Here is a 144,179-nt window from a genome sequence, read left to right as displayed (position 1 = left end):
TCTGCAGAAAGTGGAAAATTTTTACTGGCTCGGAAGAATTGGGAGATATACTCTTTGCTTACTGGGAAGTGAAGTACTTATTTGATATGAATTCAAAAAGCAAAAAATAATAAAAAATAAGGCAATTTAACTTAAGATTCACTGACAAAAGCACCACAAATAACTATAGAGGACTAAATATAAAAACCCAGATGAAGTGGAAAAATTATTGAGACACTTCAAATACTAAATTTTGTGCCAGGAGAAAGAAAAAGATGTAAAGATCAATAACCAATAAACATATTGAAACAACAATCAAATTCTCCCCTTGTTGACTGAGACAGTATTACATAAGTAAAGTTTACCAAACTCTCAAGGAATACAAAACCCTTATCTGCAGAAAATAGAACTTGAAGACAAGCTTCCAAACTCATTACATGAAGTCAGTTAATAGCCTTCGTACCAAAAGCAAATGAATTACAAGGAAAGAAAATGACAGACTGATTTCACGGGTGAACATACATTCAGAAATGAGAAATGGAATGTTGGCTAATTAAACTCAAGAGTGTATTTTTAAATTAACAAAACAAAATGGTTATGTAGAGTTTATACCAAGTAAGCAAGGGCACCATCAGCAAAGATTCAACATCAGATTATTTCATTATCAGAAAATCTACCATTGTGATTTACTACATGATTGCGGTAACAAGAAAATCATGTGGCATTCCCAATACATTATTTTTTTAAAGATTTTATTTATTTACTTGAGAGAGAGTGAAAGTGAGAGATCACAGAGAAGGAGGGAGAAGCAGACTCCCTGCTGAGCAGGGAGCCCAACGTGGGGCTTGATCCCAGGACCTTGAGACCATGATCTGGGCTGAAAGAAGTCTCTTAACTGACTGAGCCACTCAGGTGCCCCTCAATACACCATTAAAAAGCATTTTTTAAAGTACTGTTTTCCAGAGAGGCTGTACCAGATTGCATTCCCACCAACAGTGTAAGAGAGTTCCCCTTTCTCCACATTTTCACCAATATCTGTTGTTTCTTGAGTTGTTAATTTTAGCCATTCTGACTGGCGTGAGATGGTATCTCATTGTGGTTTTGATTTGTATTTCCCTGATGCCAAGTGATGTTGAGCATTTTTTCAAGTGTCTGTTAGCCATTTGTATGTCTTCTTTGGAGAAAAGTCTGTTTGTGTCTTCTGCCCATTTCTTGACTAGATTTTTTGTTTTTTGGGTATTGAGTTTGATAAGTTCTTTATAGATTTTGTATATTAGCCCTTTTTCTGATAATTTACATTGAAACATAGAAAAAGAGACTCAACAGACAGAAAATAAGAACAAATAAAAGAATATAGCAAAATTGCGAGATAGGAGATCAGTATATAAAAATGAATTTCATTCCTCTAATCATCAATAACCGTTAAGAAAATGTCATAGTATGTTTCAATAGAAACAAAATCCATAAAACATTTAGGATAAGCCAGCCAAAACACACACACACACACACACACAAACAAACCATGAGATCTGTATGGAGAAAAAGAATCACTCTTCTAAGGATTGGTTTTTTAAAAATTAAACTTTTAATTTTGAAATCATTGTATATTCACATGCAATTGTAAGAAATAATAGAGACTTTATGTATCATTTGCCCAGTTTCCCCCAATGGTAACACTTTGAAAATGGTATTACATCACAACCAGGAAATAGCCATTGATAAAATTCACCTATCTGATTCAGATTTCCCCAATGTTACATGGATGTACTCATTTATATGCATGTGTGTACATCTATGCAATTTCATCACAAGCATAGTGTGCTGGATTCATTACCATAGTCAAGATACAGAACATTTCCCTCATTACAAAAGTTGTTCAAGTTACCTTTTTATAACCACACCCATATACCGTGGTCCCTAACTCCTGGCACTCACTAATTTATTCTTCACGTCTATAATTTTGTTAAGTAGAGGATGAGACATACATGGAATACATGGAATAATAATCCCTTTGGGGTTGGTTTTTTTTAAACTTAGCATAATTCCTTTGGGATCTATCCAGGTTGCTGAGTGTTTAACATTAGGTTGTTCCTGTTTTATCTCTAAGTAGTCGTCCATGGTATGGCTCTACCACAGTTTATTTGACTGTTTACCCACTGAAGGATATCTGGGTCATTTCCCATTTGGGGCTATTAAAAATGAAGTTACTATGAACAGGCATGTACAGGTTTTTGTGTGAACATGAGTTTTCATTTCTCTGGGATAAATGTCCAAGAGTACAATTGCTGGATCATAAAGTAATCATATGTTTACTTTTATAAGAAACTTCCAAACTATTTTCTAAGGTAGCTGTACCATTTTATATTCCCACTAGAAATAAGGGCTAGTGTTGTTGTTGTTTTTTTTCAATATAAGCACAATTAAGGGTATGTCAATAAAACTACAAACAGTATGAAAGAATACAATTGTGAAAGTCCCTCTTACTTCATTTCTAATGACTACAACTAATGCCTGCTAACAGTTACCTGACTGGCTTCCAGAATTCGGGAATTTCTATTTCTTTTTTTATTAATATAAGCTATACTGTAATAAATATGTTAAAGGTTTTATGTATGTATGTATGTATGTATGTATGTATGTATTTGAGGGGGTGGGGAGGGACAAGCAGACTGAGCGCATAGTCCAACATGGGTCTTGATCTCACAATCCTGAGACCATGACCTGAGCTGAAATCAAGAGTCAGAGGCTTAACCGACTGAACCACCCAGGCACTCCTAAGCATTTTAAGCATAAATTTTAAATGTTTATATTGTGCACTGTATCCTAGGATGAATTATGAAATTATTGTATTAAATAGGATGTTAATTAAAACTTGGATAGACATTCCCAAATTTCTCTCCTAGCAGTTATACCCATGTGTACCCTCAACAGCAGTGTACAGGAGTGCATCTTTTCTTAAACCTCCCCAGGCTTTGGAATTTATCAGAATTCTTGATCTTTACTGATTTGACAGGCTAAATATGGAATCTCAACTTCAAGTCATCCTTGAAATATCATGTTTGAAGGCTTCCCCTTATCCAGTCATACAGATAAAATATAGAAGAGGATGAAAACCTAAAAACGTGCAGCTATGCTTCAAGACAGAAAAACTGTATCTGTGGCTGAGAAACCCTGAAAAGCAGAAGCTGCATTGCTAATAGAAGCCTCTGGCTTTGGGAAGTGATCTATCTCAGTGCTTAAAATGAGAATCTCCTTCTAGCTTCCTTGTTCATGAAGGAAGTGAGGAGAAAGCACTGTGGAGGTGGAGGACCTCCTGCCAACCGGAGGACCCTGACATAGGCCTAGCTTTCTTTTGACCTTGGGATGTCCTCTGCAATGTCCTCAGTTTCCCCGAGAAACATGAACTTGGACTCAGTAAGTAAAATGCCATTTTGGATTGAGCGTTCCAAGGAGCAGGGTATTGTCAATTGCAAAATTGTTAGATACAACAGGACAAGGAAAGAGAGACAGAAAGTCAGACAGACAGAGACAGAGAGAAATGAGTCTATATATAAAAATTCCATAAACACGTAGGGAATTCTAAAACTAAGACAATCAACCCTCCTCCCAGAAAATATCATTAAATGGAACATATATTTACTGAAGAAAATAATTAAAATAATGGCATCATTAAAATAATCAGGAGGAACTAGTTCAGGATAAAAATAGAATAGATGCACTTCTCCCTCTTCCTCCAGGTAAGTATAGCTAAAAACCTAAACATTATATAAGCAAAATAAGATTCTGAAAGGTGGAGAGAAAAAGATAAATCAGCTGGGAGATAAATCAGAGAAAGACAAATACCATATGATTTCACTCATATGTGGAATTTAAGAAACAAAACAAATGAATGAAAGAATAAAGAGAGAGAAAGACAAACGAAGAAGCAGACTCTAAAGTATAGAGACCAAACTGATGGTTACCAGAGGGGAGGTGGGAGGAGGGATGCGTGAAATAGGTGATGGGATTTGGGAAGTATACTTGTTGACATGAACACGAGGTATTGAATCACTAAATTGTACACCTGTAACTAATATTACACTAGAGGTTAACTATACTGGAATTTAAGTAAACAGACAAACAAAATCACCTAAGGATGTGGGAGAGAGGAATAGCACAGTAGTGAGTTCCCTGGATCTTCTTTTTGCCTTACATATCTTAGACTGGATCCTGGAGCAGCCAGCATCTGAGGCTAGCCAATGAGTTCAGACAAAAAATAAGTCAATAAAAGCTTGCTCTCTCTAGCCAATGGACCAGGAAAGAAGACCCAGCAAGAGAGAAAATATTTAGAAAACATGCAAACACCCACCTTCATCAGCAATGGCCAGTGGAGAGCCTAGACCTTCACTGCCCTTGACTGTAAGTGGACATGGCTGGAGTCCATTGCCCCCTTCCATCCCATCAGAGAAGGGGTAGGCAGTTGGAACTTTTGCCTCCACACACAAAACTAATAACTCTCCTTTTCATGGTGTCACTGGGAGCCATGCAGGGGCCCTAGACTTCTACCACCACCCAGTGGTAAGGAGGCTCCCCCCACCATACAGTGCCAGAATGCCCCTTCAGCTCCAAGCCGGAGTGTTTGCTTAGGATCCTCAGAGATAAGGAAAGGAATATGATTATCGAAAGAATAAGAAATTATTGGGGTGCCTGGGTGGCACAGCGGTTAAGCGTCTGCCTTCGGCTCAGGGCGTGATCCCGGCGTTCTGGGATCAAGCCCCACATCAGGCTCTTCCGCTATGAGCCTGCTTCTTCCTCTCCCACTCCCCCTGCTTGTGTTCCCTCTCTCGCTGGCTGTCTTTCTCTCTGTCGAATAAATAAATAAAATCTTAAAAAAAAAAAAAAAAGAAAGAATAAGAAATTATGAAACAAAGCAGGCAAAAATGAAATAAGATCAAGTGGACACAATGAAAAATAATGAAAATGAACAATGACATTTACAGAGACTCAACTGACAAAATATATCTAGACAATGAATGAATTAGAAGTTAAAACTGAGGATCATAGGATTTACCCTCCAAACAGAGGCACTTTGGAAAGTGAAAGGGAACAACATGCACGAACCACTCTAAAGCTAGGTCCACTCTCTGCCCCAGTGGTCAGCAAACTGGGGAATGCAGTCCACCTGCCCTTAACTCACCTCGGGATCACAGAGGGAAGAAAAGTTAACGAAAGGACAGGCTTTAGGAGAGAGGAGACAATAAAAGTCTCCAACATAAAGCTGGCTGGAGTTTTAGAATAAAAGACTCAAGAAAAATGGTAGAAAAGCAATTTTAGGACAGGTAATATCAGAGAATATTTTCTAAGGCAAGCAGCTCTCGTATTAAAATTTCCTCTGAGTATTATGCAGAATAAGTGAAAATATACGCACCAAGGTGTCATCTAGTGAAACTGAAGACTGTATCTAAAAATTTTTAAATCTTTGGAAAAGAAAAGATAAAATGGTACAGAATAGTGGTGGATTTTGTGAAAACAATTCCCAGAACCCTATGGAATAATATCTGCAAAGGGCTGAATGTAAACAACTCTTAAAGTAAAAAATTATAGGCAATTATTTTTTCAAGGCCTCTGGGAAGCTGGTGTAACTAGTAGTATTCATTTTGAATTTCTCCAAATCCCTGTGAACACACAGAAGTGGGGATAGCAAGACCCAAATGCTGTGGACAACCTCTGAAATAGAGCTAGACAGTCCAGTATTCCTAGGAACTCCAGAACAGAAGATCATGAAGTGAAACCCTGCCTTCCAAAAGACAGGCATAGTGTCAGCTGAGGGAAACAGTGGGCGTTTGATGGGTCTGAGACCTTCAATATCACCACCAGGCAGGGCAACTTCATGGGCACATGACTGGTGCAGATGCACAGGACTTCACAGTCAGAAGGGCTCCAGCTTGGAGGTTGATGATTGGAAATTGCTGTCTTCATGATTTTTATTTTTTTTTAAAAGATTTTATTTATTTATTCGACAGAGATAGAGATAGCCAGCGAGAGAGGGAACACAAGCAAGGGGAGTGGGAGAGGAAGAAGCAGGCTCATAGCGGAGGAGCCTGATGTGGGGCTCGATCCCATAACGCCGGGATCACTCCCTGAGCCGAAGGCAGATGTTTAACCGCTGTGCCACCCAGGCGCCCCTGTCTTCATGATTTTTAAATTTGTCTAATGGGACAATGGAGCACACACTGGGAGTTTGGAGACTTAGTTCATGTGTAGTCCTGCTCTCCGTGGCCTCCCTGCAGCTCTGGGGTGGGTTCTCAGCAATCTACTTACCCGCCCATGCCCAAGGGCCACAGCCACCCTCCACCCCAGCTGGGACCTGGCACGGGATGCATTCAGTCCATGAGGTGAATCACAGACTAGGGCTCTGGGTGCCTCTGAGGGCCTGACTCACCCTCCAAGTATCCCTGTGCTCAAGCAAGTACAACATCAAATAGCAAATAAAAATCACCATGACAGGTTGGGAGTGAGATCACAGAGAAAAGGAAAGAGCCTTTTCTTTCGTTATTGAACAAGAGACCCTACTAAATTATGTGGTAAGCCTTGTCAATGGTTACTTCCTAGAAATCCCAGCAGGTCATCTTTTGAAAGCAGCTGAACTGGGAGGGGTTTGCCAACCCTTAAAGCAAGTGAGGGGACAAGGATTTCATTAAGGTCTGAAGGGACCAACACCAGTTGGACTAGGTCCTACAAACTCCCAACAATAATAGGCAAATCTCCCTTCCAAGACAAAGCCCCACACAGAAAGGAAACTGCCAAGAGTCCAAATTGAACTGGATAGAGACAATAGAAGCAGAGGGAAAACAGAGTCCAGATTATAAGTGGGGGAAGAAAACAGTCAGACTCTTTCAGAAAGCAAGATGTCACATTCTCCAACACTTCTCAAAAGCAACCAAAAAGATTACTTTGACTGTATCAGCAGTGAAGATTCAGAGAAGCAGAAACACCAGTGTGTGTGTGTGTGTGTGTGTGTGTGTGTGTGTGTGTGTGTGAGAGAGAGAGAGAGAGAGAGAGAGAGGACTTGCATAAGGTCAAATTCTGGGAGCTAGTTAAGCAGACTTTGTAAGGCTTGTGTCCTTGTACATGATGCTGGAGTCTTAAGTTCTCAGGGCAGGTGGTCAAGACTGGAAGATGCATGTATAGAGGGGGAGAGCAAGAACCAGCCAGAACTCATAAGCACATGCTGAAACCTCATAAGAATGGACTGAAACCTGGGTCAGATCTTGTTGTCTTTGAAACTGGTGCTATGGGCATCCTGCAAAGCCTCTTTGCCATGGAGCTAAACATATACCTGGCCCAGGAGTTGGACAAGTTGAAGGAGGATGCAGGAGAAAGTGGAGCCTGTCTCTGTTTCATGCCCACGAAGTGAGCTCAGCAAACCAGCAACAATGCACGTGAGGTACAAATTGGTTGCTGTTTTACTTCTTTCTTCCAAATCTCCCAGGAGAATCTCCCTGCCCTCACCAGAAAAATACAGTGAAGAGAATTCTAGAAAACACGGTTTGGTTTTGTCAAGTAGACACATCAAAAGCCACCACAGTATTTGAGAGCTGTGAGGAGAAACCATTCTAAATCATGCCTCCATTACGAAAGTTTAGAAGAACCAAATCTCATGTAAACTCAGTAATAGGAAAAGACTGAAGTCATACAAAGCTTTTGTAGAAAACAGAAATTAAAAGCATGCCAGAAAAACATTTTGACAAAAGGCTTTAAATATATACATATGTATACAAATGAAATGTATACCCTGATATTTTAAAATAATTAAGAAAATGATACAAAAGATGAGAGAATATCAATTAATAGAGCTGAGGGGGAAATATTTTTAAAAGAACTGCATTTGATAAACAAATACAGCACAAATAATCACAACAGGTTATATCTGAAGAGAAATGAAAGAAGAGGATAGTTAACTTTTTTAAAAGATATGTAAAGGATTTGGATGAAAAGGATAATATAAAAAATGATCACTACCACCACAAAAAAAACCCAACATACAGATCAAAGAAGAAAAACCAAAATGAGAATAAAACAAATATTAGGAGCTGTATTTTTAATAAGCCTTTTAAAAACAAGGATTTAAAACTATAGAATGAAAACATACAGTGCATATCTAAGAAAGTCAACTCAGAACAACCAAAACCAGGTCATAAAGTATTGAACTTTGAAGAAAAAGATAAATGTCCTTTGGATATTAAGGAAGAAAAGAACAGAAAAAAGTCACATAAAACAGAAAATTAGACTACCGTTAGACTTCTAAAGAGCAGTACGTTATGACAGAAGAAAGAAAAATCATATATGTAAAGGTAATCAAATTTTTAAAAACTGAGCTAAAGATTTTATATTCATGCAAACTGACTTTTAATTATAGGAAGCAAACAGTCATCAATATGCAAAAACTTAGGCAATATTTTCCATGAGTCCTTTCTTGGAAATGTACTAGAGAACAAGTTTTAGATAATAAGTGTTACTGAAGAAACTGGCATAAAGACCACTGGTGAGCATTATTATTATTATTATTTGTAGAACCAAGATTAAATACGAGTACAAGGGAGAATATAGCATGTAATAGCTATAGGCTTTGAAAATATGCATACAGTAGAATTTTTTTTTAAGATTTACTTTTTTATTTTTATAGAATGAGAGAGAGCGCTTGGGGGAGGGGCAGAGAGAGAGGGAAAGAGAGAATCTTAAGCAGACTCCCTGCTGAGCATGGAGCCTGAGGTCTGGGTTCAATCTCACCACCCTGAAATCATGACCCACAGTAGAACTTTTTATTATTTATTTATTTATTTATTTATTTATTTATTTATAATAATTTTTTTATTATGTTAGTCACCATACAGTACATCCCTAGTTTTTGATGTAAAGTTCCATGATTCATTACTTGCGTATAACACCCAGTGCACCATGCAATACGTGCCCTCCTTAATATAGTAGAACTTTTTAAAAAGAGGAAGAGAATATGGAAAAATCATACCCACAAAAAAACAATTTTTAAATGTTTTTCAGTAATCATCTTGGTGACAGTGGTGGTATTGCTGTTCTGAATGTGTTTTGTTTGTATTGTGAGATAAAGCAAATGAATATGTAGGTGTTACTCTAATCTGATTATCGCTCATGTTTTTGAGAACCAGAATTTTTAGGAGCTGTGAATGTAAGTTAGAAAAGCTTAAGTAAGCAGTCTGTAATCTTGAATTGGACCTCATTAGGCATTTTGTCATTGATAATAGAGTAGATAGATAGATAGATAATAGATAGATAGATGATAGATAGATAGATAGATAGATAGATAGATAGATAGATAGATATAGATAGATAGATAGATAGATGATAGATAGATAATAAATAGGTAGATGATAGATAGATATCCTAAATTTATCTATCCTAGAGGCCCCAAAATAACATTTACAACTAAAAAATAACAGGGCATCTTGTAGAAATGGTTAAAATAGTTGATTTCAGGTCTTGGGTAGGGAAAGTACAAAATGAGAAGAAAAGCTCAGAATATCTTACAACAAATTGCAAGGCCATTATCAAGGACTAGTACGGTCATGTTAAAAGACTTGGGGGTCAACCTGAAGAACCTCCCACTCATCAAAGATAGGACATTTTGACCATTGGTAAGGATAATGACTCTAATAGGTCGAAACACACTGAAGAAGTGTAAATCTGTGAGCTCATAATGATATAAGGCATTCATCCAGGTCCTCCAAGAAGCAGATGCCAAGGTGGGAGGAAATGTGCGAGGGTTTTATTGGAAGAAATGACAATGTGAGAGCAAACAGGGAGTGGAACAGAGTGGCTATCAAACTGCAGTGTTAAGTCTGACCCCAAGTGAAGGGAGGAGAGGGGAAAGGTTGGGTGGAAAGCCTAGACTGCCGTTCAGGAAAGTTCAGCAAGGCCAAGGTCTCCCAAGGTGACCTCCAGCCAAAGGTGGTTATCAGAGCAGAATGTCAAAGGCATGTCCTCAGCACAGGCAAGGAGATGGATTTCATAGCTCTCATAGTTGCGACCCTGGTGTTATCTGAAGTTGGAGGTCTGCATGGTCTCTCTCTCTCTCTCTCTCTCTCTCTCACACACACACACACATGATTAATTACATTACAGGATACTAAGGTGCCAGTTCTTTGTTTTGCAAACTCATAAATAAAGGGAAAAACTCAAACGTCTATCCTGCCTTTCTTATGCAAACTACCACTGGGAAATAAATGGCAGATGTTGGGATATATTTAAATGAAGAAGGAAAGAGCTGGAGCATCACTATTTTGCAACATGTATAAATTAAAGATCTAAGCACTGCCAACTTAGAATATATGGCTGCCAACCACAAAAAAGGGATAACTAGACTATTATATGCTTCTTGACAATGAATCCAACAGCACCATCGAAGTAATTTTCCTCCCAGAGTAAAATCTAGATAGGATTAAGTTTATAGACCCAATCACTACTTTGTAGGAAAAATTGCAGAATTGTGTTTTTTTTTTTCCCAACGAAAATGTTCAAGGTTAAAAAGACACAGATGGGTGACAGATATATTTTTAAAAATCAGGCTAAGCTAAATCATAGTGGTTGGGGCTGCTCAGCCAGGTAATAAAACTATAAAGAAAAGTGATAAGGGATTTCCATGAAATCTAGAACAGTAGTTTTCTTGCTATGGGAAGAAGGTGCTTGTTTTGAGGTAGGGGCATAAGGCTTCTGGGGTTGCTGCCAACTTCTGATCTATGAATAGGGTTAAACGGATATTCATTGTATAATAACTCTTTCAGTGGTACATTTACTCTAAGCAGTTTTCCGTATTTGTATATTTTTGACATTGAAAAATTGAAAATTTGATGAGAAAACCTAACCATTTAGAGACATATAACAAAAAGAACTTACCATATAAAGACACTCTCTAAAATAAATATTAAAGATGTATAGTCATATGAATACTTAACCTAGCAGGAAGGCAAGTGAGCGAAGAAACAATATGTTGATAAATTAAGTAAACATTGCCTATATAAATTATACTGCTGTCCTTAACTAAATAGTAGGTGTGAAAAGTAACTTTCTAGATCCAGGTCCAGGGAAGGTGGAACGTGCCAATCTTCCTATCTAATTCAACTCCAGTTATATAACTTGAACAGAATGCACAGGCAGCAATCTGAAACTCTGAAAAGTAAATATCAGCTGGCAGATCATAGGAAACCATCAGAATTCAAAATACCAATGAACTGGCAGTGCGTTTGCCATATTTTCCTTGTATATTCCCCAGCCTGAAAACAATGCAGCTGGAAAGCCAGAACTGAGCACTGTGGTACAGAGAGAGCTGCAACTGAAGCCTTCTAGTTGAGCTGAAAAGCTAGGGAAGAGAAACGAAGAACAAGAGAACCCCCCCCCCCCCACACACACACACACCATGCTTTCTCTCCATTTTCTCGGTTCTTGCACCCTAGTGCCCAAGAGGGTTGTGTGATGATGGAGCAATAGCAACAAAAGTAGCCAGCAACAGAAAACTGCAGGAGCTAGATCTCCGAGGGAGGGAATCTTCCTTTAGCATAGACAGCTCCAAGAAGGCAGAGTCAGTCTCAGGGTTCTTTTCTCTCTGTCTTCCATGGCATGGGCATTTATGTATGGTGCAATGATGGAACTGGGCAGTTGCTGGCCAGGAGGCTGAAAATGGGAATAGCAGGAAACACCAAAGTACTTTCTAACCTATACCTTTGTGGATCTGATTCTAATCAGCATACTGAAGACTTTAAGAGTTGAGATAACCAGTTGACCTGTGTCTAGGTACTTGATTGACAGCTGGATGGCACAGACACAGGATAGATCTGAATCACACTGAAAGGCATAGAAAACAGAACTGGTATTGGAACCACAGTCTACAGAAGGCTAAAATATAAATATCATCATTGTTTATAGGGCTTAAACAAGTCCCAGAGTCTCATAATATTCAAAGTATGCAAGATAAAAATCCAAAATTATTCAGAATGTGAAGAAACAAAAAAAAAAAAGAAAGAAAAGAAAAAAGAAACCCCAAACAAAAACAAACAAACAAACAAAACAACCTCAACTTGCATTAAGAAAATTGCCAGATATCCATGATGAGATGTTGTCATTCATTCAAAAGAAATCTCTGAGGTGGGTATTAAAAACTACTCATGAGCAATCATGAGCCCTCCTGAAACAAGTTAAAATAGAAAGTTTCAGCAAATAAATAGAAGATATGAAGAAGACTCAAATGAAAGTTTTAGAATGAAAAAATCTGATAGCTGAAATAAACCCTCTGTTATGACTCCATGGCAGAAAGGGATGATAAAGGAAAGGATCAAGGGATGTGATCATTAGAAATTATCTGATTTGAAAAATCCAGAGAAAACAAAATTAACAGAGCCCAAGGGACCAATGGGGCAATGACAATAGGCCCAATTTTATGTCATCAGAGTCCAAAAATGAGAGGAGAAAGTGCGCGGTGCCTAAAAAATATTTGAACAAATAATGGCTGAAAACTTCCTCAGTTGGGCAAAAACAAAGCAAAACAAAACTGTAAACCTACAGATTCAAGATGTTCCACAAATCTCAAACAGGATAAACTCAAAGACATTCATGCCCAGACATGTCATAATCATACTTCTGAGAACAAAAGACAAAGAAAATAATATTAAAAGTAGCCTCAGAAAAGTGACACAACCCTGTAAGGAAACATTGATTTGAATGACAGCGGGTTTCTCATCAAAGGCCAAGAAGTGGCACCATGTTTTTAAAGTACTGATGGGTAGTAAGGAGGGCACGTATTGCATGGTGCACTGGGTGTTATACGCAACTAATGAATCATCGAACTTCACATCAGAAACCAGGGATGTACTGTATGGTGACTAACATAATATAATAAAAAAAACATTAAAATAAAAAAAAATAAAGTACCAAAAGGAAGGAATTGCTAACCTAGAATTCTTTATCTAATGAAAATACCTTTCAACAATAAATGCATGACAAGAAATGGCTACTTTTTACCCCGAAGATGAGTTATTTCTTCACTGGATACAGGATTTCTGAATTACAGTAACTTTATTTCAGTCGACTACAGATGAGTTTTCTCTTACAATTTCCATTTAAGATGCGTGTGGTTTACTATATATAACTTCTATCTTAATTTAAAATACAAGAAACAGAACAAAACAATAGACAAGTAGATTTTGGGGGAAAGTATACGGTTGATTTTAAAATTTGTATTTAAAGGCAAGGAGATCCAAGGTGAAGGTACAAGGACAGAGAGAACCTCAGAACAGAATCCAGGGCATAGAAACACACCATCATATGTGCTATCATATGATATAGAACAAACGTGAAATCGCAATTCAAAGGAGAAAGATGGTCTTTTCCATAAGTGGTGCTAAGACAACTGCATATCCACACAGAAAAAAAAAATAATAATTTTGAGCCCTACCTTACCTCAGAGCATAGACCAATATTAATTACAGACAAATTGCAGTTGTAAATGTGAAAGATAAAATAGCAAACCTTTTAGATGACACATAGGAAAATATCTTTCTGACTTTGGAGCAGGAAAATACTTCTTGAACAGGACAGAAAAAATGTCAACCATAAATAAAACCCATATAAGTTCTACTACACTAAGATTAGTAAATTTTATGTGTCAAAATATGTCTCCAAGAGTGAAAAAGAAGGCACAGGGTGGAACAAGATAATTGTAGCACATTTTTATGACAAAGGACTCATATCTAGACTATAGAATTCCTATAAATGAATAGGAAAAAGAAAATCTATTCAATAAAAAAAATAGTGGGCGCCTGGGTGGCACAGCGGTTGAGCATCTGCCTTCGGCTCAGGGCGTGATCCCTGCGTTCTGGGATCGAGTCCCACATCAGGCTCCTCCGTTATGAGCCTGCTTCTTCCTCTCCCATTCCCCCTGCTTGTGTTCCCTCTCTCGCTGGCTGTCTCTCTCTCTGTCAAATAAATAAATAAATAAATAAATAAATCTTTAAAAAAAAATAAAAATAAATAAAAATAAATAGGTAAAAAGCTCTGAATAAGCCCTTCACAAAAGAGGATATTCAAATTGTGAATATATGAAAAAGTCCTGAGCTTCAGAAATTAATGAGGAAACTGATAACTAATACCATTAATACCATCCCAAATGCTTATAATAAAGGGGAAAGGAATCAAGTGTTCATAAGAACATGGAGTAACCATATTCAACAGAGATACACCTATTCACTAAAAGAGGAGTTATAAGAAATGGTCACAGCGGCACTATTTTTAATTGCTTCAAACTGGAAAATACTCAGAGGCCCATCAACAGCAGAAAGGTTTGTGGCTATTTTTATGACATAATACTGTATAGTGAAGAGAATCAATGAACTACAGCTGCATGTAAGAAAATATGGATAAATATTACATATATAAATTTGAGTAAAAATGGTCTGACAAGAGAGTGCATTGTGCAATTCAGTAGTAGGTAAAACTATCTATGATGTTAAAAATACAGATAATGCTACCCTTTGGAAAATAAAAACTGGAATGGAGGAAAAGAATGGAGTTCTGGCAATACTCTTTTTCTTGATTTCAATGCAAGTTTCACAAACTTGTGACATTTTCTCTTTGTATGTTATGATTCCGTAACAAATGACAAAATGAAACTTCCTGAGAAAGGTAACACCAAATTGGATGGTTCACCAGCTAATTTTTCTAATAATTTCAGGAGGAAATAACACAAAACTTACAAAAACTGCTTTATAATACAGGAAATTGGGAATAATTTCCAACTCATTTTATGAGGTCAGCATAACCTAGATAACCCAAACTGTACAAGCCTATTACTAAAAGAAGAAAATCTCAGGTATGCTCCATTGATAAGCACAGATGCACAGTTCTAAAGAAAATATTCACGAAACAAATTCAACACTATTTAATAAATAATAATAACTAAGATTGAGTGGGTTATTTTTCAGGACTAGAAGGTAGGTAGGAGCAGGCCAAGAGTGCCTCCCCTAATTCTGAGGCAGTTTTAATCCTGACTCAAAACTCCTAGCAAAGAATAGCTGCTGTGATAAAATTTACCAGCTGTAAGATAAATAAGGATTCAACAGGGGTTGCTTGATACAGATTACTGTCTAGGAGCACTTTCAGCATGACATACTTGGATTGTCTACAATATTTAATATAAACAAATCTGTGAATAATGGGCTTCATCTGCATCAAACAACAGGTCAGTCACATAGCCAAACAGGACTACCTGAGTTGCCAGGATATAAAGCTAAGGGATAATCAAATGCTGCTGCATTTCAGACTCATAGCTTCCAGAACTGTAAGACAATAAATTCCTGGGATTAAAACTACTCAGGTTTTCGTAGACCCAGGTGAATTATTGAATATCTTCTCCACTTGAGATCAGTAGTGAAACAAGATGGTATGATATCACTTGTATTAAATATTGAACTTGATGGCCCTAGCTAGTGAAATAAGTCAAGAAAAAGAAACAATAAATAAATCTTTAAAAAAAAATTGGGGTGCCTGGGTGGCTTAAGTCAGTTAAGCATCCAACTCTTGGTTTGGGCTTCAGTCATGATCTCATGGGTCATGAGATTGAGCCCCATGTCAAGCTCTGTGCTCAGTGGAGAGTCTGCTTGAAAATTCTCTCCCTCTGTCCCTTCCCCCACTTCCTCTTGCTCTCTCTCTCTCAAATAAGTAAATAAATCTTAAAAAAAAAGAAATGGAAGAATAAGAATTGGAAAAAAAGTGTTGGCCGTTGCTTTGACTGAGAACATTTAGAAAAATCTATAGAGAAACTTTTAGAATTAATAATAGGTTTAGAATTTCACTGGGTATAAGACCAATATGCAAATATCAAATATTTCTATACATGCAACAACTATAAAATGAAACAAATTTAAATATCATTTAACATCATTAAAAATGTCTATGAATAATTCTTATGAAAGTTTTTTCTCAGAATATCTATACTGAAAATTACAAAATACATTTTTAAAGATTTTATTTATTTATTTATTTGAGAGAAAGAGAGAGAGTACAAGTAGGGGGAGGGGCAGAGGCAGAGAATCTCAAGGAGACTCCTCACTGAGCATGGAGCCTGATACGTAGTTAGATCTCATGACCCTGAGATCATGACCTGAGCCAAAATCAGAAGTCAAATGCTTAACCGACTGTGCCAATAGGCCCCCCTAAAAATGACAAAATGTTATTGAGAGAAATTGAGAGAAATTGAGAGAATATCCATATAAAATCATAAATCTCTATTCTTACCGTACATACATACAAAGGTTAATTCCAGATGGGCAAAAAGTCTCAGTGTGAAAGGTAATATCATAATATTTTCAGAAAAAAACATAGGATGGTATCTTCATGATTTGGGAGTGGGCAAAGAAATCTATAGCAAGTTACAAAAAATGCAAATTGTGATTAGAAATGTTGAGAAATTAGACAATGGTAAGAGTAAGAACATCTGTTCCTCAAAAGGTAATATTAAAAAAGTAAAAGTAAAAACATGGAGTTAAAAAAATGTTTGCAATATATATGTTTGACAAAGGACTTCTAACCTGAACAAATAATGAATTCCTACAAATAACTAAGAAAAAGACAGACAACCTAATAGAAAAATGGCAAAAGTCTTGAAAAGTCACTTCACAAAAGGGAATATTCAAAATATCAATAAACATATGATAAGCTGCTCAACTTCCTTAGTCTTCAAGGAAATGCAAATTAAAAGCCACAATGAGATCAAATTATCCATAAACCAGAATGTCTGAAATTAAATCAAAGACAAGTGGATAAGTATGCAAAGCAACTAGATCACTCATACACTGTGGTAGAAGTATAATTAGAGCAAGTGCTTTGGGAAATTGACTGTATCTTCTAAACCTGAATATTTGCAAGTTCTAGGAATAGCAGGGCTCTCCAGAGAAACATATAAGTATATGTATATGTATATTGATTATAGGATATTGACTCACATAATTATGGAGGCCAACAAGTTCCAAGAACTGTAGGGTAAGTCAGCAAGCTGGAGGTTCAGGAGAGCCAATGGTGTAGTTCCAGTTCAAAGATAGGAAAAAGCCAGTGTCTCAGTTTGAAGGCACACAGGCAGGAGGAATTCTCTCTTACTTGGGGGAGGGTCTGTCTTTTTGTTCTGTTAACACTGTGGAGGACAATCAGCTTCACTGGGTTTACTGATTTAAATGTCAATCTCTTTCAAACACACCCTCATAGTGAAAGTTTGACTCCCTCCTTGCAGATTTGGATGCCTTTCACTATTCGCAGACAACATGACACTCCATGTAGAAAACCTGAAAGACTCTACCAAAATATTGCTAGAACTGATACACGAATTCAGCATAGTCACTGGATATAAAATCAATATACAGAAATCTGTTGCATTTCTATACACCAATAATGAAGAAGCAGAAAGAGGGAACTGATCTCATTTACAATTGCACCCAAAACCATAAGATACCTAGGAATAAACCTAACCAAAGAGGTCAAAGATCTGTACTCTGAAAACTATAAAACGCTGAAGAAAGAAATTAAAAACAATACAAAGAAATGGAAAAACATTCTATGCTCATGGGGTGGAAGAACAAATATTGTTAAAACGTCTCTACTTCCCAAAACAATCTACACACTTAATACAATCCCTATCAAAATACTACTAGCATTTTTCACAGAGCTAGAACAAACAATCCTAAAACTTGTATGGAACTGCAAAAGATCCCAAATAGCCAAAGCAAACTTGAAAAAGAAAAGCAGAATTGGAGGTATCACAATTCTGGACTTCAAGCTGTATTACAAAACTGTAATCATTGACAGTATGGTATTGGCACAAAAACAGACACATTGATCAATGGAACAGAATAAAGTACGCAGAACTGGACCCACTACTCTATGGTCAACTAGTCTTTCACAAAGCTGGAAAAAATATCCAATGGAAAAAAGACAGTCTCTTCAATAAATGGTGTTGAGGAAACTGGACAGCACATGTAGAAGAATGAAACAGGACTACTTTCTTACACCACACACAAAAATAAATTCAAAATGGATGAAAGACCAAGAAACCATTAAAGTCCTAGTGGAGAACACAGGCAGTAACCTCTTTGGTATCAGCCGTAGCAAATTCTTACTAGATATGTCTCCTAAGGCAAGGGAAATAAAACCAAAACTGAAGTATTAGACTTCATTAAGATAAAAAGCTTCTGTGCAGCAAAGGTAACAATCAACAAAACTGAAAGGCAACCTACAGAATGGGAGAAGATATTTGCAAATGACATATCTGATAAAGGGTTAGAATGCAAAATCTATAAAGAACTTATCAAACTCAACACCCAAAAACCAAATAATCCAGGTAAGAAATGGGCAGAAGACATGAATAAACATTTTTCTAAAGAAGACATCCAGATGGCTAACAGACACATGAAAAGATGCTCAACATCACTCATCATCAGGGAAATACAAATCAAGACCATGATGAGATACCACCTCACACCTGTTAGGATGGCTAAAATTAACAACACAGGAAAAAAACAGTTATTGGTGAGGATGTGGAGAAAGGGAAACCCTCTTACACTGTTGGTGGGAATGTAAACTGGTGTAGCCACTCTAAAAAACAGTATGGAATTTCCTTAAAAAGTTAAAACTAGAACTCCCCTATAATCCAGCAATTGCACTACTAGGTATTTACCCAAAGGATACAAAAATACTGATTCAAATAGGTACATGCACCCTGATATTTATAGCAACATTATCAACCATAGTCATATTATGGAAAGAGCCAAAATGTCCATCAACTGGTGAATAGATAAAGAAGAAGTGGTATATATATTCTTTTTTGGGGGGAATATTACTTAGTATATATATATGTATTCATATATATATTCATATATGAATGAAATATATATATATTCATATATGAATGAAATATATATATATTTCATTCTTTTTATGACTGAGTAATATTCCATTACACACACACACAGTGTATATATATAATGTAATCTAGCCGTTTGCAATGGCGTGGATGGAGCTAGAGAATATTATGTTAAGTGAAATAAGTGAGTCAGAGAAAGACAAATACCATATGATTTCACTCATATGTGGAATTTAAGAAACAAAACAGGTGAACATATGGAAAGGGGGAAGCATACCATAAGAGACTCTTAACTATAGAGAAAAAACTAAGGGTGGGTGGAGGGAGGTTGGTGGGGTATGGATTGAATGGGTGGTGGGTATTAGGGAGGACACTTTTTTTTGATGAGCACCAGGTATTATATGTAAGTTATGAATCACTAAATTTTACTCTTGAAGTCAATATTGCACTATATGTTAACTAACTAGAATTTAAATAAAAATTTGAAAACAAATAAAAACCAAAAGCACCCTCATAGAAACACCCAGAATAATGTTCAATATGTATTAAAACTCTAGGTACCCGTGGTCCAGTCACGTTAACATGTAAAATTATGCACAATATCACAGTATCCAATGGAAATATGTACACATATTCCCTAAAAGACATGTTCACCCATATACATTGCAGCATTATTCATTATAGCCTTACACTAGAAACAACTGGTTTCCATCAATGGTAGATACTGGGGTATATTACCATAATCAGATACTATCTGACAATTAAGATGAAGAAAGTAAAACTACACCCAACAACATGGATGGATCTCAAACACAATGTTGAGTGAAAGAAACAAGACCCAGAGGAATATACGCTGTAAGATTCAATTGATATGAATACAAAAACATTCAAACCCAGCCTCTAGTATTAGAAGTAAGACTAACCATTACTTTGGTGGAAGGGCTAGTAACTGAAAAGGACTTTCCTGCTTTTGTAGCTAATATTTTGTGTCTTGATCTAAGCACAAGGTGTTTGACTGTCTTGATCTTGATCACAAGGTGTTTTAATTTTGTGAACTCATTGAACAGTACTTTTAAGATTTGGGTTGTTCTTTATTTTGTGTTTCATCAACAAAATTTATCTGAAAGTGGAGACAAAATAAAGCACATTTAGAAAACAAAAGCTTGAATGATTTTAAAATCATTAGATCTTAAATGTGGTTACATCACAGGGAAGTGTTTCTGAAAAAGTAAAATAATCAGAGCCTGAGATGTAAAAAGAAACTACATAGTTAAAATACATGGGAAACAGGGGAGAAATATAGACAAATATTTACAGATTAAAACAATAACAGTAAAAATAATAACTAAACAACAATAATGATGCCTATATTCATGGGTAAAAAGCAAGGAAGAAAAGAAACTTCTAGTGGTAACAGCATACAATACTTAAGTGGCTGCAATCACATTTAAAGTTCCTTGTGTTGGAGGAAGGAAAATACAATGCTTAACTTTAAACCATGGGAAACTAGATATTTACTTTTAAATGTTATGAGTAGAAAAGCTATCCTTTTCAAGCCATGAAGGAGTAACTGCCACCATAAACAACTATAAAATTATCAGACAACTGTTTTTAAATGTCGGATAACAGACAATATAGGACTGATTTCAGAATGGAAAGAAAAAATCAAGCCCTGCACTTCCTTCTGCTTTCTGCCTGGGAGAACTTTTGCGACCCTGACATGGAGAGATGGTATCCAAGCACAGCACCATGGTTTTGTTGAGCTGAGGAGGCACACATGGGATTTCTAACCCGAAGAACGTGGTTAGCATTTGTACGTTAGCATACCTAAGAAGAGGGTGTAATGCAGAGGATGGTGGTCCAGGAATTTGTGAATGAGCTAGCCTGGAGTGTTTGGCCAAGAACTTGGCTGCACATTACAGAAGAAGCTCCACAAAACCTAAAAGAGATAACCTGCTATGGGTATGAATACTGAACAGAGATGCCAGATATGTGTTGAGTGATGTTGGTGTTTTAGACCAGCTAGAGTGGAGACACATTGCCAAGAAACTTGGCCATTCAGTTGTGATCCCAGAAAAGCCAAGGCCTAAGATTAAGGATCACATTTTAGAGTAAGAGCTAGGCTCTAGACTAAGTTCACAACTTAGGTGAAATAATACACCTAAACAAAGAATGAAACCAATAAAACCAGGAGTAGAACAATACCGTATTAAAAACTGCCAGCCAGAACAAAACTTATTATTCTTTAAAGCACTCCCTACAATGTATAATCTATAATCTCTGACATAGTTAAAAAATGAGTAGACACATGAAGAAGTAGAAAAAAATGTGGCTCATAATTAAGAAGAAAAAAGATAGTCAATAGAAACAAAATCCAAGGTGACCTAGACATTGGAAATAACAGACAAGGACATTAAATCAGCTCTTCAGTTTCTTCTAAGACATAAAAATATATTCATAAAGAATGATCATATTGGAAACCTTGTATCCTGTCAACCCAGAATTCTGTATCCACCCAAAATGTTCTTAAAAATGAAGATGAAATAAAGGTAAATAATAGCTCTGTATATGTGTTTCCAGGAGACCTACACTATAAGAAATACCAAAAGGAAGTTTTACAAGGAAATGAGATGGAAACTTGGAAAGTAAGAAGAGCTCCACAAATAGTTATTATTAATAATTATGAAAGATTATCTCTTTTTCTTAATTTTATTTTTTAAAGACTCAACTCACTATTATTTTTAGTTTTATTTTTAAGTCATCTCTACACCCAGTATGGGGTTGGAACTTACAACCCCAAGATGAAGAGTCATGTGCTCTGCCAACTGAGTCAGCCAGGCATGCCTCAACTCACTATTTAAATAAAAAAGCAATAACATTGTAATGTGAGTTTTATTACCCATGTAGTTGTAAAATATATGATAGTAATTGTACAAAAGACAAGAGAAGTAAATAGAATTTTACTGATATAAGATTTTACACTTTATAGGAAGTAGTACAATAGTAACCATAATAGACAGTCATAAGTTAATGATGCATATTGCAATTCCTAGAGCAAACACTTAGTAAATGCAAACTAGTATAATTAAAAATGCAACAGAGAAATTAAAATGCAATAATGTATAAAATTGTGGTTAACAAAAAAGGCAGGAAAGTAGGAATAGAGGTACAATGGATTTGTTAATTAGAACATGTGTATCAAAGTGATAGACTTAACCTAACCAAAGCAATAATTATATTGAATTTAGATGGGCCAACATTTTAAGTAATATCTGAAGTATTTTTTAAAAAGGCAACACACAACTGTATGCTATCTCCAAGGCATACTTTAAATATGAAGCCAAAATTGCAAGTAAAAGATTATTTTTAAAAGACGTGACATGCAAACAGTAAGCATGGAAAGCTGGTGTAACCATATTTATATCAAAATAGACCAAAGAGAATGATCGGAATTAAAGAACAATATTTCATGATGTTAAAAGAGTCAATTTATCAACCTAACAGTCATTAATACCTATATGCATAATAACAGAATCAAAATACATGAAGCAGAACTGGCAAAACTAAAGGGAGATTAGAAGAATCATCAAAGATAGTCTCTTAAAAATTAAAAAAAATCAGTTAAAGATACAGAGTAAAAGAACAACTGTATCAACTCACTTGTCTAATTGACATTTATGGGACACTACACTCAACAACTTCAGAAAACATACTTTTTTCAAGTACGTATGGAATGTTCACTATGATAGAACATTTATCATATGCTGGGCCAAAAATAAGTCTTAATATAGTTTAAAGGGTTGAAATCATAAAATATTTATTCTCACTACAAATGAATTAAATGAAAATTATGTATCTAGAAGAGATATGAGTATTTAGAAATAGCACACTCAGAAATAAGCTACTGGTCAAAGAAGAAATCACAAAAAAATAGAAAATGTATTGAATTGCAGATAATGGGTATAGAACACATCGACTGAGGCAGTACTCAAATGGGATTTTATATCTTTATTTTTATTTTTATAAAGATTTATTTGTTTTAGAGAGAGATAGAGCATGGTGCGGAGTAGTGGAGAGGGGCAAAAGGAGAGGGACAGGGAAATGCAAGCAGGCTCCACACTGAGTGCAGAGCCTGAGTCTGGAGCCCAAGGTGGGGCTTGATCCCACAACCCTGAGATCACAAACACAGCCAAACCAAGAGTCAGATGCTCAACCAACTGCCCTGCCCAGGCAGCCCAAGGAATTTATATCTTTAAATGTTTGCATTTGAGAGGAAGTCTGAAAGCAATGATCTCAGTTTATACCTTAAGAAATGTGTAAAGATTAGTAAGTTAAACCTAAAATTGGTAGGAGGAAGTAACCAACATAAGAGTAGAAATCAATGAAATTTTTTTAAGAAAGTAGAGAAAATTAACAAAGTAAAAAGTTGTTTTTCTGGAAAGATTAATAATATTGGTAAAGACTGGCAAGAGTCATCAGGAACAAAAAAAGGGAAAACATAAATTACTGAAAATGGGAATGAAGAGGAAATATCACTACATCCCTCACAGACATAAATATGGTAATACAGGAATATAATAACCTTATGCCAATAAATACAATAAATAAAATAGACAATTGAAAGATGAAATGTCATAAATTTTTTGCAAGAAGAAATTCTGAGTTGCATGATATCTATGAAAATTAGAATTTATATTTAAAAAAAAATAAAACTTCCCACAAAGAAAAATCCAGGCAGATAGTTTTACTAGCTAGTCTTATCAAACATTTCAAAAAGAAGTAACATCCTGCACAAACTCTTTCAGAAAATAGAGGAGGAGAAGCATTTCGTAATTTATTGAGGCCGTAGTAGTTCTTCTACCAAAACTGGACAATGGCATTGTAAGAGATGGGGAATTCCTTGAAAGTTTATTAACAAATAAAATTCAGTATTAATCAAATTCATGATCAAGTGAGTCTGTGATTTGATGTTTTTTTAATCAATATTGAAAAGTTCTCAGAATTTACCCTTTAAATATTTCTTTTGTCCCATATCCACTCTCCTCTTCTATTGAGTTAACAAATACATGAAAGTTAGACCTTGATCCTTTGTTTCTCTTTTTCTTTTTGGTATTTTTCCTTTTGTCCTCCCATGCTTCAGCCTATCCTTTGTCCTATCTTTCAGACCACTAATACATTCTTTAGCCATGTCTAATCTGCTATTAAATCCATCCATTGAATATTTTCTTTAACATTTTCAAGATTTTCTTTGTCTTTAGTTTCTGCGGTTTGAATACAATTTGCACAGTTGTCATTATTTATTTATTGTATTTGTCTTGCTTGGGTTCTCTGAGATTCCTAGACCTGTGAATCTGTGGAATCTGTCATTAATTAAGGAAAGATCTCAAATATATCCCTAAAGTACTTTTCCTGTCTTTGGAGTGTGGTCTTCACAAGTGTTTCTGTCCCTCTTTCACTGGTGTATATTTTTCCTATCTCCTACTTCTTTCCAAGCCTGCAGTATTTCCAGTCTATTTTGGTGAAGTTGTGTCCCCTGTTGACTGTTTATTTTGTAGGTGAGACAGAAAGCCTAGAGCATACTAGAGTAGATTGGACTTTCCTTGATGTGGCTGGATGAGGTTTTGGCATTACCCTCTGGTGAAGACCTTTCCCCTGGGAAGTAAGTCTTTGTTAGGGAGAAGGGATTACCAATGGCTGTTATTCCTCTCCTTTTGCCATGACCACAAGGGAATGTTTCTTGTATCTTCACTTGAGAAGCTGGTGTGGTTTCTGGAGGGAAAGAGCCTAGGAGTGTATGAGGATCTTTCTATGAATGTGACCCTAGGAATTTTTTACTCTCAAGCTAGTCCCCATTCAGCCTGCAGAAATTGATTTAACTGCTAGTTAAGTCAGTGATCCTACTAGTTTAGGGTGTCTAGCAGCTTATATTCTAAATGCAAATGAGTTTCAGCTGTTGTATCTCTCTGGCTGTGCATGACTCCAGGTTTTGGTATGGCAGTTTGCCTGAATTTTCTTGCTCTAAGGACAGGAGTGTGACTACCAAGCTCTTTACATGTCAGAGATCATAGAAGAAGCCCCATCCATTGAATTCATTAATTTAAGTTTTGAGCTTAAGTGTTTATTTTTTTTTTAGTTTTAGACTTCTGTTTGTTTTTAAAAAAGTGTTTACTTTTTAGACAACATCCCACTTTTGTTTTTAATCTCCTTTGAACACATTAAATATAGTCATTTTGGGGGTCCCTGGGTGGCTCAGTTGGTTAAGTATCCGGCTCTTGATTTCTGCTCAGGTCATGATCTCAGGGTGGTGAGATCGAGCCCAGTGAGATCTCAAGCAGACTCCAGACTCTCTCTATCCCTCTCCCTCTGTCCATAGTAATTTTAAAGGCTATTACTGTTAACATCAATTTCTTGAGTTCATTGGTCTATTTCTATTGATTAGTCATTTAAATAGTCTTGTCTCCTCGTGTGACCGGTTTCTTTTTTTGTAAACATTTTAGTTTAAGTGATTTTTAGATTCACAGGAAAGTTGCTAAGCAAGTGTAGAAAGTTCCTTTATATCCATCACCATTTTCCTATTGTTAATGTCTTATATTTTTATGCTGCATTTGTGACAAAATGAATCAACATTGATACATACCCATTAGCTAAACTCCAAACTCTATTTCTATATCAACAGTTTTATCCTAGTATTCTTTTTCTGTGTTAGGAGCCCATCCAGAATACCAAATTACATTTAGTTATTATGTTTCCTTAGCCTCTTCTGGTGTGTGGCAATTTTTCAGACTTTCCATGTTTTTGATGACTTGAAAGTTTTTAGGATGTTGCTTCGTTACTATTTATTGTATGTTGGACGTTGCATTTGCAAAATTGTTACTAAAAATAATTTGAGGCTTACAATAATATCTCCCACCATAGAAGATTCACATTTACCTCAACCAAGTAACTGGGAGCGCAATCTGGGCTCACTTCAGAGTAATTCCCAGACTGATATGATTCAAAACTGAGCTGCATCCCCTGAAAGTTTTTGTCTACTTCTGATTCATACTTAGGTATATGATATAGCCAATGCAGGTCCTAATACCAAGTGAAAGGGGTTTACTAGCTCTCTTCTCCTTTTTGGTCCTCTATCAGTTTTTGTCTTTCTAGCCTCCATGAAGCTATCAATTCATCCTCTTTTAGCTTCCTCTTCTGGAAGTGGCAAATGGTACCTCAGAAAAAATTTCTGTAAATGCACCTTGGAAAAGTTTTCTCCAGAAACCTAACTGCGTCTCTGCCTTTCTCAAGACCCTTGTCTTTAGTGGACACTGTCTTGTGAACTGTCATGTTAGCCCTCTGATATCTTGAAATAGATTTAAAAAAACAACTTTATTGAGGGATAATTTACATATAATAAGATGCTATATAGTTTGATTAATTATAACAACTGTATATACTTGTAAAGCAACCATCATAATCAAGGTATGCAACATTAAGGTATGAATCTATAATAAAACTTCCCACATGTTCCTCTACACTCAACAACCCTCGTCTCTGGCCCCAAGCAATGCTAATCCATTTTCTCACTATAGATTACTTTCATCTTTTCTAGAACTTCATAAAAATGGAATCATACAGTATACATACTCGAGTGTCTGGCTTCTGTCTTTAAACATAATGCCAAACAGAATTTTAAAGTACATTTTGACTAATATTCTAATTGTTCTCAATGAGTCTTTCAGAATTATCAATTCTGCCATTACAGAAATTGGAACTTTCTTGTTCCTTTACTTTAGGAATATGAACTTTAGGATTGGCTGGTAAATCATCACAAAATAATATTTCAGGATTCTGACTGATGACATTAAGTTTATAGTCTAATTTGGAGACCACTGACATCTTTATTAGAGTGAATCTCCTAGTCATCTTTCCATTTATTAAACTAAGTGGAAACTAAACAATGTCTTAAAATATTCTCAAAATAAAAGTTAAGCAATCTTGATTGATTTACTTCTAGGTAGTAGGCTGCTGGTATTATGAATAAGCTACTGAAAAAAAAACATTTTTTACAGGGTTGTTAAGATGTATAGAGACACTTCAAGTAATATTGAATAGAAATTATAATAGTGAGCAACTTTATACTGTTCCTGATTTTAAGAATGCCTTCAATGTTTGAATATTAAACAAAAATTAAATTTTAAAAATATATCATATCATTAGAAGCAGTGAAAGTGTCTGATGAAATTAGATACCAATTCATAGTACATCTCTCAAAAACAAAAACACAACAAAAACTAAGAGTGCAAGAGAATGGCTTTCCTCTACTCAAGTGAATATATGGAAAGCAACTACAACAATATTTGATAGTAAAAACCAAACTCTTTCCCTCTAAGACTGGGAAGAAGTCAGAGATGTCCTCTCTCACCACTCCTATTCATTATCATCATGGAAGACAAGAAAAAGAAATAAATTGTATACGGATTGGAAAGGACAAAATAAAACTACCTCTATTCTCAGACAATATGATCGTTTATGTGAAAAACACCAAAGGATCTATCCTCTCCCCCCCCAAAAAAACCTTGTAGAATTAATTTAATGAGTACAGCAAGCATGCAGAATATAAAGTCAATATACCAAAGTAAATTGCTTTCCTGTATACCAAGAAATTGGAATTTGAAATTGAAAGAGTGCACTTGCACTAAAAAAATGAGGTGCTTTGGAATACATCTTACAAAATATGTACAAGATATATTATGCATGGGGTGCCTGGGTGGCTCAGTTGGTTAAGCATCTGCCTTCAGCTCAGATCATGATCTCAGGGTCCTGGGATCAAGTCCCACATTGGTCTCCCTGCTCAGTAGGGAGTCTGCTTCTCCCTCTCCCTCTGCCTGCTGCTCCCCCGGCTTGTGCTTGCTCTCTCACTCACTCTCTCTGTCAAATAAATAAATCTTTAAAAAATATTACAAAGGAAGATATATTATGCAGAAAACTGCAAAATATCAATGAGAGAAATCAAAGAAGATATAAATAAATGGAAAAAAATTCCATGTTCGTGAATTAGAAGAATTACTATTTTTAGGATGCCAGCTCTTCCCAATTTGATCTATATATTCAACATAATTCAAATTAAAAATCCTAGCAAGCTATAGGGGACAACTACAAAACTATGAAACTGTAGGGAAAAATCCATGTAACCTTGGGTTTGTTGAGAAGTTTTTATATACAACACTAAAAGCATAATCCATGAGAGAAAAAAAAATGATAATTTGCATTTGTTAAAATTTAAAAAATATTGTTCTGCAAAAATGTTGTTAAAGAATGAAAAGACAGGGGCGCCTGGGTGGCACAGCGGTTAAGCGTCTGCCTTCGGCTCAGGGCGTGATCCAGCTGTTGTGGGATCGAGCCCCACGTCAGGCTCCTCCGCTATGAGCCTGCTTCTTCCTCTCCCACTCCCCCTGCTTGTGTTCCCTCTCTCGCTGGCTGTCTCTATCTCTGTCAAATAAATAAATAAAATCTTTAAAAAAAAAGAATGAAAAGACAATTCATCAATAGGGAGAAAAAATTAACTAATCACATATCTGATAAAGGACATCTATCTAAAATATACAAAGACTACTTAAAACTCAACAATAAGAAAACAAATGACAAGACCTTAAAAATGGGGAAAAGACCTAAACAGCTCATCACAGAAGATATATAGATGAGAAATAATTTTATGAAAAGAGGCTCAACATCATTTGTCATTAAGGAAAGACAAAACAATGAGTTATCACTATACACCTATTAGAATGGCAAACTACATAAACAAAACAAAATAAAAAAACTCAAAATAAACAAACAAAAGCCCAAAAAACCATAATACCAATTGCTGGCAAGAATACAATGCAACCATACTTTTCTAATTTCTGATGGGAATGCAAAGTGGGATGGCAGCTGGGAAGATAATTTGGCAATTAATTAAAAAAAACTAAAGGTTATGAATTGAATTGTCCTCCCCACTGCCTCTCAATATGTTGAAGTCCTAAATCCCAGTATTTCAGAATATGATGCTTGTAAATAGAGTCACTACAAATCTAATTAGTTATACTGGAGTAGGGTAAGCCCCTAATCTAATATGACTGTTATCCTTATAAAAAGGAGAGTTGGAGACATACACAGCGCACAGAAAGTACAATAAAGAAATGAATGAAAAGATCAGGTCATGCTTCTACATGTCAAGGAATGCCAAAGATTGCCAGAAAACCACCAGAAGATAAGAGAGAAATATGCAGTTGATTCCCCCTCATAGCTCTCAGAAGAAACCAACCCATGCAACACCTTAATAATCAGACTTGTAGACACTGTAATTGTTACACAATAAATCTTTGTTAAGCCCCTCAGTTTGTGGTTCTTTCTTATGGTAGCCCTAGAAAACTAATACGCTAAACATAGTCTGATTGTATGATACTCAATCACATTTCTAGGTATTTATCTAATTATTTGAAACCTTATGTCCACACATACATGAAAATCTGAACTTGAATGATAGTTATAGCTTTATTCGTAATTGCCCCAGACTGGAAGCATCCAAGATGTCCTTCAGTAGGTAAACAAACTATGTTACACTCATATAATGGAGTATTATTCAGCAATAAAAAGAAATAAGCTACCAAGCTATGGAATAACATGGATGAATCTTAAATGTATATTGCTAAATGAAAGAAACCAGTCTTAAAAGGCTACATATGGTATGATTCCATTTCTATGACGTTGTGGAAAGGGCAAAACTATAAGGATGATCAATGGATCTGTTGTTGCCAGGGATTCAGGAAGAGTTGAGATATTAATAAGTGAGTCATGGGGGAGTAGTTTATAGGATAGAGAAATTTTTCTGTATAGTACTTTGATGTTAAAGACATGGGGCGATGTATTTTTTCAAAATCCATAGAACTTTATGCAAAATGAATGAGCCTCAATGGATGCAAATTAAAAAAAAATCATCTAGGGGATCATCAACATCATCAGGGGATCCCATGATGGAATGTTGACTATGACAAAAATGTCTAATGGTATTAAGAATATTTGAAATATCCTCAGTGAAGAGGTTGGGGGGGAAAGAACTGAGCTAAGTAACTCTGGAAATGAGTGAAGACTTTAAGACAAAAAAGCAAAAAGGACAATGTAAGTACTACATTCCCATTGATAATGCACAGATCTGAAACCCTTGTACATGTACTGGAATTCAACCAGCATGTAAGTAGATGGCAATGGTGGGAGTCATTTCTGACTGTTGGAGTTAGAGGCTACCCACAGACAACGGGGAGGAGGCTAGAATGATCCATGTAGTATTAGGTTAGAGTTGCAGATGTTAGGGTAAACTTATGTGTGGCTTGCAATAGCTATAGATAAGCATGTGTGTATACATGAGTTAAATAAACATACATCTCCTTCCTCTGACAGCTTCATGAGGCCTAGAAGCAACCTCATCCAGTAGCCACAAGCATACCTAGTGCTCAGGTCTTCCTTTCTAATACCATTTTCAATGAAAAGGATCTAGGGATCCTTGGAGAAATGGCTGATTCTAGGACTGGGGCCAGAAATATTATGAGTGTGGAGTCTCTTGTAGTGTTAGAAAAGATGGGAGTACTCAGGAAAACCCCACAAGGGAGTGCATGAAAGAGACATGGAAATCAACTGAAAGAACTCTGAATGATCAAAGCTGAAACACTTTGAGTAAAAAAATAAAGTCATATTGGATTATAACCCAAGGTATAAAATAAATATCATTGAGTACACTGATATAAATAAATGATTGAATAAATAAGTAAGGGAGGAGAGATAAATCTCTCATGCAGAAGGATTTCAAGTAATTTATGTAAATACTTTAAGGAGTATTTAAAATTTATGAGAATACTTTAAGGAGGTTGATCATAACTCCTCACTCCTTACACGTGGGTTGTGAATACTGATATCCTTCCAAACAGCACAGTATAGACAGGGAGGTACAAAAGAGTAACTTCATAGTAGAGAAATCTGACAAACACTGTGTCAACCCAGATGATCAAGGTCAACATCAATAGTGATAAGTCATGTTGATACTATGTATCCTTGATATGACCTGATGAGTATGGCACTTTATCTTTGTAGTCTTCCTCCCAAACCCACAACCTCAGTCTAATCACAATAAAAATAACAACAAACCCTAACTGAGGGACATTCTACAAAATACTTGACCAATACTCCTCAAAACTATCAAGCTCAGCAAAAACCAAACATTACTGGAAAACCATCATGGCCAAAAGGAGCCCAAGGAAACATGATATCTAAATGTGATATTGTGTCTCGCATGAGATCCTAGAAGAGAAAGACAGGAGGTGAAAACTAAGAAAATCTGAATCTTTAAAGTATGGTCCTTACTAAAACTGTGTCAGTATTCTTTCATTAGTTGGAAAAAAGTATCATACTAATGTTAGATGTTAACAGTAGTGGATACTCTGCGTGAGAAGTCTCTGTACTAGCTCCACAATTTTTTTCTGAAAAGCTAAAACTTTTCTAAACATAAAAGTTTTTTCAAACACAAAAACAAAGAAAAGATATTTGTTGTAAGCTTTTAGAAGATGCGCTTAAATCAGATTAAGACAGTTTCCTTCAGTCCTAGGTTGGTGATATTTTAATCCTGAATATGTGTTGAATTTTATTTAATATATGTTGATGTGATGATATTTTTTTGTTGGTCTGTAAATGTGCTAAGGATTACAGGAATATCTCATTTTATTGTGCTTTGCAGATACTGCTATTTTTTGGGGGGGGTTACACACTGAAGGTTTCTAGTGACTCTACATTGTACAAGTCTCTTAGTACCATATTTCCAACAGCATTTCCTCACTTTGTGTTTCTGTGTCACATTTTGGTAATTCTCACAGTATTTGAAACTTTTTTATTGTTATTATATTTGAATTGCTGCAATCTCATGATAAAACTTCAAAAGATAAGGAGTTCTTGTTTATGGATGAGCAAAGAAAGCAGTTTCTTGAGATGGAATGTACTCCTGGTGAAGATGCTGTGAAGATTATCGAAATGACAACAAAGGATTTAGAATATCACATAAAGTTAATTGATAAAGCAGCAGCAGGGTTTGAGAGGATTGGCTACAATTCTGAAAGTTCTACTGTGGGTAAAATGCTATCAAACATCACTGCATGCTACGGAGAAATTGTTTGTGAAAGGAAGAGTCAATCAATGTGACACACGTCATTGTGATTTTAAGAAATTGCCACAGCCACCCCAACTTCAGCCGCCATCACCCTGATCAGTCAGCAGTCACAACCGTCAAGGCAAAATCCTCCACCAGCTAAAAGCCTACAAGCTGCTGAAAGGTCAGATGATGGTCAGCAATTTTTAGCAATAAAGTATTTGTTTTTTTTTTAATTTAGGTATGTACATTGATTTTTTTTTGACATAATGCTATTGCACACTTAATAAATTACAGCATAGTGTAAACATAACATTTACAAGCACTGGGAAACCAAAAGATTCATTTGGGTGCTTTATTATAATATTTGCTTAATTGGGGGTTTGCCTGTGGCTCAGTCTAAGAAGTGACCAGCTCTAGGTTTGGGGTTAGGTCTTAATCTCAGGGTCCTAAATTCAGGCTCCACACTCAGCAGGGAATCTACTTCCTCTCTCCTAGGCTCCTCCCCTCCCCTTTATGTGCACACTTTCTCTCTCTCTCTCAAATAAATAAATAAATATTTATAATATTTGCCTTTTTAAAAAAGCACTTTATTTGTTTATTTGATAGAGAGAGAGGGAGCGAGCACAAGGGGAGGAGCAGCAGGCAGAGGGAGAGGGAGAAGCAGACTCCCAATGCGGGGCTTGATCCCAGGACCCTGAAATCATGACCCAAGCAGAAGGCAGACACTTAGCCAACTGAGTCACCCAAGCACCCCTATAATATTTGCTTTATTGGGATATTCACTTTATTGCGGTGGTCTGGAACGAAATCCCAAAATATCTTCTAGGTATGCTCATGTCTTGCATTCCTGGGATAAATCCTTATGATGAACTTTATTGTATCCTCCCAGATTCATATGTTGAAGTCATAACTCCCAATTATCACTGTATTTGGAGATAGGGCCTTTAAGAAGATAATTAAGGTTAAATGAGGTCATAAAGGTGTGGCTCTAAACTGGTAAGACTGGTGTCCTTATAAGAAGAGGGGGAAACAGACGTATTCCACTCTCTCTTCCTGTGTGTACACAGAGGAAAGGCCATGTGAGAACACAGTGAAAAGGTGGCCATCTGCAAACCAGGCCTAACCAGAAACCTAGCCTAACAACTCCTTGACCTTGGACTTCCAGCCTGTAGAAAGATGAGAAAATACATTTCTGTTGTTTAAGCCACCAAGACTGGACTATTTTGTTATGGTAGCTGACTAATATGATCTTATTTCATAATTATGAATTGTTATGCTTTTTTTGGATTTGGTATGCTAGTTGTAATGTGTTTCCTGCATCTAATTCTATAAGTTGTACTGCCCTATATTTCTTTCTTCTCATAGTATTTAACTAGCTTTTCTTCTCATAGTATTTAACTAGCCCTATATTTCTTTCTTCTCATAGTATTTAACTAGTTTGGTCAGTTTTTTTTATTAGACAAGAAAAAAAACATTAATGATGTAATCATTTAACTGAGAAGTTGAAATAGAAATAAACTATAAGCATATAGGCAGGAAGGAATTAAAAAAGATAAGATATGAAATTAATGAAAAAATAATCAAACACATAACAGGGTTGACCAACAAAATTAAAATGTGGTTATTTGTAAAAACTAGAAGACTAATAAAGTAGAGTAATTAAGAAAAAATAAAAGAATACACAAAAATAATATTAAGAATGAAGAGGAGGAACCTTATGGAAATATTTCATTTGTTTAAGAAGAATGTTTTCTCACTAACTGTTGGGTGCGTATCCTTTTTTTAGATGTCCACCAGATCAAATCTCTTAAAGCACACTTTTAAATCTCTAAGATACTTTGTAATTTTGGCCAGGTGGGTTTATTTTTGCAGCAGATTTTGCCAGTTACCTGAATTTGCCATCTTGCAAGGACCAGAAATGTCCTCTTCAATTATACCTTTTCCTTTCCAAATTATTCTTATTATTTAACAGTCAGTGATTATTTAGATTTGCATGTAGGTTGCTACTCTTTGTCTCCCTTAAAAATCTGTGTTGTATTTTTGCTTTTAGTAGTTTCACTAGCTTTACTACCTAGTGATGAATCTTTTATTTCACATGATCCTTGCTTCTTGTACTTCCTCAATTTGAGATTTACATTTTTTTTTCAGTGCTGAAAATTCTTAGCCATTTTTCTCTTTAAATAATTTCTCACCTATTCTTTTTATCAATGTTTTCTAGGACTCCTATTAGATGAGTTCTTATTCTATCTTTCTCATCCGTTAACCTTTCTTATCTGGGTGATTTTCTGGGTGCCTTTTTCAGCTCTTGCTCCCAGAGTACCAATGTTCTCTTCATCATTAGCCAATCTCTTCTTTAACAGAGATTTTCAATTTTAATTGCCAAGGGTTTTTTATTTTCTGTTTGTTTCTATTCCTTTGTGCTTTGTTCTCTCCCTATGCTATTAATTCCTACTTTATTCCTTGTATACCATATTACTAACCCTGCTTACCTTTGTTTTCTCTTCTCAGGTCCAGATAAGAAAACCATTTCCTAGCTTCCTTTGCTTGAGGTTGTGGTCAAGTGACTCTGGCCAAAGGAATGTGGACATAAATACCACAAGCAACTTCCAGGCCTGGCCCTGCTACACTCCTACTTGTTCGCAAGCTGTGTAAATGTTGAGGCTCCAGCAGAGACCTCAATTAGCACACTCCTCTGGTCCTCAGAACATAGTCAATCCAGTTGTTGAAAGGATCTTATATCTCTGAAAGATTTGAGGGGCTTAGCCACCTAGGAAAGTCACTGGAACTTTTTGATTATGATATGTGGGAGCAATAAGCTTTATGGTGTTATGTCAACAGGATTTGTGGTTTATTACTGCAGCTCATATTACTCAACAAGATCAATAACTTCGGCATTTTAAACATACGTATTTTATAGGATTCCCCCCCCCCAGATCATCCTATTATTTCAAATTGTGGGGTGCTAATTTTCCTGTTTATTCTGCCTGTGTACTTTCCCTTATTATTGACTATTGCCTCATAGGGCATGTAGTTTATTTCTGTGTGGGTTTTACATATATTTTTTAGTTTGAGTTCATTTTCATGAAAGTCATAATTTTTTTGAGTCCCATGTACGTGAAATTATAGAAGTCTTACTTCAGAGGAATTCTTGAATTCTTCAACCATGTGGGTAGTATACATTTGGACACACACCTAACCACTATGTATTTTCGAGTTTTAGTTACCTTTTCCCTCCTATCCAGAGTCAAAGCAGAGAACACGCTCCCTCCTATTACCCTTGGTCATGATTGGGTTTTACTGGTCTCTTTTATATGGAAGGGGAGGTTTTTCCAGACTCAAGGTTTATGTGGATATCTTCATTCCAATTCCCTGCCTCTCATAGACTGAAGACCAGGTTGCTTCATTGGGGTATGTTAAAATTTCAGACTCTTATCCTTGGAACCCATGAACAGATGTGCCCCTCCCCTGGACTATTGTAACAGCACTGGCTTGTGAGTAAGTATTCCGGATTTATTTCCAGTCCCTGCTTTTCTACACTCAAGTATATATTCATCTGCTCTTAAGTTTTATTTCCCATTCATGTTGGGAATAGGAGTGAGATGGAGACCTGCAGCTCTGTCGGCTCAACTCCCAGAGTGTCCTACTACTTTCTTTATTCTACAAATGGAAAAACCTAGTCCCATACATGGGGGGAACATAGCCAAACTCACAGACCTACTTACTGGCACAGCACAGCCTGGAATTTATTTTTTCATACTCAGGTCAGCTCTAAACTGCAAACTGAGTGAGTGGATTGTGCTCAGAGTTCCTCCAGGCACCTAACAGAGCACAGGGCATAAATAAAAAACTTATTGACCGGTTGTCTCACTGGAAAATAGGTTTCTGATATTATGGGTACAAGGGATGTAAGGAAGTAGTTATGCTTTTAGAAAAGTGATCCCAATGACCAAACTCAAAGTATATGAATTCCCTTGGCCCCTCTAGAATGGAAGGCAGCTCTTTTAGACACTTTCAGGAAATGTGTTTGAGAGCCAGTGCTGCATTCACACGACCAGTGGAGATGGCATGCCAGTGAGAATCTTCCCTTTGATGCTTCTTATGCCTCTTCTGTTCTGCTGTTTTATTTTCCTTCTCTTACTCCCTTTTTGCCAGCAGCTGCAATCCTTTAGTTCATTTCTTCAGTGGTGCCAGCTCTGTGTGTATCCAGAGGGCCACAGGTCGAGTAATTCAGGAGCCCTGATTGAAGCTAAGACCACACCTGTCTGCTCCCCAGGAAACCCTGCCCGGTGTTCCCATCTTCTGGCTGAATACCTCCTTTGTGGCAAGCCCAGGTCTGCTGTCATTTCTATGAACGCTTCTCTGGAAAGAATGGATCTTTCCTTCCGCGAGGACCTTATCGCAATTATCAAAGCCTACACTGATTGCTTATACATACATCAGTTAACAGGTGCGAATTTGGTATCAGACACTTCCTTGCAAGACTGTCACATTTCTTTGTTTTTCCAAATCAAATAACTGGCTCAGTCGCCCATTCCTGCTGCTGGGTATATTCAAGGTTAGCTATGTTTTGGTGAGCCTTTCTCTAGTTTTTAATGTCATCCAAGAATCCCGTGTCTTACTCAGTTCAGTAATGTGGGCATTGCCTAGGCTGGTCCACAGTGCCTGAGCTCTTAACGTAGTTGAAACGCTCCAGGGCTTGAACCAAGGCAAGCGGCAGCGCCCCCTACGTAGGGGACCTGCCCAGCTCAGCTTCCTGCAACCTGCTTGCTGAGAACAAATGGGACAGGGCTTTCTGCCTCTCTAGAAGCCCCTCCTCGGTACCTTCACTCTCTTGCCCATCCAAAACCATGCCCCCCTCTTTAACATCTAGGACTCGGCTTAGCCTTTGACCCTTTGACTGTTTTTTGTTTGTTTTTGTTTTTTTTTTTTTCCCCCTGAGCCTCCCCTTGTCAATTAACTCCCTGGTTTAAAAAAAAAAAAAAAAAAAAAAAAAGCCTAGACCACACCACCAAATTTTGGCTGGTCTTCCAGAAAGGGGTTGGGGGAGTAACTTTTCAATCTTTTAAATCTCCTTTAAAAGAGAATGAGACATAAAGAGGATGTCTACTGGGAATCCCATCACACATGTTTGCAGCTTTTCTCCTCCCCTATAGAATGTCTCCAGGCAGAGATTTCCTCTCTCTTCTCAACACTTCCAGAACCTAAATGAGAATCGGGCTGGTGATGCCCAGCAAATGGTTGCTGACAGAACACCGGGGCTGGGGGTAGGAGGGGGGTTTCCTCTCAGGTCTGTTGTTTCTGGTTGGAGAGACTTCCCAACCTGTGGGAGCCTGGTTCCCAGTCGCTGTCACCTAGCCACTGGAGTAAGGGAGGGAGGACCCTGGAGGACTGCACGCCAGAATTGTCCCGCTCTCTCCCAACGACCCCACATAGCTTCTGTCTGAGAGCAGGAGGGAGCGGTGTGGGGACCAAGAACAGAAGGGAGAGACAGAGCCTGGCCCTGGACAGCCCCCGGCTTGGTGCGAGGCGCGATGCAGAGGGACAGCGCGTTGGAAACGGAGGCGGAGCGGGGTGCCCACACAGTAACCAGAGCCGGGGTGCACTTCCCACTTACACCCGCTGGCTGCAGTTCCCCGGGCAGCCGCCGAGCCGCCCAGGCCCCCGCGGGCCGGCTGAGGTGGGGGCGGGGGCGGGGTTCGTCACGTGGAGTAGCGCGCGGAGGCGGGCGGGGCGGGGGCGCGCGCTCGGCTCTTTAAAGGCGCGCGAGCCGAGCCGGGAGAGGCGGCTCCGCGGCCGCAGGCGCAGGCCCGGGCCGACAAGCGAGACGCGGGGCGCGCCGGCCCGTGGCAGCTCCGAGTCCCAACATGCGCGGGTCGGTCTGGCTGGCGCTGGCCGCGTCGCTCTTGCACGGTAAAGCCGCCGGTCTCCCAGTCCTCTACTCCTCCTCCGCGGGATGCCGGGCGCATTCTGGCGGCTCTGAGCGCCCCGCGCCGGGGCCAGGTTTGGGGGCTCGCGCGAGGAGGGACGGTGGGTGGCGCTACCCGGGGCTGCCCGGGAAGGGCGAGCCCCGTTCGTCTGGGCTGCTTGCTTTAGGCGGCAGGGGTCACGGGCAGGGGGAGTGGGGCGCACCCCCGCTGGCCTTCCCTGAGCAGCCCGCCGGGCTCTCCTCTCCTTAAGTGTCCCTACAAGGCGAGTTCCAGAGGAAGCTCTACAAGGAGCTGGTCAAGAACTACAACCCCCTGGAGAGGCCGGTGGCCAACGACTCGCTACCGCTCACCGTCTACTTCTCCCTGAGTCTCCTGCAGATCATGGACGTGGTGAGTCCGCCCCGGCCGCAAGGCTGTTCTCTCCCCGCTGAGGTTTCCGAGGGGTGGCGGAAGCATCAGGCGGCCAGGCGGTGTAGCTTGACTGGGACACGCTTGCTGGCTCAAGGCCAGGAAGGCTAGCGCTCTGCCCCTGATCTGGGCCCAACCGCTGCTGTGTGCCTCAGTTTCCCCACCCGCCCAGAAGGAACCCGGGGAAACATGTTTCACTGCCCCAGCCACTTGTGCGTGGGTACTTCAGTTCCACCTTTCCCTCAGCTTGGAAACTCAGGATGAACGGATCCCCATCCTGAGCCAGTATCAGCAAGAATAGGGTCCAAATGATCACGTTTTAGTACCCGTTATGGTGTAAGTGTTAGCATGCTGTCCGTGTCAGTTGAGCTATCTCTAGACTTTGCTGCTGCCTGTAGTATATAGCTTCTTTGGGTAGGGGCTTGGCCTTGGGCTTTGCAGCTGGTTAATCTGTCCAGGCAGATGGCCAGCTGTGAGCATTTACACGCCCCTCGCCCCAATTCCAATAATGGACTTTTTTTTTTTTTTCCTTCCTGGTGAGAGTAGTGCTGGTAGTCTCGCTCTGAATGGTGAGCAAGGCTCCACACTCGAGATACACTTGTCTGTTCCTTCAGGCAGCTGCTCCCAGCCCCATGGGGTTCTTTCTTTGTGGACTTATTAGGGCTCACTTTCGTTGACAAATCTGTAATGTGTGTAAGTTTTTTTTTTCTTCTTTTGCTCTTCTAGACTGCCTTGAATGTTCAGAGTTCATTGACATATCCTTCATACGATACAAATATTTTACAAAAGTGTTTAATGCATTATAAATGGGTTTCTGTGTCTAGTCTGTACAAGACATTAGACTCTGTTCTGGGGCACAGGGACAATGGTGTTCGGGGGAGGGAAGACTGGTGGGAAAGAGGTGTGCAGATAGCCTCAGTTCCATGTAGAAAGTGCTAAGACCCACCAGAGGGGTGCATATAAGTGGTGTAAGAAGACAGGTGGTATTTCATAACCCCACAAATAAAGAATACCCACACTACCACGATGATGCATGTTACATCACTTAACCTAGTTAGAATTGCCGTGATGAATGACTTCTTCTTCCACACTATACCTGTGTTAAATGTGTACTTCCTCCTACAGACAGAACTATGCTTTAAAGTATTCAGTGTATATGTGATGACATGGATGGCTTATCAGGAGGGCTGTAGACACGTGCTGTTGTACAGGTTACAAAAGAACAAAAATTGCTGTTTACAGAGCTTGGATTACAGGAGAGGGGAAAGGATGCAGATTTGGAGTTAGGGGAAGAGAGTCTGAAAAAGGAAGCTCTAGTATTGAATGAAGCCAGGTCAGAGAAATGAAGTGTGGAGGCTTTGGGAGCGGCACAAGGCTCTGGGTGTTTGGGGAGGCAACCACTTTATTAAAGAGCAACTTCTCTGTGACTTCGAGAGGTTCAGGATTTGTACTTGAGAGCCTTGGTGGGTTCCAGCTGTGATGGTTTCTGGATGGCTGCTCTTAGGTAAGTTCTGTAAGTGTCCTGAGTTTGTACTCTCCTGTTAATGAAATAGACCGTGGTGAGCTAAAGATATGAAGGCAACTTTGAGAGACCACAAAGCTAGGACATGACTGTGGTTATTTTCCTCAAAACGCACCAAGCCAAACAACACTCCCTGCCCCACCCCTACACACAGAGAGAGGACCTGTCAGGTAAGCTAACACACTCCACAAGTGGTATGTGATAGGCTGAGAAGGTGCCCCCGCCCCCACCCCCACCCCATTTGCCCAGGATTGGCTCCAGCCAGCCAGATGGCCTCACCTGGGTATGCTCCACAGCTGTCTCTGGAGTGGTCCTCGTGTTGGCTGGATGGCATGTGAAGGTAGAGTGGCTGCTTAGCCAGCCAAGGAGCAGGAACAGGGAGCAAGCAGAGCCGTCCTCCTAAGGCTGTGGCAGTCTCTTTGGAGTAGAGATCCCTCATTGTGCAGCTGCAAGCTTCTTTCTGGGTGCTTTTGCCTCCTTAAGGATCCTTAAGGAATCAGGTTAAATGAGGGATTTGGGGGTCTTATGAAAAGCTTAGGTGTCAGCTACAGTTACATAATGTGACAAAGAAATAATAAAACACAAGCTTGTGTCAAGTTAGGAAATTTTAAAAACTAACAAAAACCATGAGTACTGGGTATCATCATCATTCCAGTGTTAGAGAAACACACGTGAAGACAGCCATGAGCAGCCTGTGGTCATGGGAAGGCGAGAAGGGAAAAACTTTGGTCTCACCTTGGCCATCCAGCCATGAACCCATTGAACTTCCCCGGCAGGCAATGTTGCAAGCTCATGGTGTGGCCTTGAACAAATTACTTTACCTCTCTAAGCCCTGTTTCTTCATGTGTAAAATGAGAATAGTAATACCCACTTCACAGGGTTTCAAGAGGATTAAATAAGAAAAAGTGGTTGACATACACTGTTAATTCACTGAAGGTTTGCTCGATCTCAATTATGTAGCTACTCAACTCAGAGGTAGGGAATTTGATGCCTAGAAAGGTGTGGTCACTTGCCCAAAGTTGCTCATTGGTTGGAGGCAGGGCTGCAAGGAAAACATCTGACTTGCAAGTCCTTTGCATCTTTGGAGTTGGTAACTTCTTTTGCAGAACAGTTGGCTTAATTTATTTAAACTGGCTGAACCGTAGCTGATTGAGTGTGACGGTCCTGAGATCCTAGGTGAAAAGGAAGTCTCTATATCAGAAATAATGAAATATGCAAACATTTGTATTCTATTCGGACTTGACTCTGCTTGGTTTTGAAACAGAGCCAGGGCTCTCCAGCTGGAATCTTTGCACCCTGGACAGAGATATGGTGGCTCTCATAAGAGATTCATGTGACAGTCTTGACTGGCATGAGATTCTCTTCATAAATTTGGTTAATAGGTGTCATTTACTTACTTTGGGCTGTTCTAGAGACCATTACCCTGCCCTCCAAGTCTTCTTATTGTTCCCCTTTCTTCCAGCAGAGATTTCCTGGCTGGGATAGGGAGATGGCATATGATGCTGCATATTTTATATTCACAAAAGATCATTTCTATTTCACCAATTTATTCCACACATATTTACTGAGCTCATTTTGTGAACTTTGCTTGATTCTGGGGATTCATAAATGAATAAGGGGTGGTTTCCACTTCTAAAACTCACAGTCTGGCTGGGGAGACTGATGTGTAGATCCAAGATTACCACATGTGTAATTTAACATACATGCCTATACAAAGTGCTACAAATACACATAGGGGAAAACATTTATTTCCAGCAAGGGTGGCTGGGAATGGTTTCAAAGCGGAGGTAGTTAGATTTCTAAAATTGAGCAGTAATTTGCCAGTTGGAGAAAGTAGGAATGACTCTCCAGGTAGGTGATGGGGGCAGGGTGAGAGGATTTTGGTGGAGGACAGAACACCTTCAGCAAGGTAGGTTCTAAGAAGTGCTGGCTCTCAGTTATTCTTGGCTACAGGTTTTGCTGCAAGACTTCTTAGAATATTGAGTGTTCTTATGTTTATTGAGAATTTCTAAAAGAGGGGCATAGTATTGACCAAACTAATTTTTCTTTACAGACTTTTTTGGTAAGAATTATTTTCTAGAAACACACCTTACAAGATGAAGGATAGGATTATGTTTTTGGAGGAAGTATGCGTTGAGTTCAGAGACAGGAGAGGAACAGAGTGTGAGAGGTGTCTTGAGTGTTTCTGCAGAGTTGAGGTTTTGCCCTAGTCTGGATATCTCCGAGGGCATGGGGAGGCAGTGTGCCAGGGGATTTGTGAAGCTGCAAGATCAGCTTGCCATAGCATATTTTCCTAGAAATGGAAACAATCCAAACCATGATATTTGTATTAAATCCAACAAGTATAAATTATAGATTAGAATGAAAAAAAAATGCATACATTTTAAAGACAAAGCACATATTTTCAAAGGGATTGTTTTACCTGCTGTGGTCTGTTCTAGCTATTTAATAGGCCCCTTGGTGAAATGTTCGGTGGAGAGTGGGAAGGTGTGGTGTATTTTTAAGCAGAGGAGGGATGTAAGTAGATCTGTGTTTATTTAGATAGAGGATACTGAGGGCAGTATGTGCGTGGGATAGATTGGAGAGGAGGAGAAGTGTAGACAAGGGATGAAGAGGTCGAAACTTCCCACATTGTGGGGAAGTGAGAAGTGGACGGAATCCAGAGACACTTTGGATATCCAACCCATGATGTATAACTGTTTATATAAACTTCATGTAGCTACATAGATAAATTTGTTATGTAAAAGTGTCTAAATTATTTCTAAATGCAAACTCTGACTCATGGCATTTATTAATTTACTTCTTGGGCTTGTAACTGGGCTGGGAATGAGATGGTACACAAGAAATCATTTTGAAGTGATGCAAATGCAGGGTTCTAAACTGCCAACCGTTTCCATAATATTCCTCCTTTATTCCTGCCATGTAGTCATTCACCTGTAGGCATACATCTTAAGGCCATTCTAGGTGTTGATTTGCATAAAATAAATGTGCCCGGTTATGAAAGCATGTCCAGAAGGCAAGGCATTTAAAATGAATAATGTGAATCAACACATAAAATTATACACAATGTAAAACACATAATTATGCATGAATGATTTGGGGTATTTTATAGATTCTACTTTTAGATTCAAACTTTTAGAAGCTTTAATCACAAGACAGTAGAACTCAGTGGTCATGCATTTGGGGTTTGCTACAACTGATGGCAGGTGTGTTTGTGGAGCCCAATATCTTAAGGGCTTGTGTGTTATCTAACATCCCCATGGTGATGCTTTGCTTTTGTCAGACCTATGATTTTGCAGCTACCAGCCACTATTTAAAATGCTATAACTGTAACTTAATATTATCCAATAGGAAGTGTAAAAATTGTACATGTTGAACACCATCTATGAAGAAAGCCCAAGGTATAAGTAAGTATCCTAATAATGTTTTTATACATGGTATTTCCTGAAACTACAAATGTAATATCTATATTTTGTGCAGGAAACAAAATTTAAAAAAAAGACTGAGGGGGAAGCTCATCACCCAAATCACCATCACTCAAGACATTCTGGTGTAGTTCATGCTCTCTTTTCTCTGTGTTTATAGAGTGTGTAGGGAAGTATTTAAAAATTAAAATTGTATAACCACATTACAGCACTTTAAACAATATTAGCAGGCATTAATTTTAAAGTGATACAAATACGCCAAGTAGTAAACAAATATAAGTTTTAAACTAAAGCTGAATTCTTTTCCCACTATCATGCATTTCTCACCATCAGGGCACATTCAATCTCTGTCCCTCTCTTTATTTTAGAGATCGTTTAAAACGTGTGTATTGAAATGATTCATGATGTTACTTTTAAATTACATGAAATGATTCATGATGTTGCTTCTAAGCCTGGTTGCCTTTTTATTTTGTCTCAGTACACGTGGAAAATTGCAGAGATGATTTGAAGGTCTTGAGGATACTACCTTCCTCCAGTTTTTGTTTGTTTCTGACCAACATCCAGGTCATGGTACCAGCAAGCACAAATTGCCCCAATCCAGTTAGTCATTGAGAAGATGGGGAGCTGGCCTTCCATTCCTGTAAGGGCTGGTCTGCTCTTGATTTTTTGCTTATACATACTTGGATGTAAATATAGAGAATTTACAAGAGTCTTCCCTCTTTTCAGTGGATCTTGAACTCCTGTTTTGTCCCCCTAGCTCTCACATTCATCAAGGTCTGCTTAATTATTTGGCCTCTTAGGCGTTGCTTTAAGAATCATGAAAGAGTTGTTGAAAAGTGGCTCCGCAAGCCGTGTTATCTTCTCAGGGCTTCCCTCCCTTCCTGGATCTTGGCTCTGCAATTCTTCATTGCCCTGTTAAGTTCTCTGGTGTTTTTATGCACGTGATCATTTCATTTTCCATCCTAATTGTTCTTACTGGAGGATTTGTGAGAACCATTCAGTTCATCATTGCTGGGAGCAGAACTGAAATTCTAAATTAAAACCTGTTTACAATGCACCTTTGTAATTGATCCTGATTTATTATGGTAGAAATTTTATGCCTCTTAAACCTCTTTATGGCTTTGGGATATAAACAAACATACAAAATGCTTTAGCTTTATAGACTGAGGATTATGGGCACTTTTACTAAAGGAATCTTTCTTGTAAGTGTTGCTTTTCTGGTCTACCACTGAAGGTATTCCCCAAAGGGTTCAATTTTCTCAGAGCTCCTGATTCATCCCTGACATGCTGTTAAAGGAAGAGAAATAGTCTTGTTATGGAGGGATGCCAACGAAAATCTCTGTCCTTATATTGATTTATTAGGATTAGGTAGTGTTTTACTCCTCAGAGGAGAGGAGAGTCATTTAGAACCTTCTAATAGCAGTTCCCATGGTATTTATTTCAATGATTTACTTTTTGACAGTCCATATCAGCTATAAACTATTTTAGCAATAAACAAAAAATACAACCCCCCCAACCAAACTATTGTAAAAGTGTGTCTGTGTACATATTTATGTGTATGTAAATACACATACACACACACCTGTTGTCTTATCTCTCCTTGTTGAATATTTTCTTTTGATATATCAAAATAAGATATCACATAATATGCTTAAATTTCCATGGAGAAAAGCTAGAAGTTACAGCAAAAGCTGAGGAATCAGAGCTCCCAGGATGCCAAAATAATTGGCCGAAACTAACGAGATTAAATAAGGAATTATATAAAATCCATTATTATGGATTAAAAGCCACTGAGGGAGAGTGGGCTGTGGGAAAGTCTTAGATCTGTGCCTGACTCCAGGCTCCAGGTCAGGTAGTAGGTGAAGGGGCTGACCTGTCCTAGCGGCAGGTGGAAGCTGGCAAGGAGGGATGGAATTGTGACTGTTATAGTTCACATAGGCCACCTGAGAGATGATTCTCAAAGTGGGGAATCTACTCTCGGATCACTGTCTGTAAAGATTCCTGTCTTGGGATAAAAGAGGTAGTGTCTGTATTCGAGGGTGAAGGCATATTGATAAAGCAATAAAAATGTGTTTATTTCCCACTGAGAAACCATTAGCATGGCTTTGAGCACCAGGGTTTAGTTTTGCCCTTCTCCAGAAATTTATACAGCTGGAATAACAGAAGCACACGGTGTGTATTCTTTTGGGTCGGGTTGCTTTGCTTAATTTTATTTTTTATGAGAGTCACTCAAGTTGTTGCCTGTGGTTGTAGTCTGTTCATCGTTATTGTATGAATATAACATTTATTATTCTATTGATGGATATTTAGATTCTAGCTTTTGTCTATGATGAAGAATTCTGTCATAAATATTCTTATTTTACATATCTTTTGATGCACATGTGAATGCATTTCTGTCTATCACATATAAATATATATATGGGAGTGGACTCTAAGTCATAAGGTGGCAATAACTTTTAAGTTTTCCAAATGAAGCCAAACAGAATTCAAAATGGTTATATACCAGTTAACATTCTTACCAGCAGTGTATGAAAAATCCCTGTTGCTCTACACACTCACCAACCCTTGGTATTTTCAGTCTTTTCAGTTCACCATTATGGTGGGTGCGGAGTGATACTTCTTTGTGATTTTAGTTAGCAGTTCCCCTGATTACCAGTGGAGTCCAGGACATTTTCATTTCTTAATTTTCAAGTTGGTTATTTTCTTTTCAAAAGTGTCTATTCATGTCTCTTGCCTATTTTTTTTAAAAGATTTTATTTATTTATTTGACAGAGACAGCCAGTGAGAGAGGGAACACAAGCAGGGGGAGTGGGAGAGGAAGAAGCAGGCTCATAGCGGAGGAGCCTGATGTGGGGCTCGATCCCAGAACGCCGGGATCGAAGGCAGACGCTTAACCGCTGTGCCACCCAGGCGCCCCTCTTGCCTATTTTTATCTTGTTTGTTTGTTGAGTTTTTCCTTATTGGTTTGTATGAGTTTTTCTGTATTACGGACATAAGCCCTTAGGCACTTATATGCTTTTGCAAATATTCTCTCAGACCCTTTGGCTTGTCTTTTTGCTCTTTTGAGGTTTATTTTTTCTGTCTTTTGTAAATCTTTAATCGAAGTATTATATACTTGTAGAGAGATGGTGTCTTTTGATGGAAAGCAATTCTTCATTTTGATGTGACCCAATTCATAAAACCTTCCTTCTATGTTTAATGCTTATTGTGTTCTATTTAAAAACTCCTTCCCTTTCTCACCCTCATGAAGATACTTTCCTTTAGAGCCTTTTGTTGTTGTTGTTTTACCTTTCATATTTTATGTACATTCACCTAGAATTGATTTTTAGTTTAGTGTAGTTTAGAGTATCACTTTTAAGCAGCTTTGTGGAAATCTTGACTGATGATTAATTTGAAAGGTTGTTTGTGTAATTGCTGCATTATTGTTGAACTATTTCATACTTGGACATTTTATCATCCACTGTGTTGGCCCCCGGATAGATATTTCAGTTATTTAATGTGTGTATACTACGCAGAAAATTTATAGGCTATGACATTTTTTTTTTTAAGATTTTATTTATTTATTCGACAGAGAGAGAGACAGCCAGCGAGAGAGGGAACACAAGCAGGGGGAGTGGGAGAGGAGGAAGCAGGCTCATAGCAGAAGAGCCTGATGTGGGGCTCGATCCCATAACGCTGGGATCACGCCCTGAGCCGAAGGCAGACGCTTAACCGCTGTGCCACCCAGGCGCCCCAGGCTATGACATTTTTAAAAAAGATTTTATTTATTTGACATAGAGAGAGAGAACAAGCAGGGGGAGAGGCAAAAGGAGAGGGAGAAGCAGACTTCCCGCTGAGCACAGACCCTGACATGGGGTTAGATTCCAGGACCTGGGGATCATGACCTGAGCGCAAGGCAGATCCTTAACCAGCTGAGCCACCCAGGTGCCCCTAGGCTATGAAATTGTTTAATATTTAAAAATGTCGACGTGGCATGCAACATTTACGGAGACAGTAGTAAGGATTTATGAGAACCCCTAGCCCTATCCCACTTTGCCCATTGTTGTCTGTTCCCCAGAGTCCTTCAGCAGCCTCTGTTTCTGGTTATGAATCTTGGTTTAATACTCATTTATTAAATCAATCATTGATTGATCAGCTTTATCCATTTGCTGTTGACTTCTTGTTACAATGAGATATGAACTTGATTCACTCACAGCTCTCCCTGTCTGCTCTCACACTACTGTTGTCACTTTCACTGATCACTTTTATTCCTTCAAAAGATGTCTTAAGACGGTCATTTCTGTTAACCATAATTTAGTTTCCCTGTCTGTAAGCACTCCAGGGCTGCCCCTACTTTTTTTTTTTTTTAACCTCCTTCTTTCTCCATGTTGGTAACATTTACATTCTCTCCTGTAACCATATGTACTTTCTCTGTAACTTGATTCTATTGTATCTTGATTCTTTTTTTTAAAGCTGCCTTCACGATTTTGTGACAATGTAAACTGTATTCTCTGCAAAGCCATTTTTTTCTGAGCCTATAATTCCTTCTGTTTGGGTCTAATGCTGTGACGTCTGTGCTATTCAATGGGGTTGAGCATATTGTCAACTATCCTGCCGTCAAGTTCAGATGATTGTTTTTATATACTTATATACTCCTTTTTTATACTCTTCACCAAATCTTATCGTTCCTTTCTTTTTCCAAGTCTTTAGTCATGCTGTTTATTCTCTCTGTTCATTATACAGTTGACCTCCTTTCTCAGAGGATATCGGTTGAGGGTTATCGTTTATTTCTTTATTTTTTTAATTCATTTGTTTTAAACTGAATAATATTATTTCTTCTAAGATGATTTTTCCTTTTTCTTTTAATTTTGCTCATTTACTTATTTGTTTTTCTGTTTATTTTTACGATTTGTTTGCAAGCTTTCCTAAACTGGTTTCTGATTCTTAGATTTCTCTTTGTATTTTAAAACTAGGGAAGAGAAACATTGGTGAAAGTGCTGTGTTTGAGAGTAGGTTTTAGTGTCATCTGTGGTTTTAGGGCTTGGGTGAGGACTGTTACATTTTTTTGAAGACGCTAAGTGCCAAAGGGCTGGATGCTTTGTCCAGGGGCATCTCTCGTCACATTAGCTTCTTTATTCTCTAATTCAGTGCTATCCGATAGAAATACAATGTCAGCTACAGATGTAATTTTAGATTTTCTGGAGGCCACACTTAAAAAATAAAAATATATAGGTATAATTAATTTTAATAAGGTATTTTACTTAATGAAATATATCTAGTTATTAAAAATTCAACACATAGCCAATGTAGAACCCTTGTTAATGAGATGGTTTACATTTCTGGGAAGGGCAGAGCGAAGTCTTAGAAATCCAGTGTGTGTGTTACACTCACAGCCCAACTCAGCACTGGTCACGTATCAAGGACTCGGTAGTCACAGCTTGCTGGTGGCCACCATGTTAGACTAGCCAGTTCTAACCAATCCATTTTTTTTTTTTTTTTTTTTTTTTTTGAGTTTTGACTCAATTGTGTGAGGAGAAACCCTGGCTGATGGTTATTCTCAGAAGGGAGTTGACAGCTCTCCTTTCCTGTTTTTTTTTTTTTTTTAAAGATTTTATTTATTTATTTGACAGAGATAGAGGCAGCCAGCAAGAGAGGGAACACAAGCAGGGGAAGTGGGAGAGGAAGAAGCAGGCTCATAGCGGAGGAGCCTGATGTGGGGCTCGATCCCATAACGCCGGGATCACGCCCTGAGCCGAAGGCAGACGCTTAACGACTGCGCCACCCAGGCACCCCGACAGCTCTCTCTTCCACAGCTCTCTGTCACTTCACCCATGTCAACTCCACTCCGTCCTCCCTGCCTCCTTCAGTTCACTTCTGAACTCAGTGAGGTTCCAGGTTCCATGGGGCACACCTGCTCCTCTCACCCTGCAGCCCCCTCACTAGTATTTAGCATATGGCTCCCTTCACTCTACGTTTGCAGATACTAAGCCTCCCTGTATGTGTTCTCCCTGTACGTAATGTATTGAAATATCTTACTTTTTTGTGATCCCATTTCCATTCTCTTTGTTTTGGGAGCATTTATACCATTTTGCTCCTTTATTTTAACTTCAGTGGTCTTAGAGGGAAAGGGGAAATAAATGGGTATGTTTAAGCTGACCTCTTGAACTAGAAGCAGTTTATTCTTACCAGCAACTCAGCCAATGGCATAAATATGCTGTTTTGTATGTTTAATCCATTGTTTGATTCACATGTCCATGTTGATACTTCTATAATACATTTTGATATTTAATGGGATCCTTTAAACTGAGCAGTGAACACTTGGGTGAAGTTGTCTCTGTCATCTTAGATCAGTGCAGCTCCTCAGAATGGTGTATGATCATGTCTTTCAGATGGCCTTTGTGACATCTTGAATATATGCTTAAAACGTCCTGTCTCAAAAATACAATTGAAAGTTATAATTCCCTGTTCCTTGGCAACACCTTTGACTTTACCAAGAATGAGATAATAAGCATTTTCTCATACTTCTTACATATACAATTTATTTAAATGTAAATAAATATTTTCTTTTAAAGTAGTCACTGTAGAAAATGATGCATTTACTCTAACAAAACTACTAACTTGTTGAATACTTTTGGACTCCTATTAGGATTAAAGCACTATTATTTGAAAATTTTCAGTAGGGATATTTTTATTTTCAGGATGAGTTTGTTTATTAGGAATGACAGGGTGTACCTCAAAGTAGGGTCTCATGATGAAGTTTGGTGGCTGTTAAATGAGATGGGGATGGATTTTCTGTTTTTATCTTTCTTTTGGATGCTTATAATCCAATACTGAAGAAAAATCAAAATAAAGTTCCCCAAGTGTCCTAAGCAATGTAAAACCTTTCTATACTATTTTCAAAGAGAGCCTGTAATGAGGTAATGAACTTTTATTATGTAAGCTTGAAAAATTTTTAGTGTATATTCATAGCTTATATATTAAATGAAGTGTTTTATGGGTTTTAAAAATTGGCCAAAGCTTTCCTTCTTTTTTTAAGTTTTTATTTAAACTCCAGTTAGTTAACATACAACGTAATATTACCTTCAGGTGTACAAGATAGTGAGTCAGCATTTCCATACAACACCCAGTGCTCACCACAAGTGCCCTCCTTAATCCCCATCACCTATTTCACCCATCCCCCACCCACCTCCCCTCTGCTAGTCATCAGTGTGTTCTCTATAGTTAAGAGCCTGTTTCTTGGTTTGTCTCTCTCTCTTTTTCCCTTTGCTCATGTGTTTTGTTTTTTAAATTCCACATGAATGGAATCATATGGTATTTGTCTTTATCCGATTGACTTATTTCACTTATCTGATTGATTTATTTCACTTTATCTGATTGACTCATTTCACTTATCATAATACTCTTTAGCTTCCTCCATTCCATTGCAAATGGCAAAATTTCATTCTTTTTATGACTAATATTCCATTGTATATATACACCACTTTTCTTTATCCATTCATCATTCAGTGGACACTGGCTGTTTCCATAATATGGCTATTATAGATAATGCTGCTATAAACATTGGGGTGTATTTGTCCCTTTGAATTAGTATGCTTGTATTCCTTGGGTAAACACCTAGTAGTACAATTGCTGGATCATAGGGTAGTTCTATTCTTAACTTTTTGAGAACTTCTACGCTGTTTCCCAGAGTGGCTGCACCAGTTTGCATTCCCACCAACAGTGTAAGAGGGTTCCCCTTTCACCATATCCTTGCCAACATCTGTTAGTTCTTGTATTTTTGAGTTTAGCCATTCTGACAGGTGTGAGGTGGCATCTCATTGTAGTTTTGATTTGCATTTCCCTAAGAATGAGTGATGTTGAGCATCTTTTCATGTGTCTGTTGGCCCTCTGTATGTCTTCTTTGGAAAAATGTCTGTTCATGTCTTCGCCTATTTCTTCACTGGATTATTTGTTTTTTGGGTGTTGAGTTTAATAAATTCTTTATAGATTTTGGATACTAACCCTTTATCAGATATGTCATTTGCAAATATCTTCTCCCATTCTGTAGGTTGCCTTTCAGTTTTGGGGATTGTTTCCATCGCTGTGAAGTTTTTTATTTTGATGAAGTCCTAATAGTTCATTTTTGCTTTTGTTTCCTGTGCCTCAGGAGACATATCTAGTAAGAAGTTGCTACAGCCAATGTCAAAGAGGTTACTACCTATGTTCTCCTCTAGGATTTTGATGGTTTCATGTCTCACATTTAGGTCTTTCACCCATTTAGAATTTATTTTTGTGTATGGTATAAGGAAGTGGTCCAGTGGAATGAACATCCACATTCATTTGCTTGTGGCTGTCCAGTTTTCCCAACCATTTGTTGAAGAGACTCTCTTTTTTCCATTGGATATTCTTTCCTGCTTTTTCTTTTTTAAAGAGTTTATTTTTTTTGAGAGAGAAGAGAGCTGGGGGAGGGGCAGAGGGAAAGGGAGGTAGAAACTCTAAGCAGACCCTGCATTGAGCATGGAGCGCAACATAGGGCTCTATCTCATGACCATGAGATCACTACCTGAGCCGAAACCAAGAGTCAGAGGCTTAACTGACTGCACCACCCAGATATCCCTATTCTTTCTGCTTTATTGAAGATTAACTGAGCATATAATTGTAGGTTCATTTCTGGGTTTTCTGTTCTGTTCCACTGATCTGTGTGTCTATTTTATGAATTGGCCAAAGCTTTTAAAATACTTAAACACATTTAAAAACTTCCTTACAAGGTTTTCTACTTAAAACTAAAAGTGTTACTTTTAGATTTTTCATTAACTATTACAGCCATACTCAGCAAATTGTTACTGAATCACTTAGGACAATATTTTATATTTGCCTAAAATATCTATAGATTGAGGATCATAAAATTCTAATTGATGAAAACTAAGGAATAATAGGAATGTTGACTAAAAATGGACAGATTACATAAAATCTTGATATTTGCAAACATTCAGACATTTCTGGTTAATTTTCAGCGGTACATCCCCGAGACAACTGGAAGTCAATGTTTTGTTTTGTTTTTAAGTTAGGTAAAGAACAGACTGTAGATAGTTAAAGCAGGAGAATGTCTCTAAATCTGGCTTTGAGGCTTCCCTGTTCTTTATATTAGTAGTTGTGTGTTTTATTGCTCCAGAGTAAGCAGAAACTGCATCAGAGGCTTTTTTCTCAAAGTGGTTAGGCCAGGGATTGATATGTACTGACTTAGGGTCCTAGGAATGAGAGAGGCATTTAATGCTGCTCTCTGTAACCTGGAGCTGAACTGGAAGATGGTCCACAGCCACAGGGAATTTCTCCTTAGTTTATATCCCTCAGCGGGAGTCAGGCCAGTTGGACCCCTCATCTTCTTCCTGTGTATGAAGCAATTAATGGAACAGTCATGGCCCGGACGATCCTTTGTCAGTAACCATCGCGTGCGTATTAAAACAGCAGCGTACAGATGGCACCTTCATTGTCATTGACAGGGAAAATTATGGGCAGTGGATTAAATTAAAAACTGAAAGGGAATATTCATGACAGGAAATTTGTTTCCTTTCCAGTGGTGGTTTGCATCAGTGGGGAGCAGCTGGTCACTGATGTCTCATCACAAACCATCTTTCCACTGGCTTCCTGCATTTTTCCAAATATCACTTTAAAAGCACACCAAATTAGAGAGAAATGCTTATAAAGTGCTTGAAACTTGATCTGAAACAGAGGAAATGAATAGCAAGATGGGACACATGTTGTAGCTTTGTGTAGATTGGAAAGATTGCACTGATTTCAGAAATCTGCTTTTTGAAGGAATATGAGTTTCCTTCTGACAATTATCATTGTATCTGTCAGGGAATCTAGAAAGGACTGTGGCTATGACCCGAGGTGGGTGGGATTCAGGCCTGGCTCCCCCACTAATAGGTTTGACTTTGGGTGTGTATCTCAATATCTGAATATGAAAAGAACCTTAAAATGTCATCATCTGTATGTATATAACTTTAAGGTTTTCAAACACTGTAATACACCTTATTTGTGTCTCTTCAATGATCATGTGAACAGTCTGCTACATTATGATCATTCTCATGTACGCAGAGAAGCCTTGGGACTTGAACCCAGGTTCGTTTGGAGATTTTTAAAAAATATACAATATTCAAGATATTTAAATAGGTGACCAATGAGATTTTATTACCATTTTGAATTATTTTGGGGGGATATTTGATATGTTTTATTTCACTGCGGTTATTGTTTCTAATGCTCAAATTGTCAGGTTGACTCATATGTCTTTTTGGTGTAGTTTCTGTGACCGTGGATATTTTCTCTGTTTCTAGAACAAAATAAAATGAAATGTACCAGGCTTATAGTATATCTCCCTCTCCAGACCTGGATCCCCCTTTATCAAGAAATTTGTCAGTGGGAAATTGTGTTTGGAAATCACTGATTGATAGTAGGTAGTAGAATGACTTCTGACTCGAGTCTACTGTATGTCTCAGAAAGAGATAACTGAACAAATGGGAAGTAAGAAAAATAAAAAAATGATTTTTTAAAAAAGCTTCTAGAGTTCAAGGAAAACATGAAAGCAGTCACACCAAATACTTCAATTTCAACACACTGAGTATAAGAAAAGAAAATCTTTAATTCATTTAGAACAGATGAAAATCATTTGCCAAAGGATGATTGCCAAAATGACATGTGTCATCTTACAAGGAAAACCTGGGATTTGAGAAGACAGTGGGCTAGAATGTCAAAGCTCAGATGACAAACTGATTCATATCCCCCAAATCTCTACAAAGTCAAGTAGAAAAGCACACACACACACACACACACACACACACACACAAATTAAGTATACAAGGATTCAAGGTTTACCACCCACAAACTATCTAAAAGAATTGTTAGGACGTGCATTTCATTTACGCAAAAACAAAAAAACCCAAATCCTAACCAAATCCTTATAAGTGGGGTATAAGAAATGTAAGTAGCCAGAGACCAGAAAAAATTCCCATTAAGCCTAAAGTGTCAAGCAACAACAATCTCTGAAATGTTTGAAATGTTCATAGCAATTTGTAGCCCAGATCTCTCCTGCACACACTCTCTCTTTATATATATATGTATGTATATATATATATATATACATACATATATATATTTTTTTTAATCAAAAATTTTAAATAACCACCATAAGAAAATTATAAAATTTTCAAACCTTGAAGGGGAAAAAAATGAAGCAAAGAAACTTAAACACTCCAGGATTATATAGAAATGGTTTTAACAAACACAGCAAAATGCTGTGGGGGAAAACAGCAACACATTTTGATGACAGAAACAAGCCCAGTCTTATCCATAATCACTATTGTGAAATGGTAGATACACTTATTTATAAATGGAAACCCCAGATTCATTTTTAAAAGTTCCAGCTATATGCTACTTTCAAATTAATCAAATTATGCTACTTCTAAATTAAAAATACTCAGGTAAAAAGAAACAGACCAAAATAAATATTAGATGGGAAAAAGCTACAACAGGGAGATGTTAACAGTAGACTCACTATTGTATCTTCCTCTCTTGGAGGCTCACTGGGATGATTAATTTTATGTGTCAGCTTGACTGGAGTAAGGGATGCTCAGATAGCTGGTAAAACATTATTTCTGGGGGTGTCTTTGAGGGTGCTTCTAGAAGAGAGTAGCATTTGAATTTATAGACTGAGTAAAGAAGAACTTTCATCCATGCTGCTGGGTGTCAGCCAATTCATTGAGGACCCTAATGGAACAAAAAAGCAGAGGAAGGGTGGATTTCGTTCTCTCTACCTGGACTGAGACATCCGTCGTCTACCCAGGGATATCAGTGCTCCTGGTTCATGGGCTTTCCAAATTTTCAGTTCTGGAAGGACTTCCACTGTTGGCCCCCCAGTTCTTGGGCTTTTGGACTCAGACTGAATTGTACCACTGGCTTTCCTCATTCCCCAGCTTGCAGATGGCAGATCATGGGACTTTTTGGCCTTCGTAATTGTGGGAACCATTTCCTGTAATACATTTTATATATATCCTTTGGTTTCTTTTCCTTCTTTTTTTTTTTTTTTTTTAGGGGAACCCTGACTAATGCATTCATTAAGGAAAGCCATCTGTAACTGGCCTGGGTGGGAAGGTGGCTTCACTAAGGTGTGAAGGCATTGACGCAGGTATCAAAGTCCAGTGGGAGGAAAAAGCATACATGTCAAGGGGTGATGACAGAGCTGTATACCTTGAGGAACACAGTGGGCCTCAAGGGCTCTGGATGCTCACTATGGATTGCAAGATCAGAGGGATGACAGCAGTAGCCAATGTCAATGCCTGGCTTTCCATTTAGTCCTTGCTGTAGCCCTGTCAGATATACTGCTATTCAACTTATTTTGTTAATTGAACACCAAAGTTGGTGCAAGTCCAAGGGAGTTGTAAAGGTGGGGCAAGTCCACGGGAGTTATAAAGGTGGGGCCACGATGCACTGAGAAACTACAAAAGGCATACAAACTGTTGAGAGCTCATCAGGTATCAGGGGTCATGCTGTGGACTGCCCTTTCTCCATCCTTCACCCAGCCCAGACCAGAAGCCAGGTTGAGGCAAGAGAGAAGGGAGCAGACTCATCCAGGCACTTTCCTTGCCTGCAAAAAAGCAGCCTGAAATGGCTGAAGGCCTAGTGCAAATAGAGATTTCCTGGTCCCTTCTAGCCAGAACTTGTCTTTTTCCCTTTGGTGATATCAGAACACTTCACTTATTTACAAGTTGCTGTGGGGAAGATCCAGAGAGATACATAAGATTTGGGATCATAAGAAGAGAGTTTAAAACTGAACTCACACCTTCTGTAATTGTGTGAGCTCAGGAATGCCACCACACCTCTTGGATCCTGTCCCTTAAAATAATAATACTTCCTGTGATAATGTCACAGTACTCTTGTAGGTGGTGATACTTTTTAAAAATTTGTATTTTTGTTAATATAGTTCTTGCACATAAATTAAGCACTGAAATAGATCTGTATGGCTTATTTATATACCTGCTTCCATTTGCATTTCCCAGAAGCAACCACTTTGAATTCTTAGCTGTTTCTTTGAGATGTACATCTATATCTCTAAATAAGATCCTTGTAGTAACCATTACATTTTGGTTTAGAGTTATGTTCAATATCCAAGGACTTCCCAATACTGAAGGTGAGGATTTATTTCTCCATTCACTCCCCACCCCCAAACAAGTAATACATTTCCCCTTTTCTTCCCATTTTCTCTCAATGGAATTATATCACTGTTTTTTGGTTAAGTTAATGTATAGTATGTATGTCAAAATAATTATGATATTCACATTTGAGCCATGTAGTAGACTATGATTATATTTATTTTCTAGCATTTTTAAAAATTTTCCTCAGGGCTAATGCTATTATCTTTTTTCAGTTGTTGAATTTTTCATGTAAAAAATCAGTTTCATCCCCTACTTTTTAGTAGACGTCTAAATTGTTCTTCTGTGTTCAGACACATGTAGTTTTGTATTTTTCTGGTTCTTAGAGACATATCTTTTGAAGCATTTTGTCTTCCTATTTGGAACTAAATTGGTTGTTCCCTAGGTCTGCTGCACAGCTGTCAAATTGGTATTTTCTTTTACCATTGGGTTCTGTCAACAAATCTCTGATAGCAACTGGGTATCCTACAATTCAATTCAGTTCTCACCCCAACTACCCAGAGTTAGCATCAGATCTGACAAGATAAAGGGCGCAGAGCCCAGCAAGACTGTTCTTCCTTTAGATGTCAGCTCTCAAGTGGGGTCTCCAGGCTATCAGAACTTTTGCGTGGTTGACAGCAAATTCAGGGCTTTCCAAAACCACCTCAGGTTTGATAATTCACTAGAACAACACACACAACTCAGGAAAATGCTGTGTTATTATAAAGGATACAAATGAGTAGCCAGATAAAGTGGTATATAGGGCAAGGTCTAGGAGGGTCCCAAGCACAGAAGCCAGATCGTGCTACCCTCTGATACACCAACCAGGAAGCTCTCCCAAGCTTTGTTGTCCAGAATTTTTAGTGAAATTCCATTTTGTAGACATGCTTGATTAAATTATTTGCCACATTATTGAACTCAATTTCTAATACCTCCTCCCCTCTTTGAAGGTTGAACTGAAAGTTCGAGCCCTTTAATCTCATCTAGGTTTTTCTCTGATGACCAGCCCCCATCCTGAAGCTTTTCAGGGAATCCCCTCCTTTTGCCTTAAGTACTTCATTGACATAATGAAGTCATTTCTATCATTCAGGAAATTGCAAACATTTTTGAAACTCTGTGTAATTTCAGGAACATGGAACAAAGATTGTGTATATGTGTGTATTATTTTTTTATAATACTACAGCTATCAAGTAGAGAAGTCCTGTTGCTGTTCTCTATTTATGTCCTTTTCAGGGACCCATAACATTTTTATAGGTTTCTGTTCTCATTCTGGTGGGTAGTGTCCATCAGTAGCAGTCTGGAAAAGGGAGAATAGAAGAACATATTTTCAAGGTCTTATGTGACTTTATTTTTTTCTTGTACTTGGTGGATAGTTTGGCTGGGAATAAACTAAGTAATTTTTCCTCAGAATTTTGTCGTTTCTTTGTCTTCTACCTTCCAGTGTTCCAATTTCCAAGAGCTCTGTTTTGCGCTCTGAAAGTTCCTTGGTGGTGGTATCTGCTTCCTGTTGAAACTTGTTCTTTTTACATTGATGCCATAGCTTTTCTTCCATCTCTGAAGTTATCGTTTTAAAGTTTAAAAGTTTTCATCTCCCCATATTGTCTGTTTCTGCAAAGTCTCTTCTTTGCTTATTTTGGTTTCTGTTTTTCATGTTAGAGGCTTTACCATAATGAGAAGTGATCCTTGATAAGAAGGTTGTGTGTATGTGTGTGCGTGTCTGAGTATCTCAGTGATGGTGGTGGAGTCGGCTTCACTATAACATGATTTGGCCGGGACGATATTTTGGGGACATTGGTATTTTTAGATCTTTTCTTGGGGATGATCAGTTTGCCCAGAGAAAGTAGTGCTATTATACAGCCTGGACAGTATGAGCCTCACCAAGTTTTGGGAGCCAAGAAGGGACAGGGGCTAGAGAGGCCAAGTACTCTTAACCCCATGTCTGTTTTCAGAATGTTACCTGTGTTGTAGCTGTGCCTGTGTCTCTCATATAGAGACCAGAGAGTTCTATTATTCTGCCAGGGCAGGGAGGAGCAATTGCCAGGTGTGCATGCGAGTATATTGGGACAGTTAGGTGATTCTTATACTTTTTTCCAATCTTCCTGTTTTTTTTTAATAATAATTTTTTATTATGTTATGTTAGTCACCATACAGTACATTCTTAGTTTCTGATGTAGTGTTCCATGATTCATTATTTGTGTATAATGCCCAGTGCTCCATGCAATATGTGCCCTCCTTAATCCTCCTGTTTTAACGCCATCTATACTTTCACAGTCACAGTTAGGTGCTACCTTTAATCTGTAAGCTGTTCTGGGTTCTGTGTCAGCTTCCTCTATGTTGACTTAGATTTGCACTTTGTAGACTCTGACAAGTTTTCATTTCTTGTTCATTTCTGTTTCAGATCCAAGTTGTTTATGTTATCTCCTTTCATATTTGCCTTTTATTGTAAATGTGAATTTATGCCTTGACACATTTATTTTTTTTTTTAATTTGGGAAGAAAAGGATGTATGCTTATGTCCAGATTGCATCTTAATAGGAATTTTCTGAATGGTGGTACTGACCCAGGACTATGTGCCAGAACCCTATGAAGAACTTTGTCAAATATGAGTGCCTGAAGGATATAACTGAGAATGTAGAATAAGGAACCCCTGAAGATTCTTTACTCCACAAAAATAAAGAAGAAAAGTGAACATTTTTTCCAAAAACAACTTTTTTTGGAAAACTTTGGAAATTAACCAAACGCCTATAGATGTCAAAGGCTTATAGATTTATTCAAGAAAATCAACTGAATCTTGGTAGTAACAGTGAACTTTGTAACTCTCCCTATTTCCATTCCCCTATCTTCAGCAGCCCAGTAGCATTGAAACCTTTAGTCTGCAATCATACTGAAAGCCATCAGCCTACCAGCACTGAAGGGAACAGAACAGCATTACGGTTCCTTTATAGTCTAAGTTCCAGAGAATGGTCATTATTTGTTTCATCCAGTGATTCTTTAGAAAACCCCTACTTGCAAAGTTATCTTTAGCAGATCTAATCCAGAGCTTGCCCTGTCTATAAAGCCTTTTCCCTAGGAGCATTTGTTGAAAAAAATGTTTTCCCTCTGACTCCCATTTCCATATTCCTTTGGTGCCATCATAATTTCTTTGTTTTTGTATTTTTCCTTTTTATCTATTGACTCCTTTCACCCTTTTCTCCCCCCTACCTCCAACCCCCACCTGTTCTCTGGATCCACGAGCTTGTTGTTTGTTGTTGTTTTAGATTCCACATATAACAGAGATCATATTGTATTTGTTTTTCTGTGTCTGACTTATTTCACTTCGCATAATACCCTCTAGGTCCATCCATGTTGACACAAATCACAAGATTTCATTTCTTATGGCTCAATAATATACCATTGTGTGTGTGTGTGTGTGTGTGTGTGTGTGTATATATATATATATATGTGTGCAATTTTTCCATCCATTCATCCATTGATGGACACTTGGGTTGCTTCCATATCTTGGCTATTGTAAACAATGCTGCCATTATCATGGAAATGCAGATACCTTTTTGAGTTAGTGTTTTTGGATAAATACTCAGATGGTGAATTAAAATTCCATTTCAATTTTTTGAGGAATCTCCATACTGGTTTCCATAAAGGCTGCAACAAATTATGTTCCCACCAATTATGTTCTCCACATTCTTGCCAACATTTCTTTCTTTTCTTTTTTCTTTTCTTTTGTTTTCTTCTTTTTTTTTTTTGCTATTCTAACAGGTGTGAGGTAATATCTCATTGTGACTTTGATTTATATTTCCCTGATGATTGATCATGTTGAGTATATTTTAATGTACCTCTTGTCCATCTCTATGTCTTCTTTTGAAAAAATGTCTAGTCAGATCTTCTGCCCATTTTTAAATTGGATTGTTTGTTGTTTGTGCTATTGAATTATATGTTTTCCAGGTTGAAAATTTTAGAAGTAATTGCTTAAGCTTGTAGCTGCCTGAGTCAATGGATGACATGTGGGGAAAACACTATCTAACCAGAAGACTATAAAAGGAAAGCTAAGGAATTAGATGCCCATAGGATCTTTGAAAACCTCCATAAAGCACATGTAAGGCTATGCACATGCTCTGGAAAGACCTGAGAAGCCCGTACTTTTCACCTTTGATTGACCTTGAGGCTATGTGTAAGCAGGAAGTGAATGCCAAAGAAAAGTAGTGAACTGCCCGGCTGACTGTTCAAAACTTCCTTCAACACATAACAAAGCCTGTTGACAAAGACTAGGAGACTTATTCATTCCAGGCATTTAAGGAAATCCCTATTCCATCCTTAACTGAAAACTAAGTAATCAAACAATTACTTCACTGGCCACACACAACAAAGAATACAGATTTTATAAAATTAATTGAGAAAAATTACTAAATAAACAACAAGATCAAACCTAGGGGAGGGAGAATATGATTTTCAGAGTTGTCACATTATATTATATAACGTGTCCACTTTTGAACAAAAATATACAAGACATGCAGTGAGAAAGAGAGTATGGCCAATACACAGAAAAAAAGCAATCAATAGAAACTATTCTGAGGAAGCACACAGATTGAATTTATATATTTCCAATGAACTAAAGAGAATTTTTGTCTAAAGAAAAGTATAAGAATGATGTCTCACCAAATACTGAAGAAAGAGATAAATATTATAAAAAAGAGCCAGATATAAATTCTGGAGTTGCAAATTACAGTAACTGAAATAAAAAACTCACCAGAGAGTTTCAACAGCAGATTTAAGCAAGTGAAAGAATGTAACTAGGAATTTGAATTTAAGTCAATTGAGATTATCCAATCAGAAGAACTTAAAAAAAATAAATGAACTAAGTCTCAGAGACCTGTGCAACATCAACACATATATTAGCATATGTAAAATGGGAGTCCTAGAAGGAGGGAAGAAAAAGGGGAAGAAAGAATATTTGAAGATATAATGGGTGAAAACTCCCCAAATTTGATGAAAAACATTAATCTATATATCCAAAAAGTTTGAACTATAAGGAAGGTAAACACAAAGGGATCAACACTTCATAATCAATTGATTAATGCATACAGAAGATGTGATATATATATCACATATATATTTTTTCTTTTTATCTTTATATTATTTTATATTATATATAATACTTGTGTATTTATATTATATATTACTATTATATATACTTATATATATATATATATATAATGGAATATCATTCAGCCATTAAAAAAGAATGAAATCTTGCCATTTGCAATGACGTGGATGGAGCTAGAGAGTGAATTAAATGAGTCAGAGAAAGACAAATACCATGTGGTTTCACTCATATGTGAAATTTAAGTAACAAAACAAACGAACAAAGGAAAAAGAGATAAACCAAGAAACAGACTCTTAATTATAGAGAACAAGCTTATGGTCAACAGAAGGGAGGTGGGTGGGGGGGATGGGTTAATTAGGTGATGGGGATTAAGGAGTGTACTTGTCATGATGAGCACCAGGTGGTGTTTGGGAGTGTTGAATTACTATATTGTACACCTGAAACTAACATAACACTGTTAACTAACTGGAATTAAAATAAAAACTTAAAAAAAAAACTTCATAATCAAAATATTGAATGCCAAATACAGAAAGAATTTTGAAAACAGTAGAATGCAAAGGATCCTCAGATTAACAGCTGACTTATCTATACACATCATGAAGGCTATAAGACAGTAGGATGGCATATCAAAATACTGAAAGAAAAAAAACTCAACCAAGACTTCTATATCCAGCAACACTATCTTTCAAAAACGAAGGAGAAATTAGTACATTCTCAGATTTTGAAACTCCAGATCATTTTGTAACTGTATATGGTGATGGATGTTAACTAGATTTATTGTGGTGGTCATTTCACAATACATACAAATATTGAATCATTATGTTGTATACCTGAAACGAATATATGTCAATTATACCTCAGTAAAAAGACTACCTAAATAAATGGAAAAAATCCCATGTCCATGGATTCCAAGATTTAGTATTGTTAAAATGGGAATACTCTCCAAATGAATCTGTGGTTTCAATGCAATTCCTATCAAATTTCTAGCTGGCTTTTTTAGACAAAAGAATCTTGAAAAAATGTTGGAAGACTTGCTCCAGTAATCAAGAGTGTATGATACTGACATAAGATTAGATTTATGGATCCATGGATTAGAGTTGAAATCTACAAATTATTGGTCAATTGCTTTTTGACAAAGGTGCCAAGATAAGTAAGGATTTTTTTTAATAAACAGTTCTGGGACAATTGCATATCTATGTTAAAAAATGAAATTGGACCTCTACCTCCTACCATATAACAAATTTAGCTCAAAATGTATCAAAGAACTAAATTTAACTGCTAAAACTATGTAACTCTTAAGGGAATCTATGTGGTATATCTTTGTGACCTTGGATTAGGCAATGTTTTCTTAGATATGACATCTAAAACACATCTGAAACAAAAAATAAACTGAATATTGTCAAAATTAAAAACTTTGTGCATGAAAGGATACTATAAGAAAGCAAAAAGATAAGCCCAAGGTCCTAAGGATTTTCTCCTATGTTTTCTTTAAAAGTTTACAGTTTTACATTTTTCATTTAAATCTCTGATACATTTTGAGTTACTTTTTGTATAAGATATGAGATTTAGGTTGACTTATTTTATATGATATATAATTGCTGCAGCCCTATTTGTTAGAAAGATTTATTTATTGAATTTTTGCACTTTTGTCAAGATCAATTGGCCACACTTCTGTGGGTCTATTAATGGATTCTTTATTTTATTCCATTGATCTGTATGTTAAGCCCTCTACTGATACCACACAGTTTTGATTACTGAATCCGTTTAATAAGAACTGAAATATAGTAGGATCATTTCTCACACTTCTTTGAAAATTGTTTTAGTTATTATTTTTTTCATCTTTCCATATGCTTTTAAAATCTTGTGAAATCTACAAATATCTTGCAGGAATTTTGATATAATTGAAATAATTTGAAATATATGTATCAAATTGGAGAGTATTATATTGAGTCTTCTAATTCATGAATATGTTATGACTATGCATTTATTTAGATCTTTGATTTTTATCATCTGTATTTTTAGTTTTTAATGCATAAGTCCAATAGATGCTTTGAAGATTTCCTCCCACCCTCCCTCTTTTCCTTCCTTCCCTCCCTCCCTTCCTCCTTCCTTCCTCCTTTACCTTCCTTTCCTTTATGCCTTCTTTTCTTTTTGTAAGCAACTATAAATGGTAATGTATTTTTAATTTTGTTCATGTTTTGTTCATTACTAGTATGTAGAAATAGAATTGATTTTGGTGTATTCATTTTGTATTCTACCGCATTGCTAAACTCCTTTATTACTGGAACTTTTTTTGTAGATTCCTTGGAATTTTCTATGCAAACAGTTATGTTTTCTGCAAATGGTGACAGTTTATTTCACCCTTCCCCATATGTATGCCTTTTTTTTTTTCTTGAACTTATTGCACTGCTAGAATTTCCAGCACTATATTGAATAAGAGTATAAAGAACAGACATTTTTGCCTTATTTCTGATCTTGGGGAGAAATTATTGATTCTTTTATCACTAAATATAGCATTAGCTGTAGATTTCTTGTAGATGTTTCTTAAGAAGTTGGAGGCATTTCCCTCTATTCCTATTTTTTTTTAGAGTTCACTGTTTATTCTGATGCAATTGATATGATTGTGTGATTTTTCTTGTTTTTCCTGTTAATATTCTGATTTTTATATTGATTGGTTTTTAAATGTTAAACCTACATCAAAAACTAATGAAGTACTGTGTGGTGACTAACATAACATAATAAAAAAAAAAAAATGTTAAACCAGCCTCAAATCCGTAGAATTAACTCTGATTGGTCATGACAGATAATTCTTTTTATATATTGCTGAATTCTATTTGTTCACATTTGTTACTGATTTTTCTGTCTATGTTCATGAGAGATATTGTCATATATTTTCTTTTTTTATACTTTATCTTTTTCTAATCTTGTTTTCAAAGTAATAATAATTTCATAAATATATCGGTATTACCTCCTCTTCTAATTCTGGAAACGGTGTATAGTTGTTGTTCATTCTTCTTTAAATGTTTGGTATAATTTAGTGAAATCATCTGGGCTTGGATATTTCATTTCTGGGAGTTTTAAAATTACAAATTGAGTTTCTTTATTAGCTATAGGGCTTTTAAATTATTTATTTCATATTGGATATATTGTGATAGTTTCTTTCTCTTTCTTTTCTTTGGGGGGGTTGGTCTGTTCTAAATTTTCAAACTTATATGCACTGAGTTCTTTGTATTGTACCATCTTATTATCTGTTGGTTGTCTGCAGGATCTATTTTTACATCCCATATTATTCTTGATTTGGCTATTTGTATCTTCTCTCTCTTTTCTTTATTGGTCTTGCTTTTGTTAATTTTATTGGTCTTTTAAAATAATTAGCTCATTTCATTGATTTTTCTCTACTTGTTTTAAATTTTATTGGATTCTGTTTTTTTATTTATGTTTATTTTTTTTTATTATTTTTGCTTTGGGTGTTTTGGTTCTTTTTTTTATAGATTCTTCAGATGGTAATTTAGACTATTGATTTGAGACTTTTCCTCTTTTCTCATGTATGCAATCAAGTGCTATAAATTTCCCTCTCAGCACTGCTTTGTTTCACTTCTACAAATTTTGATGTTATATTTTCATTTTCAATGTATTTTTAAACGTCTCTCTTGTGTATTCCTCTTTGAGCCACACATTATTTAGAAATATGTTCTTCAGTGTTTTAGCCTTTGAATATTTTCTTGTTGTCCTACTGATACAGATTTCTAGTTTACTTTCATTGTGGTTGGAAACCAAACACTTTGTATGACTTCAGTTATATTAAATATTTTTAAGGTTTGTTTATGGCCCAGAATATGCTCTATCTTGGTATACAATCAGTGGGCACTTGAAAAGAGAGTATTCTGCTTTTGTTGGGTGAAGTGTTGTATAATGTTGTTATATCCTGTTGGTAGGTATTTTGATAAGTTCTTCTGTAAGCTTGCTGATTTCCTTTCTGCTTGTTCTTTTGAGTGCTGAGAGAGAAGTATAAAGAGCTCCAACTATAATAGTGGATATTTCTACTTCTCCTTTAAGTTTTTTCAGTTTTTTTTTTTTGTATGTGTTTTGAAGTTCTCTAGTTTTGTGCACACACATATAGGATTGCTATGTCTTGGTGAATTGACCCTTTATCATTATGTAAGGTCCTTATCTGTCTCTGGTAATTTTCTTTGCTATGAAGGCTACTTTATTTGATACTAATATAGCTACTTCTGATTTTTTTGGATAAGGTTTGCGTGCTATTTCTTTTTCTATCTTTTTACTTTCAACCTGCCTATATTGTTTTATTTGATGTTAAGTTTCTTTTAGACAGCATAGTTGGGTTATTTTTTTTTTTTTTTTAAGATTTTATTTATTTATGTGACAGAGAGACAGCCAGAGAGAGAGGGAACACAGCAGGGGGAGTGGGAGAGGAAGAAGCAGGCTCACAGCAGAGGAGCCCGATGTGGGACTCGATCCCGGTACGCCAGAATCACGCCCTGAGCCGAAGGCAGACGCTTTAACGACTGCGCTACCCAGGCGCCCCTGGGTTATGTTTTTTAATCTACTTTGCCAGTTTCCTTCTTTAAATTACTATATTTAGGCCATTTACATTTAATATAATTATTGATATGTTAGGGCCTAAGTCTGTCATTTTGTTTTTGTTTTCTGGTGCTTCTATCTTCCCTTTACATTTTTCTGTTTTGTTTTACCTGCTTTGTGTAGGTTATTTAAACTTTTTTTTGGAATTTCCTTTTTGATTTATCAATAGTGTTTTTAAGTGAAATTCTTTATGTAGATTTTTAGTGGGTGTTCTAGGTGTGTTGCTTTACATATAAATAGCTTATCATTGTCTGCCGATGGGGTCATTTTATCTGCTTGAGCTCAGAGTAGAAATCTTACCTCTGTTCTCATCCTTTACCATGCCTGTTTATAATATCATCTTTACTATTTCCTCTACATACATTTAGAACCATCTCAGATTTTTTAATTTTTGTTTCAGTCATCAAACACAACATAGAAAACTCAGCAGGAGAAATTTGATCATATTTACACGTATTTTCGCTTGCTCTATTTTTTCCTCCTTTATGTTCAAGCTTTCTTCTTTTATGTTTCCTTTTTGCTTAGTGAACTTTCTTTAACCAGTTTTTAAAGATAGAGTCATTAGCAACAAATTCTTTTAGTTGCCTTCACCTGAAAATATCTTGAGTTCCCCTTCAATCCTGACTAATATATTTCACTACATATGGGGTTCTGAGTTGACTTTTTTTTTTTTTTTTCTTTTACACTCGAAAGTGTTATGCCAAGTTCTTCTGGGTACTGTGGTTTCTGATGACTAATACACTATCATTTGAATTGCTTTTGCCCTATAGGTGAAGTATTGTTTTTTTCTTGCTGTTTTTAAAGGTTTTTCATTGTCCTTAGTTTTTTACTATGATGTGTGTTGGTAGGGACTTCTTTAGATTTATCTTGTTTGGAATTTGCTCACTTCTTGAAACTGTAAATTTGTATCTTTTTCAAATTTGGGAAGTGTCAGCCATTATATCTTCATGTACTTTTTCAGTTCCACCTTCTTTTTGATTCAAGACTCCAATAATACAATTGTTAGATCTTTGTTGTAGTTCCATAGGTTGCTAGGGCTCTGTTCATTTTTTTCTTTTTTTTTCAGTTTAATTTTTCTCTGTTTTTCAAATTGGTTTATTTCCATTGTTCTATCCCCCAGTTCACTCATTCTTCATTCATTCTGCTGTTGAGCCTATCCATTTAGTTTTTTGGGTTTTTTTTTTTAGGTTATTTTATTTTTCACCTTTGAAGTTTTCATGATTTTTCTTTACATCTTGTATTTCTTTTCTGAGACTGTCTTTTCATTTATTACTATTGTGCTTGTAATTGCTCTTTGAAGCATTTTTATGATGTTTGCTTTAAAATCTTTATCAGATAATTCTAACATCTTTCAGTTGTTCACCTTGTTGGCATCTGTTAAATGTTTTTTTAAATTCACTCTGAGATCCTCCTGTTTCTTTGTATGATGAGTGGTTTTCAAGGAACCTAGACATTTTGGTTATTATGTTAGGAGACTCTGGGTCTTATTTAAACTTTCTGTCTACCTGTCTTTCTCTGGCAACACTCTAATAGAGAAAGAGGGGGCATTGACTAACTGCTAGGTGAGGGTGGAAGTTGAGATATCCTACTTGGCTTCTGTTGGTTGACATGAGGAAAGGGGAGAGGGATGGGCCCCTTCTTACTTCTAGGCAGATATGGATTTCTATTCCCCCCTACATTACTGCTTAGTGGAAATGAAAGTCATGGCTTCCAAATTGTCCTTCTGGTACATAAGAATCAAAAATAAAACTAGGGAATTCACTGCAGTGTTATTCCTTGGTACTAAGGTCTATAGGCAGTCTGCCTTCTCCTGTACACTTTTTAGAGTCTTTTTGTGTTTGCATTGTATATAACATCCAGAGTTTTTAGTTGCTTTTAGTTGCATTTAGTGGTAAGAATGGGAAAAAGTATATCTACTCCATCTTTCTGGAACTTAATCATTTTTAGTGCTCTTGCAATGAGCACTTAAAAATTTTATAGTAAGTCAAAATATATAGTATCAAAATGAGATAAGAATCATAACTCCTATAGTTATGCATATGTTAAGGTCAGTATCCCATCCTGCATATATTTTATTTAGAGAGGTCAAGTAACTCTTAGTAAAGCAGGTTCAAGGTGAGAGAAGATTTCAGAGAGCAGTTCAGTATTGAAGAATCAGATCATATTCATGAGTAAACAGGGGATGAGAAATAGGAGGATCACAGAATAGAATTTAAACAATGGGTAATACTATAAGTACAATTTGATGGGATGCTTTTCTCCCAAAACACATTTTAATGTATTTTTCAGATAATTACATTCTTTTAAAAACATTTTAGTAATTACACAGTATTCCCCTTTATGGATATGCTATAATTTATTATTGGGCAGGTAATTTATTTATAATATTGTGAGCACTATAAGTAATATAATCAGTACCTTTGGACTTCCTTGTTAATTCTGATTCCTGACCATTTCTTTAAGGTCATTTCTTAGATGTAGAATTAGCCCAAAAATTTAGTAGTGGTTTTTTTTTTTTTTAAGTTTCTTGACATAAAGGCAAATTTAAATGTTGCTTTGAAGAAAGTATGTAGCAATTTACACATTGATTCAAGTGTTGGAAGCTACCAGTTTTGCTATTCTGTCATCAGCTCCTGGGTCTTACCATTTTAAAATACTTACTTAGAAGGTGACTTGGTTTAGTTTATATACATACACCTTTGCATTGGTACAGATTTAAGACAATGGTCCAAAGTTGTGGAAGCCAATCATTCTTTCAGTTTCCCAGGATCATTTTCTTTTTTTTTTTTTTTTAAGATTTTATTTATTTATTCGACAGAGATAGAGACAGCCAGAGAGAGAGGGAACACAAGCCGGGGGAGTGGGAGAGGAAGAAGCAGGCTCATAGCAGAAGAGCCTGATGTGGGGCTCGATCCCACAACGCCGGGATCACGCCCTGAGCCGAAGGCAGACGCTTAACCGCTGTGCCACCCAGGCGCCCCCCAGGATCATTTTCTATTATCTATCCATGAGCCCATACCCAAAGGGGGACAAGTCCAGGATGTGGAAATGTGACAATATTTCAAAGTTTTGTTCATTATTTATAAATTTGATGTTAGAATTCAGTAAAATGAGAGAAGACAAACATATTCAATGGCAATCTGTCGCTTTTTTTCCCATTTGTATGTTTTGAGAAGTCTCATTTTATCCCTGTCCTCCAAATCAGCAATACATATTCGTAATCTTTGTGGTATTATTCCTTTCCTTTTCATTTATGAATTAATTGGGCAAGATTTTCTTTCTTACTGTGTGTTTATATAGTTTGCAAGAGCCAGAAGAGAAGGTGTGTTCTGATCCTCTTAACCATCCTTCCCCTGTGCTTTCTGATGGAGCTGACCACTGTCAGAGACTGTAGGGAGACCTGAGAACAGAGGGGTGGCTTTAAACTCCTGGCAAAATAAGTTAGGTAGCATCTTGGGAAGGTCCTACTGGGGGCAGGAGGGGAAGTGAGTGCTGCAGCATGTGGTTGGTCAGGGAAGGTTAGGGAAGTGTCTTTGGGAGCTAGGAAGAAGATAGAGAGCAACTCACTCTGGAAGTCGGTGAAAGTTCTTAAGAAATGTCAAGGGAGTACTTCCTTCCTGGGAACCTCTCCTTATTTCATAACCTAATCCTTTATAACAATCTGTTTATGGAATCCAAGTTAGGGCAAGTGCATCCCCTTGTTAAACTGAAGAGAAACTGATTGTTGTTCTAGATTATAATGAATATAAAAATAGGTGCAGGTTCATTTTGATCTACTGGTGAAGGCATGATTATAGATAGAGAGGGGTTAGGAGATGGAAGTTGTGGAAGAGAGATTCAACTGCAGTTGTTGTAGATTTCAACTCAGGCATCCCCTGTACTGAGCATTTTCTTCCTAGCAAATTCAGGGTTTATAATGAAAAAAAAATTCCCTGAAATATTAAGTGTCTGACATGTAACAAAAGGTCATTTATTAAGGAAGGAGATACTTTGGAACTTTATGCAAACTATTTAATCACCGGAATCACGAGAAAGTTCCAAAGTCATTCTGTTCCTGATTTTGTGATAGGAACATTTTTCTTGGTAATTGGTATAGTGTGCTTTATGGCACGAATCACTTCATTGTACTTCCCAGAAGAAGAAATGAGGTCTGTGAATAGTCTGAATTTGGCTTATTTAGCTCCTCATTGTTCCATGTAGAATAGGGCATCTGAATATGCTCTGTATTAGATGGGAAATGGACTTCTGGGCTGGGGAAGGGAGAGGTGTAGAATTTTCCTTTCTTAGTGTTAGAACTCTGTGGTGATTAGTTAGAATGAATTGCCAGGTTATTTCTGGGCACTGGTAATTTATTAGCTTTCTACAAGTCCATAAGAAAAGCCTAAAGATCCATAGAGGACTCATTATTTATAGATTGTATAGAGGAACAAAAAGGATCCTATAATTCCATTTGGGAGCCACGAAGTTAGTCAGGTTCTTTGGGATTTCTCAAAATCCTTGTGATAACAGCATGAACTGGGGATTTGTGAGAGAGCATAGTAGTGCTTTCTCTTTGTTGATGTCCATCATTTGGGTAGTAATCTTTAGCCCTCAGGTTTCCAAGGTGACCCCAGCCTGGTTTCTTTAAAGGGTAGAACCTTAAATGCAGACTTCTCTGCTACTGTGTTCTTAGGTTTGGAGTTGGCACTGGGGGCTGCCTAGGTAGCAGCATGCATGAGAACATGAAAAACTCAGAACAGGCATGTTAGGCCATGTTGGGCCATTTTGGGCCACCTTTAGGCCAGGGGGGACTTGTGGAGCCTCTATAGAGGATGAAGTGTTGCCATATAATGCTCCTGCCTCTCCCTCAAGTATCTGTATGGCAGAGAGCAGGTCCTTAATACAAGTGCATCACCAGGGGTGGGCATTTGGTCCCATAATTAGCTTGAAGAGGAAGACACTTCAGGTCAGCTGCTGTGGGAAGGACCTTTAGACTACTTCAGCGGTGCTGACTCCCCCATGCACATGTGTCAGGGACCCGCTGCATAGACTGCACCCACACCACCCGCTCTCAGCCATCACCTGACCTCTGACTCCTCTGATGTGGTCCAGAGGTAGACATTGGCTTATCTTTTTACAGAAGCTCCCACCATCTGGCCTCTCCTTTACTAGATCTTTGGTTGCTTTAAGTGCCCATCTTTTCCTTTTTTTGTTGTATTTTGTTGAAATATTCGGAGGAGGGAAATACTGCCATTTTGCTTCTTATCTCCTTCTCGATTAAGGTGTTCAGGGTAACATGCTGTTTGGAAATGGGTGACAAGGACTCTCAACTTCTTTTCCTGAATTTTAGTTCTTAGTGCTCTGAAATCACCACAATGAAATCATTGCCTTTCTAGTTCCTATAGTTTAGCAACATATTCCTATAAGTTATTCTCTTTAGCCTTCTCTGTTCGAATGAGTTTAGGAACAATCTGAAAACTTAGAAATTTCTCTGCCTTTCAGATAATGTGTAAAAATCTCAACGTTGATTCTGAAAGAAATCCCCATGTAGGCTCTTTGACCCCATTTGTTTTTCAAACCCTGGAATGAATGATGCTGAGATGGATCATTAGAAGTCTCTGCTACTTCTCATACCTTTTTAAATTTTCATTATCTGTAAAATACATTTTACACCATAGTCCATCAATTCTAAGATTTTTTTTTTTTTTGCATTTTAACATTTATGGAAAATACATGTCTTACAAAGTTGAATGGCATTTTAGATTTGATGTCAGAGTCTTGTTCTGATGCTTGCTTCATCTCTTCAGATTATTTTTTCTTGTCTTTTAGTTGCCTTCTGGTTTTTCTGTCATAAGTCAGAAATGACCTATAAGGTAATAGGAGTTGAGGGAAATACTATACCTTAGTATGAGAATTTACGTTAGTTTGTCTAGTGGTTAGACATTACTGTTTGCTGTAGCTTTAGGTGCCAGAGGCTTCACATTCCTCTAGTGTTCTTATTTTTGTCTCCTTGCTTGACCTTGGCCTGCCTTTGGCACTCCTGCTCCAGGAGTCTGAAGTTCTTGCAGCAGTACCCACTGGTGTCCTACTGGAGTGTTGTGGTGTTGGAGAGGTGTGGGGGAGAGAAAACATTCTGTAATCTTATGATAAAATCTCAGTCTTTTGGTGGGTCTGTGCTCCTGGGCCATGCATGAGCTTCTCAGGTGTTTCTTGGTGATATAGCTCTTCCCTTCCCCACTCTGGTGAGACAGAGAGACGACAGGGTACTGGTGTGGGCTGGATGCCCTTTCCTCAGCAGGAATCAATCGGACAAAGTCTGGAGAGTAGGCCTTTGCTAAGGAGAAGGCTCTGGGAGGCCTGTTTCCCTAGAGTTGCTCCCTCGGTCCTGGTGTCAGAGTGGTAAGGTGATCTTTTTTGCATATTTTCCATGAGAACTTGGGCGGGGGGGTGGGGGGGATGCTGCTGGAGATAAAAATCCATGGAAGTGTAGGGGTGTCCACAGGATTGTGGCCTGTGTCCTGTGGATGGATGTGGTGTGGGGTTTTGGTTCAGTTCCCCTCCTCCTGTAGAATCGAAGCTTTGTCTTCAGTCCCACTGAGGCATGGCTTAAGCTCTCTGTGCATATAACTGGCACCAGGGTTCTACCCCCAGGCCTCTGGCAGCATCAACTCATGCACTCACAATGTTCTTTCTAGTTTTCTCTTGGATTTTTGTCTCGAGGGATTTCTTGTACTTTTTTTTTTTTTTTTAATGAGCTTAGGTTTGCATTTAAAAATATTTTATTTCTTCCGGCATTTCTAGGTGTTTTGTGGCACGATGGTGTTCAGGTTATGGAGTCTACCATGTTGGCAGAACTAGGAGTATGTCTCCTGTGCACTTTCTTTTCTCATGTGTCTATTCTCCATTTCAGCTCTGCTTCTGTCTTCCTGTGTCCCTCCATCTCCGACCTCTTCCTTAATTGACTTAATGTCTTTGTGTTTTTCCTCTGCACAAACTGCGATTATCTCATGCCTTGCTTTCATGCCAGTAACTCAATTTCTAGCTGGGCCTGTTTTGTCCCTTTCTGTGTCTAATTTATTATCTATGTAATCGTGTTGTTTTGGTTCTCGGTTTATTTATTTAACTCTGCAGTTTCCCTTTCATTTTGTTTGGTTATTTTATAATCTTGTCTTTGAAATCATGTTTAATTTGATCCAAGGTTTTATTAAGTTATATAGTATTAAAGAACTCATGGGAAGCCTGCCCTTCTTGTTTGGGCTTTTTTCCAGACTATATTTTATATTTCAGTTGTGCCTATCTGCTTGCCTTCCTTTCTTCCTTGTATTTGCTGTTTTTAAAAATGTATCCATCCACTCGTTCATTCATTTATTGCCATATTTTGTCTATGCAGCTGTCATTCCAGATTTTGCCTAGGCCTTATCCTCATAATGTGTCTACTCATAATTTTTAATTTTCTGGGTTGTAATGGTGGCAAACTATTTTTCTGTATTTTTTCGTATCATTCTTTCCTTATTTGTGGTCCTATTTATTTTTCCTTAATTTATTAAACCAATTAATCTACATTACTTGTAGAAATATTAGAAACGCCACATAACAACAAAGAAAACATTACTGCTTTTATATCATGCTCCCACCTTCCCTTCATGTACTTCATCCCCTCCTCTTTGGCCTTTTGAATCCACCTCTGCACTAGTTACTCGTGGGGTGTTCTGTTGGAATCCCTGTATCTCTAGCTCATGTCTTTAGAGGACCTCAGTGGTAATGAGATACACCACAATCAGTTCCTCCCCGAGTTGACTGGGAAAGCCTGGTGCTGATGCTGCACACATTTCTGTAATTTCTCAGGCATTTGTGAGGGTCTGGTGGTGCATGTGATTGTTTGCTCTTAGCCCAAAGGTAATGTGTTATATGTGCTGCATGTGTGGTAGTGAAGGGAATACTTGGATACTGATTCAGTTAGGATGATGGTTGTGCGTAAAGGGAAACTGATTGTGTCTGTTCAAAGAGAGTTGAGATAAAGCTTGATTCCTGGGTCATCCAGTGCCACTGAAGGCCTTCTCCCTCTACTGCACTCCATAATCTCCCCTGCTCCTGCCACCGTGTCCTCCACTTCCCAGCTCTGCTAACTCAAGGTGTGGTGTTTTCTCTGTTGGTTTCACTCTCATGATCACTTTCCCCGGCTTTGTTGCTCCAGATTTAGGTCTTCTGGGGGAGATAGGGAGGCCCTCCCTCTTACAGAAGTGGAAAGAAGGCCTTTCAGTCCCAGTTAAAAGTACACTCTTGAAACCACCCCCTCTCCCTGGGGAACCTGGGCAGTTCTGGGGATGGGGTCCACCAGCAGGAACCATGCAAGGTCAGGGTGGGTCACTTCCCCAGGGAATCCCTCTCATACCGTCACACACAGGCAGCGGGAGTGGTTTGGCGGTAGGCCCCAGTCCCTTCAATATTGCACTGGGCAGTGGTTTTTATAGGGAAAAGAAAATCTGTTGGCATTGGCCAAATCAAGGACCCAAGCTCAGGAGACACACTTGCTCTTAGTTCGCTTGGCATACATACTTTCCAAGGAGTCAGCCTAATGGGCCAGTTTTGCACCTTTGGTTATGATGTGTCTTACGTGGGCTTAAGTCAGTAAGGAATTACACACTGACCTGTTAGAAGGGGGGAAAATATATATATATATATTTGTGTGTGTGTGTGTGTGTGTGTGTGTGTCTGGCCTGATTTTACAGATTTTTTCAAGTCTTTCTCTGCATTGCTCCTGAAAACAGTGTTCTAGAGCTATGCAGGATTAACTTTGGTAGTTAAATATAGAATAAAAGGGTTCAAAATCACTTTGAGGAGTTCTAGAGGCAGTTTTCCAAGGACCACAGTTTGCTTCAGTGGAGTTCTTTGGAGCAGTGTCTACAAGTATCAGGCTATTCAGAGTGCTGTGTTTTAAAGGACCACAGCATAACACATTTCCTTTATTTGTTAGTACTTAACGATACTGTTAGAACTAAGGATATATCTCTAAACAGATCAGTGATGATTAAGGAGTTCCAGAACCTCAGTAGGAGAATAGTGAGGTTCCTGGGCCAAGCCCGCTGAGAAGCTGGGTAGCTGGTGGAAGGACACGAGCATCCAGTGCTTGAAGAAAACTGTGTTGCACACATTCTTTTTGAAAAGATTCACATCTACACATTCATACATCACAGAACACCCTTAACCCATTAGGGAAATTAAATGTTGACATCAAGACATTTACCTTCTAGGGCCAGATTTCAGTGAGAATAAAATGAATGTAATTATGTACCAGCTCCAAAGGTAGGCAGTTGGGGGTAGAGAGGAGATTTTGCCTGTGTGGGCCAACCTTCTAAGTCTCCCCAGTACCTTTGTTGGAGGAACTTGTTTCTTTTTTTTTTTTTCTTTTTCTGCTAATTAGTTGTATGTAACTTTTTTTTTCATGATAATATTTTTATTATATTATGTTATTCACCATACAGTACATCACTGGTTTTTGATGTAAAGTTCGATGATTTATTAGTTGTGTATAACACCCAGTGTACCATGCAATACGTGCCCTCCTTACTACCCATCGCCAGCCTATCCCATTCCCCCACGCCCCTCCCCTCTGAAGCCCTCAGTTTATTTCTCAGAGTCCATAGTCTCTCATGCTTCATTGGAGGAACTTGTTTCTGATCCTTGAAAGGTGGAAAACTTGGGGCACCTGAGTGGCTCACTCGGTTAAGTATCTGCCTTTGGCTCAGGTCATGATCCCAGGGTCCTGGGATTGAGTCCCGCATGGAGGGGGAGGCTCAGCAGGGTGCCTGCTTCTCCCTCTCCCCCTTCTCCCCACTTATGTTCTCTCTCTCTCTCTCTCTCTCACAAATATATAAATAAATTCTTTAAAAAAAAGAGAGAGAAAGGTGGAAAACTTTCCTATGTTTCAGGTACTTTCTGTATGCTACTCATTTAATCCTCACAACTTGCTGGAGAGATGGCAGTTTCCTATTTTTATGTATAGGAAATCGAGTCTCAGAAAAGTTCAGTCACTGCCCCAAGTCTATACAGCTTGTTAGTGACACACCCAGGTCTGCCTTTGATGTCTAGACTTTTCAGTTGTACTCCCATGTCACAGACCATGAGCAACCCCAAAATGAGAACAGAGATGCAGTAGGGCTCTGCACCCTGAGAGGGCCAGGTCTTTAGGTACGAGAAACAGAATGTCTTAGGAGTGCTGAGCACTTTAGCAGTGGCTCTCAAACTTTTAAGCTTCAGGACCCCTTTACTCTCATAAAAGTTATTGGGAATTCCCCCCCAATTTTTTTTTATGTGGGTTATATCTATCAATATTTACCACATTAGAAATGAGAAATTAAGGAAACAGTTTAAGTTCATTAATTTATTTAAAATTAAATAAACCCATGCAATGTTAACATAACCAATATTTTTCTGAAAAGTAACTATATTTACCCAAGCAAAACAATTTTAGTGAGAAAGGTAGCACTGTTTTATATTTTGCAAATCTCCTTAATGCTAGGCTTAATAGAAGACAACTGGATTCTCGTATCTGCTTCTGCAGTCTGCTGCTGACATCATATGCCATGGGCTCTCTGCAAAGCTCTACTCAGTGCTCATGAGCAAATGAGGGGGAAACAGCCTAATAACTTCTAACGATTATGAAAAAAAGTTTTTCACTGATCCTCTAAAGCATCTCAGAACCTCAGAGGTTCCCAGACCGTACTTTGAGAACTCCTATATGATACAAATACCAAAGGGAACCACGTTTCATTAACATCACCAAGGTGCTTACTGTTATGACATTGGGAGCGGAGTCTCATGGTGGCTCAAACACAGGTGTTGGGATAACAGGTAAGAGGTTGGATCTCAGCTTCCGCACTGAGCTGCGTGACCTAGGACCAGGAGCTTGTTTTGTTTCACCATTGATATCTTTATGCACCCCTTCCCTCTTGATTATAAAGTAGGCAGATATATGCTCACCTGAAAACATTCAAGCAGAACAGAGACACATTAGGTTAAATTTGGGAGCTCTCCCATAATCCCCGTTATTAAATGAGAATAATAATAGTTCTGACTTTTCTGGGTTGTTGTCACAAGACTGAATGAGTTAAAAAAAAAAAAGTGTGTGCATGTGTGCGTACACACGTGACATTTGGAAGAATGCAAATGTCTGGTGAAGGTTTATTTCAGATATCATTTACTGATATTCTCTGTGCTTGTTCATTTTTTACCCATTTTTCGATTGGATTGTCTGCCCTTTTTTATTGATTTGTAGGAGTTTCTTTCTTATTCAGGATATGAGTGTTATTTTGTTGTTGTTTTTTTGTTTTGTTTTTTTGTCAGACCTACTATCTTGCTGACTTAGGGAAAATCACAGACTCTCAGTTTATTATTCTGTAAAACTAGGACAAAAATATGGTTGGTGTAAAATTAAATTAGATAAAAGAAGTAATCCTTGGTATAAACTATAGAGACTACATAAATAGAAATTTATGTTATGCAGCAATTTTCTCTGCAAACAAGAATTTAGACACAGTGAGATGTAATGTTATCTGCTTTTTCTCAGCATCTCTACAAAAGCAAAGGAAAAGTGTTGGGAACTCTGCAAAACAATGTTGAATAATGTTGCTGTAGAACTTCCAGAAGAATAATTGCTATATGAAATGCAAGATAGCACATTACACATCATCAGAACTGTTGTACTCAAAACAGATATATGATTATTCTGGGAGATTGATTCAAAAAGCATGGCTGCTTAAATCAAAGTGTACTTAAAAAAAAAAACAGCACTGCCTTTATTGAAGTGTGATTGATAGACAAAAATTTATTTATTTATTTATTTATTTATTTATTTCTGTGATAACAAGTAAGATCAACCCTTTTAACAGCTTTTTAAGCATATAATATAGCATTGCTAAGTATAGGCTCCATGCCTCACAGGAGATCTCTAGGAATTGTTTATATTGCAGAGCTGAACCTTTGTTTCCGTGGACTAAGACCTCTCATTCCCCTGGAAGCCACCATTCCACTCTGTGCTTCTGAGAGCTCAACTATTGTAGATTCCTCATATAAGTGGAATCATGTAGTATTTGTTTTTCTGTGTCTGGCTAATTTCACTGAGGATAGTGCCCTCCTGGTTCATCTGTGCTGTCACAAATAGCAGAATTTCCGTATTTTTTAAGGCTGGATAATATTCTGAAATGCTCAGAATAAAAACAAAAAACAAAAACCAACGAGGCATTAGACCAGTTGGCTTTGGGGGTGCTTTGACACAAGGGCCTCCTGTGATTCTGTGGCAACCGTGGGTCCTGTCTCCACCTATGTTATCCCAGGGTCAGGAAGGAGTATGGGTCTTGCAGGAGAGCTGTGTGGTGAGAGCAGCCCCCCAGGGACAGCCACTGGCACTGAGGCACATGTCGCGGCTTGTGAGATGCTCTCCTTGCCTCTCCCACTCTGGGAGGTGGTCAGGGCAACTTATCTTCTTATTTCCCAGGAGAGAAAGTTGAAAGCCATAGAAACTGAGTTCTGAGAGTGGAGCCTGGAGGGCCTTCTGCTGGTATGAGGTCGGCCCCTCCATGCTGTGTTGCCGGGCTGGGTCAGGACAGGAATGGCCAGGTGGCAGCCTGAGGGTCTGGGATCACTGAAACCCATGTTCAGATTCTGTGCTGCTTGCTGGTGATTCATTCAGACACCCTTGGGCCAGGGTTTGGGGCTCAGGTTTGGAGATACCATTCCCTCTCCCCGCAGGAATCCCAGTGTTTGACCAGTGCGCCATCCAGCTCATGAGGAAAGAGACTACTGAATGCAGCTTCATCGGCGAATTCAGGATTTAAATGAGCTCAGGTGCAGTGCAGGAGGCTGGTAGCTTTGCTGTCAGTGGAGGATGTTTAGAGGAGAGGGAAGGAAGTTTCCCTCCTGGGTTGAATAAGTAGGTTCTGGGCAATGGGAGTGGAGCCCCTGCATACACTGCCAGGAACATCCTAATGCCCGAGGCCAGAGAGGCATCTGGGAACCACAGCTCCATCTGCCAACTTTCTAAACTGAAGCCTCGGTCTCCATGCCCAGTTCTCCACAACACCGCAGCATGCACAGCAATGCAAACCCTGAGGCATGGCAGTTGAATGCAGGCTCAAGTTCTGCCTTGCACCCTCTTGCAGAAGGCTCAGGAAGCAGGGCACTGTGGGTACTCTGGGGGTGGCAGGAAGGAAGAGCTAGAGGCTAGCGTGGGCACGGGCACCAGGGTGTGTGGGAGACCTGGCCACTGTAGACTGCACAGGCCCTGGGTCACCTGAGCTGCACCCTTGGGGGACCATGAGGGGTGTCAGTGTCCTCTGCAGGCAGATGGCTGTTCTCTGTGTTTATAACTCCAGGAGCCGGTTCCCAGGTGCTTTCTGAAGTAATCTGGACTATTGTAGGCCAGGGAGGTTCTTCCTCCTGGTGAACTGTAATCTGTCTCTCTCATGCTCTCATGTCTCTCCTCTCTGCTCCTCATTCTCCTATGCAAAGCCAGGGTCTGCTTGAGTTGCTGGCTCAATGCTGGAGCCCCTGGTGAGCCAGGAGGCAACCTCAGTCCAGGGCAAGAGAACACAGAAGGGTGGGGGGAGGGCAGGCCCTGGGAGCTGGGAGGAGTGACATCTTAAAAAGGCAAGTGATACAGGTGATGACGTGAGGGATCCATGTTTTTTGGTCTCCGATATCATAGGGCGTGAAAATGAAGGCTCATTCTTGGGACTCCACCCCTGTCATCCTCTCTGAAGGCACCCTGCTCCTTTCCTGTCACCTTTTGTAATTGTATCATTTTGTTGAGTTGTGTAATCACACCCCCAACTCACATTTTACATTCCATGAGCTCAAGAATGATCTTCAGTTCCTACTCTATATGTATGGGTGGCATAATGCCTGAGAAAGGAAGTGCCCTGTAAACATTTGTTGAATGAGTGAATGAATGAGTGGATGAATGAACACTTGGCTGGACCGTGGCTTGTAGAAAAGGCTGTGTACTGCACTAAGAACCTTAGACTTTATTCTTTGAGCAGTGCAGCTGGATGAGGGCAGAGAGCCCCATCTGGAGCTGAGTAGAGGTCAGTGTGTGGTGGGGCACTGTCTTCATCAGCTTGGGCTCCTATAACAAAAATATCACAGACTGGGTGTCTTAAACAGCACACATATATTTCTCATGGGTTGGATGCTGGGAAATCCAATATCAGTGCACTTGGCCCATCCAGTGTCTGGTGAGCACGTGCTTCGTGGTTCATAGACATGTTTTCTCCCTGTGTCCTCACGTGGCAGAAGGGGCAAGGGAGCTCTCTGGGGTCTCTATTATAAGACACTAATCCCATTCACGGAGGCTGTGCTCTCATGACCAAATCTCCTTCCAAAGCTCCCACCTCCAGATACCATCACAGTGGGGGTTAAGTTTGAACATGTGAATTTCGGGGGGACACAAACATTCAGTGTGTGATGGAGAGGGGGCACTGTACACGGGGGTGGGAAAGAGGGAGGACATCTGGTCGCTGTGCAGACAGAGAGAGCTGAGAGGCACAGCCAGCAGGTGGCCCTGGGATGGAAGCAGAAGAAAGAGACCCACTCTGGGAATGCACACAGCAGCCTCCTTGCTGGTCTGCAGGCTGTTCCCCCGGAGTCTCCACGGAGGGCTCCCCTACCTGGCATCGTTGTGCTCTCCGGCGGTGTCTGGCTGCCGCTCAGTGTTGATTACAGTTTGAAATGCCGGCACTTCAGTCCCATGCTGCTACACACCACAGAAATTCCGTTTCACTCTAATGAGGTTTCAGTTAGAATGTTGGAAAGAAGAAAGCCTTTTAATTAGATTGGTAGTAATTGAGCTCCCAAACCACAGAGGCTGAGAAGCCTTTTTCTCAGAAGCTGAAGACGCAGATGCAATTAAAAGAAGGAAAGCCACCCAAATGGAACACTGGCTAATTTTAAGTCCATTAAAAACAACAACTCCTTAATAAGTTGATGCAACGGATATATGTCCTAAAAGAGTTCACTGATGCTTTCAAATAATACTGGAGATTGAACCGAAACTAGAGTACTCATGCAGTTCAGATATATGGCTCTATCGGGGACCATTTGCTCAGTACGGAATACTGAGAAATATTAGCTACGTAACTTTTTCCACCAAAAAGACTCTGCCATGTTTTATTTTGAATAATTGGGTGTATTTTTCCTGTAACCAAACTGACACCTTCTTCTGGACACAGCTGTGACCTGGGACCCTACTAGGATGTTGTCGCCTGTCCCTTCCCAAGCAGCTCTGTTCTTTCTTTGGGATTCACATACCTCCCTGCCTGCCAATTTCACCTCTCAAAGTTGCTCAGAGTGTGAGCTGCTGAGCCAGGGGCATTGATGCATCAAAGAATCTTTGCCAACTCTTTACATGTTCAACACATTTTTATTTTAATGAGAAACAGCACGTATTTCTCATTTGCATCCCAGCTCTCTGACCACACCCCAGCAGATGCCGCATTCTTTCTGCCATTGGGTCTGTTTTTGGGTATGCCATCAGTTAACAGAGCCAGTAACTCCTGATGGAGGAGCTCTCACTCTCAGCTTCTAGGCACATCTGCTTGGAGGCATTAGTAAATACTTTCTCCTAAAGAGAGTGGCACTTGCCAATTTACAGAGTCCTTTAGGTGGGAATTGGGTGCTAGGTTCTGAATAACACCGTCTCAGTAGAACTATTGCATGAAACTTGCTCGTTAGTCTGCTCACACGGGCTTTTTGCTAGGCCATGTTGGGCTGGCCAACTGTGATAAGATGCTGCTTGCATCCCAGTTGGAAAGGTTGACGTTCCCTAGAATTTTCTTTAGATATCCTGTGCTGGGGCAAAGCCATGGGTGGTACACTATCCCAAGCTCTGGTTAGAGCACAGACTTGGCACCCTGTTGGACCCCATCCTTAGGTGGTTTGGAAATGCAGAAAAAGGTGCTTTGTGTCAGAAAGATCCAAGTTTTAATAGCTCCTTCAGAGAGGCATCTTACCTTTCTGAAACTTGGTTTGCTCATTAGGACAGAATTTACCTTGTAGGTGTGTGTCAGGGGCCAGGCATGCTTCTTGGTAATAGAAGATGAGAGAAAAGGCAGGCAGATCCACAAGGACCAGGCAGAAATGTGACCCACGCAGCACCCTTGGCATACAGTGTAGCAGCTGTCACAGGTCGTACTCCCTTTCCTGGGGGAGGGAAGCACAGATATTTATATTTGTTTAAAACTGTATACATTCCAGTAATAAACTTGACTTTAAAGAATTAGAATATGCGTGCAATTTTATTTTCTTAAGCATATAAATTATCGTAAAGGGTACAAAGGAAAATAAGCCAAATCATTAGCAAGTGTCATCTCTAGATGGTGGGACTGTGGGGTTTTTATTTTCTTCTTTATGCTTCTTCATATTTTGTAAGTGCTCTGTAATAAATGTGTATTACTTCAGAATAAAGAGAAAAGCTTAACTCTGGGGAAATGCTGTTTGCGTGTATTTGGAAGCACGTGGTGCCTCCTAATTTCCACACATTCCAGCAGTCCCAGCAGCCCGATTCCTGCATGAATAATGGTATCACTCCCTCTTCTGTAAGCCGTATAAACCATATTTATGGTTCTTTCTTTTTCTTTGAAGGATGAGAAGAACCAAGTTTTAACCACCAACATTTGGCTGCAGATGGTAAGTTGAGACAATGGCAGTCCTCTCCCGTGGGTCTTCCTGCTCTTGCTTCCCAGAGGCTGGTGCTTGAAATGCAGGGGAAGCAGGGGGCCCCTGAGGAAAGCCAGGGCAGTCCTCACTGCACACATGCCAGGGTATGTGAAACAGGACGTCCACTTTGGGCTGTTCCTCACTGCATCCTGCAGGACTGATCGCATGCTTGTATTTCACTATAGGGTGATTTGGGGGTATTTTAAAAGCACTTCATGCAAGACAAATAATAAGATAAGATTAAGATCTGCATTGTCTGTAACCTGCACTAACTGGTCCCCAGGGCTCAGGGACCGCTGCCTCCCTCCCCATGCCCTCTGGATATGCATATTGGAATCCTAGGCAGTTGCCTAAGCCTGAGGCCTCCACACTTAGTGCTCCAGTGGCCCCTGCAAAAGTTTTGAAATGCTGTATTCCATTCATGGATTTTTAACTTGACATCTTAAATTCTCACCTAAATTTAATGAATTGCAAATGATGTCTCTTCAGCAAATTGTAAATATTGACATTTGAAAGTAAAACTGTTAGTCTCTATTTTAAGCGGAATCTAAATGCCATAATAATTTGATGTCCATATCATTCACTTAAGAAATATATAAACAAGGCCTTCTTTAACTGCCAGATATTTCACACCATCCCCGTCTTCTTTGCACTGGTGTTGCATTTCCAATTTTCACACAGAATTTTATCCTAACGTGATATAATTCTGTGTTTGCAGGTCTTTTATTAATCACTCTGTTTTGGTTCTCTTAAATGTAAATATGTACATAAAAATTATTCCTTTAGACAATAAGTGTTCATTTTTTTTTTCTAGATTGATTTAGGTTTACAATGACTATTGGTGCTTAATTCATCAAGGTGACATTCATCTCTCTACCAAAGATGGGGCTTTTTATTTTAAATTAATTCATATATTCATAGATGACTATTTTTTATTGTCAGAAATGAGACACTGATGCAGATTTCACCATCAGTTCTGTGACTTTTTAAAATAGATGTAGTAATGTGTCATTCATAATGAAAGACATTTTGTTACAGCAATGTTAATCAATTCCTTGAACTTCTTCCAGATGCCATGACAAAAATAATACAGTTTTATCAGGATGTATCAGCTGACAGCTTGATTAGTTTCTCGTTCAGTTTCGTTGGAAGCAAGGAATTAAAGGAATTAAAACCCACCTGATCTTTGAAAGTTTTTGTCACCCAAGTTTTAACACATAAACACTGGTAGTTTACATTGACCCTTTGCTTCTTGGGCCAGTGTCCCAAGATAGGAGTTGAGATAAGGATAAGGGAAATACGCCTTTCTTTGTAAGGCAGGAATGAGAGAGGTAAATGTGGGGAAAGGGATATTCCCAGGTGGTTCTTGGGCAGGTGAGTTTTAGTGGGAATGCATGTGGAAGTTGAGAGAAGGAAAACAGATTCATGTAAAGCCATCTGCTATGTGTCCCGGGAGTACGCTTTGCTATACATGACATCCCTTGCAGAACCTCTGAGAGATTTCCCTGCAGTATTTAAAGCAACATTCTTTAGTGACCACATCCTACCCTCAAACCCTTTGCACACCTGCTCTAGCTTCCCTCCTTTTGTCATGGGCACAGGGTCACTGCTCCCCTTAGAGAAGGGTCCTCCTCCTGGGAGGAGGTTCCCTCTCCTGGTGCCTGCTGAGAAACTTACTTTTACAGTTGTCCCTGTTGCCTCTAACATCATAATAGGGTCTGCAGGTCGTTCTCTTTAGCATACAGACAAACCTCAGTTTGTCCCCATTCACCCTCCCCAGTGACTCTGGTTTCCTCCTCACCTTTACAGCAGTGTTCCTCCAAGTGGTGCCTCCCCAGGCCCAGACTGTCCCCCATCTCTTCCCATGCATTCTCAGTTCAACTCACCCTTGCCTCGCTTGGGGTGAGTAAGCCACTAATCCCCAGGTTGCTGAATGCTATACTATGAATAACAATTTTCCCCAGTTTTTTGATAAAAATTTTCAAACGTACCAAAAAGTTGAATTTACAGTGAGTCTGTATCCTCATCTCTTAGACTCTGTAATTAGCATTTTATAATTCTTGCTTTCTCCCGTATTTGGCCATCTATCCATCTTTCTATAGATCTAGCTTCTTAAGTTCAGTTCAAAGTAGAATGGCAGACAGTGGTCACCTTCGCCCATGTGTTTTATGCAGCTCTTTGACTAGGGTGTCTTTCAAGGCAGAGATTTTGCCCACAATGAAACGCACAGATCCTAAGTGTACTGGTCAGTGAATTGCCAGGAGTGCTGTCAGCTCCTTAGTCTCACCCCCTCAGGAAGCAGAACTTTGCCATCACCCCAGGTGATACCTGTGTCCCTTACCTGCCAATACCTGTCCTATCCCTCCACTCCCCACCAGGGGTAGAACACCATTATTTTGCCTTTTCCAGGGATTGATTTTTTCCCCCCTTATCTTACTGGGTCTCTCGGGAGCATTTGGTAGAATTGATTGTTCCTTCTTCCTGAAATCCTTCTTCATTTAGTGTCTGGATACCTCTCCTTAGGTTTTTCTCCTAACTCACTCATGACTCCTGAGTTCCCTCTGCTATCTCTTCATGTCTGTCCAGCCATTCCTTGACTCAGGAGTTGGAGGACCCAGTATCCTGGCTTAAGGCACCATTCAGGAGCTAACAGCACCAACCCAACTTCCTCCCTGGTGTCCCCACATAGGCACCCAGGAGGATCTTAACCCCAGTGTGTTCTAGACCATCCCTTCTTTCCCTTTCACACTTGCCCCCTCCATAGTGAAAAGAAGGAAAAATTCTTCTCTACCCATTAAGGTCTTCCAGTTGGACTAAGATTGAATTTACATGAGACAGATTAACAGGAGAAAACAAACAAGTTTTGTTACATGCACACAGAGGCCCAATAATGACATTATGACCTACAGAAATGACCAAGGCAGATAGTTTTTAAGCTTCTTAGACAAAGAGACAATAAATTTATGAGGAATTGACAGGACAAAAACCCTTAACTTCGGGAGCTTTAATTAGTAAAGAATTCTGAAAAGAATTTGGACTGTGCTAGGAAATTAGTAAAAACTAACAAGGGCTGTTTCTGTAGCCTTCTTGGCTCTAAATTTCCTATTGCTGGTGATGAGGGTGTCTCTTTAGCTCATGGTACAGGGAGGGTACATTTCATGGGAGGAATTTATTTCCTGCTTTCAGGGGGACAGAGGAGGGTCTGAGTGTCCTTGCACAGGCCCTTTTAAGTAACTTTTATTTAAAATAATCAGTATGATGGGCATTAAGGAGGGCATGTGATGTGAAGAGCACTGGGTGTTATACACAACTAATGAATCATTGAACACTACATCAAAAACTAATGATGTACTATATGTTGGGTAATTGAATGTAAATTAATAAAATAAGGTAAAATAATCAGTATGACAAAGTGGAACATTTTGGGCAGCCTGCCCTTGGCCCCTGCAGTAGCTGTCTCCATTTTGGATAAATGGTAGCTCCATGTCTTCATTTTCTCAGATCAGAAGCCTCAGAGTCACCCTTAACTCTTGTCTTGAAGCAGTGGAACCCCATTGCTTCCACCCTGGTCTAAACCAGCATCATCTCTCGCCTATGTTATTGTGGAGACTCCTAGCCCAACTTTGTGTTTCAGCCCTTACCTCGCCTAGTGATGTCTGTTCTCAATATACCAGTCAGTATGATCCCAATAAGAGAAGATGAAGGTTCAGCCACAAGCCTCATTGGCTCAGGTCCTTCCAGCAGCCACTGTCTCACCCAGTGGCAAGCTGGTCCTTGAGGTGGTCTCTGACTCTGCCTGCCTGGCCCTTGCTTTGGCCACATCCCCTCCAGCCCTCTTCTTTTGGCTGTGCTTTCTGCCCTGCTTGTTGCCCTGCACACATCACCCAAGCACACACCCACCTCAGGGCCTTTGCACTTGCTCCCCTTGCCTGGAAGTCTCTTTCCCCAAGAACCACTTGCTTTTCTCCCTCACTTCTTACTAGTCTCGTCCTGAAGATCAACTTTCCAGTGAGGTCTTCCCTGAGTCCCTGAGTCCCTGAGTACTGTCTCAACCCTTTCCTACTACCCCAACCCATGCCATTCTCCTTACCTGGTGTCTTTGTTTGGGCTGCTATAAAAAACACCATAAACTGGGTGGGTTTACTCACAACAGATATTTATTTCTCAGTTCTGAAGGCTGGAAGTCTAAGATCATGGTGCCGCCATGGTTGGGTTCTATTCAGGGCCCTCTACTGAGTTGCCTTTGTGTTGTGTTCTCACACGATGGAGAGGGAGTGAGCTAGCCATTGGCTTCTTTGTATAAGGACACTGCTCTCATTTGGGAAAGCTCCTTCTGCGTGATTTAATTACCTGCTAAAGGCCCCTCCACTGACGTCCCTCACATTGGAATTAGGGTTCAACACAGCGGTTTGAAGGAACACAAACATGTATTCCATTTTGTTTCTAAAGCACTTGCTGCCCCATTCTTTGTTTCTTTGTTCTTTGGCTCTGAGTCTCCCTCGCACAAGTGGGATGTGTACACAGGGAGGACAGGACTCCGTTGCGTTTATTCACTACTCTACCCCAGCAGGCACTGAATAACTTTTGTGGAATGAATATATGAAACAGAAAACTCAACCTGGGAACTTAGGAAGGGCTACGATATCATGACACAAAATAAAGCCAACTCCAAATAACATCTGAACACCGTAGTGTAAGGTTGAAGCTCTGGGAATTCTGGGAGATAATGCAAATGCTTCCTTTTTAACATAAAACCAGACATTACCCATGTCCTCTATGGTGCAGAGCTGCTGTTGACATTTTTCTTATATAGAGAGAAACACCTAATATGCTCACTGCATGTTAGGTCACAGACAGGTCTGTCTTCCTGATGCCTGCATTCCTTATTCCACAGTAAGGAAGTGATCTTCAGTGGCATATATGACTTGGCAAATGTTTTTTTTTTCAAAGGGTGGTGTTTTCCAGGAAAATAGTAACCAGATTATTACTTATTGCATTGAGTTCAGGGGCTCCATAAATAAACATGCTTGCTTTGGAGGACATCACTGGAGACTTGTAAATTTCTCTCAAGCACAGCTTATTTCTAATTAATTCTTACATTTGCAGAAGTGTCTGCAACTTCATTTATTCTAAAACTCACCTTGCTATTTCACCTATTCAGTGGATCTTTTTGAGCACCTGCTACGTGGAAGGCATTGAACTGGGTCATGTGGTGGGGACCCAGAAGTGGATGAGACCCAGTTTCTTCTCTTGAGCCATTTATAATCAGGCTGTGCAGTGTACATTCTAACAAAAAGGTTAAAATATTGTGATCAAGTGACTCCCTAGAGATACGGCAGAAGGCAGGCTGGTGGTGTGGACAGTGGAGTTCACAGGTGGGAAAAATTTCTGCTTTACAGAAATGGAAGGGAGAGAAGGAAAGGCACAGACTCTTCCAAATGTGAACATCAGCAAACATTGGTGTATCTAGGTGTTGCATCGGGAACTAATACTTCGTTCCACATGCCCAGCATATGGAAACATGCTGGGTGCCTTTATAGCCATGTGTCCCTACAAAGCTGGGTGGCACATTTATCTGGAAGGTGGCACCTGTAGCTCCTATGGTGTCTGTAACACTTGCTCCTGAGTGAATTTTAAGGAATCATTAGTATCTTGGTTTTAGAACAGACATTAACAGGTTTGTTAATTGAACTTCTTTCCCTCTGGAAAGTCTTGGAGTTCCTGCTGAGGCCACAGCATGGATATGGGGAACTTAGATGTCACCACGGCAGGCCTTGGCAGCTGCTCTGGGGTCATCTATCAGGCCACCACCCCTGTGACTCCTGCTTGTTGTGTCCTCTGGCTGGTGTCCAGCGTGGCCTGACCTAGCCTGAATAATGGGCACATATAAGAAGTGAAGCTTGAGACTGAAGGCCAACAGGGCAGGAGACGAGGGCAGAATTATGGACAGGAGGGGACAGAAAATCAAGGAAATTGCCTTCAGCAAATTTTCTTTCCCAGAGCTTCCCATTGCTGAATTGTGGTTCTGAAAATCTGAATCTACATAATCTTCTCCCCGGGGTATTGAAACTCTGAGGTCAATATTCTGCAAATGAGAGATTTTCTATACAGTCTGCATAGAAGGGAAGGAAAGTCAAATAAATAAATTAAATTTTCTTTTGACTTAAGTTTGTTAATGTGTTTTCACTTACCCTTGATTTGTAGGACTTTCCAGTTATTTAAATAACCCGAAGGAAGAGAAGGTTGCTGTTCTGTTTACCTCCTCTTATTCCTAAGAGGAAGCAGTTGGGGTATTTTCTCTATAGATTAGTTTTATCATTTTGGGAGGCCTGTCAGATATAATCTGATTTAATCTATGAGAAGAAATGGAAGAACCATTTCAGTTTCTGAAGAGACAGTTGAGCCATCCAAAGACTTACCTGTGCTTTTCAAAAGAATCTGGCCTCTCTTCTTTTGGAATTTTGACCAGTCTTCTGGCTCTATGTTTCCCATCCTTCTTATGTTCTCTATTTTTTATTTCCTGATTCTTTTTTTTTAATGATTTTTTATTATATTAGTCACCATTCAGTACATCCCCGGTTTCCGATGTAAGGCTCGATGATTCATTAGTTGTGTATAACACCCAGTGCACCATGCAATACGTGCCCTCCTTACTACCCATCACCGGTCTATCCCATTCCCCCACCCCCCTCCCCTCTGAGGTCCTCATTATGGAATGGATACTATTCACATTGTAGAATGATAGGTCGTAAACCATGTTTATTTCTAAAACGTTAACCTTTTTAATTTCTGCATTCTCTACCACTTCATCTCTGATACACAGAAATGCCGCACGTTACATTCATACACAAGCCAGCCAGTGGCATGCTTAGGGCCCTCCTAACAACCCATAGTTAATGATGATTTCAATCATTATGCCATACTGAGAGAAAAAAGTTCCCGGGCAGGAGGAAGGAGGAGGCCCACTTTCTTCATCTGAGATCAAAGTAGTTGACTGGAAGAATTTTCAAGACACATATGTATGGAGTTTTCCAACGCCAAGTACGTGCTGTCTTTCACACCAACAGCCAATTCTCTTATTCTCTGGACAGGAACTGGGTGTCCAACCATTCAGTTCTATTTTCACCCTCTCTACCTGAAGTTAGCATCAGATCCTATAAGTTAAGGACTCTTTCCCACAAGGCTACCCCCAATCAGATGCCAACAGCAAAAGGGGTGTCCAGGCTACCCCCACTTCTGTCCAGCTGAGTTCAAATTCAGAACAGCTCAGGGAACTCAAGAAAAAACTTATATTTATTGATTTTTTATAAAGAATACTGGTTAGGAACAAGTGAATGGAAGAGAGGCATAGGGCAAGGTGTGGGGGAGGCACAGAGCTTTTCTGCCCTTTGTGGGCTAGTTACTGTCCTGGCACCTGGATGTGTTCATGAATCTGGAAGCTCTCTAAACCTTGTTAAAGAGTTTTTATAACCCAGCCTCCATTCTCTGTCCTCACCCTCGATATTGTTTGGGTGGGGCTGAAAGTTCCCACCCACTAGTTAAAGCTTGGTCTTTCTGATGACCAGCTGCATGCTGGCAATCTGAGGTGATCTAGGGGTCCCACTCTAAGTTACCTCACATCTTTAGAATAACCTCTTTAGAATAAGCTCAGAAGGAGCTCTCTATGAATAACAAGAGACACTCCTATCCTCAGGGAATTCCCGAGGGTTTAGAAACCCTGTGTGAAGAACCTGGGATATAAACCAAATATGTGTTCTATTATACCATATGTACTTTTTTTTTAAACAAAGAAAATGTTTCCTTTCTTCTCTGTCACTCTCCTGCTATAAATGTTTCCATGCACACACACTTAAAAAGTTAACTTTCGGCTCAAGGCGGATGCTAATGAGGCCAGTTCTCAGACCCATGGTTGGGATTCCTATGGTGTCTTTCAGATCCAGGGCCCCTTCATCCCTTGTATGTCCCCGTAACAACCCTACATAATCATATCTTGAGGATTTAATGAGAAGGGATCCCACAAAAATAGGAAGCGAAGGAAAAGCAGAGACTCTTCCAGATGATCTGGGAGTATTGATCTGACGCTAACTCCAGGTAGAGAAGATCAGAATTGAACTGAATGGCTGCACACCCAGTTCCTGTCCAGAGAATCAGAGAACTGGTTGTTGGTGTGAAAGACAGCACGTACTTGGCGTTGGAAAACTCCATACATATGTGTTTTGAAAATTATTCTAGTCAACTATTTTGATCTCAGGTGAAGAATGTGGGCCTTGTTTCTAGGTTGACACTTATTATCAGGTACCCAACGTGCCAGGCTCTATCTGTGGGAAGATTTTGTGCAGGACCTCTGCCCTCCAGGGACCTACTGTCTGAGCAGGGAGTGAGTGCTTCGAGAGGATAGAAAACCTCTTTCTGGAACATGCTTGTTTACAAGCCTTTTTACGTATTCATTCTTCAGATATGTTCATGGAAACCTGTGGGGTCCTGGACTCTGATTCTGCTCCAAGGGCACACAGCACCGAGGTTCCCTCTACAGCTCCCTGTGCCCAGTTGATGGTGCTTTTGTACCTTTGGTTGAAGCTTGGTTATTATAGCTCTCCTGTCCTGTGGTATCTTTTGAAATGGAGGAATCCCTCTTTTTCTTTTTCTTTTAAGCCATCATTTGTCACATGCCTACCAGGGCCACGTGACTGACCTGCTGCTGTACGCATTTCATTCTCACAGCACCGCCCTGCCCTGTGAGGCAGGACCCCTGTGAGGAAGCCGCAGCTCAGAGAGGGCATTTACCTTGTCGAGTAAGCTTGAAGATCTAATTGGCTTTATTAAACGATTAATTCGTGAGTCGGGCAGCACCCCATCCAGCAAGTAGAGAGGAACTCCTGGGAGTTGTACAAAATGGAAAGTTTTTATAGGAAGGAGGGCCGGGTAGGAAAGTTACAAGCAAGAGAAAAGAAAGGATTGTTTTAGGGGCATTTGGGTGGCTCAGTTGTTAAGTGTCTGCCTTCGGCTCAGGTCATGATCCCGGGGTCCTGGGATCGAGCCCCGCATCGGGCTCACTGCTCCACTGGGAGCCTGCTTCTTCCTTTCCCACTCCCCCTGCTTGTGTTCCCTCTTTCGCTGGCTGTCTCTCTGTCAAATAAATAAATAAAATCTTAAAAAAAAAAAAAAAAAAAAAAAGGATTGTTTTAGGCAAGGTCGCCTCCCTTAGGAGTCCCTATCAAGCAGATCGCCTCATCTTCCACTGGGGGATGGAGAGGGCCTTTTGACAGTTGACCTCACTGATGCCGATCAGAAGAGTCCTGACTGACCCTCTAAGACTTACATTTCTGGGGCGATTGAAACTGCAGTTAAGTATTAGGCCCCACTTTGGTGACTTGGCCTAAGTAATTTGGGGCCTGTGTGTTTTTGTTTAACAACCTGCTTGAGCTAACACAGCTAGCTCTGCCACAGCCTTGGTGAAAACTGGGGTCTGCCTGACTTCCACCTCTCCCTGCAGCCCACCTTTTCTGTCCTGCAGGTGGGGGAAGACCCAGCTTGGCTGCCAAGTGAGCAGATGGGAGGCATCTGCTGGGATGATGAGCGGCTACCTGGTTGTGGTGGGAGGTCTGCCAGTGCAGAGACATTGGGTTGGAAGAACCAGCCATGGTGGAGCCTACTTATCACTCTCCTTGAAGCCAAACAATACAGTCCTGAGTCCTGACCCAGTGACGGACTGAAAGGATGCTGCTACTTTGTGCCCCAGTCTCCTCTTGTAAATAGGAATAGTTATCATGCTGGCATTCCTGGATCATGGAAGTGAGGTGTGCACACAACACAGAGCAAACAAGACAGGATACATGCCCACGGGACACGTGCCGCTAAGATCATGAGTCAGGTAGGGGAAGATTGCTGGCAAGGCATCCTGCAGTTCACACATGGTACCCTCAGAAGAGGCTGAGGTTTCACCAACCAAGCAGTCCCACTCCCTGCCTTCCCTCCCTGATCTGCCCATCATTTCAGCCAGCGGGAGGATGGGCATTTGCCTACTATGCCCAGCTTCATTCTGGGAGCCCTATGACCCTGATTAGCATGGTGGTGATAGTGACAGCGATGGGCTCTGTGATAATTAGTCACCAACCCAGAGAAGCATCCCAGGCTAAGATGAGATCCTAATAAGGAAATCACGGTGTTTGGTATGGAAGGGCTCATTCCCAGGACGAAGGAGGAAAAAGAATGGAGCGCTGGGCCAATGGCGCAGAGACAGAGCAGGCTGGAGCAAACACAGTTTGGTTGATGCCCAGGCATTCCTGCAAACTGGCTTCAATAAGACTGGCCCTCTGGGAACTGTCCTTCCCCTCCCCTTTTTTCCCCTCCCCTCCCTTCCCCTCCACCAACCACCCACATCAATTAGAAATATCAGTGGGGTGGCTTTCTATCTTCAATGCCCCAGATGATTCTCCAGCACATTATACATTGACAAGTCTTCATTCTCAGAGGCTCATGTCTGTAAAGTGACATTACTCACCTGACTATTCCCACTCATCTCACTTCAGATGGTCCCAGAAGTGGGACAACATTCCTGATGCTTGCCTGTCCTCTCCAGAGGATGGTGGGATCTTTGGGACATGCTCTGTGATCCACTACCACTTGGCTGCAATTCCCAAATCTCAACAGCTTTGAAAATTAAAGGACTTTTGTCCCCCTTGATGTTGTTTTTGTAACTTTGCATCAGACTCATGGAGTTTAAAAATCAAACTGAAATAGATATGCAGTGGAGGCATTTATTTTTCTGACTTAGTATCAGTATGCATGTTTTGCTGCAGAAATAATGATATGTTTGATTATGGGGCATTGCCGTGGTCCCAGCTGGAAGTGTTGCATCACATACCTTTCTAAGTCTGAGAAGGTCTGAGCTCCAGAGTACAGGTGGCCCCACGGAGACTGGACACAGGATGGGGCCTTTACTGGGGTCTGCCCTGATTATGGAGCTGCTAAGTCCAAATGCGCCAGCTCTGCAACCCCAGCTTGGTGGTGCTGTTTGCATAGCAGCTGCAGGTGGGATCCTACCTGACCAGTCTTTATAGAGCTAGTGGACACCAGGTGGGCCTGGGGTGTGTGGTCCTGGGACAAGGGACCCCAGGGATGGACCTTCCTCTGGTAAAGGTCACTCAAGAACCAATTTAAGTCCTGGCCCTGAGGAGATGCACCCCTGCTGGTGTGTTTATGACTATTTCCTGAGTCCTCATCTGCACCCTTGTCCTGATTTGTGTTCGACCACCAAGGCCAAGTATTTGCATTTTTGGGTTATGGCATCTGAAGCACTATTCCTGCATGAAAATACAAACTCCAGTCCAAAAACACACCCCTCCTTAGAAGGTTCTGAGAGGTTCCCCAGCAGCTGCACCAAATTGTTTCATGGAAATAAATATTCTCCTTTTTTTCCAGCTTAGTTCGTATTCCAGTTGAAATAAGTGAATTTATTTTTCCCAAGTGTCCTTTCAGTGGAGAACTTTGAAAGCAAAACAGTCACTCATTTGGCTAGAAGAACCCCATCTGCTGTGGGAGGGGAAGGCTTGCGGGCATGCAGTGGACCAGAATTAACTTTAATGCTACCGTCTGAATGTGGTCATGGTGACAGCAGGTTTTTAAATGTGATTTTTTATGGTATTCATGGTCATTTTGGAAGAGATTATTTAATTCCCAGTTTCCTTATATTTTGTAGTTAACAATTCAATTATGTAAATAAGTATCTGGATCTCATTTTGGCTTTGAATGTATCTAATAATCTCGTAGAAGAAATATTAGTAGGCAGGGAAGCAAAGTGCTGCTAATGTCATTGTCTGTGTGTGTCAGTCTTGGACAGATCACTATTTGCAATGGAATATGTCAGAATATCCGGGCGTGAAGACTGTTCGTTTCCCAGATGGACTGATTTGGAAGCCAGACATTCTTCTCTATAACAGGTAAGCACATTGGACAAAAGGAAAAATGACTTTATTCTCGCACACATGTAACAACCAAGCATATTTGAGTTATCTTATAGAAATGCCGGACACATTATCCGTAATTTGGGATCATTGCTGCCCATGATGCTTTGTGAATGGCCAGGCCTTTGAGAAGTTTTCTGTCCCCCTCTGCCGTGTTCTCTGGCTTGGCATGGAGGCTTGCATTACCTGGTGTTCTCCCTATGATGGGCATGTCTATAGGGCTGTGCATTATAGGTATATATATACTTTTGTGCATATTGGCACCGAGGCATTTTTGCATGTGGAAGTACCTTTGCAGCTGAATGGCAGCAGTTATGGTCACAGCATAAGCTGCTGGCCCATGGCATGCATGACTGGAATCCACTGTTTGGACCCAGGTCCTCATTTGATGCATTCCCCAACGTGCATTGGGAGAGCCCTGCTGCCTGTAGCTGAGTGCATGAGGATTGTCTCCTCCAGCTGTGCTTGGAAGCTTGTGACGCAGGTTGAGTACTTGACAGAAGGCATATAACAGTCGTATTCTAATAGTCCTGCTCCTGAGGTCAAGAAATGAGGGATTCATCAGTAATCCAGGACTGTCTGATTTGTAGACCAGATGCCCAAAAGGCAAGTATTCAGGCAGGGTAAGTTTGTAGATAGGTAAAGTTTTTGGCTAAACTGCATAATCAAAATAGAGATCCAGAGCATCTCTTCCCAATAAGGTCTAGAATGTGATAACAAGCTTAATATAAAAGAAAGATATTTCCTAGTGGTGACTGCCGCCTTTGGTCCTACCTGGAAGACAAGGAAGCCCCATGCCTTCCTGACTTAGGAAACAGCGTGACCATTGGCCACTGCCCGTGGTTTTCACAGAGTGATTCTGGGACCAGCTGACGTGTTTGTCCTATACTGACTGCTTCTAGGAGGCTGGGTGATTCTTTATCTTATATCAACTATTAATTTAATTTGCTGGCAAATTTCATTTGAATCATTGGGCCTGTTTCTAGAAGAATATTATTCCCTCTTGATTTGCTGCCACTCTTCAGCTTCTTAAATTAGTTCTGACACCTGAGTTTTGCAGCATGTCTAAAATCAGAGTAAGTGGTCCCCTACTGAGTAGGTGAAGCCTATGAAGTCCCATGGCTCATCTTTGGATTGTCAGTGTCCCAGCGCTGCCATAACAATACCACAGACTGAGTGACTGGAACAACAAAGTTTGTTTTCTCACAGAAATGTATTTTCTTTTGGACGCTGGAAGTCCAAGATTAAGGTGTCAGCAAGTTTCGTTTCTTCTGAGGCTCCTCTCCTGTAACCTGTAGATGTCCATCTTCTCCCCATGTCTTCACATGGTCCTCCCTCTGTGCATGTCTGTGCTTTCTAATCTCTTCTTATGAGGGCAACTGTCATTTGGTCCTACCTGGAAGACAAGGAAGTCCCATGCCTTCCTGACTTAGGAAACAGCGTGACCATTGGGGCCCACACTAATGACCTCATTTTAACTTAGCTACCTCTTTAAAGACTCTTTCCAAATACAGCCACATACTAAGGTACTTGAACATAAGAACTAGGACTTCAGCAGGTGAATTTTTTGGGGGAACACAATTTAGCCCCTAAGGGGCATTGCAGTTGACTACTTAAAGACAAGTCAGGACTGGAGAAGTCTGGATTGTGAATCTTAGCTGTAATATTTACTATGTGTGTAACTGTGAAGTCTGGGACTCCTCCTTTGCAGAATGGAGGAGATGCCAGCTTCACAGAGTTTGGAAGGGATAACTCTGTGGATGTACCTAGCATGCTTAGTGTGGTACTTGGCAAAGACCGAATGGCAGTTGTGCATTTACAGGCATGGTAATGAGCATTTCTGCTCAGAGTAAGATGGTATGACAATTCAGAAGGAAATGTCAATAATGGTTTTGCATTGTGCCTAATTTAGTTCTTTTTCATTTGAAATCAAGAATAAATATTACAATGTGGTAGAATTTTAATAAGGCTGTAGAGATGGTTCTTATGGTTTATAAGTAGGACCTCAAACCCTAATAAATAAGCTGTTCAATGATTCTAATGTTCTGGCTAAGGAAGAGTTACCAAGAATTCTATATTACATAAACTGAATTTCAAGAAGCAAAGGTAGAGTATGCCATCACCAGGGAGCAGGCTCTCAGAAATAATGCTACCCCCCACATGTCTGACCCAACTGATGGTCCCAGAACCCCTTTCCTCTCATGTTTCCCCTTGAGCTCTAAATAACTATCTTTTTCTATCCTCTTTTCCCCATCTCCCTATTGGCCATGTCCACTAGCTTCTTTTTTTTTTTTTTTAAGATTTTATTTTTATTTATTTGACAGAGAGAGAGACAGCCAGTGAGAGAGGGAACACAAGCAGGGGGAGTGGGAGAGGAAAAAGCAGGTCCCAGTGGAGCAGGGAGCCCAATGCGGGGCTCGATCCCAAGACCCTGGGATCATGCCCTGGGCCAAAGGCAGATGCTTAATGACTGAGCCACCCAGGTGCCCTCATGTCCACTAGCTTCTATTGTGGAATCTCTAGAGGCTGCCTCCTCTTCTGCTTCAGATTTTCCTGAGAAATGGGATGTTGAACCTCCTCTCTGAAGTAACTGTTAAATATGTGGCTTGTGTGTCCGCACGAACATGGTGCAGCTCAAGCAGGTTACAGAATATATTTTAAGCCAGTCATAGACACAGTGTCATTTATCTTTTGCTGTTTGACAGACTACCCTGAACTTAGTGTCTTAAAAAATGTATGCATATTACTTCTCACCAGGCTGTGGACTGACTGGACCCATGTGATGCCTGTCTGTGTGTGTGAGTTGTTGGTGAAAAGCAGGGGCCTGTGGCTCAGACAAGCTGGAATGTGGAGGGCCTCAGTCCCATGGCTGGTGGTGATGGTAGCTGCTGGTGAGAGTTCAGCTGGGGCTGTCACCTGAGCTGTCTCTGCTTCCTCTAAAGTCTTTCCACTAGGCACAGGCATCCCCCAGTGGGGTGGCAGGGAGTGCTCAGAGAGGAAGGAAATGAGGGAAACCAGGCTCTGTAGGGACTGATCATAAGAACCCCAGAACAGCCCCTTCACTGCACTCTGTTGGGTAGAGTAGGCAGGAGCTCAGCCTGGATCAGGGGAGCAGAAGTCAACCTCACCTCTCCAGGGGACACAGGGAGGGAGGGAAAGGAAGACAAAGGTATGCTCTATGGAAGGGAAGTGGTGAAGCAGGAAGGCCAGACTAGAGAGTTGTGGGGGGAGGGGATGAAGAACCAAAATAGACATTTGTAATGAAGGAGCACTCAGTTAAGTGCACCGTGGAGGGACATGTAGGAGGGAGAGAGAGCACAGGTAGGCAAGCAGAGATAGTTTTCAAATACAAAGTGATCCCCTTATCCCCTGACTCTATTCACTGGCTTACCTCTGCTATCTGAACACAAGTCTCAAGGCCTGGGCAGCAGGTGGGAGTGGCCTGGCCCACCTCCTGCAGCTGCCTCTTACACCCACTGCTCCCCAGGTAGAAGTTTGTCTTTCGGCTCCTTGGTGTGTCTGGACTCTTTCCCAGTACAGGGCAACTTCATGAGCTCCGCTCTTGACAGGGAATGTTCACCCTTCTGTCATCCTGGGGGCCTCAGCTTGACGCCCTATCCCACTGAGTCCCTGGTGTGTCTCTCTGTCATGCTGTGTCATAGAAAGGCGTTCCTGTCCCCCATGTGCTAGAGAGTGCTTAATAAGTGTTTATGCACAGACAGGATGGAAGGAGGGAGGGAGGAGGCAGGAATTACGGGGAGGAAGGATGGGTCCATGTGACATGGGTGCTGCTAAAAACAGCAAGAGAAGAAAGGAAAGAAATCCTATTGGCAAGGTGGAAAATATGAACCTGTGACGGAGCCAAAAATTTGACACAGGAAGTAGCAAAAACAGGCTTGAATTTAATAGGATCCCGACCTTCTGATATTCTGTTATTGGGGATTTTGAGAGATGTTGAGCTTAATACTTTCTGCCAGCTTCCAGGCACTCCAAATGGTATGTTCTCTCAGTAGGCTTGCGTGATGGGTCATTAACATGTTGTGTTTGCAGGGGGAGCTTTTCCTTAAGGAGGGGGGCATGCCATCATTCTGGGTAAGCCATGGTTTTGAAAGGAGCATTGAATCAGGTTAGGAGAGCATCACAAACATGTCCATCACATTTCTTGCTCTATTCTGGTTTGATAATGGAGTCCAAGCATGAGCCACTAATGGTTTTTGGGGTATAATACATTTTCTGTGCATTGAAGAGGCTGGGTCACTGCAAAGCAGCCATCTCTGCATCATTTCTGGGATGGGCTGCTTTATTTCCCTGATGGATGGTGAACAAGTTCCAGTGCTGCCAGCCAGCTGGCCGGGTTGCTCCGAGGAGAGGACGGGCGCTGATAAAAGCATGGCTGCTGGATGCTGATCCCAGTAGTTTCTTGGTTGCTTTATTCTGCTTTACTTTAAGCGTGCAGTTCAAGGATTTTTCTGGACACAGTCTTGCTCAAAGTGAGTAGCAGTGGTGGATAGCTTTTCATGATTTTCCCATTTGGATGGAATGAATGGCATCACTTAGCAGTCGGCTTGCAGAAGAAAGCCTGAACCGCAGTGACGCCTTGGCTTTCCCTGTACTGTGCAGCCACAGGCGACTGTCTCAGCCACTCTGGGCTTCTCCATTCCTGAGATGTTCAGTCAGTAATAGTAGTGGAATCTTTGTTGATGAATGTATTCAAAGATGTTTTTGTTGGCTCGGTATTTTTAGGACAGCGTGACGTGTCAACCGTCCCTTTCTTACAGCCTGCATTACAAACCTGCATTTGCGTGTCTTCAGGCTCGTGCCTGGCTCTGATACTAGAGTCCTCTGGCTATCACCCTCTTTCTGTAACCTATTCCCATGACCCTGTACCTGATAGCAGAGCCTAGGGAAAGGATGATGTGTGCAGGACAAGCCCGGGTACAATGTGATCCAGCCTATGAGGGCCAATAATTGTGTGCTGATCAGTGAGTCACTGGTGAAATAGAATTTATTTCCTTTCCAAGTGTCTTTGGTTCTCCCCAGAAGTCAACCTATGACAAGTTATTTCAGCACCTGGTTTATTTGGAAGAGGAAGCAAGATAGGGAAGGGAGGGAAGCCAATATAGGATGCATTAAAAAGCAAGATACTGCTCTGGGCAGTGGGGCTCATTCCCACTGGAGACCTCTGGGGTCTTTATCTGCCAACTGCCTTCTGTCTGTCATAGGTTGACAGCTGCTCCCAGGAATGTTAGCTCCCTGACACTACCTCTGCTTGCCTGCTCCGTGCACGGACCGAGTGTGCACTGGTGACCAGAACCTCATGCTGGCCTGCTGATGCCTGGAATAGGCAGCTGTCAGGGCCTCAGGCCTGGGAAGGACAGCTGCTGTCATGGTCAGCTATAGTGCAGATGAATTGCACTCAAGTTTCAGTTGTTGTCACCTCGGCCTGATTGAAGTTCCAGTCCAGTTCCCCCTCCTGATGGGGAAGGCAGCAGTGATGCAAGTAGGAAGGAGAGCATCATAGGGACTCAGTGGGTTTCTCAGCCAAAGTAGAGAGGAGACAGACAGGTAACAAAGAAGAGTAGAGAAGAGCCGGAACCTACATCTTTGTGAGTGCTTGTAGCCCCACTGTGGGCTTCATGTGTTATGGTTTCACATCAGTCTATGTATGGAATGGGATCTTAGGGATCAAATCTCTTATTCAGTGTTGTCACTGTTAATGCCTCTTAAAGAAGGTTAAAGAGCTGGTTCTCAAAGTCCCAGAATGCAGTCATGGCTGGTGTGGGGATGGGGCTGGGGCAGGAGGCCATCCCTGAAAGGACATCAGTGGCAGCTCTTGGATGCAAAAGAATCTCCAGTTGAGCAAAGGTAATTTTGCAGCTTTGGACCTCCCAGAGAAGGAGGTGTTAGGATGTGCTGTTACAGCATTATCTGCATTATCAAGCATTCAGACCTAATCAGGAGGGAGGCTGTTTCTAACAAGGTATGGTAGGAAGAGGTTGGAGCAGTCCCCTGTTTTCAAGAAGTGAGCGGAACTGGCCAATCTATGTGTGCATCTCCAAAACTATCCTCTGAACTGTCTGCCCAAACCTCCCCTTTCTTATCCCTGTCCCTTTGATGTTTGTTTTTAATTTGTTCATTCACTGAACCAATATTTAGTGAAGGCTTATGTGCTATTATCACACACTGTCCTAGGATCTGAGGACACAGCGGCAATCAAGCCAGACAGAAATCCCTGCTCTCTAGAGAAAGGGAGAGAGAAAAGAGGGGAGCACACATGCCAGATTATAGGAGCTCCAAGAAAAGGAAAGCAGGGAGAGCACACAGTGAGTGGTAGAGCCATGGGTAGGACATGAGGACAACAGAAGGTCCAGAAGGAGGTAGGGGAACAGGTCAGGGAGGTGAACGTTTTTGATGGAAAGAGCAAGGCCTATCAGGAAAGGTTGTGAAAAGCCTTGAAATGTGAGAACAAAGCAGACCAGAGAAAGATGACCAAGCGGCCACATGCACCTTCCAGGTTAGCAGAAACTGTCTTGGAGTCTGTCATGGTCTTTGAACTACTTTTCAACTCTGCTAGTTCTAGGAAACAATGGTGATACAAGTGACTGCAGTGTGTAGAGAAGCAAATGAATTTTGTCTGGTGCACTGATTGCCCTGTTAACAGATCTGATCTGCACTCCTGATTGCCTTTGTATGTGTCCGCTTTTTGGATATTCCTTGGAATTGGTTTTTGACACCTTGCTTCTTCCCTCGTTAATTTATGACTTAAGTAAAAACTTTGATACATGTTCATTTTATATTTTGTGCAAGTGTCATGCTTTTATCTTTGAAAAAAATTATCTTTTTTGATCACTCTGAGACAGAAACATGATATCAAGTCTGTCCAGGAACACAAGGGGGGTGTGGCTGGAGCGCGTGGGTAGAGAAGGTCAGAGACATGACGGGATATGGCCTAAGTGTTGGAGGTCTTGGCTTTTATCATGAGTGAGATGAGAGAGGCTCTCATCCTTTTTGTAGAATTTCATCTCTTTTTTGCTCTGAATAATTGTCAAAATACTTATTCATATTTTCCTTCTGACTTCTCCTCTGCTACCAACTGATTCCCGTCCCATGGTTATTTTGTCCAGAAGTTACCTGTGCTCTGCTGGTACACGGCTCCCAGCCGATGGCAGTGGATACGTTTTGCTTCTGCTATTTCCTCTAGGTTCTTGATCATGTTGAGAGGGGGAGGGCATGTGAACACATGCCGTCATTCAGCTACTGTCAGCCCAGATACTTGTCTACTTCAAGCTGACTCAGAGGCTAGCCTGTCTGCACTGGACATCACAGACTGTCCCTACTGGACCTTTAGCACCTCTGCCTGGTTCCACTCTTTCTGCAAAGGGCTGAATGACTCCAAAGTCAGTCTTTAGTATCCACATTTCTCAGGACAGGAAACTGGTGCTCAGAAAGGTTCAGCCACTTGCCCAAAGTCACCCAGCAGGGTGGGCCCAACTCCAGAGTCTGATGTACCTCAGGCTGGCCTGCCTCTGGTCATACTTTTAGAGATCCTTTATTTTTCTTTAAATTAGACAAACCAAAATAATTCCTCTCTCCCTCCCTCTGAGTTGACTCTACTCTTAGACCTTCTCTGGGCCTCTCTTTTGTCTTTCCTTCTGGAAAGGTGAGTCTGTCTCTTCCCAGTTTCAGAGCATCTGACATCCAACTTTTCTTTCACCAAATCCCTTGCCAGCCAGAGTGGGATGACAAAATGCAAACCACTGTGCAAGGGTTTGAGCAGAATTTCAAACAGAGCCAGGTACTGCAGCGAGCAGAGTTTTCTAGGGAGGGCTTTGCATCCAGATGGCCCAGGCAAATGGTCTTTCTGCCTGTGGCGCAGGGCCAGTCCACTGAGCACCCGCCCCCTCCCTGTACCCTGAGGGCCTGCGAGACTGATTGAGTCCAAGAGCATGGCTTTTGGAGATGAGCTTATTGATCTTAGTGACATCGGACACAGAGCCAACAGGATTGTAAGGGTCTGTGTAATAAATATGTGAGACAGGAATTCAATGGGAAGTTCAGTCATCATCATGGGCTGCCTGAGGGAGGGGCGGGGCAGGTAGCACAGCTGGGGGCAGGGGCAAGGTCAGCCCTTGCCTGTGCTCGTCAGACTGCTGTGCGGGTCCCTGTGAATTTCCACTGCCCCCACACAGGGCTGTGCTCGAGGCTGCCTGTCTGGAGGTGCAAGTAGGGGTTTGTGATTCACAGGAAGAGACACATGAGAGAAACTGGTCCTCCTCAGCAAGCTCTCACAACCTCAACTACAGAGTTTGGGGCCCTAGCTGAATGTGCTCCCTAGAGTGTATGGGAGTGTATGAAAACCTGGAGGAACCAGGACATTACTTGTGAGCCAGTGCCACAGGTCTGATGTGGCTGATGCTATCAGTTCAGCTCAGAGGAATTTTCTGAGGACCTACTATGTGTGAGATGCTGTGCTTCTAAAAGGACACACGTTCAATGCCCTGAAGGCACTTGTAATCAGTAAAAAATCACTTTACCCTGGGAGGTCTCATCTGATTTGATTTCATGAAATTACTATTCCAAGTTCAGCTATTTCTGAGACTAAATGGCCTGTTAACACAGAACCACAGCCTTGACTCCAAACCCTTTCACTTTTCCCAATACTTGACACCTTCTTCGTGGGTATGACAAGGACTCAAAAGATCGTCTTTCAGAAGAGAAATGATGTGTCGGGGATTTGCCATCTTAGAAAGATCTGAATGAGGGAGATCCCTTTCCAGAGGGAGGAGGGGAGTACTTGTTTGTGGGAGGGTGGCTGTACCAGACTTGTCTGCCTGGGAGCCTGGGACAGTCCTGGGTTCAGCCTGCTGTCTTGGCACACCTATTAATAATAATGCCCCTTTCACTTCCAAGAGTAACTCAGTTTAGACAATAATTTATGTGGTCTTCTCACTTTGGGACAGTGGCTACCTAGTGAGAACAGTTAGATTAAGACATGGGAGCCATGATAGGGCATTTTCATGAGAAAATATGAAGTTAGACCATGGCATGCAGAAGACTCTTAAAGAGGTGGTAGGAGACGATCTTGGAAGGGATCAAATGTTGCAGGCATTTGCTTTTAATGCAAGGGAGGGGAATGAAGAATAAGATAATAAGGTCAGGATGAACTACAATGGGAATCCATATCAATCTGGCCAGCCTTCTCCGCTGGGACTGTCTCTGCCTGGGCCACTACGGGCCATGGAGGGACTTGCTATTTCTGATCAGCATGCTCCATGGAAAATCAGGTTTAACACTCTCCTTCCTCCCCACTGGCCAGTGACCGCTGTCAGGGAGGCCATGTTCTGTACACATGTTTTATCCCCAAAAGTTAGTGTGACAAATAGCACTGGAGAGCATTAAATTACTGTGAACAGGTTCACTACTGGGGCCATTAGGTGAGTCCAGTGGGGAATAAATAGCTGGAGGCCACAACTTGGGTAATAGCACTGGGAACTCACACTGTCTGGATGGACCGATCGCTCTTCCCAACAACAAATACATACATACATGCATATATACATACATGGATTCTGGTTGTTTGGGGTGGGAGTGTTTGGTATAGGCCATAAAGTATACATGGATGTCGCCTGAGAAACGAATTAATCTAGACATTGTCCTTCTCTTTTCTCTGTCACTTTCCATTCTGCCATGAAGGATTAGTCAATTTAAATTACTCAAGTTGTCTTTTAGCATGATTTATGGTCTTTTATTTAAAATAAATTTTGCATTCTTAGTAAATCAGATCTGTTTTGTTATTTTATTTATGTATCCTCTAAGACTTTGGGATTCCATACCAGAAGATTACACATGCATTCTATTATAGTTTCCTTTAATACTTTAAAAAGTTTGTACTAAACTAAACTGACTGCCAAAGTAAACCAAAGAGCTGATTTTTATTTTGTGAAGTTTTTTTTCCCCTGAAATTTTCCTGTATGGTATGAGGTAGAGTCTAAGTTTATTTCACTCTAAAGAATAGGAAATGATTAACATGATTTAGTGAGCATTCCATCTTTTCCCCAGTGAATTGAAATGGGACAGTTGTATTTGTCTCTTCATGTACCAATAGCATACTGAATACTAAGTAGGGTAAACAAAAAGAGAATTATATCTTGAATATCATGATGAAATTTAAAAACATTGAGGATGAAAGGAAAACCTCTCAGAGCTCTCAAAGTGAAAGATCTTTATAACAAGAAACAGACTTGCCAAAGTTAATAGAGCATTACTTTCTAGTATTAGAGGTAAATTCTTTTCAAAATAAAATATTTCACTGAACTGAACAACTCTGGCAAAAACTAAGGTAGTTTCGAATTTGTGAAGACTTGAGTGATTTACTCAAGGATGTACTCAACAAAATGTGATGAAACCAAAAAAGAGGCAAGCATGGAATACAGTCAGCAGTTATGACCAAAGAAAACACTAGAAGTCATAGTTAAGTTTAAATATTTGATAATATTTTAGGGGCACCTGGGTGGCTCAGTCATTAAGCATCTGCCTTCGGCTCAGGTCATGATCTCAAGGTCTTGGGATTGAGCCCCACATCAGGCTCCCTGCTCGGCGGGAAGCATGCTTCTCCCTCTCCTACTCCCCCTGCTTGTGTTCCTCTCTTGTTGTGTCTCTCTGTCAAATAAATAGAGGTCTTTTAAAAAATGAAAATAAATATTCGATACTATTTTAAATAAAATAATAAGAGGTTTGAGTCAGTAGGAGATTGAGAGGAGTAACATGGAAGTTTGCTGTTTTCTGGTTTGGTGTATGGTAGAGATAGATACCGTAGTTAAATGTACAGAATGAACAAAAAGTACAAGTAAATTTATGTGTTGCATATTTCAGTAGATATTAGAGGGACAGGAATGATATAATAACTTCCAGACCACTAGACACAAAACAAAGAAATCAGCCATTACGCCAAATGCCTGAATAGCAAAATAAGAAACGATATAAGAAACTATGGTAAAATGACAATTAATAGAAAAGCAGAACTAAGTTAAAATAGTCAATCATAATCAAAATGATGCAGCAGAATGAAAATAAAGGAATTGAAAAAGTTATGTCTGGAAGGGGCCAGAAAAAGACACGTAACTTAGCAGTGTTCTTATTCAACAAATAAAAACAAAAATAAAACACAAAAGGCATGAAAAGAACAAAATGAATCTTTTTATATTGGTTAAAGGCAAAGGTACTGAGTAAACAAAGTGGTTATGAGCAGTTATGTGGCAAACGATGTAGCTTCAAGATATTTGCAACTAATCCTGATGAAATACATAGGAGACACAGACAAAAACAATCTCAGGAGAAAAAAAAATATGGTTACTAGGATGAAATAAAATAGTTGGTAAGACTGAACCAAGAAATAGAGATTCATATTCAACAAACAAAAAATGCTTTTAAACACTTGAAATATTTGTCAAAAATTATTTTTGAACCACAAATAATATTTAGTGTATTCTAAAAAATAGACCTCGTATAGCTCATATTCTCTGGTCAAATGCTATAAAAGATGAATAACAACAGAGGGATGAGGATAGGATATTATGTGTGCATATGTATCTATAATCTGCTCTTAAGTCTTTAAAAGACACTCTCAAATTAATCTTGGCTTATAGAACCTTTCAAGAAATATCTTTTAAGGAATGAATGACAATGAGAGTGAACATAACCAGACCAGGGAGATATTGTCAAAGCACAAATTAGAAAACAAGGAAGTTTGAAATTTGTTTAGTAAATCTGTACATCAAAAAGTTAGAAAATGCACATAAAAATAAACCTGAAGAAAGCGGAAGGAAGGAATTAATGAAGACATAAGCAGAAATGATTTTTAAAAGATGCAAAACAAATACACATTTAGACAAAAGAAAATAAAAATAAAATCTAGTTCTTTGAAAACATAAAAAAACCCTAGATGAATAAATGGAAGAAAAAATATATATATAATTGAAAGTATACACACACACACACACACACATATATAATACCTGGTAGAAATGGGTGATTTTCTAGGGGAATATAAATTACTAAATATACCTAAAGAGTAGAAAATCAGGATAGATTTAAAAATACACTAAAAATGGAAAATAGGCAAAGACTTACATTTTACAAGACACATTTTTACATTTGAATTTTACATCTTCAAGAATAAATAAATCTACATTATATAAATTATTCTAGAACATGCATAAAAGATGGAAAATGTATAACACTGATATAAATTAACGTGGTAAAGACATCCCAATAGAAGAGAACTATCGACAAATCTTGCATGTGAATATGGATGCAGATATTGTAAATGAAATACTGGGAGATAAATTCCAGCAGTGCATTAGGTGAAAAAGACCAAATAAATTTTATCCCAGGTATGCCAAGATGGATTAACTTGGTAGGCTTGCTGATGGAATTCACTCCATATCCATGTTGAACAAAGAAGCAAAGACAAAAATCTCAATTGACAGAAAACTTTTTAAATTCAGCTACAATCCTTGATCAAAACACATTATAAACTAAGACTAGAAGAAAACTTTCATGATTGGATAAATATTATCACAAGAAAACTCCCGCAAACATAAAGCTAACTGTTGAAAAGTTAGATGGATTCACATCCAAGTCAGACATAAAGATGCCAGATATTCCTGCTGTCAGCGGTCTGCTGGAAGGCCCTAGCCAGAGCAAATTAAAAATAAGAGATCTAAATATTACAGAGGAAGACATAACACTGTCACTGCTCCTAGTTGATTATTTACCTAAAAATAGAATTAGCTGACAAACTTTGAGCTAATAAGAGAGTAGAGCAAGGAGGACAAGATAACAGCTGAGTTACACATCAGTGAATAGCAACATGGAATAAAGGATCTCAGATAACCCTGAGATACAGAGGAATAAATCTGGTACAAATGCACCGTACCGTTGTGAGGAAAACTATAAAAATTCACCAAAGCACCTCAAAGAGAGTAAAACAGCCAGAAGTGGCATGTGTGTTCTTCCCAACCCTCTTCCCCATGTGGCCACCCAGACGTTGGAAGCAGGATGCAGCACAGGGACTGCTAGGGAAGGTTCCTGGGTCTGGCTCTAGAACCACATCTACAGTCCGTATGTACCAGGTCAAAGGGTCCACAAAGAGACAATAGATTAGCTTTGAAAATTCTCAGGCTGTTTGCTCAGTGGTTCCTTTGGTGGCCCTCTGAATCCTTGTGGCCTATAAGGGTCTTCTACATCCTGCTGCCCATTTTGACTTTTCTGTTGTGATTTTCCAGCTTCTTCTCTGCCTTAGGAATCTCCTTGAGTACTTGTTAACAATGGAGACTTCATTTCTACCTCCCTCAGGGTCTGATACAGCGGGTGTGAAGTACAGCTCAGGACTCTGCCACATGTGGTCCCCAGACCAAACTTTGAAAGACTCAGCTGGCTGAGCACTAATTCCTGCTTACATTCCTTTAATTAGATGGAAGCTAGCGAAAATTTGGTGGCTGGAAGTCCTGAATTTCAGCCCATACACTAACCTCAATTATATTCTTGTCTGCCTCTTGCTGTCCAGAGAAAGACCGACTGAAAGCTGAATTATGCTCATGCCGTTGGAGGCTACGGCAAAAGAACCAATGAGAACTTGAGTCTAGTCATCTGAACGTTTCTCTCCGGTACTTACCTAGTGAGCGCTTCTCATTTTTCCCAGGGATGCATTAACGCTACACAACTTTAGTGAATGATTACAGGATTCTCTACACATTTTGTAATCAACAGATGTGTTCTGATTACAACATAGTCCTTTGATGTTCTTGGTAAGCAGAATGTGGTATGGGTTCCACTCATTTTATGGTCTTCCAGATGGTGCCTCCAAAAGACTTACTGAAGACCAGTGGCAGTAGCATCTGGGGTTGAAGGTTATAGTATCTTCTGACCTTCCAGCAGATGTTGTCACTTTTTATCTTGTCGTTGTTGACCCTTTTTTATTATGAAAGCTAACTTCAGATTGAGGGCCAGGTAAAGAAGGACCTCTTCATATTTCAGAAGACTACCATCAATGGCCATAACAAAATTAAAATGCTTAATTTCTGTCCCTCCTTCCCTAGACAGCTAAATTTCATTTTATATGTCTTCCTTCAGTGCATCTACTTAATAGGCTTTTATGTGACTATAATGACTGTATTTTTCAGTCATCATAAACGTTTTCCATGTTTCCATGGACTTTTCCTAATCATCATTTTAATTGTGACATAATAGTTCACTGAGGACATGGAACACTACATCAGAAACTAAGGATGTACTATATGGTGACTAACATACCATAGTAAAAACTTATTTAAAAAAAAGATGGATTTTAGTTGATCATTGTTGGATATTTGGTAAGTTTCTAATTTAAAAAAAAACTACCTTCATTATGAAATAATTATAGATTCACAAGAAATTTTTTAAAAAGTGTACACCGAGATCTATCTTCCTATCCTGAATAGCACTCAGTGGTATGGGTGTACCACAGTTCGTTTAACCATTTATCCGTTGAGGAACATTTGGGGTGTTTACAGTCTTTAGCTGTTATAAACGCATCTCCTGTGAACATTTGTGTACGTGTTTTATGTGAATATAAGTTTTCATCTATCTGGTATGAATTATATAAGAGGGCCATTGCTGGCTTATATAAGTGTATGTTTAGTTTTACAAGAAATTGCCACACTCTTTTTCAGAGTATCTGTACTGTTTACATTCCCCTCTACCCCCAGAAATGTATGAGTGACTGAGTTACTCTGTGTCCTTGCCAGGGTTTGATATTATTACTATTTTTTATTCTGATAAGCATGTAGTGATATCTCATTGTGGTTTTCATTTGCATTTCCATAATGGCTAATGAGGCTGAACATCTTTGCATATATTCATCTGTCATCTGTATATCCTCTTTAATCAAATTTCTGTTCATGTATTTTGCCCTCCTTTCTAATCGGATTGTTGCTTTTTTATTATTCATTTAATTTTTACTGTTGATTTTGAGAGTCCTTCATATGTTCTAAATATGAGTCATTTGTTGGACATGCCACTTGAAGATACCTTTTGCCCTTCTGTGGGGCGTCTTTTCACATACTTATCAGAGTCTTTCACAGAGCATTTAAAAAAAAAAAACTTAATGAAGTCTAGTTCATCAAATATTTCTTTAATGGATTATTTTTTGGTATCAAGTCTAAGAACTCTTAGCCTAGACGCAAGTCCCCAAGATTTTCTCCCAAGCTTTATAGTTTTAAGATTTACATTTAAGTCTGTAATTCATTTTGAGTTAATTATTGAATAACAGGTGAAGCTTAGGTAGACGTTCATTTTTTGCTTATGGTTTTTCCCATTGCTCCAGCTCCATTTGTTGAAAAGGCTGTATTCCTCCTTTGTGCATCACACCTTTGTCAAAGTCAGTTGGGTGTACTGTAGTCCCTTCTTATCCATGGGGGATACATTCCCAAGTCCCCCAGTGGCGATCTGAATGCCTGAAACCACGGTTAGTACTGAACCCTAAATATACTATGTTTATTTTTCCTGTAGATATATACTATGATAAAGTTCCATTTATAAATTAGGCACAGCAAAAGATTAACAATAATAACTAATAATAAAATAAAACAATTATAAAAATATATTGTAATAACAGTTATGTGAATGTGGTCTCTCTATCAAAATATCCAGTTGTACTGTACTTACCTTTCTTCTTCTTGTGATGATAGGAGATAATAAAATGCCTCACTGTTAAGATGATGTGAGGCGAACGATGTAGGCATTGTAACATAGACTTAAGCTGCTATTGACCTTCTTACAGTACATCAGAAGGAGGATGATTTGCCTCTGGATGCCGGGTAACTGAAATCACAGAAAGTTAAATCTTGGATAAGGGCTGGGGAATTACTGTATTCATGTGGGTCTATGCTTGGGTTCTCTGTTCTGTTGATTTCTGTGTCTCTCCCTCCACCAATACTACAGTCTTCCTTGCTTTAGCTTTACAGTAAGACTTAAACATTGAGTATTTTCTCCCACTTTATTCTTCTTTCTTCAAAATTGTTTAAGCTACTTTTATTCCTTTGCCTGTTTGTATCAATTGCAGAATGACCTTGTCTATGTCTACAAAATAACTTACTGGAATTTTGATAGGAATTTTGTTAAACCTACACATCATTTTGGGGAGAATTGACATCCTATGTTGAGTCTTCCAATCCATGATCACAGTATGTGTCTCATATTTAAATCCTCTGTGATTTCTTTCATCAGCATTTTATAATTTTCAGCATAAAAGTCCCATTAATGTTAGATTTATATTCGAGTTTCATTTATTTGAGTGACTATAAATGGTATTGTTTTCAGTTTCCATATGTTTATTGCTAGTATATTAGACACATAATTTATTTTATTTTTTTAATGGTGATCTTGTATCTTCTGACCTTGAACTCATGTATTCTAGGAGCTGGATTTTGTTGTTGTTGTTGTTTTGTTGGGGTTTTTTTGGGGTTTTTTTAGAGACTTCAGATTTTTTTTCTACATAATCATGTGGATGATTTCTACTGTCATGTCGACTCAAATAGGGACAATTTTCCTTCTTTCTGATCTTTATTCCTTTTATTTCCTTTATTTTCCTGGTGAGGACTTCCAGTGTTATGTTGAATAAGAGTGTTGAAAACAGGTGTCTTTGCTTTGTTCCTGATCTTAGGGGGAAAACATTCAGTCCTTTTACCATTAAGTATAACTCTAGCTTAGTTTTTCTGTAGATGTTCTTTATCAGGCTGAGGGATCTCCTTACTATTCTAGTTTTCTGAACGTTTTTATTATGGATGAGTGTTGAATATTATCATTCTCTCTTTTTGTATCAATTTATATAATCATGCTCTTTAGGCTCTTAATATGGTTGATTCCACTGATCACTTTTGGATTACTAAACCAGCTTTGCACACATGGACTAAACCCCTCTTGGTCATGTGTATAATTACTTAAATATGCAGCTGAATTATATTTGCTAATATTTTGTTAAGGGTTTTTATGTCTATTTATGAGGGAATGTAGTTTGTAGTTATTTTTTCTTTCTCTTGGAGGGGTACTATCTTTGTGGTTTTGGTTTCAGAATATTAGCCTCTTTAAATGAGTTAATAGACATTCTCTCATCCTCTGCTTCCTGGGAGAGAGTTCTAGAATTAGTATTAATTCTTTTTTAATTGTTTGATAAAATTCTCGAGTAAAACCATCAGGGTCTAGAGAATTCATTTAAGGATGTTTTTAAATTATTAATCTAGTTTGTGAAATAGTTTTAGGGCTATCCAGCTTATCTGTTTCTTCTTGGTTAAAATTTAGTAGTTTGTGCTTTCCAAGGAATTGGATTTATGTATGAAGAGTTGTTTATAGTATCCCCTTATCATCTTATCATTCTTTTATTGTCTCCAGAGCATGTAGTGATATACTCAGATTCATTCCCAATACTGGTTTGTCAATTTTATTGATCTTTTCAAAGAGGTAGATTTTTGCTTCATTGATTTCCCCCACTTTTTTTCTCTTTTCGCTTTCCTGATTTTTGTTCCTATCTCTGTTGTTCCATTTTCTCTACTTACTATGGGTTTATTTTTCTCTTCTTTTTCTAGTTAGTTGAGAGGTGATCATAGATTATAGACTTGAGGCTTTTTTCTAATGTAAGCAATTTGCTACTATAAATGTCCGTGTCAGCACCTTACCTACAACTTACAGATTTTGATATGTATTTTTTATTTTCATTCAGTTCAGTGTATGTCTTGAATTCCCTCTAAACTTCCTCTTTGGCTCATAGATTATTTAGAAAATTGGTGTTTGATTCCAAGTGTTTTGAGACACTTCCTGTTGTTTCTGATTTGATTCTGTTGTGGGCACAAATCACGTTCTGTATAGTTTCAATTCTAATAAATGTTGTCAAGATTTGTCCTGTGGCTCAGGATATGGTCTTAGTATATGCTCCATAGGGTCTTGAAAAGAATCTGTTGGGGTGGCTGGGTGGCTCAGATGGTTAAGCACCTGACTTTGGCTTGGGTCATGATCTCAGTGTCCTGGCATTGAACCCCACATCGGGCTCCCAGCTTAGCAGGGGGCCTGCTTCTCCCTCTGCCACTCCCCCTGCTCCTGCTCTCTGCCCCCCCAAATGAATAAATAAAATTTAAAAAGAAAGAAAGAAAGAAAGAAAGAAAGAAAGAAAGAAAGAAAGAAAGAAAGAAGAATGTGTTTTTGCTGTTGTTGGGGGAAGGGTTTTCTCTCCATTAGGTCCTTTCAGTTGAGGGTGTGTTAAGTTCTTTTGTATCTTTGCTGATTTTATGTCTATTTGTCCTGTCTTCCATTGTTGAGGGAGGAGTGTTGAAGTCCCCAGCTATAACTGTGGGTTTGTCTCATCCTTTTTTTCACTTCCATCTGGTTTTGTTTCACATATTCTGCAACTTGTTTGTGGGAAAGAACGTATGATTACTGTGTCTTTTTGGTGGATTGAGCCCTTACCAATGTGTAAATTTATGTCTGCCCTTTGTAATTTTCTTTCCTCTAATGTCTATTTGATCTGATAATAATATAGTCATTCTTGCTTTTTCGGATACTGTTTTCTTGGTATATACAATTTCGTTGGAAATCTAGAGTCCTCACTTGGCTGTTGCTGATGAGGTTGGTGATGGAACATGATTTTCTTCTTTGGTGTTTAGCTGATACATGGATATTGTCTAAAAGTTTTCTGTCTCCCTGCTGCCCTTCTCGTCACTGGGCTAGATAGAGCAGTCTTTTCTCAAGGCTTTTTTTTTTTTTTTTCTTTAGGTCTATGCCTATTGGTGCTTCTCAAGTACCCAGTTTGGAATATAGGAGACAAATGGAACACACAGGGACCTCGTGTCATTCCTTCTGTCTTCTCTGCACTTTTCACAGTCTCCCTATGTTTATTTATATATTCAGAGTTTTTAGTCAAAATTAATAGAGGGGATTGTGGATTAGTCAACTTGAGCTGCCATACAAAGTACTATACAGTGGGTGTGGTATTTGTTTTTGTTTTATTTTATTCTTTTTTGTACCAAAGTAGATATTTTTGGAGGGCTGAATCCTCAAGCCATTAAAGCTTATTTCTTATTTATTTATGTACTGTGCTGCTCCCAAGAAGCATTCAAAGTAATTTTAATGGATACATAAAGATGGAGACTTTCATCTCTCACAGTTCTGGAGGCTGAAAGTCCAAGATCAAGGAGCCAGCCAATTCAGTTACTGCTGATAGCTTTCTTCCCAGTTTGTAGATTGCTGCCTTCTCACTGTGTGCTCATATGGCATATATACAGGATGGCGGGGGCGGGAAGGGAGATGGAAAGAGAGATCTCTCCTTCTTCTTATAAGACTACCAATCCTGTAGGGCCAGGGCCTCATTCTTATGACTTCATTTAACCTTAGTTCCCTCCTTTAAGCCTTTAAGCTCTATCTTCAAATGCAGTCACTTTGGGGGTTAGGGATTCAACATGTGGATTTTGGAGATGGGAGGACACAAATCATTCCGTGGTAATGTTCTGTCTTTCTAAAATTGAAAGTCTGAGCTCTATTTTTTATTCTATCATAATAGTAATAAACATGTGACTATAATTGCTTTAATCTTAGGTAACTTTCCAGACAAAGCATGGAATTTTTAAGACTCTTAAATGCTCTTATTATATTTTGTGAAATTTCTTTCCAAGCATGTTATACCAACTTGGTTTACTCATAAAGAAAATAGGTCCCCTTCATTCTCAACAGCTTTTTTTATTTTACCTCTTTGTCCTAAACTTCGCATAATTTCAAAAAAGAAAAGAAAAGAAAAGAAAAGAAAGAAAGAAAGAAAGAAAAAGAAAAAAAAAAGAAAGAAAATTAGGCCCCCATATTATATTCCACTTACTCTAAATCAAGTTAGGTGTTTATAATTAATTATTAACCTGTTTCAGTTTTTTGGTGGAAATACTTGGTATGATAATGGGCAGGAAATCTTTAGATTGACTTCTTAAAGACAAAAACAATGTTTTTGTTTTATCATTTTTTTATAATGTCATAGCAAGTGGTATTTTTCGGTATTTTTTGAAAGGATATGCTTAGTTTATTTAGACGTCATATTCATTCAGATTAATGCTGATGAATTTCTTTACTGTCTTCAATCTGAAGAGAAACGCTCCCTTAAAAAATTTCTGTGGTCACTTTTTAGGCAGTTACCTAGGCATGGACCGGGGCCCCCATTTATGTAGGCATTTCCTAAGCTCACAGAGATCGCTGGAGTACAGGTGGGCAGAGTGTGATTTTGTTACCTTTACCATTGTGTTTTCCAGTCACTCTGCACGCGCGCACACACGCAGGCGCACACACACATGCGCGCGCGTGAATTTCTGCATATGACTTACAGTCTTTTAATACATAGTTACAGCAGTGGCAGAACACTTTGTCTTCCACTGGCAGAAGTGATTAGCTTTTCCTCTTTTCTCTTTGTTTCACAGATCTAGAGTCAGAAGGGCTGTCATAGGTTACATAGTGTAGGGATGAAAAACTACTTTTTATTTCACTGACGTCTTCATGTCGATTTATATGGGCTACCTAAAACACTGCTAGAGGGAATGCCCAGGCTACAAGCAGACTTAGGAAAATGGAGATCAGCTCTCTCTTTCCCACATTGAGCCCTGGAGAGTTCAATGAACTGTTCTGTGTCATAAAACTAATTACCCACCAAGGCAGGAGTTATCCTGGTGCTTCCTCTCTCTTGCCCCAGACGAGGTAGGTTGGAACTGAGAAAGCTGGCCTGCTGTGGAAATGCTGCTCTCAGTGAGAAACTGGACTGAAAACGCATTTACTTCTCAGTGCAGGAGAATGAAAAAGAAGCTTGCCTGTTTTAGGCTGTGCTAGGGGAAGCTGCCTTCTGGGGCTAAAAGGCTGAAGGTTCATCCCAGTCTGTCCCATCAAGAAGCTTCAGTGTGCCCAGTTCAAGCTCTGTGGGCGGGAAATCTGTGCTTGAGCCAAGAGTTTTGTGCAGCCTGACAAATACTACAAGGCACAACAACTAGATAAGTGTCTGGAGTCGGGGGTGTACAGCTGTGAGAAGAAAGCCACAGGACTCTTTTTTTCCCCACTGTCCCCTCACTTCCCCAGCATCCTTTCCCACCAACACTTGCTGCATTTATGCCTCCTGAGGTCTCGTTCTTTTTTTTTTTTAAGATTTTATTTATTTATTTGACAGAGCAAGAGCACAAGCAGGGGGTGAGGCAGGCAGAGGGAGAAGTAGACTCCCCTGCTGAACAGGGGCCTGATGTGGGGCTTGATCCAGGGACCCTGAGATCATGACCTGAGCTGAAGGCAGATGCTTAACCGACTGAGCCACCCTAGCACCCCGAGGTCTCATTCTTACAGAAAATCTTACAAAGACGCTATCAGGAATAACACTGTAGAGAAAGTAAGACAGAACTCAATTAACACACACACACACACACACACACACACACACACCCTGCTGAAGATGAATTGAAAATTAGAATTATAAAAATTAGAAAGAAACAGCTCACTTGGAGCAAATAGTAAACATGGCAAACAACAGATTTATATCTAAACCTTAGGTAATAGAAACTAACAAATAATTTTAAGATAATTAAACATGATTAAGAATCAAAAACACAAGAAAAGAACAGCACACCCTCTAAAAAGCAGCTTTAAAAAGCCAAGTAAAATTAATAGAGTGAGAAATTTAGCCGTCAATTAAAAATTCAGTAGAGGCATTGATTATCAGATGAGGCACAGTTGAAAGAGAAGAAGCTATTTCCCAGATGAATCATAGCAAGCTAAATAGAGGAAAATATGAAAGAATAGTGAACAGTTGGAAAAATATCTGATGCTTCTATGATGCTTCTCTCTGCCAGGTCCTGGGCCAGAAGTTTTATATATATTAACAACCTTATGAGGAAGTACTATTATTATTCCTATTTTCCAATAGGGCAAAACAGGAATAAATAATCATAATCATAATAAACTACAGTGTGTCTGAGGTCATGCAGAAAACAGTTACAGAGGCGTGAAACCACCCAAGAGACACCATGTACTTAATCCTGCAAGACCTGCAGTATGGGTTCCTCTCATATGAAGGATTAGTGTTCCCACACGTTTGCTAGTACAATAAAAGGAAATAATAGAAAGAATGTGGGAGAAGTGTTGAAAGATTATTTTCAGAAGAAAGATAAAATTGTGACTTGTGTACAGATATAAAAAGTGAACACATGTTAAAGAATTTATTTTACTCCTAAAACACAAGGGAACCAGGCAGATGTTAGAACCAGTTCAAAGGAGAAGTCAAATCAGGACAAATTTATATGGACTGGGAATGTTGAGATAAATTATAAGTGGACACAAAACTTGTTTATCTACAGGGCACAGAAAGTCCAATCACTGCCAGTTAAATCACTACCAGACAACATATAATTTATAGATCTATCAATTGCTTACGGCTTACAAAGAACTGCTAAATGGCTCGACACGAGGACAGGCTAACTCAGAACTGTGTGTTAGAGACGATGCCGTTTTCCATTGAAACACAACACCTTTTTTTTTTTTTCCAACAGAAGCCATGTTCTGAAAGAATGGCTGAAAATTTAATAATATTGATGAAAAACATAAATCCTCAGATTCAGGGCATACAACAAGCCTGCGGAAAGGTAGATAGTAAGAAATGAGCCCCTGGACATACTGTGCTAAGAGATGTAGAACACCCAAAGCTAAGGAGATCCTGGGAGCAAGGGAAGACAGAAAGGGCAGCTTCTTAACAAAGAGACGGCAATTAGACTGACTGCAGACCTTTTAGAGGCCACAGTAGAAGCTGGGGGGGTGGGGGGGGAAGTATCTTCTAAGTACTGGAAGAAAATAATTATCAACTTAGAACTCTTTTCCTAGCCAAACCATTTTTTATGTGAGGGGCAAAATCAGACATTTTCAGGAAAACAAAGACTAAAAGAGTTTCCCATGAAGTGGGAAATGACCAGAAATACTACTATTAAAGAAACTACCAGAATGAACAAGGAGCAAGGTTTAAGAAGGAATGGCAAGCAAAGCAGTTAGTTTAAAAGTCAGGTAAATATAAGGGCACCTGGTTAGCTCAGTTGGTGAAGCGTCTGCCTTCTGTGATCTCAGGGTTGTGGGATGGAGCCCCCTGATGGGCTCCCTGCTCAGTGGGGAGCCTGCTTGTCCCTCTGCCCCTCCCCCCTCCCGTACACACACACACACACACTCTCTCTCTCTCTCTCTCTCAAATAAAGTCTTAAAAAAATGTTCAGGTAAATATAAACAAAGTGGAATACATAAAATAATAATGATGTACTTGGGGGTATTAAAAATAAAATTTGCTCTGACACGGCACAGAGTGGTCAGTTTTGAGTAAGAGACACATGTTAAAAATTAAGAATAACCATTAAAAGCATAAGAATAACATAGTGAACTTTCAAACAGGTAGGGAGAGAGTGGGGGAAAATAAGGAAAACATGATAAACCCAAAGAAGGGAGGAAAAAGTGCAATCAAAGGAGAGAGAAATCAGAAGCACAAAATTAAGTAGTAGAGATAAAACCAAGTGTAACACCAGAGAAGGTAAAAGTAAATGAATTGGGCAGCTGGTTAAAAGTACTAAGATTTCCTAACTATATTATATATACTTTTAAAAATCTAGCTATAGGCCATTTGGATGGAACTAAAGCATTTAAGCACACAAGAAACGAAAATAAACACATTAATTAAAATAAAAAGTAAAAAACGAGAAGATATACCTGACAAAGAGGAACCAGGAATGAGAATGGCTATGTTTACAACAGAAAAACAACTACAACAAAAAGGAAAATAAACCCCCAAAAAAAAGAAAACCAAAAACCACAACACAAACTGTAAGGAAAAAAAAAAAAAAAAGATACAATTAAAATTAAAGGCCAAGTCAAGGTAAAAAAATTTTCTTAGAATATATAACAAATCTCACATGTGTGCACTAAATACAAAATATCTTTGAAACAAATGAAGAAAATTGGCAAACAAATCCATAATTATAGTAGAAGATTTTGATGTATTTTTTTTTCAGTAATTGATAGTTAAAGAAGAGAAAAAAGCATAAGGATATCTAAGTTTTGAACTACACAGTTAACAAGACTTATCCAATATATAAATATAGAAACAGTTATAGAGATAGATGCAGATATAGGAATAGATTTAGTCTTGCTATACTAAAAATAAATATCTGGAGAACTAAATATCATATATGAATAAAAAAATCTTCAGTGTGTGTGTGTGTGTGTATGTGTATGTAGGGGGAATACATAGCCTTAAATGCTTACATTAGAAAAGGTTTAAAAGGGAAAATGTGTGATTTAATCACCAATCTCAAGAAGTTAGAAAAAATACTAAGTAGAAGGAAGGAAGAACAAAGAGTAGAAATACACTAAATAAGAAAAATAGAAATCAAGAAGGAATAAGCTGGTTTTATTTATTTATTTATATATATTTTTTAAGATTTTATTTATTTGAGAGAGAGGGAGAGGGAGCACAAGCAGGGGGAGTGGCAGAGGGAGAAGGGGAGGGAGAAGCAGACTCCCTGCTGAACAGGGAGCCCAAGGCAGGGCTCCATCCCAGGACCCTGGGATCATGACCTGAGCCAAAGGCAGACACTTAACTGACTGAGCCATCCAGGTGCCCCAGTAAGCTGGTTTTAAAAATAACTAATAAAATGAACACACCTCAGAATAATTACCAAGAAAATAAAGAAGATACAAACAAATGTTTATTAGTGATAAAAAGGGTTTATAACTGCAGACAAGTATTTTAAAACAAGTGAGAATATTATGGATAACTTTAAGCCAATAAATTTGGAAATTTAGCCAGAATTATTTTTTTCTGGAAAAACAGAAGCTGGTTCTAGACAAAAATAGAAAAAAATAGATAAGATTGAATCAATATATATTTCTTAAAAATAGACTTTACTTTTTAGAGCAGTTTTAGGTTCACAGCATAACTGAGTGGAAGATACAAAGATTTTCCCTATATCCCTTGCCCACACACATGAACAGCCTCCCCACATCAGAGTGGGAAATTTGATGTAATTGATGAACCTACATTGACACATCATTATCATCCAAGTCCATAGTTTACATTAGGGTTCACTCTTGATGTACATTCTCTATGTTTGGACCAATGTGTAATACCATATATCCACCATTGTTATATTATACAGAGTAGTTTTACTGCCCTAAAAATGTTCTGCTCCATCTATTTCTCCCTTCCTCACCACAACTCCTGGCAAACACTGACCTTTTTACTGTCTCCATCATTTTGCCTTTTCTGGAATGTCATATAGTTGGAATCATGCATACACAACCTTTACAGTTTGGCCTCTTTTACCTAGTAATAAGCATTTAAGGTTCCTCCATGTCTTTCCATGGCTTGTTAGTTCATTTCCTTTTATTACTGAATACTTTTCCATTGTCTGGATGTATCACAGTTGATCTATCCAATCACCTACTGAGGGACATCTTGGTACTTCCAAGTTTTAGGAATTATGGATAAAGCTGCTATAAACATCTATGTGCAGATTTTTGTGTACCTGTTTTCAGCTCCTTTGGGTAAATACCAAGGAGTATAACTGTTGGATTGTTGGATTTTATGGTAAGAGTATGCTTCGTTTTATAAAAAAATTGCCCAACTGTCTTCCAAAGTGGTTGTATGTACCATTTTGTATTCCCACCAGAAATGAATCCGAGTTCTTGTTGCTCCATATCCTTGTCAACATTTGGTGTTGTCAGTGTTCTGGATTTTGACCAATCTAAGAGATTGGACAAAATCTATTTTAAGTTGCATTTACCTAATGACATATGATGTGGAGCATCTTTTCTTATGCTTATTTGACATCTGTTTATCTTTGCTGAAGTGTCTGTTAGGTGTTTGGCTCATTTTTTCTTTATGATTTTATTTTTTCATTTGTCAGAGGGAGAGAGAGAGTACAAGTTGGGGGGGAGCAGTAAGGAGAGAGGAAGCAGGCTCCCACTGAGCAGGGAGCCCAACGTGGGGCTCGATCTCAGGACCTTGGGATCATGACCTGAGCCGAAGGCAGATGCTTAACTGACTGAGCCACTCAGGGGTCCCTAGGCTCATTTTTAAATCAGGTTGTTTTTATCCTTATTGTTAAATTTCAAGAGTTGTTTGTATATTTTGGATAACAGTCTTTATCAGGTACATCTTTTTTCAGATATTTTCTCCCCATCTGAATCTTGCCTTTTCATTCTCTTGATTCACATGTTTTGAAAAAGAAATCGTAAAAGGTGGGTTTTATAGGCAAGTTCCACCTACTGTACAATATCACTTATGAACACACATGTATAAATCTTTTTTTTTTTTTTTTAAAGATTTTATTTATTTGACAGAGATAGAGACAGCCAGCGAGAGAGGGAACACAAGCAGGGGGAGTGGGAGAGGAAGAAGCAGGCTCATAGCAGAGGAGCCTGATATGGGGCTCGATCCCATAACGCCGGGATCACGCCCTGAGCCGAAGGCAGACGCTTAACCGCTGTGCCACCCAGGCGCCCCTACATGTATAAATCTTAACTAAAATATTAGCTCACTGAATCTGACAATAATTAAAAATAAATCCAATCAAATTTAGTTTTCTATTAGAAATACAAGTTTTGTTTAAATTTTAGAAAAGTCAATTTATATAATTCATCTTATTAACAGAATGGAGAAAAGTCATGTGATCATCTTGGTAAGTGGAGAAAAATCAAATGACAGTATTTGATACCCATTTGTGAAATAGAATAAAATTTGATTTCAGTTGATGTAAGGCCTTTACCAAAGGCCATTTAATGCTGAAACATTAGAAGTTTCTGTATGTGGAACAAAAGAAGAATATCCATTGTCATCACATATCTTAATAATGGTATGAATTTAAGTAGTAATAAAAGCAAAGGAATAAAATGTCAAGGATTTGAAAGGAATAAACCAAATTACCATCATTCGTAGACTGTGATTTTTTTTTTTTTACATTGAAAAGAACTCTTTAGAGACTATCTAGACAAAATATGTTGGATACAAAACAAGTGTAAAAATATCAAATGTATTTCTTTACCCTTGTGACAATTAGGAAATGTAATTTAATTTTTAATAAATTTTATTTCCAATATCTGCAAGTGGTAAAAATTACCAATAAACAAATATAAGAAAGGCCAAAGCAAATGACGAATAATATCGTATTAAATTCTGGGAAAACTCAGTATCACAAAGATGTCCAATTTTCCCAAACTGTTCTGTAAATTTAATGTGATTCCAGCAAGGTCTTTGTGGGACTGGACAAGTGGATCCTAAAATTTATAGTGATGAGTGAAGGGTCGAGGATAAGTCATACAACGTTTAAACAAAAGAACAAAGTTAGGGGCCTTACTCTGCTAAATACAACATTTTCATTATGTTATAGTGATTAAGATGATATTATACTAGGGGTGCGGGGGTGGGTCAGTCAGTTGGGCATTCGGTCCTTGATTCTGGCTCAGGTCATGATCTCAGGAAATCAAGCCCTACATCAGGCTCTGTGCTGAGCATAGAGACTGCTTGGGATTCTTTCTCCTCTCCCTCTGCCCTTCCCCCAACCCCTCTCTCTAAAAAACAAAATATATATTGTACTAGGTCAGGGATAGTCATATAGTTCAAGGAACAAAATAGGGAGCTCAGAAACTTTATACTTACTTACATTATATATATATATATATATATATATTATACTTACATTATCCTATTTATAACATTTTATAATCCATCCAGTGCTACATTCAATTATTATAATAACATTCGTGTTATATGCCACCTAACATGGAAATTGGTGGATAAAGAAAGGATCTTGAATGCATCCCTCTGGAAGCCTCCTGCTGATGCCCAGATAACTGCCTCCTGGGATCTCTGACAGGTAGAAATGACCATAAAATTTCAGTTCTGCTCAGGACTTTTTGTTCATGGACTATGACTGGCCACTATGCTGGTTCTAGACCCTTAACATCTTAGATTAAAATACAGAACTAAATCAAAGTATGTATTACTTTTTTTTTGAAACAAAAATCATCTATTTTAAACAGACCGTTTCCCTCTGACATCTGGGCATACCTTACATCAGAGGGGTCTTCACATGGAATTGACAACTTTTTTTTTTAAAGAAATTTAAAATAAATGATACCTTAGATCCCCTGTCTTTTGAGATAGATTGGCTCTCTCTGTCTTCCTCCTTTACTTTTCTTCCTTCAACATTTTAATTTTATTATTGTTGAGATATAATTGACATAAAACCTTATGAAAGTTTACTGTGTGCGATGTATTGATTTGAGACATGTGTATATTGCAATATGATTACCGCTGTGGCATTAGGTAACACCTCTATCACATCACATAATCATTATTTCATTTTGTGGTGAGAACAGTTGAGATCATTTTTCTTCTCTTCTGCTTTTCCGTTTCTCTTTCAAGGACGATGTGAGCTCAGAGGGGACAGGATGGGCTGCACATGAGTCCTTATTCATTAGAGTCCTCATGAGCCCACACACTTAGTGCCCTCTTTGGTACTGCAGGGTGACCCTGGATTTTTTTTTTTTTTTTCCTAATCATTCAGGATTACTGATATGCAGAGTCTTAGTTTAGTGAGCATGTGTCCTGTTGGGAGTTGGTCTTTCTGGGCTTCCTTGATGGCTGGCCACCCTGTTCTTCTCTCTCAGGTCACTGACAGCTGGAGTCCAGGGCCAGATGACGCTGTGAGTGGCAAGGCCACTTTCTTTTCCCTGACTTAGGGCTGAGCTCCCCCAGGCTCAGCAGTGGGGGTCAGTGCTACAGGACAAGCTGAGCAGGAGGTTGCACTGAGCTGGGTTCAGAGGCTCTGCTTCCCTGGTCAGGAGCCGGGGTGGAACCAAGCAGTTCATGAGCCCCAGGGGAATGGAAAACAGGAAGAAATCTAATCCCAGACCCCCAGGTTCACCTCTGCCTGCCTGTGCCTTCACTGACTTCTGAAAACGCAATTTGCAATTAATTCCCTAAGCATTGAACACTGGACCCTGCAGGCATGGCTACCCATGGTTTGTTCTCAAGCCCTCATGCTAGCCTTCCTGCTAAGGCAGGTGCTAAGGTAAGGCGTTGGGGCAATACCTCACTCACCCCAGCATCCAGGCAAATGACACCTTCATGTCTAATTTACTTCTGTCTAATTTACTTCCAGGTGTGTGATGGGACCATGTATTCTGCTGGGGATGTACCAATCTTCCTTTCCACGTGCTGGAGTTATGCCCATCTTTAGAGCCTGTCCAGTTGCCCTTTCTTCCTGACCACCCCGCAAAAGACATTAGGGTCTGCACCCTGAATAATTGGGCTAAATATCCCTCCTTTCCATGGTTACTTTTCAGTGACAAGGCCCCATTGCCCTTTGTTGCCCCATTGGTGGAGGGGGTGCTCCCGGGGTTCTCCCCACACCAGTTGAGAGCTTGTCTGTTCTTTGCTGGCTGGACAAGGACCCAGGCAGCTGGAGAGAGGAGCTGTCAAAGGGAATGAAGCAGCTACATGCCTGAGTCTTCAAGAATTCTGAGGGTCCATCACGTCTTAAGTACATAAATAGTATATATAGTCAAACTGTTTAATACAGAAAGTTTCACATGCATACCAGAGCGGAAGGAGGAGCAAACCGAGTCCTGTGGACCCACCGCAGCTCCCACGGTTATCGGTGTCTGCTGGCTGCAAAGCTATATTATCACATGGCCTCATGCTCCCTATACCCTGGCACCCTTCGTACATTGCTGCAGGCAGCTAATGCTGGGCCGCCTAGTGCTGGGCTGATACTGTCGCCTCCTGTGTCATGGTAGTGGTTTGGGGCCCCTTATGTTTTACAGAGCTGTGTTCAGCCTCAGTTTTTAGCAATAGAGCCCTTTTGCAAACAAACCTCGTCTCCAGTTCTAATGGCCAAAACAGATGAAGCGGTATTAGCATACAATTATTACAGCAGTTCACTTTTATATTATTTATGTGTAAAACAGCCAAGAACTCTAAAACTGCCAAAATGAATATTAAGATTTGAATGTTGATAATGATAACAGTGTTACAGTTCTGTTTATCTCAATATTCTGTTTGGGTTGAACTGTATTTAGAAATCAGTGAGTCACACAGGTAAACTGTTGCTAATGGGAACCGATTTTTATCTTGTTTTTACTCATTTGTCTTGTGATCTCAAGAGTCTCTTCAATTAAATTGATCCAAATGTGTGGAGGAAGAGCTGGGAGGAATTCTTTTTTTTTTTTTTCCTTCCAGAATTAAGTCACTGATCTAACAGATGCTCACAGTCTTTGTTATAAATATAAAAATCAGACAAGAAGAAGCCCAAGCTTAAAATAAGCAAAACCATGCATCCTGTGTCCTGAGTCACAAGACCTTTTCCATTGTTGCAGTGGTGGGAACAGGTGGTGTGCAGTGGGGTCCAGTGTGGATTTTTAAAAACAGCAGTGCAAAACTGAAATCTTACTGGCTAACTCACTTACAAGAGGTTTATATACATGTCCATGCCTGGCAAGAGAAGTTTTAGCTTAACTTTCAGCCAAAAGGGAGTTAAATGGGCCACATGGAGTAATCCATCGGTCATCTAGTCTGAAGAGGTAAAATTTTCTAAAAGTCATTTAAGTGCGTTTGGATTTCTATTAGCATTTTAGAATACAAGGAAAAGAGAATATAGGAATCCACGTGTACAAAAACTCCAGAGCACACGCCGAGAATCTCAGGGTTCCAGAGAACCCGGTTTGAAAATCATGGTTTGATCTAGAGCGATTTTGTGAAGGTCCATGTGTTCAGCTATTTTGTGCCCAGTCACTGTTTACCTTGTGATTCATGGAGACAGTTGGGTGCAGACCACAGTCAAGCAAAGAATATTTGCATCTTGAGCCTGCTTCCTCCTCCTCTCTCTCCCTGTGCATGCTTGCAAGTAAGGAGGTAGGGGTGTCCTTCATCTGAAAGGATTATCCTTTTATGGTAGCTTAGTCTCTCTCCCCCCCTCCTTCCTCTGCACTTCATCACATTTTTGTTTCATATTCAAACCTGGCTTTTTTGTATAGTTTTTTTCCCCTGAAGTTTCTGGTTGATATTTTTCTTTCTTATTACAGTAATTTTTTAAAAAATGTGTCCTTAATAGATTGCATGGTATTTTCCAGCTTATTTCTCTTCTCATTGCTCTGAATCTACTTCGCTCTCCTCAGAGACCCCTCATCTCTTGCTGTAATTTGGACACGTCCTCCGCCCCTGCCTGTTCTAGGCCCACAGCAGAGTTCTTCATGGAAATACATTTTCTTGATCCCCAGGTTTACTCCAGAAGTTTATTTCTTATTTTTTCAGTATTCACCCTCATTTTCCTAGAGCTTATCCTCAAATCCATAACCAAGAAAATATACGTGGGACACAAGCCCTCTGAGCCTTTAAGGTTCGTGAAAATGCCTCCCTTTGCCTTCATGCGTGACTGGTTTCTTTTAGCTCTAGCATTTCTCTGTGTGATTTCTTGGGTAATTGTCTTCTGCCCTTTTGTCTCTCCAGCATCTGTCGAGTGAGTTCCCCTGGCCTTCTACTCTGGAGGCTTTCCTCATCTCTGTCCTACCTTTCAGCTCTGTAATTCTTCTCAGCCAAACCTCCCACCCATTTATAAGAATTTATTTCATAAATCATATTTTAACTTTCATGTTGCTCTTTGTTTTACTAAATGCAGTATCCTCTTGAATTTCTGTGAGGATATTACTTTTTTAAGGAGCAATTTTTTATTCCTTTCGCTGACAGTGTCTTCTTGGATGGAAAAGAGCCTTTGTTGTGGTTTCTGTGGATTGGAACTGGTGAGGCAGGGTGAGCAGGGTTCAGATTGGCTAGTTTGAAGAATTTCAGTGGGCACTGGGTCACAGGGGCTGTCCCTGGTTGCTCGGTACCTGGCCCTCAGGTTATTAGGTGAGAGGGATAGAGGGTTGGAGTGTGAGACCCGGAGGAAGAGGCTGGAGTATGGGCTCTGGATTAGATGGTTTGCATTTGAGAGATGCACTGGGTGAGCGAGTTGTCTCCTATCTCTAGGAACTGGCTAACCTGGGAGTGGAGGGGGGACAGTTCCTCCAGGGTTGGCAAAGCATCAGAGTACAGAAGACACAAGACATGGATAATAAGGGCTGTTGGCTTTAATTGTTCTTTTTTTCCTGTTTTGTGTCTTCTTCTCAGCCTCTTTGTTCAAGTTGGTAACTCCCGGCTGTGGGAGGTTCTGAACACGGGAGAGGGCTGGGGTGCACCTGTCTAGAACCTGTACCCAACTCTGCTCTCTTCCCCTGCCCTCCTTCCTGTCATCGCTGATCGTGGAGCCCAGGATGCCTCTGGGCTCTGCCGATGCCCAGCAGCCTCCTGTACTTGCTGCTCAGTCCCTCACGATGTATTGGTTAAGCACCAGCCTAGTGCTGGGTGCATTTGGGAAGCTGGAACTGGAGTTTTGGAGATAGTGGGTCAAAATCCCTGCCCACATGGGGCTGTCATTGGCAGAGTGCTTTACACACTCTATCTCAGAAGAAATGTCTCATCTGCTAATGTCCTATGAAATTGTCTTCAGGTTTAACTTTTGCCAAGAAAACTTTGTTTTATGTGCATATGAAAATCACAGTGTGTATGAAAGGGTGGGGGTGGGTGGACATTGGCCGCCACCCACCTGTGCTCTGAGAAGATCTCCCAGGCCAACTGCAAATGGTGTCGTCATGATCCGAGCACAAAGAGTAGTGCTTCTTAAAGCTCTTCTAGCTGCAGTCAGGACAGACCTCAGGGCCCGGGGAAATCCACCGCCTGGCAGTGCTGACTCATGAAACCCTTTTCGTGTTTCTAGTGCTGATGAGCGATTCGATGCCACATTCCACACCAACGTGTTAGTTAATTCTTCTGGGTATTGCCAGTACCTCCCTCCAGGTAAGATCCGCTTCCTTTGTCCTCCGATAGTTACACAATTTAAGCCAGTTCAGGGCGCCAGTCCCGACGGTGCTGACACGAGTGCCATCCTCGGCCTATTTGACCCCCAACCCCTCCTGCTTTCTTTCCCTCTGTGCTTGCAAATATTTCCTGAACATGACAATGCCATCTTCCTCTTTTTTGTCTTGGGGTCATGGCTCAAGCTGTCTTTGCCGATATGTGTCATATGTCCTTATTGTGTGCCAAGTGTTCTTTAAAGTTAATCCACAGCTAAAGCAAGTCTCCCTCATGAGGTCACTGCCAGTTCTCCTTACAGCCTGCAAGGCAAACACCCCGGCCTTTCCCTCCTCCACATCAGCTGCCGTTGCCCCTCCTGCCAGACTGCTTACGGCCGGTGCTGCTCTCCAGGTGCTGGGGGCAAGATGGTGGACTTGCTGGCTTCTTGAGCGTGTGCATTAAAAAGCACTTGCGTGTTAGATATAAGAGCAAGTGGTTTCAAAGTGGGGCTCATTAGTGCCTTATTCCTTTTTTTTTTTAAGATTGTATTTATTTATTTGACAGATTGAGATAGCGAGAGAGAGAGAGAGAGCACAAGCAGGGGAAGCAGGAGAGGGGAGAAGCAGGCTCCCCACCGAGCAGGGAGTCGGGCATGGGGCTCAATCCCAGAACCCTGGGATCATGACCAGAGCCGAAGGCAGACACCTAACGACTGAGCCACCCAGGCGCCCCTCGTTATTGCCTTATTCCTGACTGAGCTCTCCTTTGCAACCAGTTGATGGTTAACTGCTTCCTGGGATTGATTTTTTTTTTCCCCACCAGCTTCTCATTTCTCTCAATTCACTGGGCCCTGGGCTGCTCACTGAATAATACAGAGCATGGGGAACCTGCGTTTTAATGCTGTGAGGCAGATATTAACAGAGTTTTAAAAATCTTTAAATGATTTTTTTACATGTTCTTTTCCAGGATTATCTCCCCCACTGCAACTGTTTAACTTCCTGTTCGCAGGCAATCTGCAGCCAACTCCCACCTCAACACCAACATACACACACACCTACCACTCCCCCCACATTACACACCCTATACACACCCCACCTATACACCCCACATGTGTACCCCCCACAAATCCATACACATTCACACACCAACCACACCCCCTCACACACACCACACACCCCACCCCACACACCATATCCATACACCTACTACTCCCCCACACCACACATGCATATCTTCTGCACACATATCCACACACACCAACCACAACCCCTGCATACACACAGTACACACCACACATACCACACACACAGCCTTTCCGCTGCAGTAAACCCCAGTCTCACACCTTCATTTCACAGCAGACAGCAAAGCTGGCCTTGCCTTCTTAGTTGTTGCTTACATATCTTCCTCATTAGCAGATAATAAGCATTCCGTGGGCAGATTCTCTGTTTACACACCTTAGAACCACCACTAATCAACCAGGTGCCTGGCCCACCTGTTCATAAATGAATGCATGAGTGATTAAACCCATCAAAGGCAGATACCTCCCAATCAGGTTTGGATAGACTGAAGAACCACAGATTTTCAGGTTTTCTATCTGAAAGCAACTGCTTCCTTGCTACTTCCTCTGTGCCTTCACCCCTCCCCCAGCCCAAGCAAGCTTTCCGCCTAACAGCAGGTCCCTGAGGGACTGAGACTATGGGATGAGTCTTCCATCACACACCCCTACATTCTTTTTCCCCTGCCTGTGAGTTGCAGTTTCTATTATGAGGGCTATTTTAGAAAAGGATCTCTGGTAGTCATCAGTATACAAGAATATGGTGCTGCAGATTGTTTTGAAGGCTGAGGCTATTTTCAGCTATAAGAAGCAGCATCCGTGAGCCCCAAACCGCCTGTGTGCAACACCCCCCTCTGGGGCTTCATTCCTGTGTCCCAGCCTTCATGGCCCCAGGAGCCTGGGAAGGACAGGGCATGTTGTGCTGTGAGTGTGGGAGTCCCCTACATGGCTCTCTGGCCTGGGGCAGCAAGCCTGTGCCCTGGGGTCATATAGGACTGATCTGGGATGCTGTTCTGTTCATGCAACCAAGCGCAGGCAAAAACAAACAAAAAAACAACAACACAGTTTTGGGTGCAAGGTTTGAAATAGAGACTTGGTTATGAAATTACATTTCTATTTCATATTTTTATTTTTAACAGGTTTATTGTATAATTTACATATCATACATTCACCCATTTTAAATGCACGATTCAGTGATTTTTAGTAAATTCACAGGGTTGTACAACCATTACCAAAATCTAGTGTTAGAACATTTTTTATCACCCGGAAGGGATCCCTTTTGCCGTTCTGCAGGTAATCCCCACCCTTACTGCCAGCCCCAGGCCACCACTGATCTGCTTTCTATCCCTAGAGATTCTCTTTCTCTGGCCATTTCATAGAAATGGAATAATTCAGTTATAGAGTTATATTTTCTACAAGCAGTGTGGGTTTGGGGGGATTTCGCCCATTAATGGGAGGACAGCATCTATGAATGTTCCTATGAACATTGGGTATCATGCTGCACATGGTACTTAAAGGAACTTGAAAGGACAGGACATTTTTTTATCCTTTCCCAGCTTGGTTGTGGGGTGAGGTTTCATATTTGCAAGGCTGCTGAGTCCCTTCCTCCATTCTTTTTTTTTTTTTTTAATTTAGTGCAAAAATATATGGAGCACTGACCCTGTCCCCAGGAACAGAGCCCCCCTTAGCTCTTTGTGCCTTCCATTGCCTTCAAGCCTTTTTTTTTTTTCTGGGCAGGGAGAAGCACATGACCATAAATTGCCAGAGGGGGCTTATCTGGTCTCCTCTCCATAACCTGCCAGAAATTCACCTCCAACTTGTCTTAGGGTGAAGTCACTCTTTTCAGTAGAAACTCCTGCTTGTGCCCAAGCACTCTCTTCAACTTAAACCTATCAGTCTTTGTTCTTAATCTAAAATCTAAACTAGTTAAAGTTATCCTCCACATTAATTCTAGATAACCAAGTATTTTTCTCAATGTATTTAAGATTTTATTTATTTATTTGAGAGAGAGAGAGCATGAGTGGGGGAGAGGGGCAGAGGGAGAGGTAGAAGCAGACTCCCCACTGAACAGGGAGCCCAACATGGGGCTTGATCCCAGGACGCCAGGATCATGATCTGAGCTGAAGGCAGATGCTTCACCGACTGAGCCACCCAGGCGCTCTAGTATTTTTTTCTCAATTTTTAACCTAAGGAAATGCCCACCCTGCTCCTTACCAAAGATGCACACACAGACACAGACACATGTCCCTTTTATATTCTGCTTCTAAACCCTTCATCATTTTTATGAATTTTTCTGTTTTTTACATTTTTTACTTTTCTGCTATTAGAGTCTGAAGGCGCATAGACACGGTAGGAGCAAGTTTACAGAACTTCTAATTCTTTGCCCAGAAATCCTTAAGATGAGTCTTCAGAGCAAGACGGTTGGTCTGTGAATTTTAAAAGACAGTGAAGCTTCAGCTGAGCTTCCTTTCTAGAGATTTTTCCAAAAAAGACCAACCTTGTTCTGGACAGGTGTAGCTGTAGTTTGGAGGAGCAGGATGGGCTGAAGCCCTCGCTGGTCACACCCAGTCTAGCAGCCTCAGAGCCTACGTCTCCGCTTCTTGAATGGGACACAGGCGGGTCAGCACAGTGTGTGCAGGATGCACTGGTCAAAAAGACATGCTGAACATTAAAAACGTATTGTCTAGCTCACCAACCCTTTCTAGGAACAAGAGGCACTACATATTATGAACAGCATACAAGGTTAGAGACCCAAGGGGTAGCTCTGTGTTTATTTATTCACTTATTATTATTTCCATTTTTTTGCATCTTTATTGAAGTGTAGTTGACAAATGAAAATGTAATGAGGTGTACAACATGACTTAATATACACATACACTGTAAAATGATTTCCACAATCAAGTTAACACATCCATCACCTTACTTGGTTGGGTTTTGTTTTGTTTTGTTTTTCATGAGAATGTTTAAGATCAACTCTCTTAGCAGATTTCAAGTATACGATATTATTATTTTTTTTATTATGTTATGTTAGTCACCATACAGTGCATCCTTAGTTTTTGATGTACCGTTCCATGATTCATTGTTTGCATATAACACCCAGTGCTCCATGCAATACGTGCCCTCCTTACTACCCATCACCAGCCTATCCCATTCCTCCACCCCCCTCCCCTCTGAGGCCCTCAGTTTGTTTCCCAGAGTCCATAGTCTCTCATGCTTCATTCCCCCTTCTGTTTATCCCCCTTCATTCTTCCCTTTTTTCTCCTACTGATCTTCCTATTTCTTATGTTCCATAAATGAGTGAAACCATTTGATAATTATCTTTCTCTGCTTGACTTATTTCACTTAGCATAATCTCCTCCAGTTCTATCCATGTTGATGTAAATGTTGGGTAATCATCCTTTCTGATGGCTGAGTAATATTCCATCGTATATATGGACCACATCTTCTTTATACAATATTATTAACTAGAGTCACCATACTGTACATTAGATTCTTCGAACTTTCTCCTCTTGTAAATGAAAGTTCATACCCCTTGACCAGCCCCTGTCCATTTCCCCACCTTCCCCAGCCCCTGGCAGCTTATTGTTTCTATGAGTTCACCTTTTTTTTTTCCCCAAAATCCACATGTAAGTGAGATCATACAGTATTTGTCTTTGTCTGGCTTATTTCAATTAGCATAGTGCCCTCCGGGTTCATCCATGTTATTGCAAATGACAGGATTTCCATCTTTTCTAAGGCTGAATAGTATTCTGTTATGTGGGTATGTGTTTGGGTGTGTGTATGATTTGATAATCTTTCCCATTCATCCATTGATGAATACTTAGCTTGTTTCCATTCCTCGGCTATTGCAAATAATGCTGCAGTGAACGTGGCGAGTGTGGGGGTGCAGATATCTTTTCCAGTTAGTGATTTTTATTTCCTTTGGATATATACCCAGAAGTGGGGTCACTGGATCATATAGTATTCTATTTTTAATTTTTTTTAGGAATCTCCATACTGTTTTCATAATGACTGCACCTCCAGCAGCGTGAGAGTGCTGTGTATATGAAGCCCAGCTTGGTCCATTCCCGTTGGTTTTCTGACTGTTTTGTTGCCCACATAGGCATATTCAAGAGCTCCTGCTACATCGATGTGCGTTGGTTCCCCTTTGATGTGCAGCAGTGCAAACTGAAGTTTGGGTCCTGGTCTTACGGAGGGTGGTCCTTGGATCTACAGATGCAAGAGGCAGATATCAGTGGCTATATCCCAAATGGAGAATGGGACCTAGTGGGTAAGCCCGACAAAGACATGAGACTAGCAGCCTTGTAGAAAGCCGCTTTGTATTCCTGTGCTGGCTTTAAAAGTTTGGGATTTTCCACTCTGCTTTTCAGTGTGAGCATTTATTGAACCCTGCAGCAATCTCTATAATTTACTGAGAGCTATACAATGAGAAACAAAAAACAATTAGAAAATTCGATGATTTCCATGAGAAACGTGCAGCTATTTAAACAAGTCAGCGCTAGTATAGGCATCCCTATATTATTCGAATCTGCTCCATTCCTGAATCAGGTTGGATAGCAAACTGCAGTTCATGAGAACCTGCATGTGGTGATTTTAAATAGAAAAACAATAATTACACTTATAATGGTGTTAAGCTCATACTGTATTATTTATAATCATGCTGTCTTAGTCCCTTCAGGCTGCTAAAACAGAATGCCATAGACTGGGGGGCTTATAAACAGCGGAAGTTTATTTATCACAGTTCTAGAGGCTGGGAAGTCCAAGATCAAGTCCAATGTCAAGGCAGACCCAGTGTCTGCGGAGGGCGGACTTCATGGTTCATAGCTGGCTGTCTTCTGGCTGTGTTCTTACATAGCAGAAGAGACTAGGGAGTCTGCTGGGCCTCTTTTTAAGGTCGATAATCCCAATCATGAGATCTCTGCTCTCATGACCTACGCACCGCCCCCAAAGGCCCCATCTCCAAATATCATCACTGTGGGGGTGAGCATTTCAACATATGAATATTGAGGGAGACACAAACTTTTACTATATACCACATTTAGTTGCAATCCATTAAAAAAAAATCCTCCCAATTTGCTCCAATATCACTATGATATTCCTGAACAACTCGAATGCACCAGAAGGAGTTTATTCAAACACTGATTGCCCAGTTTTTTTGTTTTTTAGCATTTAACAAACTCCATGGTTGCTTGTATGATATACCCATTAAAATAAACAAGCAGGGTAATTTTATTCAGACACGGTTCCTTTCCCCTGTTGCTCATGGAGGCATCCCAGGCAAGCGGAGTGAGAAGTTCTATGAGTGCTGCAAAGAGCCCTACCCAGACGTCACCTTCACGGTGACCATTCGCCGCAGAACCCTCTACTATGGCCTCAACCTGCTCATCCCCTGTGTGCTCATCTCTGCGCTGGCCCTCCTCGTCTTCTTGCTCCCTGCAGATTCAGGGGAGAAAATTTCCCTGGGTAAGTGTCCTGATCTTGGGCGGGAGTCTGAGACAGGATGGGAGGGCCTGGCCTTGAGGTCAGCTCCGTAGGGATCACCGTGCACGGTGCAGGACATGCCACGGCTCTGGGGGCATCACACACTGACCTCCCAGCCCAAGACATTGCCCCGCCACCACTGCTAGATGCCCAGTGCACTCCTGAGACTCTGTAGGATCCTCTGATCCTCCACAGAAGATGGGAATGCCTGGAAGAGGCCACTGGGTTCTGTCTTGAGGGGCCTTACTTTCTCCTCTCCTGCCACCCTGTCCTGTTCCTTGGGGACAGCTGGCCAGCATTTGTTATGGGCAGGAAACAGTTTGGTTAGCTTAATATCAGTTTGCATCTGTATATCACTGTAACAGGGTAATTCCTTACCATCATCCAATAGGAAGATAAGGAAACTAAGACTTAGAATGGTGAAGTGAATTTCTCAACATCTTAAAGAGTCATATTTAGTACATGTAGAAATCATCCTCAAACCCATATCTCCTGACTGCGAGGCTCAGGCACGTTACGTGACTTATCCACGGTCACACAGCTAGTAAGTAACAAAGTCAAGAGCAAAGTGAGGTCTTAAGATTGCATGTTTGGTTTTTTTGTTTTTTTGTTTTTTCCCTGCTGTATGTACCTCTCAATCTAATGTAATTAAGAAAATGAGAGATAGTTGTGTTAAGTTCAGTAATTCATTCTGTATTGTTGTTCTAAAGTTCCGGCTCCTAAACTTACCTCCATCTGAAACTCTGGTAAATGATGTGAACAGCCCCCAGAAAAATGGCCATGCCCACACAGACAGAGAAGACTGCATCTGGTTTCAGGATGTCACTGGCCCCTCCCCCACACCTCCCTAGTCTTTGAACCTCAGATTAGGCACAGTTAGATGGAATTGAGGCCTTATCATCTCTTCTGTCTCAGGCACTGCTGTGTTCATGTTTCAGGGATAACCGTTTTACTCTCTCTCACTGTCTTCATGTTGCTGGTGGCTGAGATCATGCCTGCGACATCCGACTCAGTGCCCTTGATAGGTAAGCAAGTGTCGGGCCTCTCTGGAAGACACGGGCTAGAGAGGGCCCTGGAGAGCCACATGGCCCCAGGAGGAGTGACTTTCTGTAACTGTTCAAGTGACCTATGGCCTCTGCTCACCTGGGCACCTGTAAGGGGGGTGTGGGGAGTCCAGCATTGTGGTTTGGCTTGAAGGGGCAGAAGTGCACCCTTTCTCCCATCATCCTCCCCCTCACACTTGTTATGCAGCCAGAGATTTTACCATTAGAGATCTGTTACTTTAGCTTTGAGTCATTGTTCTTCCACAAATCCTTTGTCAAAATGGGAGGAGCTCATGTTTTAACTCTCGGCCATTGTTTCCTGAGGTACCTCAATGTCTCTGGATAAAGTTAAAGTTTGTGAGGAAATGTAAACAGGACAAATATGTTTTGGCCAAGACAGATGTAAGGCATGACCTTCTGCCCAGGGCAGGATGACAAGAGACAGCATCGCTTGTGGCTGTGCCCCCTCCCTGGACTGGAGTAAGCAGGAATGTGCAAAGGGGTGCTCAGAGTTCCGGCAGTTGGGATCCGGTACTCTGGCCCCCGCGGGGGTACTCAGCAGTCCAGCGGTCAGGGTCTGGTACTCTCGCCACCACACCCAGGGCTCTGTTCCTGGTCAGGGAACCAAACCTCCAAGCCAGTTTTGGAAATGGGGAGCAACAGTCTGATAGTGGATATTAGGTTTAATATGAGAATCACTCCTCCAGTTTGGTAATGGAGTTCAGAAAGAAGAATGGAGTCTATGATTATTCCTGTTGGCACAGGCCACCAGAGGGCCACCCTATGTGGTTAACAGGGGAGGGTAGGAGTAGGGGAGCCTATTTCTCTTACACAGATACTCCCAGGCTTCACAAGCTAAGAAGCCACAGTTCTTCTTTGTTCCCTCAATGTGTAATATTTTGGCCAGAGACAGTGTTGGTATGAAAAGCCTTTGTGGGTATTCCTAGTTCTCTCACCACCATCCAGAGGGCGAGGAACCATGTTTCAGCTTGATGGTCTGACCCACTCTTCCTACCTTCCAACGCAGTGCTTTCAGTAGAGACTTGCAATGGAAAGCACCCTCCGTGGGGCAGTGGGCCTTGACTGATGGACGGGTGGGGAAAAGGCATAGTTGATGCATAGCCCATGTCTAGAAAGATGGGATATTGTTGGCCTCTGACCTCTGTTGTTGAGATTTCAGCTGTGGGATCCTTTGACCCTGGATACCTCCACAGGTCACTGTCTTAGTTGGCTGGGGCTGCTATAAGAAAATCTCTCGGACCGGGTGCCTACACAACAGAAATGTATTTGCTCACAGTTCTGGAGGTCGGAAGTCCAATACCAAGGTGCCAGCAGGTTCGACCTCTACTGAGGCCTCTCTGCTTGACTTGTAGATGGCCACCCTCTTGCTGTGCCCTCTCAGGGTGTTTCTTCTCTGGGTGATTCCGTGGTACCCCTTTGTGTGTCCAAATTTCCCCTCTTACAAGGACACCAGTCAGATCAGATCAGGTCCCACTCTAAGAACCCCATTTTAACTTAATCCCCTCTTTAAAGGCTCTGTCTTCAAATGCAGTCATATTCTGAAGTACCAGGTAGTAGAGCTTCAACATAGAAATTTTAGGAGGCCACAACTCAGCCCATAGCAGTCACAGTTTTGTTCACCCTCCTTCCCCTTCTTAGAGGTCCTTGGTGCTAACTTGGAGTCTCAAACATCCATCTCTGGCAGCTTCTCACAGGTACCTCTTGGTTCCCCCAGGGGGACAGTGAGTTCCTTTCCACCTGGAGAGAAGTAGATGTTCTTAACCGAGCATGTGGCCATGCACTTAGCCTCTGAACCAGGATGTTCTCTGCTTCGAGCTCAGCCCCCTTGAGCTGAAAGCCACACCGAAGGTTTAATAATCAGAGTTGCCAATCAAGGAATGTCTTCCCTTTGCCAGGCTTTCTTCTAGAGCTTTGGCTCCTATAATTGCTAATTCTGCACCAACCTTGCCAAAAGAAGCCATTGCCATCCCTGTCATACTGGTGAAGAACCTGGGGCCCAGACAGGCTGAGTAGCCTGTCTAAACTCAGAGATGTCTGAACTCATGCATGGAGGCAATGGGTTAGGGGGGAGCTGTTTCAGATACTCCATGCTGCTTCTCACCTGGGCCAAGGTGGAGAAATGCGTCCTTGCCCTTCGGAGCTGGAGCTGATATTCTCCCCTGGGAAAGTCAGTCTTTCATGTCTTCCTCAGACAACTGGCACCTCCTCCTATCTCTCGTTAGATGGGACCAGACTCGTTTTCCACACTAATACTAGGTACCCAGCCAGTGATGCCCAGGTGTGCCCTTGTTACATCCCTGCCTCCAGCATGTCCCTGGCCTGCAGTTATCATGATGGGGACCAGACCCTCACTACCTCAGTGTTCTCAGTTCCCATAACAGTCCACAGCTTTCTCCTGGGAACAACCTTATTGGCATCCTGTGTAGCACTGTTAATCCTCACTGGAGGAGGAGGCTGATGGCGTTCACAGAAGTGCAGTCAGCCAGGCCAGGCTGCTGACATGGATGGGAAAGCAGGTCTCCGTGCTCTGCCTGCTGGGAATGTGGGCAGGGGGTCTGCACGCCTGGAGGCAGCCCTGCCCTGCTCTAGGCTTCGCTGCCTGGTCCCAGGCAGTGAGAGAGTGCCGTCTTGGTCTGCCTGCCATGCTGTGATGCTTGTGGAGGGGCTGGGGCTCACCCTGCATCTCTTGTCTCTGCAGCCCAGTACTTTGCCAGCACCATGATCATCGTGGGCCTCTCCGTGGTGGTGACGGTGATTGTGCTGCAGTACCACCACCACGACCCTGACGGCGGCAAGATGCCCAAGTGGGTGCGTTCCTCCTGCCCTTCCCCACAGGGATCAGGGGCCCTTGCCGGGGGCAGCTCCACAGATGAATTATCTATTTTAGAAATCCCACAAACAGTTAGTTTTCCTAAACACAGAGCCGTGTTTTCCATACCACCTCACCTGTCTGCACTATTGCATTATCCCTGGACCGTTATGGTGAGCATGCTCATAGGGGCCCAGGGCACTGTTCTTGCAATCTGACATTCCAGAACAGGGCCCACACACTGACTGCTCTGTGCATGTTGCTGCCAGAATGTTTCTAGAACTACTTTTGCACGTACACAAAGGAGAACAGTACAGTGGTTGGAAGCAACAGACTAGCTCAGCACCCCGCCATGTGGTTGGATCTTCCAAACAGAATGAGGAGCAAATAGGGTGAGAGGGAGTGAACCATGTAATAATACATGCAGTCAATACACATAGGAATGTAATTGTACCACAGGCCTATAAAAAAAAAGGTTAGTCGTTACCAGTGGGGAAGGGGACTAGGATAAAAGCAAAAGGATGAAAGATAAATTATTGAATATCACAGCCTGTTGTGTCAGCCTGGGGGCATGCCACACCTTCCTAGCCCCTGCTTAGCACCATGCACTGGGAGGTGGGCGGATGCTTACCCATGCTGTGCCCTTCGGTGTCCAGGATCTGAAGCTGTATGCCCATCCTCACCTGACACTCAGGAAACCTTGATTAGGGCCACATGTGGCCTGGGCTTTCCTCACCTCAGCACAGTGTGACAGCACCCAAGGCCAGGGGAAGGATGCCCCCTACCCCTGATTCTTAGTTGGGCCCTGCAAACCTTCCAGTGTTCTTGTCCAGACAGCATGGCCTAGGGACAGTAGGTGCTAAAGGAACCCTCTCACATCAAAACAAGTCTTTGTTTTCTTTGGAGACCTATAACCTTGCATCCAAGTTCAGAAGGGTGTCTAAGACTCCCCAGCATGCCAAATGCAGGTGCAAGAAGTAAGGTGCACTTTGTTAACCTCCAGGAACAGAGAGTTCCCAGGCCTTCTAAAAATATTCATTGTGCAATAATTTATAGTTACGCAAAAGTGAACTTAGGAAAGACCAATTAAAAAAAAAAATGACTTTACCAAGTTGCTGTGTCCTCTTGGGTCCTTTTCCACAGCAAATTCATACACTTAATAATGACTTTCTCTCATAGCTCATTGCATCAGCAGTGGAGTGAGCTCCGAGAAATGGTGCTGTCTCCCACACATGTCACATCACTGCAGTCTGTGGGCATCTTTTGAAAAGGTCCCTCCATTAAAAACTGGGACACATTTGCACACATTCACCTACATTGTCATCTGACTTTTATAACCCTGACACACTTTCTGTCTACCCTCCTTCCATTTGAAATAGGTAATACATTCACATGTTTCAAAAGTCAAAATAAAAGTAAAATCATACGGAAGGAAATCCTGCTCTCATTCCTGCCCCTCACCACCAATACTGATAGCCATTTTAAGTAATTTCTCCATTATCCTTCAAGTGTTTATTTATGCAAATGTAAAACTGAAAACACATATTATTATTTCTTATGTTTAAGACATGAAGACACAAAACCATTTTTAATGACCTGGTAGTACTTTACTGTCCAGAAAAAAATCTTAATTAAGAGCCTATGCTAATTATTCACCTCTCAGCACAGGAGTGTATTAAAACCAATGGTTGCAAATGGAATATGAAGCTTGTATGTCTCGCTTTCATTTATGTAGCCTCCTGCATTTTTCTTTCTTTCTGTGTGTATTTGAAAAATAAACAGCCTCCAACTTTTATTATGATGTGTTGCTATGAAGAAGATAGTGCCGATGCCGTGGCATTATGTGACATTTACACAGCCAGACACAAAACCATAACCTAACAGAAGAGGTCATAAGCACAGTTTGATAAGTGCCAAGAGGATAATTTCATCCTTTGAGATGCTTTAGCTTTGAAAGCTAATGATTCAGGCCATGGAATTCAAACTAGACTTGCTAGTATGGATCGCATTAGCTTGAGATGTGCTCCAGGGTAGGCACAGACCCCCTCTCCCCAGCCCACACACACACATACTCCACGTGTCCCGCTGTCTCTGGGTTTGGACGCACTCATTGCCCAATGCATTCCCTTGAGCTCTGATCCAGTCTTCCCAGTGCCTTCCAAGTGGGGGTTGGGCTAAAGTCACAGGAGTTTTGAAGAAGACCTCGTAGACCCTTTTACAGATGAGCTGTGGAAGCATAAACACATTGCTTTCGTGTGACCTCGAGCCAATTTATCAGCTTCTTTGAAGCCTCAGTTTCTTTATCTGTAAAATGGGTGGGGGGATTATACTCCCTTTCCAGAGCCCCCGAGAGGCCCGGGTGTGCCAGCATGTCTCGTGAGCCTCCTGTGGAAGGCCAGACTGACCTGCAGATTCCCGTGGGGCCATGTGTCCCTGCCCCTTACTGATCACGGACAGCCCTCTAGGGTATGCAGACAGGCTTTTCCAGGCTCTGAGGTTTGTCCACAGGGTGTGGGCAGGATACACACAGTGCCGTCTGCTCGGAGCAAAGGGTGTCTTTACAGCTGCACTGAACCTGCTCTTAGGCCTTCTTGTTCTTTTCATTGCCTGTCTCCAGACCGGTCTACTGCAGTTATCTCTAAGATGCCACAAAAAGTGCTACAGACACAAACGTCACCACTTACTGCCTGTACTTACAGATGGGAAACATACCTGTTATGTTGCTGATGGAATTTGCCTACAACCATAAACCAAATTTAATGTCAGTATCTGGATAATCCCAGCGAAAGGGCCCACTGTTCATACACTTGTCTAAATAAGCTTCCAAGACTTTTTTTTAACCTGGATTGAGGCTTCACATGGCTCCTTCTTTACATTAGAGGGAAAAACAAGAAATATCAGTGATTTCTCTCCAGCATCATCTATGCATGTAGGCAGTATATGTTGATAGAACACTTTAAACCAGAGGTCAGCCAACTATGGCCCACCAGCTGCTTTTGCAAATAATATGTTATTAGAAAAAGCCATGCTTATTTCTTTAAATGCTTTCTTTGACTATTTTGTACTTTAGTAACAGAGCTAAGTAGTTACAACGGAGACCATATGGACTTTATTATGTGGCCCTTTAAAGAAAGTCGGCCAACCCCTGCTTTAGACTTTTCCAAGTACTTTCCTGCACATGATCTTACTCAGTCTTCACTGTAACCTAACGACTTAGGTTAGAGGTTCCTAAACCTCCCTGTTTCACAGCACCTTTAGTGTCTCAGGGATTTCTTTCACAGCCCCTAGGGCAAAAGAAACCCCTAATGGCTCTCTTTATTAAATTGGTCAAAACAAGAAGTATTTACGCCCTGACCCCTGGGCACCTGTTGGTACAGCACACCTTTTCAAATCTTAGGAGGACAGTGCCCCCATTTTCTGTTTCACGTTGACTTTCTTGGCACTTCCTTTTCATCGGGACACAAACCTGCTTTGCAATGATATGCCATCATTGCAAGGGACCCGATGTTACAGTCGGAACTGCTTCAAGCTAGGGGTTAATGCAGCATCTCATAGCGTCACAAAATCTGCAGGGGTGGGCCCCTGCGAGTCTGCATGACGCTGGGGTGCCTCACGGGCAGTAAGTATGATGGTTACTAGTGACAGATGAGGAAAGGTTGGAGAGGGAAAGTGACTTGTCTTGTTCACACAGCTCAGGGAGGGTGCTTTTTGCAAGACAGCCCTCTCCTCCCACATGCCTGTCTGCCCCGAGACTGCAGTGTGCCTGCCACTGAGAAATCCGCTCATTCCCAGGGTGACTTTCTGCATTGGTTTATTCTAGGCTCACATTTGACTCAACCATTGCGACGTGTTGGCACTGCTTGCCTGTGTAAACTCACCTGGGAAGGAGTGGGGGCCGGTCTCCCCCAGGATCCACCACTTAGGGCTGGGATCAGGACCCGCTGATGCTCGCTTCCGCCTGCTCCTAACCGCCCTGTTGTCTCCCCAGACCAGAGTCATCCTTCTGAACTGGTGCGCGTGGTTCCTGCGGATGAAGAGGCCGGGGGAGGACAAGGTGAGGCCGGCCTGTCAGCACAAGCAGCGCCGCTGCAGCCTGGCCAGCGTGGAGATGAGCGCAGTGGCAGGACCGCCCACCACCAACGGCAACCTGCTCTACATCGGCTTCCGCGGCCTGGACGGGGTGCACTGCGCCCCCACCCCCGACTCGGGTGTAGTGTGCGGCCGCATGGCCTGCTCCCCCACGCACGACGAGCACCTTCTGCACAGCGGGCAGCCCTCCGAGGGGGACCCGGATCTGGCCAAGATCCTGGAGGAAGTCCGCTACATCGCCAACCGCTTTCGCTGCCAGGACGAGAGCGAGGCCATCTGCAGTGAGTGGAAGTTTGCGGCCTGCGTGGTGGACCGCCTGTGTCTCATGGCCTTCTCCGTCTTCACCATCATCTGCACCATCGGCATCCTGATGTCAGCTCCAAACTTCGTCGAGGCCGTGTCCAAAGACTTTGCTTAACCTGGTTCTGGTCCCTGGCATGTAGGAAACACACAGGCGATGCCGTTGGCTTGGGGAGAATTTGGGGTGCTAATCCCACAGCCACACTAGACGTGAGGTTGCCGAAGTACCTGTAGCCTCGCTGCCAGTCATGTCCGTTACAGTTTCCTTGTTACTTTCAGTAATAGGATCTCAGCACGTTTTTGTTTAATCCTCTCAGATGGGCTGCTTGATATTCTTGGAACATCCTTAGGGTCACCAGGACCACTGAGAGGTCCTTTTGCCCCTTCCCCAATGCCTGGTGAGCCCTTCGGAGAGGTCAGGGTGGCTCAGGATGGCCAGGGGAGGCCTGTACAGTTGGTTTTGCATGCCTGCATGTCACTTGCCAAGAAGGCCTACGTGAAAATTCAGCATAAGCTTTTGCCTGTTTACAAACCTAGATTGAAAGTAATAATAATAGTAATAAACCACAGTCACTAGATCCATGCTAATAATTGGTAAAAGGACACAAAACTAAAACTAAAAACCTAACTGCAGATTTTTCTGTGATTCAGATTTTATGTTCTCTACCAAAGATGGTGGAGAGAAACAATTTCACACTGTTCCTGCATCTTATTAGAGAGAGACAGACCTAGTTGGTCTTGTAAATTATGCTTTTACCAGCCTGATTTCTACCAACCTACCCTGTGGTGGGAATCAGGAGGGACACAGATGTCTGTTGATTCTGAACTAGGACCAGACCCGGGCAAGTCAGGGGGATTTCTGCAGATACAGGAGACTCCCAAACTTTCTGTGCTGCCCTCGGGCACTGGGCAGTTGAGTTTGCTCTATTCTGAAAAACCAGGACAAATAGAGTTCTATTAGAATTACCAGCCCAATGTAATAGCTAAAGTTAAGTTAAGCCAGCTATGTGTGTGTGTGTGTGTGTGTGTGTGTGTGTGTTGTTTTTTGTTTCTCGGTTTTGTTTTGTTTTGATAATGCATTAGATGTTTCTCCTGTACTAGAGTTGTTTAGTCGTAGAAACTTGTGGGTCCATACAAATGCACAACATAAAGTGAAAGCATATTATGCTTTTCCTTATGTGTCATGGCCAAGGAGCAGGATCTGGGATCTCTTCTGGTTCCTTGTATGGCAGGAACTGGGAAGGGGAGGATGTGCCCAGTGGCTTTCCTGGATGCAAGGCCAATGGTAGTCAGCAGGAGGGGCTGGCAGGCTGAGTGGCTGTATGACCAGTAACTTCAGTCTCTGGCTTTAAGGGATCTGCTTTCCCACAGCTCACCTACCCCAACATTAGCCCAGAAAGGTGGCTCAAACAGGTAACTTCACTGGAGATAAGCGTTTTTGAAAGCAAGGGAAACTTTAATTTAATTTTTTAAATATTTTTTTATTATATCATGTTAGTCACCATACAGTACATCCCTGGTTTTTGATGTAAAGTTCGATGATTCATGACTTCCGTATAACACCCAGTGCACCGTGTGATACGTGCCCTCACCACCGCCCAACACCAGC

The 144,179-nt window shown here is 40.2% G+C and overlaps 1 protein-coding gene across 1 annotated transcript; it reads left to right on the top strand.

The window, feature by feature from the left end:
• Positions 1-37,871: 37,871 nt before the first annotated feature.
• On the top strand, positions 37,872-143,196 carry LOC113263604 (neuronal acetylcholine receptor subunit alpha-7). The gene is made up of 10 exons (XM_026510313.4): positions 37,872-37,949; positions 38,217-38,356; positions 82,777-82,821; positions 94,681-94,790; positions 127,697-127,776; positions 132,930-133,097; positions 134,096-134,290; positions 135,247-135,333; positions 138,071-138,180; positions 142,170-143,196. The coding sequence occupies exons 1-10, from the start codon at positions 37,904-37,906 to the stop codon at positions 142,686-142,688; spliced, it is 1,500 nt and encodes a 499-aa protein (XP_026366098.1). The 5' UTR covers positions 37,872-37,903; the 3' UTR covers positions 142,689-143,196.
• The last annotated feature ends 983 nt before the right edge of the window (positions 143,197-144,179 follow it).

Source organism: Ursus arctos, unplaced genomic scaffold, assembly GCF_023065955.2.
Source record: "Ursus arctos isolate Adak ecotype North America unplaced genomic scaffold, UrsArc2.0 scaffold_28, whole genome shotgun sequence".
Taxonomy (NCBI): domain Eukaryota; kingdom Metazoa; phylum Chordata; class Mammalia; order Carnivora; family Ursidae; genus Ursus; species Ursus arctos.
Note: the sequence above shows the minus strand (reverse complement) of the source record. Positions and strands in the feature narration are given on the sequence as shown.

Coding starts and splice junctions, on each gene's coding strand:
- LOC113263604 (XM_026510313.4), top strand. CDS start 37,904: ATGCGCGGGTCGGTCTGGCTGGCGCTGGCCGCGTCGCTCTTGCACG. Junction 133,098..134,095: donor TGGAGAATGGGACCTAGTGG/GTAAGCCCGACA, acceptor TTGCTCATGGAG/GCATCCCAGGCAAGCGGAGT. Junction 135,334..138,070: donor CGACTCAGTGCCCTTGATAG/GTAAGCAAGTGT, acceptor TTGTCTCTGCAG/CCCAGTACTTTGCCAGCACC.